General features: G+C 50.1%; 7 protein-coding genes across 10 annotated transcripts in view; 5 read left to right on the top strand and 2 right to left on the bottom strand.

The window, feature by feature from the left end:
- Rab5c (RAB5C, member RAS oncogene family) overlaps nt 1–7809 on the top strand; it is a 22293-nt gene extending 14484 nt beyond the window's left edge. The window contains exons 2-6 of the mRNA XM_051158623.1: nt 3505–3760; nt 4968–5119; nt 5381–5503; nt 6849–6942; nt 7386–7809. Of these exons, the coding sequence (XP_051014580.1) occupies nt 3595–3760; nt 4968–5119; nt 5381–5503; nt 6849–6942; nt 7386–7501 (651 nt within the window). The 5' untranslated portion in view covers nt 3505–3594 and the 3' untranslated portion in view covers nt 7502–7809. The remainder of the gene's footprint in view (nt 1–3504; nt 3761–4967; nt 5120–5380; nt 5504–6848; nt 6943–7385) is intronic.
- A 1131-nt stretch (nt 7810–8940) lies between these two features.
- Hspb9 (heat shock protein family B (small) member 9) lies at nt 8941–9500 on the bottom strand. The gene is given in 4 exon segments (XM_051158992.1): nt 8941–9104; nt 9107–9207; nt 9209–9343; nt 9345–9500. Coding segments are annotated over 4 exon segments (444 nt in total). The 5' UTR covers nt 9389–9500.
- A 1598-nt stretch (nt 9501–11098) lies between these two features.
- Nucleotides 11099–18770, top strand: Kat2a (lysine acetyltransferase 2A). 2 transcript variants are annotated; one of them, XM_051158626.1, is made up of 18 exons: nt 11099–11495; nt 11638–11761; nt 12096–12241; nt 12371–12460; nt 12742–12923; nt 13017–13208; nt 14018–14124; nt 14319–14429; nt 14522–14658; nt 14745–14953; nt 15158–15284; nt 16774–16884; nt 17223–17366; nt 17591–17705; nt 17794–17830; nt 17928–17991; nt 18095–18179; nt 18321–18770. In XM_051158626.1, the coding sequence occupies exons 1-18, from the start codon at nt 11157–11159 to the stop codon at nt 18512–18514; spliced, it is 2514 nt and encodes an 837-aa protein (XP_051014583.1). In that variant the 5' UTR covers nt 11099–11156; the 3' UTR covers nt 18515–18770. The 2 variants fall into 2 exon arrangements, with proteins under 2 accessions (XP_051014583.1, XP_051014582.1); XM_051158625.1 differs by having other exon boundaries at nt 14519–14658.
- Nucleotides 18771–19538: 768 nt separating this feature from the next.
- Nucleotides 19539–29148, top strand: Dhx58 (DExH-box helicase 58). The gene is made up of 13 exons (XM_051158628.1): nt 19539–19613; nt 19755–19923; nt 20149–20350; nt 20701–20891; nt 21472–21588; nt 22287–22413; nt 22596–22787; nt 24619–24872; nt 25236–25385; nt 25480–25641; nt 26772–26962; nt 28599–28695; nt 28948–29148. Exons 2-13 carry the CDS (start codon nt 19756–19758, stop codon nt 29131–29133), a joined length of 2037 nt encoding a protein of 678 aa, XP_051014585.1. The 5' UTR covers nt 19539–19613; nt 19755; the 3' UTR covers nt 29134–29148.
- Nucleotides 29149–61626: 32478 nt separating this feature from the next.
- Znf385c (zinc finger protein 385C) lies at nt 61627–93198 on the top strand. Of its 3 annotated transcripts, none has more exons than XM_051158622.1 (8): nt 61627–61876; nt 82009–82160; nt 85493–85603; nt 88245–88410; nt 90431–90727; nt 91290–91486; nt 91826–91921; nt 92454–93198. In XM_051158622.1, exons 1-8 carry the CDS (start codon nt 61627–61629, stop codon nt 92688–92690), a joined length of 1506 nt encoding a protein of 501 aa, XP_051014579.1. In that variant the 3' UTR covers nt 92691–93198. The 3 variants fall into 3 exon arrangements, with proteins under 3 accessions (XP_051014579.1, XP_051014578.1, XP_051014577.1); XM_051158621.1 differs by having other exon boundaries at nt 91826–91936; XM_051158620.1 differs by lacking the exon at nt 90431–90727 and having other exon boundaries at nt 91826–91936.
- Nucleotides 93199–95096: 1898 nt separating this feature from the next.
- Nucleotides 95097–97613, bottom strand: Nkiras2 (NFKB inhibitor interacting Ras like 2). Its single transcript, XM_051158624.1, is given in 4 exon segments — nt 95097–95551; nt 96402–96455; nt 96458–96645; nt 97466–97613. Coding segments are annotated over 4 exon segments (576 nt in total). The 5' UTR covers nt 97560–97613; the 3' UTR covers nt 95097–95311.
- A 4835-nt stretch (nt 97614–102448) lies between these two features.
- Nucleotides 102449–138493, top strand: Dnajc7 (DnaJ heat shock protein family (Hsp40) member C7). The gene is made up of 14 exons (XM_051158629.1): nt 102449–102722; nt 115968–116056; nt 119707–119831; nt 120175–120288; nt 123251–123325; nt 127015–127133; nt 128126–128279; nt 128800–128964; nt 130565–130656; nt 136248–136321; nt 136672–136818; nt 136995–137147; nt 137723–137785; nt 138228–138493. Exons 1-14 carry the CDS (start codon nt 102646–102648, stop codon nt 138263–138265), a joined length of 1485 nt encoding a protein of 494 aa, XP_051014586.1. The 5' UTR covers nt 102449–102645; the 3' UTR covers nt 138266–138493.
- The last annotated feature ends 314 nt before the right edge of the window (nt 138494–138807 follow it).

The following is a 138807-nucleotide window of genomic DNA, read 5'->3' as shown; positions in this document are numbered from 1 at the left end:
CACACACACACATGCACCACATACACATATACCACACATACATACACATACAGATACCACACACACACCACACACCACAGACACACACACCAGGAGGCAGCACAGCTCTGTACATGAATTCATTCGCTTTTTTCTTTTTTTTTTTTTTTTTTTTTTTTTGGTTTTTTGAGACAAGGTTTCTCTGTGTAGCCTTGGCCATCCTGGACTCACTTTGTAGACTAGGCTGGCCTCGAACTCACAGCGATCCGCCTGCCTCTGCCTCCCGAGTGCTGGGATTAAAGGCATGCATCTTTTTTGGTTTTTCAAGACGGGGGTTTCTTTGTGTAATAACCCTGGCTGTCCTGGAACTCTTTGTAGACCAGAGATCTGCCTACCATTGCTAGGAGTAAAGGCATCCTCTACCACACCCGGAGAATTCATTCACTTTTACCACTTTCTAGGGGTATAACTTTTAGCTTTCTAGTCTTGGGAGAAGGTGTAAGCCTTCCTGGGAACCTGGGTGTGGCCTTCACCTGTTTCAGACATGGTCTTATCTCTGCATTACTTCATGACAAAAATTGTCTTGCTTAGTGCTTTATTGGCTAAAAAGTTCAGACACTTCTGCTCATGTGATCTTTCTTGGGGCCAGGAAAACCACGAGGCAGCAGACCATAAAAAGTGCTGTGAGCACCTGCTCAGGTGTTTCTGGAGGCAGGACCCAGGGATCAGGAAGGACATGTCAGCAGCCAGTTTAGGCCAGCTGAGTAGAACTTGTCTCTGTGTACTAGGGAAGCCAAGGACTGTTTACCTGTCTCTGTGGAGAAGGTGTTGCACTCTGGGTGCACCCCATCACTTATAGCCCTGGTGTGACTTAGCTCAGGTGGCTTGTGTGAGGTGGTCCAGAAGTGGGAGGAGACATTCACACCCTGGACCCAATCTGTGCTCTTTTGCTTTGTGCTAGCTTCTCTGTCCTGCATAACTGGCTCGTTCTGTTCAGAGCCACGTGCTCCAGGCCAGCCACACAACACAGATGGCTTCCACATACAAACAAAGTTGAGGATTACTAGGTAAGAATTCATTTTCTCCCTTTATGGCTTTAAAAAAAGTGTCATATTCTGTCTGGACAGGTTTGCGAAGCTGTGGGTTTGGTAGGGATGAGACTTGGCTACCTCTTAGCCAAGTGTTTCTTAGCTTGTAGGTGAGGGTTGCTGCCCACAGCAGTAGTTGTCCCTCCTCCACAGCTGCTTTGTTTTCTTGCAGCCAGAGTCTCACTTGTCTCTTCCCTTGCCCCACTCCTTCATTCTTCTCTCCTGCTCTGGTCGAATTCTTCGCCCTGTGTCATGTGCTCTGAGGGTAATTACCAACTTGTAATTCCATTGTGTGTCAGGGTCCTTTTGCCAGAATCAGACCTTGCTGAGCCTGCAGAACTGCTTGCAGCCACCCCAAACCAAACACTAATGGTGCGCGTGGCCTTCATCCCCCCCCCCTCCCCCAGTCAAGGGAGTAGCATGATGACAGATGAGCTTGTGTGAAGGAACCCAGGTTGTGTCCTGGCTCTGTCACTTGTATACGGGGTGGCCTTGAGCCAGGGCACTTAATGCTATCAAGTTATGTCAGTAGCCTGGGGTGCTGGCTCATGCCTGTAATCCTAGCACAGTCAGAGGCAGGCGGATCGCCTGTTTGAGTTCGAGGCCAGCCTGGTCTACAAAATGAGTCCACGTCAGTCAAGGCTACACAGAGAAACCCTGTCTCAAAAAAAAAAATTATGTCTGTAAAAATGGAAGGTTATGTTAAAGTTCAAAAGGGATAGTAATGCAATCTCCTCTGCATGAGAGCTAGTGCATTTCAGAATGATTTCCTAGAACACACATGGGCATTGAGAGAAAGCCCTCCTGATGAAACTGCACAGGCCTGTCTTCCGGTTCTAGGGTAAATGAGAAAGCATCTTACCTATCACATCTCTAAATGACATTTCTGGTTAGTAATCAAATTGAAGACTGCTCTCCCCCCCCCCCCCCCCCCCGCCCATACACACTTCCTTCCTTGTACTTTTGGGGAAGAGGTGGCCCTCATCTCAAAGCTTTTTTCCTTTGGTGCTGCCCAGAAAGGAAGCCGTTGTTCCCGGTTAGTGAATGATTCTTCCTGAAGCTCACTTGTTAAATGAGTTGCTGGGAGAGCCTGGATGTGAAAAAGGATTTGAGGCTGAACAAAGCAGGCCCTTTGCTGTCAGCTTCTTGCAGGGGCACAGAGCACTGGCTTCCCACAGGGGCTCTGTTCATCACAGTCCTGTCCCTTGACTGCAGGAGACACACTCCTGTTCTGGGCCAGGTCAGCTCTCTCCCTATGGGTGTGCGACGCTGCCTTTTGTTATTCCTCATCTACAGGCTTCTCATCCTTTATGCAGCTCAGAAGCTTCCAGAAAGTGTGAGCCTCTAAAGCTCAGTGGTAAACTCAGGGCTGAGTACCAGCTGCTAGGGGTGTAGGTCTCAGTGTCTCATGTCTGCCTCCACCCCTGCCCTCCCCCTTAAGCTTTCTTTGTGTCACCCACTGCCTCTGCCAGGAGAGAATGGAAGTGAGGTCTCTATTTAAAAAGGAGAGTTGGCAGCAGAGATTGGGAGCACAGCTCCGGCTTCAGAGCATGTTTGTTTTTCTGTGTGGTTTGTTTTTTAATGTGTGTGAGACTTCTGGCCCATCCAAAATAAGAAGACTGAGGGAAGAGGCCGAGGATGAGCGAGGGACGTTGTTTTCACTCTGGTACACACAGTCCAGCCTCAGAAAGCCAAGAAAGTCAGTCATTCTTCTAGTGGCACAAGCCTGGTCATCCTGATAACAACTCGTACTGGCCAGGCCTTGGGCTCTGAGTGCCCATAAACACCTTATCTGAGGAGCTAGCAACCAGGACTTGCTGTGCCTTCACCCATCTCCCCACACATTCTGCTCCTGCGCAGAGCAGGCTGTAGTCCCAGCACAAGACTACAAGCTCATTGTTTGTTGACCTAAATCTTAGTGTCTTCCTTGTCCCCCGTTTTGTGGGGGGGTGGAGCCCAAAGAGCTGCCTGTTGATTCATGCTGGCATCCATCCAGCATTTTTCTCCTGGATTTCATAAGTGAATGTATGTTTTTGGTTTTTTAGGTTTTTTTGTTTTGTTTTTGAGACAGGGTTTCTCTGTTTAGCCTTGGCTGTCCTGGACTCACTCAGTAGACCAGGTTGGCCTCAAACTCAGATATCTGCCTGCCTCTGCCTCCCATGTGCTGTGATCAAAGGTGTGCGCCACCACATCCAGTGTGTGTATTTGAGAGAGGGAAGTCTGACTGTTTGCTCAGGACCCACAAGGAGCCTAAAGTTGAGAAGCCACTTTGCTTTTAACTGCTCTGCGAGTTGTAGATCCGGGAGATGAGTAGTTGAGCCTAGTGAAAACTTCCAAGGGTTGAGAGTTCAGAGGCAAGAGCAGTCACCCAGGTGATCGGGGAGGGCACCTCTGAAAGTCTTATTCTAACCCCCTACTTCTGATTTCTCCCCTGCAGTTGGAGGCCTCCCTCCCCATTAAGTGCCTCTTGCATAGCACCAGCCCCACCCCCACGCTCACTGGTACTACTACAGAGCATCCTCGTGCCATGGCGGGTCGGGGAGGTGCGGCAAGACCCAATGGACCAGCTGCTGGCAACAAGATCTGTCAGTTTAAGCTGGTCCTCTTGGGGGAGTCTGCAGTGGGCAAATCTAGCCTCGTCCTCCGCTTTGTCAAGGGACAATTCCACGAGTACCAGGAGAGCACAATTGGAGGTGAGTGAGCAGAGGGCGTTGGGAAAGCTAAAGGTGCCTTGAGGAGAGGGAAAGCTATCCTTCAGAGGCTAAGGCTGCGTGGCCCGGGAACGCCTTTTCTCATCATCGGTCAGTCCTCATGCTTCATTGCAAGCAAGAGTGCTAGGATCACGGAGGGACTGAAACCTGGCTTCCTGCTCCGGCCAGCCTCTGACCTGGCCGGCATCAGGGAGAGCTAGCTTTAGTTCTCAGAGGGTCCTTTTTTCTCCTGCAGGGCAGTGTCCTATCCTCTCCTGCTGACCTTTACCCTTTCTAGAGCTCAGAAGGTGTCACTGATTTCCCATCGGTCAGCATTTAGGATGTGAATAAGAGTCTGGACTCAGCCTGGCACATCCATAGTCAGTGTAACCCTCGAGAGGCCAGGGCCACCCTTAGACTTGAGTCATCCTTCTCTGCTCTCTTGGTTGGTAGGAGGTTTCCAGGCAGCTGGAGACAGAATGGGCCCTGTCAGCAGTCTTCTCTCTGCCTCCTCAGCACTGTCAGGAGCTATAGAGGGGGAAGTGAGGTAGTGCCCCAGGCTCCTCAGTGGGTTGGGGTTGGGGGCTTGAGATGACAAGGAAAACAGCTTCCCACAGAGCTGTCACAATCGTCTGCCATGTCCAGTGTGTCAGAATCCTGCCTGTCCTCCCCAGCTCCAGGGTTCTCCTTCAAAGCGTATTTGCTTCTGTGCCCCGTGCTCCTGCCTCAGGTAGCGTCTGTGTTCAAACCACAGGCTGCCACACAGGAACGATTCTGGGTCACAGTGGGGATGGTGGCTAGCTGCAGTGCCTGGAGGTGGCAGGGGTGGCTGGGAAGTCAACCACCTGCCTGCAGCCTGGCAGTGTGACAGTGTATATTTCCCAGTGAGAACGCCTTCCTGAAACTGAAGGTCACAGTCACCCCTGAGCTGAAGTGGATTGGTGAAGGGCAGCAAAAGGAAGGTTAGGGGGAATTTCCTTTCAGGCTTGGCGTCAGGGTTCCCCCAGGCTCCCGTATCTGGCCCTTGCTGTGCTTTGCCAGGTGGCTCTGAAATGGCTCAAGTGTAGGCACTTCCCAGACAACACGTAAGAGCACAGGCCCCACCTGCGCTGTGTGGACAGGCTTCTACATGCCAGAGCCAACAGCAGAAAGTAAATCAGGATGGTTTCTAGTTCTTGCTTGCCTAATGACACCATCTTTTCTCTTACAGCGGCTTTCCTCACACAGACTGTCTGCTTAGACGATACAACGGTCAAGTTTGAGATCTGGGACACAGCTGGACAGGAGCGATATCACAGCCTGGCCCCTATGTACTATCGGGGCGCTCAAGCAGCTATTGTGGTCTATGACATCACCAACACGGTAAAGAGTTTCCTTCTTTTCTCCTTGCCCTTCATTTCTGTAAATCCCGCAGAACTGGGTTATAAAACCCTCATTTTGATGCCTGAGCCTTCTGTTCCTGAGTGGGATACGGACAGATTTTCCATTGATCAGGGCTCTCACATGAGCACCTTGAGGGATGATGCCTCAGATGCCTTTGGCTGTGTTAGTTTGCGCTGCTAGTGAGGGGCCTCCAAGTACAATGTCTGGTCTTCCTTTGACATTCTGGTCTTGTCTCCTCAGGATACGTTTGCACGGGCTAAGAACTGGGTAAAGGAGTTACAGAGGCAGGCCAGCCCCAGCATCGTCATTGCACTCGCAGGTAACAAGGCAGACCTGGCCAGCAAGAGAGCCGTGGAGTTTCAGGTGAGATGACAGAAGTTGGGGAAGGGTGACCCGGCCCAGACTGCTTGGGCCATGTGTAGTGGTAGAAGACAGCAGCTTTCATCTGCCGCCCTCTGTGACTCAAGCACAGGCCACAGAGGACCTGTCTTTGTGGTGCTCTTTGTGGTGAGGGTAGGGGGTGGATAGGTGACGCTTCTACGCGTTTGCCCTGTAAGCCAGGTAGACTGAAACAGTACTTTTCTTGGCAATGCCTACATGTAGTAACACTTTAAAAGGCCAAGAAGGTGTAGAGAATGAGTTTAGCCTTTTTAATCCTGCAAACTCAGCCTCCTAGCCAGAGTACCCAGGGTGTTCTTCTTTCCAAGAATGTACGTTTGCTGGGCACGGTGGGTGGTATCCCAGCACTCTAGGAGGCAGAGGCAGGTGGATCTCTGTGAGTTCCAGGACAGGCAGGGCTACACTGAGAAGCCCTGACTCAAAAAACAAAACCAAAAAAAAAGAAGAAGAAGAAGAAAGAAAGAATTAAAAGTACACATTTATGGATCCTTTCTTTACATAGTGGGTGGGTATATGCTCTGTATTGTATGTAACAGTGTCGTGTGTGTGTCGGGGGGGGGGGGGGGTATCTCAGCATGTAGCCCAGGGTGCTGGCTTGAACTTCCAAACCTCGTGCTTCTACTTCACAAGTTCTGGGATCACAGTTGTGAGCGCCTCATCTGCCCTACAGTTCATCTTCCACCAGTTCCTAACTGATGGCCTCCTATGTCATTTGTAACAGCTGAGGACTGGAAACAGCACAGTAGGCAGCACCCACTCGCTCTTACACTTTTGTCCAGATGTGCAAGTGTAAATGCAGGATATCTTTCTAGAAGGATCCCTTGCCTAGTGATTCTGAAGAGGAATGGGCAGAAAGGACCTAGGGAAGCCATTAAATAAGAATCTGCCAGTGTTTGTGAACTGAGAGGTGTAGTGTGTGAGTGGGGGCCAGGTGATGCTGGTGTTTTGGGGAACCCAGAACAGGGGAGCCCCATTTGCCCAGTCAGTCTCTGTTTTTTATTTTTTGGGTTTTTTGTTGTTGTTGGGTTGTTTGTTTGTTTGTTTTCTCTTTTTTTTTTTCAAGACAGGGTCTCTCTGTGCATGTAGCCTTGACTGTCCTGGACTCACTTTGTAGACCAGGCTGGGCTCAAAGTCACAGTAATCCGCCTGCCTCTGCCTCCCAGGTGCTGGGATTAAAGGCATGTGCCACCATGCCCAGTCAGTCTCTGTTTTATAAGAACAGAGTCCAGGGAAGATTTTATCCTGGGCCCTAGCCCCTGCCAGCTACCAATATCCCCCTTCCGCTCTCTTCCTCACGTGCCTGAATCAGGAAGCACAAGCCTACGCAGATGACAACAGTTTGCTGTTCATGGAGACATCCGCGAAGACTGCAATGAACGTGAATGAAATTTTCATGGCAATAGGTAAATCGCCTCTCCCCTGCCTTTCCCTTGAGCAGGGCAGACCCGTGTGTGCAGGTCTTTAGCAGGTCTGTGGGGTGCCTCTCCGAACAGAATCTTTACCATTTTAACTGATAAAATTGTTGTCTAGCCAACTCCCAGGTGTAAAACTTTATACCACCTGGGCCAGAGTCCCAGTGTTAACTCCTTGCGCCTCAGAGCCTTCCATGGCCATCCCCTGCCCTCTAGGACTAGCTCGTTTGCCTCAGGAGGCCTTCTGCCTGGGTCCAAATCCTGGCAATGCTGGTTGTCACTCCGGTGTGAGACAAGGTCTTAACCTCTCAGCTTCAGTTTCCAGAGACACAAGGGGCACACAAGCCCTCCAGCTCCAGCACTCGGGTTGTCACTGATGAGGGGACAGTATAAGGGTGGCCCCACAAGTGCCTTTCTCCTTCTCTCCCAAACAGCTAAGAAGCTTCCCAAGAATGAGCCCCAGAATGCAGCTGGTGCTCCAGGGCGGAACAGAGGTGTGGATCTGCAGGAGAGCAACCCAGCCAGCCGGAGCCAGTGCTGCAGCAACTGAGCCCCCCTTACCTGCCACTGCCCCCACTCCTCCACCAGAGCGACCCGACCGGAATCCACTCTAACCAATCGCACTTAACGACTCGGGCCACCGCTGGGGGCAGGGGAAGGGTCCATCATGAATTCTCTGCATAACTTTGTTCCTAGGCCGGGAGGGAGTTATTCCACCTGCACCTTTCTGTACAAATACTAATTCAATTTTAAGTCTTAAGTCACTTTTTTAATATATATGATCTTCTGCTCTTCCCAGTTTCCTTTCTACTGCTCTCCCACTTGCCCTTTGCTCCTGTGCCCTCGTCTGTGGGGACCGGGGTTGGAGCAGTTGCCCTTTCTTTCCTTCTTGCTGGAGAGCAGACTTGGCACCGTGTTGGGAGCAGTCTTGGTCCCGGGGCAGTGGGCAGGCCCTGGGCTGGGGAAGAGACAGGTAGCTCTTCCCTCCGCTGGCCGTCATCAGGCTGCAGCCCATCCCCATCTTGACTCCCAGCGGGGAGAGAAACAGCAGCATTACGTGAGCACCATTTGTGACAGCCACACCCCCCCATGGCCCAGGACCCCTCCACCCTCGGTCACCCTGACCTCTGGCTCTGAGCCCTGTTCTGACCAAATCACGATGAGTATTTGGGGGGTGGGTGGGTAAGGGGGGAGTGGGAGGGGGTGGAACCAACTTTTTCTGTATTTTGTATTGTATGTTTTCTTCAACATGTAACCAATCAGTATCTTGTCAATATAGTCAGCCGATCGATCGACCTCACACTTGTCTTCCTCGTCTTTCTCTGACAGTCTATCAGACCAAAGATATTCTCTCTATTTCTCCTGAAGTTAATCTAAAATGAATCATCCAATCTGATTAAACAATTCTGTCCCCTGTGTGTGAGAAGATGCTGGTGATCATGGTAACCAAAAGAAAGAAGCTCTGCTGTTGGCATCTCTAGTGTAGGAGGATAGGACTCACCTGGAGCCGACACCTGGCTCCCCTCAGCTTACATTAAAGGCTCTGCAATGTGTATTTGAAGACTGTTGGTATCTGAAGTGACCTCTGAGACCCCTCGTTTTGCTTCTCCTTAACAAGGAACACTGGAGATTGGTCTCAAGGCCAGTCCTGCAGTCCACCACTACCTCTGTCCTTCACAGCACCCCCATGCCAGATTCAACACTGTCCATCCCGGTTCAAGACTGGACATTGATTGTAAACACTGGCAGCACCTAGGTTATCCCAGCCCTCTGCTGCTCCCTGCTGGAGCTGTTGCTATTGGCTAAGTCCACAGTTTCCTCCAGTTTATCTCATAGCCTGGTTATTTATTACTACCACCTTGAGGTGCCTCCCCAGCCACTCCCTTCCCTGCAGCTCCAACCCTCCATCCCTAGGAAAAAAACGCCAAAAGGACACTTATGGCTGCTGCACACCTCAGTGGTTTAGTAAGTCAGGGTAGGTTGGTTTCCTTAGAGCCCCCGGCTCCTGAGTGCAGGGGCATGGCCTGTTTGTGCTCCAGAGGGAGGCAGCGGCTTGTTTTGTCCATGGAAGCACAGATGGCCAGAGGGTGTCAAGCCGCAGGTCAAGGCTGCAGGGTCTAAATTGGATGGGATTTGCATTTGCTGGTGCATTGCTGCTCTATGCAGTAACCACCCCTAACTGGGTCATTGGACTCCTGGGGCCGCTGGCGGGTCATAATCAGGTTCTGGCCGTCTACCCGCACCACCAACTCCTCGAGCAAAACCATGGGCGTCGATCTTCATCTGGAAACTTGCTTCCGCGCAGCCAGATCATCCCTTGAGCAGCCGCACGGGTAGTGTGGCCACTTGATTTTGTTCAGCAAGGGTCACGCTGGGACATGGGGATGCCATGCGGTTCTTGCTGCCAGGTGGAGAAACTGCTCTCTACCCACTGCATCTGAGAGAGCAACTGCTGCCAGAGGGCATGAGGGCTTCCAGAATCCTCCAGGAGGGTGCCTGGAGGGAGGGGCTGTCCGCTTTTCCCACCCAGAGGGGCAAAAGAGCACGTCAGCGAGGTCCATCTTCTGCAAGCGGCAAGTTGTTAGTGACCTAGTCTCCCACTACTACTTTTGTTGGGGCCTGCTCCTCCCTGGGACGTTCTCTTACCTACATCAGAGGGTAGAAGGCTGTAAAGGAACCAATCGCCCAAATATGCAGAGGGATTGAACAACAGGGTGAAAGAGCTCTGCCCTGCCCTGCACTGCACTCTTAAGAATCTGGCCTGGGGCAAGGAAGATTGTTCCTTAGACTTCGCCAGAAGAGAGGGCGGGGCCTTCCTAGTCACCCAGAAGTCTCTCCCTGACCTTTCACTTTCCAGAACTAACACCTGGGGAAGAAATTGGGTATTTCTCTGGCTCCCTACCCCCAAGGGTAGGCAAGGAAAAGGCTGGGATAGGGAAGGAAGTGAGAGACCTTTGCTCTAGCTTTAAGGCTGGGCAAGCCCTTTTTGCCTATACGTGGAACAAAGCCCTCTGGGCTAGTACTGCCTGGTTGGTTCTTCTTCTCCTTCTTTTTTTAGACAGGGTTTCTCTGTGTAGCCTTGGCTGTCCTGGCCTCAAACTCACAGCAATCCGCCTGCCTCTGCCTCCCGAGCGCCACCATACCCGGCTGTCTCTCCGGTTCTTTAATTCGTTCATTTACACACAATCTCAGCTTCTAGCTCCTCTGCCAGCCCCCCTCTCCTACGCCTGACTCTCTGTGGCCCCCGTACCCACTCCATGCCATAAGGTTAGAGTTGAGCCACAGCGACATGGCCCACAAATATATCTCTGTTCTTTTGAAAATAAATTGTTGTAGTGGGGCGTGGTGGGGCACGCCTTTAATCCCAGCACTCTGGGAGGCAGGCAGATCTCTGAGTTCGAGGCCAGCCTAGTCTACAAAGTGAGTCCAGGACAGCCAGAGCTATTAAACACAAAAAACCTTGTCTCAAAAAAACAAAACAAAACTAAAAACTAAAAAGTCAATGTTTAAGCTGGGCATGGTGGTGTATGCCTTTAATCCCAGCACTCGGGAGGCAGAAGCAGGTGGATCTCTGTGGGTTCGAGGCAAGCCTGGTTTACAAAGTGAGTCCAGACAGCCAAGGTTACACAATAAAACCTTTTCTTGAAAAACCAAAAAAAGAAAGAAAGAAAAAAGACATTTTCTGCTTGATAGCAATGAAATTACAGAAAAAGCTGAATGCCAAAGTTAATCCATCTGTATCAACACCACACAGTACAAAATGTAGACTTAATGTTACATTTCATTTCTATTGTAGGTGCAATTCTGTCACATAGGGCAGGCTTCTGCTGTGTGGGAGCCAAGCCCAGGTCCAGGCCTGTTGTTCCACCTATGAACTTTAAAAGGGCAGAGCCCACAAGTCTTCCAGACTGTCAGTGTTCTGGTGCTTCATGTCCACAAGAAGACAGTAACTGTCACTATCCAGGATGGCTTACAAAGATTAGAACGAAGTAACGGTCAACCTAGGATGCTCAATTGAGCGACATTTGGTTGTCTGGAACCAAGAAACAGGACAGAAAAGTCTGGAAGGCCAAGACATGGAAAGCAGCAAGGGAAGACTACGACTCCCATAATGCGCCGGGGTAGCGACGCCTGCGTACTGTGCGCCGGTTGCCCATGCGGCCCTAGGGCTGGGAGCGCGGCGCCGCTCCGCTGCGGGGGAGGCCATGGCGGAACCTTCCCAGGCCCCAAATCCGGCCCCGGCCTCGCAGCCCCGGCCCCTTCAGTCCCCGGCCCCTGCCCCAACTCCGACTCCTGCGCCCAGTCCGGCTTCAGCCCCCACTCCGACTCCTACCCCGGCCCCAGCTCCTGTCCCAGCTGCAGCCCCAGCCGGGAGCACAGGGACTGGGGGGGCCGGAGTAGGAAGTGGGGGGCCAGGGAGTGGGGGGGATCCGGCTCGACCTGGCCTGAGCCAGCAGCAGCGCGCTAGCCAGAGGAAGGCGCAAGTCCGGGCGCTGCCGCGCGCCAAGAAGCTTGAGAAACTAGGGGTCTTCTCAGCTTGCAAGGTGGGGGCGGGGCCTAGGGTGAAAGGGGGCGGGGCTTGGGGGCATCCAAGGCCTCCGGGTGGGAATGGGGGCGAAGTTCTAGCTCCAGAGCCTCTCTTGCGCTTGGGGTACAGCATCAGGTGCCTGCTCCTTCCGCCTCTAGGCCAATGAAACCTGCAAGTGTAATGGCTGGAAAAATCCCAAGCCCCCCACTGCACCCCGCATGGACCTTCAGCAGCCAGCTGCCAACCTGAGCGAGCTGTGCCGTAGCTGTGAGCACCCCTTGGGTAAGGCAGGCAGTGTCTTTGGAGCTGGGGCGGAGGGCAGGTCCAGGTCCCGTTTGGACATGGTGACTTAAGTACCATAAAGCCTCCTAAAGAAAGACTGGGTTGGGACTGTATATGTATGTCCCAAGGAAAGAAAAAGGAAGTCTCCCTTCCCAGAAGAAGCAGGGAGCTACCAAGGGCTTTATGGGAGAACTGAGATCATTGGGTCTCCCTGTTCAGCAGGGATTGCAGGATGATCAAAGGTGGATGTCGGCTAGTCAGAAGGAGGTGCAGGAGTCAAGCCCTGTGGATCCCTCCTACCTATTTTTCCCAACCTAACATAAACATCTTGTAGCGGACCACGTGTCCCACTTGGAGAACGTGTCAGAGGATGAGATCAACCGGCTCTTGGGAATGGTGGTAGATGTAGAAAATCTGTTCATGTCTGTTCACAAGGAAGAGGACACGGACACCAAACAGGTCTATTTCTACCTCTTCAAGGTGAGCAATCATGGAGTAAAAGAGTAAAGGTGGGGTGAGGTATTTGTGTGTGTGTGTGTATGTTGGGGATCTGGTTCTCGTAAGTTCTGCCACACCTATTCCTCCCCATCCCTCTTCCTGGCATCGCAGCTCCTGCGGAAATGCATCCTGCAGATGACTCGGCCGGTGGTGGAGGGATCGCTAGGCAGCCCTCCATTTGAGAAGCCTAACATTGAGCAGGTAGGACAGGCATGGAGAAAGAGCCGGAAGGGCAGCTTACAGGGTGGAGAACCTGTTTTTCCCTCAAGCTGAGAACAGGCGAGAGATTCAAAGGAGGGACACAGCGTGTGCTGACCTCCCGGTGGCCGTGGAAGTTAGAAGGGGTTTCTCTTCACAGAGTCCCACGGTGGGGGGGGGTCCCCCCACAGTGGGGGCCGGGGAGAGGTAACCTTGGCTCCTATTGGAGACGCCTCTGCTGCCTGCTCGCGCCTCCTGATTTTGTCCCCTCCCTGATTTCTCAGGGTGTACTGAACTTCGTGCAGTACAAATTTAGCCACCTGGCCCCCCGAGAGCGGCAGACAATGTTTGAGCTCTCAAAGATGTTCCTGCTCTGCCTTAACTACTGGAAGCTGGAGACGCCCGCGCAGTTCCGGCAGCGGTCCCAGTCTGAGGATGTCGCTACCTACAAGGTCAATTACACCAGGTAAATCCTGGCAGAGAGCCTCACAGGGGAGGCTTGGGCAGTCCAGTCTGCTGGTCTCCACCCTCGCCTACCGCTCACTCCACCTCCCCCCAGATGGCTGTGTTACTGCCACGTGCCCCAGAGCTGCGATAGCCTTCCCCGGTACGAGACCACCCACGTCTTCGGACGAAGCCTTCTGCGGTCCATTTTCACTGTCACCCGCCGGCAGCTGCTGGAAAAATTTCGGGTGGAGAAGGACAAACTGGTGCCTGAGAAGAGGACCCTGATCCTCACACACTTCCCCAAGTAAGGCTCGGTCTGGCCTGTGGGGATCTTGCCCCAAATTCATGTCCTCGCTCTTGTCCCCTTTTTTCCAGGAAGGCTTCCTGGATTGGTCCCTCCTCTCCCTCCATGGGCCTTCTGGGATCTGGGTGTCTACCTGGCAGATTTGCCCATGGCCCAGAAGCTACTTGCTAGTATGTGCTAGTCTGGGGATGGCAGGTACATGGCCCAAGCTAACGCTACCCCTTCCAACCCCCCTGGTAGATTGTTACTAATAGTTTCCTTATGGGCACCTGGATGCAGCCTCAGAACCCCTCCTACCGCAGTGCTCCAAGCCGTCAGAGTTTGCATTTGAGGTGAAGCCATTACCCATCTCTGTTCTAGTCCATTCTTTATACGTTTGCCTATATTGTGCCACACCTTCCTCTCATTTGAATCTGGGTCATGGCTCCCTATTCAAAAAAAAAAAAAAAAAAAACAACCTTTGCTAGGAACGAGAATGTGGGAACAAGAGGTGGCCAGATTTCAGGGGACTGGGTGTCCTGCCTGGCCACACAGCATAAGATGGCATCAGCTCAGACCCATTCTCCTGTACCATACATCATGACAAAATTGGGTCTCTAATCTCTATCCTGGTTGTGCCCTGTCCTCAGCAGGTGGAGAGCTGAGCGCCCCTCTACATAATAGGCCTTCTCGGATAGCAGAAGCTGCTGTCTCCTCCTACCCACTGAGAACAGGGTCTGTGTGTCTGGCCTCTCGTCCCTCTGGGGTCTGGCCCAGGCTACTCCTAGTTGAAGGCTGGAGTCGTGGGACAGTTGTACCCTCCCCCACAGGTTCCTGTCCATGCTTGAGGAAGAGATCTACGGGGCAAATTCTCCCATCTGGGAGTCTGGCTTCACCATGCCACCCTCAGAGGGGACACAGCTTGTGCCCCGGCCAGGTTGGTGGCACAATAGCTCTGCAGGGTCTGCTTGGCCACCGTGGCTGGCCTACTGCCTCTGGGGTGAGAGGATTGGGGTGTGGCAGCAGTGGGGAGATACCTTTGGGGCTCAGGTAGGGCTGAGAGAGCCTGGATCCTTCTAAAGACTCCGCCATGCCCTCCACTCCCCATCCTCAGTTTCTTTTCTCTTGCAGCGACAGTCAGTGCAGCGGCTGTTCCCAGCACGCCCATCTTCAGTCCCAGCATGGGTGGAGGCAGCAACAACTCCTTGAGCCTAGATTCCACGGGGGCTGAGCCCATGCCAGGTAGGAACTTGACCTCTGACCTCTGACCCCCACTCACCCTTCCCTCCACTTTTCCTGCTATCCCTGGGTGACCTTGTCACCCTCCCCAGCAGGAGAGAAGAGGAAGCTTCCTGAGAACCTGACCTTGGAGGATGCTAAGCGGCTCCGTGTGATGGGTGATATCCCCATGGAGCTGGTCAACGAGGTCATGCTGACCATCACTGACCCCGCTGCCATGCTGGGGCCTGAGGTAGGCAGCCTGCACCTGCTGACCTACAGGGGAAGGGAGCCTCACCCACCTGATGCCCTTGTTTACCCCACCCCCCTTCTGCCTAGACAAGCCTGCTCTCAGCCAATGCAGCCCGAGACGAAACAGCCCGCCTGGAGGAGCGGCGAGGCATCATTGAATTCCACGTCATTGGCAACTCTCTGACGCCCAAGGCCAACCGGCGAGTGCTGCTCTGGCTCGTGGGGTTGCAGAATGTCTTCTCCCACCAGCTGCCACGAATGCCCAAGGAATATATTGCCCGCCTTGTCTTTGACCCGTGAGTCCCTGGGGACCCGCAGCCCCAGAGCACCTTGGCTTCCCCATCCCTCTACACTGGACACTCCCAATTCCGAGGTTTAACCTTTCAGGATTTCCTTTCCTCTGTTCTTATCCCTCGTGATACTTCACTCTCTGAGGGCAGAGGGACCTGGGGAGCAAGGACAAGACAGGTAAGTTCCGTGACATGTCCCCTCTCTCTTAGGAAACATAAGACTTTGGCCTTGATCAAGGATGGGCGGGTCATCGGTGGGATTTGCTTCCGCATGTTTCCCACTCAGGGCTTCACGGAAATCGTCTTCTGTGCTGTCACCTCAAACGAGCAGGTCAAGGTGAGCACAATGCCCCGACCATGACCCCATCCAACCACCTGCTTTTGAGTCTGGACCACATGATCCATCCCACCACTAGCTTCTGAATTTAGACTAAGCCAGCCAGAATGGCAGGATATCTGTGCCTCAGCCCTTCTTGTAGCAACCAGGCATTTCCACATGCTCCCACAGGGTGGCAGCTCTGCCTTCATAACACCATTTTTAAAAAGTACTGGCCAGGCAAAGTAGCGCATACCTTTAATCCCAGCACTCAGGAGGCAGAGGCAGGTGGATCACTGTGTTAGAGGCCAGCCTGGTCCACAGAGTGAATTCCAAACAGCTAGGGCTAAATAGAGAAACCCTGTCTCAAAAAAAAATACAAACAAAAAGTACCCGAATCAGCAATAATTTTTTTTTTTTTTTTTTTTTAATTTCTTTTCTGGTGTTGGGATGGAACACAGGCCCTTGTAGGCAAATTCTCTACCACTGAGTTCTGCCCCCATCAAGCAATATTTTGTTTTGGTTTTTGTTTGTTTTGTTTTTGTTTTTTGAGACAGGGTTTCTTTGTGTATCCATGGCTTGGCTATCCTGGACTCGCTTTGTAGACCAGTCTGGCCTCAAACTCACAGCGGTCCACCTGCCTCTGCCTCCCAAGTGCTGGGATTAAAGGCGTGTGCCACTATGCCCAGCGCAAGCTATGTTTTTAAGCAAACCTTTGGGACTTTATGTTTTGGAGAGGGTCTGTGTAGCTAAGGGTAAAAACACTGTAATCCAGATGGACGGACCTTAAACTTCTGATGTTCTTCCTGCCTCCAGAAGGCAGAGTTATAGGTGTGCACCACCACACCAGGTTTTATCCATTGCTGAGGATTAAACCCAGGTCTTCGTGCATGCTGAAGAAACGGTCTACTGAGCTACACCCCAGGCAGCAACACTTAAAGTGAACTGTGGTTTCTTCAGAAAGGCTTACATACCTTGGGGAGTTGATAGTCCCAGCTTCGTTCGTATATATATATATATATATATATATATATATATTTTTTTTTTTTTTTTTTTTTAACTAGTAACTACTTTTTGGCTTCTCATTATCCTGTTTTATATACATATCTGTGTGGTCCTGACATGAGGGAATTCAGGGTTCAGAAGACATCATGAACAGGCCTCTATGACCCCTTTGTTCTAAAAACCCAAGGTGTGGGGCCAACAGGCTCTGTTGGGTTGGAACCCAGCACTGCTGTCTCTGGTCAACTGACCTCAGACTGTTCCTTGTGTAACTAACTGGGTTTCAGGTTTTGTTATTGTTGTTTTTCCTATGAAATGGGGCTTTTAATACCTATTTGTGGGCTAACTGGCAAATGGGTCTTTGAGGAATCAAATGCTGAATCTGGCCCTAAGCAAGCACCTAGAAATTTTTCACTTTCTCTCCATAAGTGCTGGTCCTCTCCTGGCCACCTGCCCTCCCTGAGTTGTCTTCCCCATCTCTTCCCCGACCTGCCCATCTTCCCTGCAGGGCTATGGCACCCATCTGATGAACCACCTAAAGGAGTACCACATCAAGCACGGCATCCTGTACTTCCTCACCTATGCTGATGAATACGCCATTGGCTACTTCAAGAAGCAGGTAAGCCTTGGTCACATCATACCTGCTCCCAGTTTGTGTGCACAGCTTCCAGTGCTCAAGTCCCTTCTTGTCCCCTGGTGCACCCGGCACCAGTGAGGATGGACCTCCCTTTCTGTGTGCCCCCTACCTGACGCCATCCAGTAAAGAGCAGGGCCAGGGATTGGAAGGTCCTTTTGGCCACTGGAGGAGATTAGGGGTGGCCAGGGGGAGGTGGGGTTATCGCCCTGCCACCAGGATGTTTAGAGGTGCAAGAGGAGCCATGCACGCACTCCTGAAGGGGCTGTGAAAGTTGGAGAGTCCTTGCTGATTGATTGAGTCTTAACTCTCCGCTCACCTAGGGCTTCTCCAAGGACATCAAAGTGCCCAAGAGCCGCTATCTGGGCTACATCAAGGACTATGAAGGAGCGACGCTGATGGAGTGCGAGCTGAATCCCCGGATCCCCTACACAGAGCTGTCCCACATCATCAAGAAGCAAAAAGAGGTGCGCACACGTATCCATGGGGATCTCGTGAGTGTGTACTGGGGAGTAAATGTGCAAAGGCATGTATTATGTGTGGTGGAGACAGGCCAGGTCTTGGTTCTTGCCTGCCCTACCTCTTAGGAACAGTCACAAGTAAATGTTAGCACTGACGGACCATGGCCTTGGGGGGTGACTGGACCTGAGCCGCCCCACCGCCACCCCACCCCCGACCCTTACCTCCTCAGATCATCAAGAAGCTGATTGAACGCAAACAAGCACAGATCCGCAAGGTCTACCCTGGACTCAGCTGTTTCAAGGAGGGTGTGAGGCAGATCCCTGTGGAGAGCGTCCCCGGCATCCGTGAGCAGGGGCCCTGGCTGAAGGGCAGGAGGGTGTTCTTGGGGCACAGGCAGCCATTCTTAGGGATGTTCTCTTCCCCCCTTTGCAGGAGAGACAGGCTGGAAGCCATTGGGAAAGGAGAAGGGGTGAGTGTTTAGTCGAGGGGATTGAGCGTGGGAATGGGGGGCTGGAGGGTGGGGGAGAGGGGCCCAGACCTCTCAGACTTGGCATCTCTCATTCCAGCAAGGAGCTGAAGGACCCTGACCAGCTGTATACCACCCTCAAAAACCTGCTGGCTCAGATCAAAGTGAGAGGCCCAGGTTTTCCTCTAGGGGTAGCTGAGGCGGGTGGCCATCTTGGGTTGGCTGTGGGCACTGTGGGCCCGTCCCCAGCTCAGATCTTCTCCCTAGTCACACCCCAGCGCCTGGCCCTTCATGGAACCTGTGAAGAAGTCAGAGGCCCCTGACTACTACGAAGTTATCCGCTTCCCCATTGGTGAGGACCCTTCTGCCCTCACTTCCCTGGCATGTTCCCCCACATCTGCTCCTGCCTGTGCTGAGTCAGGTACCTGCCACAGTGGGCAGCCCCCCACTTCTTCACCTCTTAAAGGCATTTCCCTTCTCCCCTTTGACCCAGACCTGAAGACCATGACCGAAAGGTTGCGCAGCCGCTACTATGTGACCCGGAAGCTCTTTGTAGCTGACCTGCAGCGGGTCATCGCCAACTGCCGGGAGTACAACCCCCCAGACAGCGAGTACTGTCGCTGTGCCAGTGCCCTGGAGAAGTTCTTCTATTTCAAGCTGAAGGAGGGGGGGCTCATTGACAAGTAGTCCCCAGCTGGGGGCTGCAGTTCCCACCTCCACCTCATCAGGTCCATTTGGGTGTTCCCAGGCCCCCCTCTCCCTGACTCATCAGGAGACACTCCAGCCAGGGACCCCAGATCTTGCAGACTCTTCGGCCAGCAGGCACTCCCAAGCCTGCAGCTCTGTTCCTGCCTTCATTGCATCCGACCTTGGGTAGATGTCTGGTCTGGAGCCAGCCCCGTGTAGAATGTCTGGTGGCCAGGACATGAACTACTCAGCCTTGGCCCTTACAGAGCTCCGCAGACTGGGCATCCTGAGCCTCGGCCAGGTACCCATTTCCCAGGGCCAGGGCTGTTCCCTGAGTAGCTGTGGCATGGAAACAGCCCAGACTGGAGGAACCATGAGAGGCTGTGGCTCGGCCTACACTGTTTTGTCCATTTGTCCCCCAGAGCTGGGGGCAGGAGGACCATTCATTCCTTGGCATTAATCCCTTGGAGGGAACAATAAAGTTTTTTTTTAACCCCTGTGTGATTGTTTTGGGGTGGGTGTACAGCTTCAGACTTAGCAGACTTTACTTTTCCAGTCCTTCCCCTTGCAACCTGGAAGCCTAACTTCAGGCTACACTGGTGCCGCTGTCCCCTGCAATGTATAGTGGGGTGATGGACCTACCTGACTGCTATCCCTATGGCTTCTAGCCTGACTCACCTACAAAGGAAGAACAAGAGCTTGTCCCTAAAGCCCGCCCATTCCCTGACTCCAGGCTGGTCCTGGTCAGGCACCAGGCAGCCAAGGTCAGAACCTCCAGGCCATAAACTTAACCGGGGTGGGCAGGGTTACTGCAGGTTGTGAAAAAAGAAAAAATGAGGAAGTAGAGGACCCAGGAGCAACAGGAGCCCTTTCCTTTCAGTAACAGTGTCTCCCGCCCCAATCTTCTATTTTTATGTAGCCACAATGGGCCAGGCACAGCTCATCTGGCTCCTCCCCTTGTTTTAGTTTCATTTCTAATGACTGAGCTGCCGACCCAGGCTTTCCCAGAGTTTCCGAAGCCTCAGCCGGGACCAGGCTAGTCCACTGCTCGCTAATTGCCCCCAACACGGACCTCAGTCCTGGCCAGAGCAGAGTCCAGGTGGGTGTCTAGGTGCTCTGCCCCACCTCTCCTAGGAGGCTTTGAGTTCTTGGCAAAGGAAAGCCTCTTCAGCTGATTGGGCTGGCCGGGAGTTGGGGGAGGGGTTAGAGGACAGGGGTTCTGATCCCTCTGTTATTCCAGAATGGAGCTGCGGCCCTACCAGTGGGAAGTGATCCTACCGGCTCTGGAGGGCAAGAATATCATTATATGGCTGCCCACGGGTGCTGGGAAGACCCGGGCAGCTGCCTTTGTGGCCAAGAGGCACCTAGAGACAGTAGACCGGGGCAAGGTGGTTGTACTGGTCAACAGGGTGAGTGGTCTGCCCTTCCCAAAGTGGGGTCTCGGCTCTCTGTGACACTTCTTGGGTCTCTTCTAAGCTACAGTCTCCTCCGGGTCTTCTCACCTTGGTTCAGGACACAGCTATGTCCTGAAGTGTCACCCCACTCCTCCCAGCTTCCCTGACCCCCAACTCCAGTAACTGCCATTTCCCACCTCACCCCAACCTAGGTTCTCTCCCTCGTTTGTTCACTTCCAGGTACACCTGGTGAGCCAGCATGCTGAGGAATTTAGGCGCGTGTTGGATAAACATTGGACCATCTCAACCCTGAGTGGGGACATGGGGTCACGAGCTGGCTTTGGCCTAATAGCCCGGAGCCATGACCTGCTCATCTGCACAGCAGAGCTGTTGCAGCTGGCACTGATCAGCTCCGAGGCAGATGAGCACGTGGAGCTCACAGGTGAGGGTAGGTGGTGGTCATGAACAGTTGAAGCCTCCAGTCAGTGTGGGAGTTCTCATGGGAGTGAGCGGGAAAGGGGGGGGGGGTGCGGGGGGCGAGGCGGGGAGCATCGCCAAAGCCATAACCTGGTTAACAGGATGTGCTCCTGGGCCAATGAGCCCCATCCCCTCGGCTGAACCTCAAGTTCCTAGTCTGTAAACTGAGAAATAGATCGTTGCTGCCTGCTCCTGGTCGGGGACCCAGCCGGAAGTTGGGAAGGGAAGAGGGGGTCTTCAGACAAGAGCGGGGACTTCGCAAAGCTGGGAGGAGGAAGAGGTGCCAGGTGCAGCTCACAACTCATGTGCCCCCAGAGTTCTCGTTGATTGTGGTGGATGAGTGTCACCACACCCACAAGGACACCGTCTACAACGTCATCTTGAGCCGCTACCTAGAGCATAAGCTGCAGAAGACAAAACCTCTTCCCCAGGTTCTGGGTCTCACAGCCTCCCCAGGCACTGGAGGGGCCACCAAGCTTCAAGGGGCCATTGACCACATCCTACAGGTCAGCTCAACCCCTGAACCCACCCCTCTCACCATAGCTCCGTTAGGGACCTCCTTGCTTGCCCTGCCTCTCCTAGCCCTACCAACCCCACTGTTCATACTGTGGCTACACTGGTCTCCTCCAGTGTCTTGAACATATTGGGGCTCGTAGGAACCTTTAAGCTCCTTATTCCTTTCGCTGGGAACGCCCTTGCTTTTGAACCCTCATCTGATTCCCTCCTACCACTTAAGAAACAGCTCTGACACCAGCACAGTCTCCCTTGGCTGTCCCCACTGCGCTGTCATAGCACCAGGTTTAGTGTTTTCAGGGGTCATTCATACTACCTGATGTGTTCCCGTTTTGTAGCCTTTGCTGTTTGTCAGTGGTTTCTTCATGTTCATTTGCATCTCAGTCCCCGCCTCCCCCCATCAGTACTGGAATATTAGTAATTCAGAGGGCACATGTTCAGACTTACTGAAGAAATGAATCCCAACTCCCAGTGGGCCCCACCCCAGGCTCTCCTGTCCTTAGCCAGGAACCCCACCTCCCTCAAAATTCTGCCTAACTCCTTTTTCTGGTGACACCTCTCTGTTGCCTCCAGCTCTGTGCTAACTTGGATACGTGGCGCATCATGTCACCAGAGAATTGCCACTCCCAGCTGCTGGAACACAACCCAAAGCCCTGCAAGCAGTATGACCTCTGCCAAAGGCGCAAACAGGTGTGTGAGGAGCCGCCGGGCAGGCTTGGGGTCTGGTGTAGAGTTAAGGGAACCTAGGGTGTGGGTCCTGGCTCTGCTTTCCCCAGCTCTCGTCGCTTCAGGCCTCTTGCCTGTACCTGTTACTCCAACTGCCATTTCTGTGCTTTGAGACACATGCAGCCTAAGTCCATAGCCTACTGTTCAGAATGGCTCATTGGTACTGTCACGCCATGATGCTGGGGTACTTGGTGTTAATGTTGGACCAATTCTTTTCTTTCTTTTTTTTTTTTTCTTAAGATTTTTACTTGTTATATATACAGTGCTCTGCCTGCATGCCAGGATCTCATTATAGATGGTTGTAAGCAACCATGTGGTTGCTGGGAATTGAACTCAGGACCTCTGGAAGAACAGTCAGTGCTCTTAACCTCTGAGCCATCTCTCCAGCCCCCACTGGACCAATTCTTTTCTTTAGTGACACTTGCTGATGTCTGTGAGGACAGGGCTGATCCGGGGCTCTCTACATCGTTGTGCCCAGGCCACAGGGCAAATGTATAAAGTGAGTGAGACAGTAGAAGCTGCCTACAGGAATCTAGTTGGTCCCTCTCTCCAGCCAGGATGCTTCACATCAGAACCTTGAAGTTCTCACTCTCAGGGGAAGTGTGCTCACCCCCTCCCATGTGTATGGAAATCCCCTCATCCTTTCGCTCCTTCTTGCTCAGGATCCTTTTGGAGACTTGCTAAAAAAGCTTATGAACCAAATCCACCAGCAACTAAATATGCCCTATCTGAGCCAGCAATTTGGAACCCAAATGTATGAGCAGCAAGTGGTGCAGTTGAGAAAAGATGGTGAGAGGCAGGCTTGGGAGGGCCTTTATGGGCGGAGCCTTTATGGGCGGAGCCTTTATGGGCGGAGCCTTTATGGGCGGAGCTTCTACACTAGAGGCGTGGCCTGTCGGGATGGAAGCTCCGGGGAGGTTGGAAGGGGGGGGGGCTTCCAACCCTTGACCCTGTAACCCCCTTTCCTGCAGCGGCTGAGGCTGGCCTTCAGCAACAGCGGGTGTATGCGCTGCATTTGTGGCGCTACAATGATGCGCTGTTCATCCATGATACTGTCCGCGCACGGGACGCTCTGGACATGTTGCAAGATTTCTACAACAGAGAACGTGCCACAAAAACACAGTTGCTGCATGCAGAGCGCTGGCTGCTGGAACTGTTTGACAGTGAGGCACAATGGGTTTAGTACTGCTTGGGAGCTCAAGGCTATTTGTGGCTGGGCAGCTACCAGGACCCAGGGAGGGTCCTGGGTCTCTATTTTCCTAACCAAAGCCCGAGGCTACTAGTAAGGAAAACTTGTTTCCTCAAGTGTGACAGTTTGCAACGGTAAAACTAATTCAGGTTATTAACAAAGATATCTTAATTTCTTATTACATTTGTTTATTTAGTGGAGAGAGGAAAGGGGACGGGATTTGGTACAAGTACCACAGCAGCACATGTGGAGGTCAGAAGGCAACTTGCAGAGAAGTTTGTTCTCTTCTTCTAAGGAAGAGGCCAGAAAAATGAGCTCAGATTGTCAGACTTAGTAGCAAATGCTTTTTCTTTCTGAGCCATCTTGCCAGCCCCCAGCAAAGATATTTTTAAAACGACATAGGATGGCTCCATGTCATATGAATTCAAATCCCAGAGCCCACTTAAAAATCAGGTGCAGAGAGCCGGGCGTGGTGGCGCAGGCCTTTAATCCCAGCGGGAGGCAGAGGCAGGCGGATCGCTGTGAGTTCGAGGCCAGCCTGGTCTACAAAGTGAATCCAGGATGGTCAAGGCTACACAGAGAAACCTTGTCTCGAAAAACCAAAAAAAAAAAAAAAAAAATCAGGTGCAGCCGACTTGTCATCTCAGCACCTGGGTGCTGGGGACACCAGGATCCCCAGGGCTTGCTGGGAAGTTCATCTTGCCAAATAGTGAACTCTGTTTTCAGTGAGAGACCCTGTCTTAAAAAAAAATAAGATAGGGGAAAAAAAATAAAAAGATCGATGGCTAGTGGATAAATGTCCTTGCTGTACAAACCTTTTTTTTTTTTTTTTTTTTTAAGATTTATTCATTTTATGTATGAGTGCTCCATCCGCATGTACACCTGCATGCCAGAAGAGGGCATCAGATCTCATTATAGATGGTAGTGAGCCACCATGTGGTTGCTGGGAATTGAACTCAAGACCTCTGGAAGAGCAGGCAGTGCTCTTAACCATTGAGCCATCTCTCCAGCCCCTCTGTACAAACTTTTGATTTCTCAGACCTGGGGGGGGGTGGTATGGGGAGGAGAACAATGGAATCCACACCCTCTACACACATGCCATGGTACACACACACACACACACACACACACACACACACACACACACACACACCAAATAAGGTGGTCCAGGAAAATCTGGCTATCCTGATGATATTCCAGCACTCAGGAGGCAGAGGCAGGCAGATCTCTGAGTTCGAGGTGAACCTGGTCTAGAGTAAGTTCCAGGGCAACCAGGGCTACACAGAGAAAGCCTGTCTTGGACAAAAAAAAAAAAAAAAAGGAAGGAAGGAAGGAGGGAAAAAGCCCATGGGTCCATGGGTGGGGCTGGGATACTAGCGTTCACTTACCTACCTTGCAGCAAGGTTTAGTTTGGCTCCTCAGCATACAGTGTAGTGACCCATGACTGTCACCCCAGGATTTAGGAAGTGAGTGCAGGAAGCAGTGAGTTTATGGCCAGCCTGGGCTACATGAAAACCTGTCTTTAAAAAAAAAAAAAATGGAAACAACAGATGCAAAGGTCCTAGTGGTGGGATTGAGAAGGGGTGCTGGTCTGGGGTACATGAGGGATGGCTTCTGTACTGAATGTCTCGCGTAAAGCTGGCCGTGAGAGTAAGTAGCAAATGTGTCCTTACGTGTACTCTTAGAACAGCTCAGGGAATGAACAGGAGTGAGTGTCCCCTCCTCATACCACCCGGTCCCTGTGAGCACCCTGTCTACACCCAGGCCTGAGCCCTGCGCCCCTGCCTCTGTTTTGGTGTTCTTAGGCCATAAAAATACGCTGGCCAACCTAGCGGCCCATGGGCCTGAGAACCCAAAGTTGGAGAGGCTGGAAGAGATCCTGCTGAGTCAGTTTGGGGGTCCCAACAACCCTCGGGGCATCATCTTCACCAAAACCCGCCAGAGTGCCTACTCCCTCCTGCTCTGGCTTCAGCAGCAGCCTGGCCTACAAACTGTGGACGTCAAGCCTCAGATGCTGATTGGAGCTGGGAATACCAGTCAGAGCACACACATGACCCAGGTGTTTGCTTTTGGCTGGAGGCATTCCATAGGGGAGAAAGGGGAACAAGGTCCCCAGCACAGAGTGATAGCAGGAAGGCTGTGGGAAACATGGGGCTTGAATCTTCCTAGGCAAGAGGTCGCTGGTAGGATTGCTTGCCTAACAAACACAAAGCCACAAGCCAAGTGTGGTGGTACATTGTAATCTGTCTTGTAAAGGAAGAAAGGAAAGAAGGGAGGGAGAGAGGGAGGGAAAGAGGGAAGGAGGAAGGGGTGTAGGGAAGGGGTCATTAGGGAAGATGGGCATGATCTTGGGGATACCTGGGGATAGAGTGGGACTCTGTGTTCCCATAACCTTTTCCCTCCTCCCTGAATCCTCCAACAGAAAGACCAGCAAGAAGTGATCCAGGAATTCAGGGATGGTACCCTGAACCTTCTAGTGGCCACAAGTGTGGCAGAGGAAGGGCTGGATATATCCAAGTGCAATGTGGTGGTACGCTATGGGCTCCTGACCAACGAGATCTCCATGGTCCAGGTACTCTCAGGCCCTCCTCCCCACGCCAATGCCCTAGAAGAATCCTGTATGGACCCCCAGCCCACAGCTGCCTCACCTTTGTCATTCTTCCCAGGCCCGGGGCCGAGCTCGAGCTGATCAGAGTGTGTACTCCTTTGTGGCGACAGAGGGCAGTCGGGAGCTGCGGCGGGAGCTGACCAATGAGGCTCTGGAGGTGCTGATGGAGCAGGCAGTGACTGCAGTACAGAAGATGGACCCCAAAGAGTTTAAGGCCAAGGTCAGCAGGCATCCTGCTGCAGACTTGAGAGCCCGAGGCGCTGACTGCACCCACACCCTCCAGGCTCACCTAGGGAACTTTTATACAAACCCAGGGTAATGTTGACAGAGAGGGCAGTGCCTGTACCCTGCATGACCTTAGACATAGGCCTTGTCCTAGGTGTGAGCTTATGCTTGGTTACAACAGCAAGCTCTAGGCCAGCCTGAGATACATGGGGGGGGGGGGGGGGTGGGGGAGTAGGAGGAGAAGGCAGGGGCTGCAGGGGAGGAAGGACAGATACTTTATATATTTGTGAGAGCTTTCTAGAAATAGAAGGAAAACAAAGATGGGCAGAAGGTAAAATTGGAACAATGTTCTAATCTCAGAAGCAATGTCCAAGATACTCTCTTCACACCCCACCACCACCCCAGACAGGGTCTCTCTACATAGCCTTGGCCTCCGGCTGCCTCTGCCTCCCGAGTGCTAGGATTAAAGGTGTGTGCCACCACACCCGGCCTTGATACTCTTTATTCTTGTTATCCCAGTATAATAGTGCTTCTCTGATAGATTTTTTTTTTTTTTTTAAAAAGCTTTACATGGAATTTTTCAAAGGGAAAACAGATTCGGCACAAAGGCTGTCACCTATCTCCTGTATTTTTTTGTTTGTTTGCTTTTGAGACAGAGTTTCTCTGTGTAACCCTAAATGCCCTGGAACTCACTGGGGAGATCAAGCTGTCCTCAAACCCTGCCTGCCTCTGCCTCCCGAGTGAGTGGGTGCACCACCACCCATATTTTTGTTCACAAGGCTTCAATTCAAGAGAGTGGAGAGACGGGCTCAGCCAGTAAAGGGCCACACAAGCACAGGACCTTAATTCAGATTCCCAGTCCAGTGAAAAGCTGGACACAACAATGCCTTCCTGTGGTCTCAGCTCTGGGAAGACTGAGACAGGAGGATTTCTGGGCTTGCTGAGTCAGCTTCAGGTTCAGTGACAGACTCTGTCTCAAAAAAAAAACAAAAAACAAAAACAAAAAACAAGCCCCTCCTGGGTCTGGGTACAAATGCCCCAGGGTCTTTTGGGACCCCCTGGGAGCTTTCCTGAGGGTGGGTCTCTTAGTGTCACATCTCCTCCCCTATCGCCACCCTCCCCCAGATCCAGGAGCTGCAGCTGGCAGCGCTAGCTAAGCGAGCGGCTCGCGCGGCTCACCGAGAGAGTCGGCAGCGGCAGTTCCCACCCGAGGACGTGCAGCTCCTCTGCATCAACTGCATGATAGCCGTGGGCTACGGGAGTGACATACGGAAGGTGGAGGGGACCCACCACGTCAATGTGAACCCCAACTTCTCGTGAGAGCCACGGGAGGGCTGGCCAGATGAGGAAGGGCTTGTGAAGGGTGTGGGAGGCAAAAAGAACATTTTATCAAGGGGGGGGGCGATTATCCCCAGCCCCATCCCAGAAGTGAAGAAGCAGAGGTGCAGGTGTCTTGCTAAAGCTCCCACAGCCATTATGTGATGGAAAGAGAACTGAAATTTAGGATACAAAGAATTCAGCCGTGAACCAACACCCTGGTCCTACCTACTCTTAGGACATCAGAGCAGGTCCAACTGTCTGGTGAGGTGGCCATCTCCACTACTCAGGCTGCTGAGGCAGGAGAGAGTTACTTGTGCCTAGGAGGTCAGAGTCAGCCAGGGCAGCAGAAGGCCGCCACCTCAAAAGAAAAACCACAAGAATCGGCAGCGGTCCCTGGGAGTGGTGGGTGGTGGTATGCTTGCTTGTAGTTCCAGTGCCTGGGAGATAGGGGTACAAGGTGTCGTCCTTGCCTACACAGAGTTCCGGGCCAGGCTGGACTTAGAAAGAGAAGGGTCCTGGTCTTCACTGTGAGCCAGGGCCACAGAGAGTGAGAGAAGGGGAAAAAAAGAGGGGGAGAGGAGTGGAGAGGGCTGGGGATGTGTAGCTCAGTTGGTAGACAGGATGCATACCTTAGACAGCACAAAGTGCTAGGTTCGATCCCAAGCGACTGGGTGTGGTAGTGCACACCTGTATGTAATCCAGCACTTAGGTGATAGAGGTCGTAAGATGAGCAAGCAGGTCAAGGTTATCCTCAGCTACAACACTGAACTTGAGGTCATCCTGGGCTACATGGGACCCTGTGTCAAAATCCACATAGCCTGAGCTTAATTCCCACATCCTAAAACTTACCTTCTTTATGTGCGCGCACGCGCGCCCCCCCCACATACGCCTCTTTGACCCTTCCCACACATACACACACTAAATTAAACAACTCTAGCCCTCCCTCTGAGCCACCCACTTCCTGCTTCCTAAAGGGTCACCTTACTTCTAGTTATAACATTCATTACATAACTATCTCTTAGACACCTCTTGTGTGGCAGGCCACGGTGGGTGCTAAGGTTCCATCAGAGAGAGCGTTTCAACTAGGTAGGAGAAGGAGGGTGGGTGGGTTTTGAACATGAGAAGATGCATCCAGGCAGGGGTGAGGAAGCTCAGTTACTGTGAGAGGAATGCCCGGGAGTGATTGGATTCAGGATGAAGGCAGGCCAGGCCATGGAGCATCTTGAAGGCTGGGCCTGAAAGTTAAACCTTTTTAATCCAGGAGGCAATGAGCAGCCTTGGATACATTCTGAGCCAGGGAATGGCAGGCAGGCAGGCAGGTAAGATGGCTGCCTCTAGGCCACCCTACCAGGTGTTGGGAGGCAGCATGAGGTTGGAAAGAAGGATGAAAGAGAAGGATCCATGAGGAAACTTGAAATCACTCATGTGGGAGACAGAAGTTCCCAAGCTTGGGTGCAGGAACAGGGTGCAGACAGGGCAGGCAGACCCTCCTGCAGGCTAGGCTTCCTGGTTCTTGGAAATTCTGTATCTTGACAGGCAGAAAGACCTGATACCCTGCCCGGGACTCAGCCAGCTACAGGGCATGAAGTCTGGGGTGCAGGGGCCCCAGAAGGACTCTGTTATCTCTTCTAGGGCCTACTATAACATCTCCCAGAAGCCTGTGGTCATAAACAAGGTCTTCAAGGACTGGAGGCCTGGAGGAACCATTAGCTGCAGTAACTGTGGTGAGGTAAGTGAGGGACCAGGCCCCAAAGCCCTCAGCTGCAGATCACAAAGGCCTTTGGTCTGGGAAAGGATTTCCAGCTGTGCCTTCATGCCCTTACCCAGAATGGAGCCAGCCCGGCAGAGGGAGACCCCCAGTCTGTACTGTAGTCCTGTCTTAGGGAGCCCACTGCGTGATGGCCTCTGGTGGTAGATAAAGTCCCGGTCACCGCAGAAATCCAGCTTGAGGACCCACGTGTTTCCATCTGCTCCACCACAGGTCTGGGGCTTCCAGATGATCTACAAATCAGTGACCTTGCCGGTGCTGAAAATCCAAAGCATACTACTGGAGACCCCTCATGGGAGGATCCAGCCCAAAAAGTGGTCTCGGGTACCCTTCACAGTATGTAACTTCGACATACTGCAGGACTGTGCCCAGGGCCTGTCTTATCTCTCCCTGGACTGACCCCTTGTACCTGCAGTACCGAGCTCAGGCTGCAGGGGGCAGGAGAGTCCAGCAAGCCATCCTCTTTCCCGTGGGTAGCACTGTGGTCATGGGGTGATGGGGTAGCCTTTATTCTGCCCCAGATATTCTTATGTACATTGAATGGAGTTGGGAAACTGATGCAGGAGAATGGACATGCTGTGTTGCACCAGGGATTGCGACAGCCTCCCCATTGCCCAGGAAACCTTTGGGTTTTTGTTACATTTTTCTTTCTGAGGTTCTTCATAAAGATAAATGATAACATGAGGTATAAAATGTGTAATTTTATTTTGTAGTGCAATTGATGGGAAACAAACCTCATTGATAATGTGTATTTTAATACTTTTTGCCACGTATGCCTTCTTCTATTCAAGATATAAACACACCCCTGCAGGTGTCTTTGTTCCTGTTATAACCCTATCTTCTACCCCTCCCCACACACTTATCTGCTTGGCAGTATTTTCTTTTCTTTCTTTCTTTTTCTTTTCTTTTCTTTTTGGTTTTTCAACACAGTGTTTGTCTTGTCGTCCTGGCTGTCCTGGACTTGCTTTATAGACCAAGCTGGCCTCAAACTCACAGAGATCTACCCTCCTCTGCCTCTGCCTCCAGAGTGCTGGGATTAAAGGCGTGCATCACCACACCTGGATTAGCAGTACTTTTTAATGTTAAAATAGTCCCCCTGGGACTGAAGACGTAGTTCAGTTGTTTGAGTGCTTGCCTGCCGTGTACAAAGCCCAGGGTCTGATCTGCAGAACTGCACAGGCCAGCATGGGTAGTGCCTACCTGGAATCTGACCACTGGAGACTACAGGCAGGAAGGAGGGTGCTCTGGGGAGATGGCTCCTTGGGTAAATTATTGCCTCCAAGCCTGAGTGAGTTCAATCCCCAGGGCTACTAGGTAGAAGGAGAGGACTGCCAAGTTGGTCTCTGACCTCCTCACAGGTACCCTGGAGCACTCATGCACACCAAATGGAAAATGGTTAAGGGAAGTCCAAGGTCATCCTTGGCTACATAGTGAGTTTGAGGTCAATCTGGCCTACAAGGGATCATCTACAGAGAGAGAGAGAGAGAGAGAGAGAGAGAGAGAGAGAGAGAGAGAGAGAGAGAAGGAGAAAAACCTCTTCAGTGTCTGTCCAACCCACATGTAGATCGTCAGCAGGATAAACCTGAGGTGCCCAAGGCTTGGGGTTCCGAGGCTAGCCTGGTCTACAAAGCGAGTCTAGGACAGCCAAGGCTACATAGAAAAACCCTGTCTCAGAAAAACAAAAGCAAACAAACAGAATATAAGGTCATCATGTCCCCTCCATCCTGTGACAGGTTCTAACCCTCTTCCTCCCTCTCTCATCTCCCATCCTCCCCCACCCCTCACCCCGTTCCCCCCCATCCCCCCTCACCTGGGGTGAGAGGACCTGACAAGTAGCATTTGAAGGCTGGGATGAGGTAGGCATGGAATAAGGAGAATCACAAAGGCCTAATTTTTTTTTTTTTTTTTTTTGTTCTCATTTTAATAGAGACAAGATCTAGGTTGATTCTTCGGGGAAAGGGCTATTTCTGTAGTGAGAGACCCAGCAGGCACAAGTCACCTTCAAGGAGGCAGGGAGAGAAGGGATAGGGCAGAGATTTGGCAGTTCTTCCTGCTATCCAACCTTGGTCTCTTCTGCTTCATCCTCGCCCTGCCCTCGGAGTGCATGGAAAATACGTCATCCTCCTCACAGTCTTTTCTGGCTGAGGGTGACAATTTCACTTCCATTTTGGGGGGAGGGGGAGGCCATCCATCTTAGCTCAGAGTCCCTCTCCGGCTGTCCTTGGCCCCTTCAGGAGTCCTTCTGCTTCCTCGTGGGTGCTTTCTGCTTCTTCACTCCCCACTGTGTCCTGAGTTAAGCCCCCCCAACACACACACCCTCAGCCAGGAACGTGCCTCTTACAGGTCAATAAAATTAGCGACTGATGGCGGGTGGGGCGGACAAAGAGTGCTAAGCTCAATGGCCTTGAATGTGGCTGGACTCACGGAGTTTGGACGCCTGTCATTCCAGCACTAAACAGTGACAGCTGAGGGACCTGCCAGGGTGACCCAGGAGAGTGGGGGGGGACCTGTGTTGCAAGGAGACAGGAAAAAGATGGGCACCTAACATCCTTCCAGGCGCTGCATCTCTAGTGGCTGACTCTCAGACTGGGAGCTGACCTTTGGGGGGAGGGGCTGTATCCCCACCCATCTTCAATTTTGTGAGATTCTCATATTGAGGGAGGGCAGCTAGGGCAAATCTGTTCTTGACGCTGCTTTGGGCTGAGGTCTTGCGATGGAGCCAGGCTTGTGGGCATCTGGACCAGGCTGTCTGAAGGAGGAATTTTAATAAGGTCAGGAGGACCCCGGTGTCCTAACTCTCAGGAGGTCAAGCGTGGTGGTTCATTGCCTTGTAGTCCCTGCACTTGGGTGGCTGAGGAAGGACTGTTGTGAGTCGGCTAGTTCAAGGCCATCCTGGCCTGAGTGCAACCTTCCTAACCTTAAACATGAGGAGAAGGAGGAGGGGGAGAAGGAGAAAAGAAGGAAGGAAGGAGAGGTGAGAGGGAGGAAAGAGAGAGACCTCACTAGCGTGAGCAAGTATGACTGATGGCACATGTATGTAAAAATGTGGAGGGTAGAGGGCGGAGGACCAAGAGTTCAAGGTAAGCCTGGTCTACATAAGACCCTGTTTTCAAAAGAGACGGGGAGGGAAGGGAAAGGAAGAGAAAGAAGGAAAGAAACTGGAACTCCCAGTGGCTCTGTTTGTAGGCCCTACTAGCCACCTCGAAGTGCGTGTGGACTGTTCTCCGCCAGGACTGGGGTGGGACTGGAGACCCCGCCCCTCCCGGCTCGGTCCCGCCCCCCGGCCCGCCAGAGCGGGCCTGTGAGCCCTGAGCATCTGCGCTGCCAACCAGGCGAGAGCAGGTGGCCAACGCGGCTCCGTCTCTTCCCTGCAGGTAAGAGCAGCAACGCGGGCCGGTCCACACTGAGGACCTCGAGGGCAGCTCGAGAGGACAAGGCAGAGCTTTCTCCTGTCCTCTGCCCGTACCTCAAACCTAGGGGATTCCCCCCTCCCTCCCCGAGAGACATCTCCGTCTGGGTTCAGTGGGAGGGTGCGGCAAAACTCTGAGGAAGTCGGAGGAACCCGCTGGCTTTGCATGATGCTGCGAGTCCGAGGGTGGGGGAAAGCAGTGTTCCGAAGGGCAAGAGGGTGAGGGGGGTGGTCTTTGTCACCCCAGTGCCCTGTGTGGGTCTCAGGGCAGTATCTTTCAGTTTGGAGTGATGAGGTGAACCGAAAGGTTTCTATTCTGGACAAGTGAGATCACAGCTGCTGCCTATCTGAGTGGGACCTGGGTTTTCTGGTGACCCTGTATCAGCTACATCATTTACACCTGGGTACAGATGAAGAGAGGTAGTGAGGAGTGAGAAAATGCCGAAAACAGAGGCCAGGATTCCCCAGGGCGCGGCATAGGGTTACCATACCCCCTCATGTGGGCTTTGGGCTGGGACTCTCTCCCAGGACTCCAGGGAAGGTTGTCGGGGAAAGGCCACCTGAGATAACTCAGCTGTGATACTACTGGGCTCCCTGAGCCACAAAGGAGAGGCAACTTGGGACTTTGTGATCCATTTAAGTAAAGCCCAGACCCCTGGGGTGTGGAGCAGTGGGAGGTAAGGAACCTTCTGGAGACCCTCACAAGTCTTTGGACAGACTGAAGAGACGATTAGGGGAGAGGATTTTTTTCATGACTACCTAAATCCTCATTCCATCATCATCTCCCACACACACCATCATTGGTGTGTGTGTGTGTGTGTGTGTGTGTGTGTGTGTGTGTGTGTGTGTTGGCATGTGTGTGGAGGTTAGAGGACAGCTTGATAGATGTTAGCACTCAGTTTCCACTGTGTATTTGGGTGCTGGGGAATTAAACACAAATCATCAGGGTTAGCAGCAAGTGCTTTTACAGCTAAGCCATCCCATTGGCCTTTCTGCTCATTTCTGGTCATCCTTTCTGCTTCTGGGATAGCTTCTTGTTTACAGGAGGCTGTGAGCTACAGGAAAGGCGAAACTTCAGTCAGCGTTAGCATTGAGTCCTGTCCGCTCTACCTCTGCACTTGCTTCCTTACTTGAACATGGCAACAAGCATAGAACCCAGGGATAGATCCCAGCTTTGGGGATTTAAGGGGAGTACACACGAAGAGCGCTTAGCACAGTGCCTGGCTCCTGGTGATGGCTCAACAGGTCTAAGTGTCCCCTCCTGGGTAGGACAGCAAAGCCGATCTGCAGGGGGTGGAGGTGGGGTAGACATTTTTAAAGCTTGTCCAGAAAGAGAGATGCCCCTTCACTCCTCCTCTACAGCCCCGGCCTCCTGCTGGTTCCCATCGCTGTGCTGCCCAGAACTTCTTACCTCCTCCTGGCTCTGTCACCTTATTTGTGTCGTCTTTCATCATCTGCAGGGTGAGGCAGGATCCAGGGAGCTGCTGTGGGGTAGGAGGGGTGGGGGGAGGAGGACTTGGGGCTATACCTAGATGGAACAAGCTCTGGTTTGGATACCCAACTTGACAAGGATGGCCCTGTGGGCGTCACCTCCCTGCCCTCCCCACCTCCAGAAATCCACACGTTGGGATCAAACTGAGCTGGCTTTTCCCAGAAAGATAAATAATCCTACCTGGGGGGTTATCTGAGCTGCCCTCCAGTGGCCCTCCACTGGAGGGGGAGCCTCAAGCCCTGGCTCTACTTCTGGTGACCACCAAAGAGGGCCAATCTGTGAGCACCCTTAAAATCTAGGCAGGGGTGGCGGTGTGCCTGCCCTTGGCTGGGTGCTTTCAAGTGTTCCATTCTGGATGCTTTCTGTCAAATGTAGAGTCAGCGGGGCTGAGCGTCAGGACCACATTCTCGGGGTTGGGGATACAGCTCAGTTGGTAGAATGCTTGCCTAGGATGCTGTTACACAGGTCCTGTGGCCAAAAGTAGGCTGAGGGCAGCCCTTATGATCAGACCTGGCAGTGAGAATGTAGCAAAGGCAGAGACGGCTGGAGCCAGGGTGAGAATGGAGCCATCTCTCTACACTGATATCATTCTGGTGTGAAACTTGCCTCATGGGAAGCAGAGAAACTTGAATGTGAGCTTGGTCTCCCAGGTTGCCCTAAATGTACATCTGTCACGGTAGGGGACCAGAAAATAATTTATTGAACGAAGGCTGAGGGTGTAGCTCGGTTGGTAGAGTGTTTGCCAAGCATGCACAAGACCTCCAGCATCCCATGAAACCCATGTGTGGCCAGGCATGGTGGCACACGCCTTTAATCCCAGCACTTGGGAGGCAGAGGCAGGCAGATCGCTGTGAGTTTGAGGCCAGCCTGGTCTACAAAGGGAGTCCAGGACAGCCAAGGCTACACAGAGAAACCCTGTCTCAGAAAAAAATAAATAAAACAAAAACATGTATGGTGGAACATGTGTGTAAATCCTAGGAATTTGAGAGGTAGAGTCAGGGGGACCAGAAGTTTATCCTGTGTTACAAAGAGTTTGAAGCTAGCCTGGGATACATGCAATCTAATATAGATATGATTGAACATTTCATTAATAAGATATAACATATGTGTGTGTTGTGTTGTTGTTATTTTGCAGTCCTGGGGATCAAACTCATGGGCTTTGTGTGTGCTAGGCAAGCGCTGTACCACTGAGTCATATCCCAGTCTGTATTGTTTTGCTTTGTGGACAGGGTCTGACAATGTTATTCAGGCTGGCTTTAAACTTGAAGCAATCCTCCTGCCTCAGCTTCTCAGGCCACCATACTATCAGAACTTTAAGCTGTTTAGACTTGTGCTCTCTGAACCCAGTGGTTCTCTTGTTTCATACCCTACTAAGGTGACAAGGGACCTGAAAGAGTCTGTGACCACAGGTGCCATTTGGCTAACTCCCTCCCTGTACTCCTCTCCCCAGTTACCGTAAGCCATAAAACTGGGCTTGGGCCACACGAGCCTAGACAAGGAGGAAGTTTCAAGGTAAAATGAAAATTGTCAGTTGTCACCAATAAGCAGTCCCCCCTTGGGCTTCCTGACCTCATTCTCTAACTCAAAATTGGGACATTTTTTTTTTTTTTTTTAATGTCCTGTGATGCTTGAGTGGGGAAAGGATGTGGAGGAGAGCTTGCTTTTCTTCCCAGCGCTGCAAGAATGTAGCACTTAATGCTCCCAAGGAGCAAAGACGAAACAAGCTTGCAAGCAGCAACAAGAGAGATGGAATCTAGATCCGAGGAAAGCCAGGCTGGAGAGCCAACACTTCTCCTGTCCCCCACCCCATACCGCCATGCCGTCTTACACCCACAGCCAGGGGAGGGTTGGTTGGTGCTTCATGAGTTTGGGGGCCAGCTAGCTGGTGGCTGGGATCATCCCTGGTGGGAGTAAATTGCGTGCTGTTCTGGGCTGCAGTGGAGTGTCCTGGGGCACCTGGCCATGCCGTCTGTTCAGAGAACAAAGGCTTGCCACCTCTTTTGTGACTAGTTCTGCATACTTGTGATTCTTACTGGGCTGTTTGGGGACCAACCAACCTGCCACTTTGGCCTTCTGAAGGTGTTTCTTGTTGTTGCTTGTTTTATTTTGTTCTGTCATGGAAATAGATATACCCACCCATATGTATGTACTCACATTCACCCAGCACGCTACTTGGCTCACAAATCATCCCTGGGCACCAAGTCTCATGGGGGAGACCCTTGCACACCCACCCTGATGTCCTGCAGAGTGCACCCTATACCCCTCCCACACACTCACAGCCTCCATGCTCTCTTCAGGGCCTTTTCATTCATTCACCTTGGGTGACCTACCAGCTCCGGTTGCCAGTGACTTATCTATTTGGTGGTGTTGGAGACAGGAGGCAGTGGTGCTGCCTTCCTGGGACTCCCCCAAGCCCAGAGAGACTTGATGTGTGCAGCACCTCATCCCCAGGGTTTCTCAGGAGTGTCCAGGCCTGAATCTCTAGATCTGCCTGTCTCTGTGGCTCTTGGGACCTCCTTCTGCCTTAGTCTATATATGTTTGTCCTCTCTCTGCTGTGTGCTCCATCCCTGCCTCCCTGTCTCTTTCTATCACTGTCTTCCTCTCCTTCCCCCCCCCCCCCACTTTTCTCTCTGCCTAGGATGGCTCCATAGTTCTGTCTTTCTGTGTCTGCTTTGTTTTATTTTGAAGACAGGCTCTTACTCTACAGTTTGAGCTGGCCTAGAACTCCCAGTGTAGCCCAGGCTGGCCTCGAACTCACTTCAATCCTCTTGCTTTCGCCTCCTAAGTGCTGGCATTGCAGTTCCCCAGCTCCGTGTCTCTCTACCTATCAGCCCAGGTGTGTTGGTCTGTGTCTTTGGTCTTTGGGACTCATTCTCTTGTGGAAGCTCCGGGGGGGGGGGGGGGACAGTGTGGACGAGCATCTCTCAGTGACAGAAAGCATCCTGGGACACTACTGTGACTTCTGGGCCCCTCCTCCTCCTCCAAGCAAATGAGGAGTATCAGGACCTGCAGACAAAAGGTCAGTGTTGGTGTCTCTGTCCTGGCCCCTCTGTTGAGAACCCTGGCTTTGGAGATAGATTATTCTTCAATGACAAAGCCAAGAGTCAGAGGGCCTGGAAGCAGAACTAGGGGTTCAGTGTGATGGAGGGGCAGCCCCTAGTCTGTCTTGTTGACCAGTTTGACCTAAATGGAAGGCAAAGACACGGAACCCTCTTCAGAAGGAGCATGGGGAAGAACAGCCAAGTTCAACCTATCCACCCCAAGCCCAGCTTCCTGCTCCAAACCACCACTGTGCCCCCACCCTGCTCCAGCCTTTCCGCCACTGTGGCCGCGGGGCCTCTTAAAACAGTCCCCCTAGCCTCTCTGCTCCCTGCTGCTGGCCACACCATGGCATGGCAGCTCCTGCACAGGCCTTGCTGTGTTTGGCTGCTTGTTTATTTGCCTAAGGTTTCCCTGGGTGTGGTGACATCCAGATCCACAGACCCTCCCCGAACTCCAGATGCCCATGGAGAGGCCTGGCCGCATCCCAGCTGCCCTACCTCCCTCACTGCCCTCCTGGGGCCCAGCACCTCTCTCCTCCCCACCTTCGGCTGATCCCTACATGATGCCAGCCCCAGGCTGCTTTGAGAGTCATAGAGGCGGGAGGGGTACCAGGAGAAGGTGGGAGAAGTCAGAACCTTTGCGTTTTCTAGGTGAGGTTGTCCCTAAGGGTTTGTTTTAGCTCACAGTCGGAAGGTACAGCCCCTCAGGCCAAATGAGGCAGGAATTAGAGGCAGCTGAACACACTGCTTCGGAAGTCAGGGAGCAAAGAGATGAAGTCTGGTGCTCGGTTCCTTTTTATGTTGTTGGGGACCCTAGCCCTTGGAATAGTGCTGCCCACATTAGGGTGGCCCTTCCTACCCTAAACTGGATAAGCCCTCATGAGCAGGACTAGAAAATTGTTTCCATGGTAATTTCCAAATCCAGGATGAACCATCTCATGGTCCCTTCTAAGACTGTCACAGGAAAATATCCCTGGGACCCCAGGGTCTTCCAAGCACTTAGTTTACATAGAACTTGACTCACCTCAGAGCTACCTGGTTCTGCCCTGTGAGCACCACAGAAGTAAAAGTCCTTTGTACAGGTGACAGGCAAGTGCAGAGATCAAAGCTGCTGCTTCTGCTTCTGCTTCTGCTTCTTCTTCTTCCTCCTCCTCCTCCTCCTCCTCCTCCTCCTCTTCTTCTTCTTCTTCTTCTTCTTCTTCTTCTTCTTCTTCTTTGTTTGTTTTTTGTTTTTTGAGACACGGTTTCTCTGTGTAGCCCTGGCTGTTCTGGAACTCACTCTGTAGACTAGGCTGACCTCAAACTGAGAGATTCAGCTGCCTCTGCCTCCCAAATGCTGGGCTTAAAGGCGTGCGCCACCATCGCCTAGTTGGGATCAAAAGGCTTCTTGCCCAAGGCCAATATTCCATCCAAGTGCAGCCTTGAACCCAGGTCTCTTTGGACAAAAAGATCCACAGGCTTCAGTGGCCTCTGGCTTTCTTTTATTATTATTGTTTTGTTTTGGTTGGTTGGTTCTTTTTGGTTTTTCGAGACAAGTTTTTTCTTTGTGTATTCTTGGCTGCTTTGGAACTGCTAGCTCTGTAGACCAGGCTGGCCTCGAACTCACAGCCATCTGCCTGCCTCTGCCTCCCAAATGCTGGGATTAAAGGCATGCACCACCACGCCCTGCTTTCTACTCTTATCTTTGACCCACTTCCTGGAGAAGCTTCCACCCAGGACTTCTCATCCTGGACCTGGGTTTCCAGCCGGAAAGGGAGAGTAGGGACAGGTAGCATTCCTGTGACCTGATTCTGAGACGTGATGCCCTAGTTAGCAGCTTCCTGTGGGGAAAGGGACTCAAAGCTTTTAGAAAAGCCTTTAACCAGCCATGCTAACTGGGAATTTGATTAGCCTTTGCTTAAGGTTAAGGGCAGCTACCCAGGATCTTCAGGTTGGGGTGTGTGTTAGGGTTGGTGGAGAAGCCAGAGTTGAGATCATAAGGTTTTCCTGGACAGCCTTGCCAGCAGCCAAATGTAGGAGCCAGGAATAAAGGGGGCAGTCCAGATTGGGGCAGCTGTTGGCATGTGTGGGCGATCCTTGGGAAGAGTGGACATGTCTGGGGGTGGAGGGATAACTCCACCTTCGTGTGTCTCTTTTCTCTCCTGCTGACATGGACTTTTCTGGAACTTGCTGTAAAGCGTGTGCAGGGGATGTCATTACTGCCTGTCCTTCTTTTCTCCCAGAGCCCTGGAAGTCTCATTCCACTTCCCCATCCCTTGTGCCATGGACACTGATTCACTCAACAAGCACGGATTAAATACCTATCCTGGCCTCTGCCAGGAAAGAACAGAAGAGTGTAAAGAGAAGGGAGTTAGAGGAGGCAGAAAAAGGCAGCGAGAGATATAGCTAGGTTGGCCTGAGTTCAAGCCCCAGCACCCCACAAACCAGGCGTGGTTGCATACACACCTGTAATCCTAGCCCTGAGGAGGTGGAGGCAGAAGGATTGGAAGTTCAAGTCCACCTTCTGCTACTTGTCTATTAAAAAAAAAAAAAAAAAAAAAAAAAGCAGAAAATGTCAGAGAGATGGCTCAGCAGGGGAAAGCACTTTCCACTAAGCCCCGCAGCCTAAGATCTGCTTCTAGGCGCCGGTGCTAGAGGGAGAGAACAGAACCCTGTTAGTTGTCTTTGACCTTCACAGGGATGAACACACACAGGACAGACATGCACATGTGTGTGTGTGCACATACACTATCTATCTACACTATTGATTTTTTAAAAGGAGACAAGACAGAAAACCCATTTTAGAGGGGGTTATGAAGAAGTTTCTCATGGAGGAGCTGGCCAGAGTAGGAGGAGGGAGGTGCCCAGAGCTAAAGAACGCTCAAAACAGAAAGCCCAGGTTTGGGGGAGGAATGGTTTGGGGGGTTTTTTTTGTTTTGTTTTGTTTTGGGGTTTTTGTTTGTTTGTTGTTATTTTTAAAAGATTTGTTTGTTTATTATATATACAGGGCTCTGCCTGCATGTACACCTGCAGGCCAGAAGAGGGCATCAGATCACATTCTAAATGGTTGTGAGCCATCATGTAGTTGCTGGAAATTGAACTCAGGATCTCTAGAGGAGCTCTTAACCTCTTAGCCATCTCTCCAGCCCTGGTTTTTGTTTTTTTTTTTTTTAGGGGGGGGGCGGGCGGAACAGAGTTTTTCTGTGTAGCCCTGGCTGTCCTGGGCTCACTTTGTAGACCAGGCTGGCCTTGAACTCACAGCGATCCACCTCCCTCTGCCTCTGGAGTGCTGGGGTTACAGGTGTGCGCCACCACACCCAGCTTGGGGAGGGAATGCCTGACGGGCTCCAGAAGCAGAAAGACCTTGGTGTGGTTAGAGTGCCTGTCATAGTCTAACCATGGAGAGCTGCACGGAAAGAGATGGGCTGAGCACTGACTTTTTGACCTGGATATTTTAGCCCCAAGGACGTTTTAGATGCAAACATTTTAAATCAAAACATGCCAACACTGGGCATTTTCAGGGAGGCGTCTTCCACTTTGATTCTATTCACCCAACTTAATTCCCTTGATGACTTTTGTTTTTTTCAATTTTTCTCCCTATGATGCAGTAGGACCAATGTCCATACTTTTCATTCCATTTTAATTTCAACTAAAACTCTGTTTATCAGCACCAATTCTTCGTGCATGCTGGGATTTGACCCATCCATTGGTCTGGGAGCTACAGGCTCCCGGCACCAGGCTCTGCCGCAGTGAGTGCAGTGAGTGCAACTAGGTAACTACACCCGGTTTGGGAAGGTTGGAAAGTGAAAGAGACCTGTGATTAAGATTTCATTGTTTTGCTGGGTACAGTCAAGAATGAGTTCTCTCCTTGCCAGGTCCTGGGAATCACACTGTCACTCCTACCAGGAATATTTTTAGTAGGCAAGTAGTATTTATATCTCAGTTAATCTAGAGTGGGAGGGGCAGGGTGGGAGAGGTGCAGGATGGGAGGGGCAGGGTGGGAGAGGTGCAGGGTAGGAGGGGCAGGGTGGGAGAGGTGCAGGGTGGGAGGGGCAGGGTGGGAGAGGTGCAGGGTGGGAGGGGCAGGGTAGGAGGGGTGCAGGGAGAAAGAAGAAAGATTTGAAAGAGGCCAAGAAGGACCCAGCCAGCCAACCCAGGGCTTGCAGGTCACATGAGGCTATGGACAGCTCTGAGTGTGGCTCAGAACAAAACGGTAAACTTACTTTAAATTGTTATGAGATTAGGAAAAAAACAAAACAGATTTTTTTGGGGGGGAAGGTTTTTGTTTCTGTTTCTGAGACAGGGTTTCTGTTTGTAGCCCTGGCTGTCCTGGAACTCACAGAGATCCTCCTGCCTCTACTTCCATAGTTCTGGGATTAAAGGTGTGTCCCTCACCATTGCCTGGCTTGAAGGTTTGTGTGTGTGTGTGTGTGTGTGTCTGTCTGTGTCTCTGTGTGTGATGCATCTCTGTGGATTTCTGCCATGTGTGTGCAGGTGCCTGGAGAGGCCAGAAGAGGACATTGGCTCCACTGGAGCTGGAGTTACAGGTGGCTGTGAGCCACTCACTTGATGTAAATGCTACAAACCACACAATGTTTAGTCTTAACTGATGAGCCACCTAGCCAGCTCCAGCTTTTTTGTTTGTTTTGTTTTGCTTTTGTTTTTTGTTTGTTTGTTTGTTTTTCAAGACAGGGCTTCTCTGTGTAACCTTAGCTGTCCAGGACTTGCTTTGTAGACCAGGCTGGCCTCGAACTCACAGAGCTCTACCTGCCTCTGTTCTCCCTGAGTTCTGGGATTACAGGCATGTGCCACCATGCCTGGCTCAGCTCTTTTTCTTTCTTCCTTCTCCTTTTTTTGTAATTCATTTACAAGGTTCTTCAGTGTGAACTTTGTAGATGACAATGGTGGTGTTGCAGTCTTTAAAAGCTGTGTAAAATGCCTGGTACCATTATACACCTTCCAGGTGAGGTGAGGATTTTCCCCAAAAGGAAGGGAACTTTTGGAGCTTTTGTTTGTTTGTTTGTTTGTTTGTAGCAGGGTCCCACTTTATATCTTAGGTTAACTTGGTAACACTGAGTAGCCCAGCAGGTCTTAAACTTACAGCAACCCAACCACCTTGTCCTCCTGGGGGCTTTTAAACAGACAGATGACATGCTCAGAACTTGCTTGCTTATCTGTCTGTCTATCTGTCTGTCTCTGTATTTATTTATTTTACAGTGCTGAGGATGGAACTCAGGGCCTTACCCATGCTAGGAGGGTGATCTACCTTTTTACTCTCCCCGCTCCCCCCCCCCCCCCCGCAGCCTTCCCTCTCCCCCCATGTGTACAGACTATTTTGGAGGAGGAAGTGATGAGAGACAGAGACTAAGCAACCAGGTGAGGTAGCCGCCATTCCCAATTCAGGCAGGAGGAGTAACAGGATTGGAGTCTAGCAAGACAGAAAAGATGGAACCCATGCCACCCCCCTGGCCCCTAGGATCCTATCCTGGCCTCCCATACCTCCCTTCATCCTGATATTAAAAACAACTCAGAAGCTACAGTCTGGCTCTAGGGTTTGTACAGGGTTAGAAGCAATGCCTGGAGTGTCTGCCCTTGAATGCCAGCTGGGGAGGGGGTGCATGGCCCCACCCATCCAGATCACGTGGCTGGAGCTACTGCTAGCCACAGAGCTGGCCCTGAAACAGACCCAGACACAGGGCGCTTGTCCTGCTGTGGCTCGCAGCTCAGGGTGTGACCCTGGGCAAGGGTACAAAAGGGCCTCTGTCGTGCGGGGCACGGTGCCCACCTGGACCAGGCCAGGCGCCTGAGGAGCAAGGAAATGGCCTGAGAATACTGAAAGGGAGAAACCTTGAGGTGACACACACCTGAGGTTTGGATATCATATGGGTTAGGTCACTTCCTCACCTGTAAAGTGGGGCTCCAGACCCCAGCTTCCCAGAGCTGGCCAGAGGTCAGCACTTTTGCTGACTGAGTGAGTGTTAAGCATTGTTTAACACAGACACATAACGTCACCACGTGTGCATGTTTGCTGAGCACTTTACAGCTCTTGACTCATTTGAGCCCTATTAGATCTCTGTGAATTTGAGGCCAGTCTGGTCTACAAAGTGTGTCCAGTACAGTTAAGGCTACACAGGAAACCCTGTCTCAAAAAGGAAAAAAAAAAGCCCACTAAGTACTATTAGTATTTGTCCTTATATTACACATGGGGAAACTGAGGCTTAGCAGCAAGATCTAACTCAGGTCCTATAACTATATGCCCTTGCTTCTGGAAAGCAAGGTGGGCATTCCTTCGGCCAGGTGCCTCAATAGGCATGTGCATCCTCCAGAGGGAGGGTGCTTCCCTGACCATGTCTACTTGGGGAATATAACTACCCATTGTCCTCATGCCAAGGGACAGTAAGAGGATGGAATTCACACTTCTTAGGAGCAGTGGAGATCCAGGATAGGACAGAGCAGGAATCAGGAAGAATCCTGTCACAGCCCTGCTGCCCAGGCCCAGCTGTGGAAGCTGATGTCCCAGGCAGAGGCAGATCTGGAGCCACAGTCCTTCAGCAAGGTTGAGCTGTACCCTGAGGGGTGACCTGCTAGGGCCACAGGTTAGGGATAAGCTCACCTCATTCCCTAGAGGCTAATGTCTATTGAAACACTAAGCATGATATGGGGGGGCCACAGGAGGCCTGAAGATGGAGGACAGCCTAGCCAGACGTGGTGACGCACGCCTATAATCCCAGCACTCGGGAGGCAGAGGCAAGCGGGTCGCTGTGAGTTCGAGGCCAGCCTGGTCTACAAAGCAAGTCCAGAACAGCCAAGGCTACACAGAGAGACCCTGTCTTGAAAAACAAAACAAACCAAAACAAACAAACAAACATGCAGGACAGCCTAGGAGTGTGGGAAGTAGGTCTCCCTAGGCTGAGACAGCAGCCAGGCAGGAGTGGGGGGAGATTGGGCCGTGGGTTGCATGGGATGCAACAAGCAGTGTCACTGGGGCAGGTGGATGAGGAGCCTGGGGGCTCAGACAGCTTTTTCTACTAGCATCTCTGTGTTCAGTTTCTCCTCAAAACCACCTGTGTACGGTTTAAAAAGCAGCCACAAGATGGGCATGGTGGCACAGGACTGTAATCCTAGGATGTGAGAGGCTGAGACAGGAGAGTCTTGAGTTTATGACCCTGAGGTACACGTTCAGACCCTACCTCAAACCAAAACAAAGCAAACAAAATAGAGCATCTGGGTATGTACTTCTGAGGTGGGTCAGAAACTCACAGTCATCCTTGGTTATATAATGAGCTCAAAGTCAACATGTCCATGTGATACACTGTCTCAAAAAGGAGGGAGAGGGCTAGAGAGATGGCTGAGCAGTTAAGAGTACTGGCTGCTCTTCCAGAGGACCGAGGTTCAGTTCCCAGCACCCACATCAGGTGGCTCACAACTGCCTCTCACTCCAGTTCTAGGGGAATCCAACACCCTCTGGCCTCCTCCGTGGTGCACATAAACTCACACAGGCACATACACATACTCATAAATAAAAATCAAAGTGTCTTAGTCCTTGTCCTGTTGTTGTGAAGAGACGCCATGACCGTGACACCTCGTGTCAAGGAGAACATCTAATTGGGGGGGGGGGGGAGGCGCTGGCTTATAGTTTCAGGAGCTTAGTCTATTACCTTCCTGGCAGGGAGCATGAGGGCGGACATGTCAGTTCTAGTGCTGGAGAAGTAGCTGATAGCTACATCCTGATCCATCGGCAGAGAGACAGACAGATAGACACAGAGACACAGACACCCATATACACTGAGAGAGAGAGACAGACAGACACAGAGACACAGACACACACACCCATATACACAGAGAGAGACAGACAGACAGACAGACCGACACAGAGACATAGACACACATACCCATATATACACACATACAGAGAGAGACAGACAGACAGACAGACAGACAGACCTGACATGGGCTTTTGAAACCTCAGTGACACACAACCTCAGTCACCACCCCCAGGGACACACTTCCTTCAATAAGGCCACACCCCCTAATCCTTCTAATCCTATCAAAGAGTCCCACTTCCCTGGTGACTAAGCATCAAATGTATGAGCCTATGCGAGCCACTCTTATTCAGGGGCCCACAAGGGGCCTGTGCGTTAGAAGCGTTCAGAGCTGCCGGTGGTTCCAGTTTAGGTTTACGTTCAGGTCAGTAAACAGAGTCAGGGACCTCTCCAGTGAGCCTGTCCCACTTTGTCAGACAGATCCGGGCTGGGAGGCACTGTCCTTTTATGTTTTACTTTTCAATTGTCTCAGGGATCCCATGAGGTATGTTGGGCCAAGCATAGAGGTGAGGCATTGCTCCAGAGCCAGGCTGGGTCCTGAGCACTCATGGTTGAGTCCTTTGGGTAGCTCAGTTAGGGGAAGCCTCTGGGGACTGAACAGAGGGGACAGATGCCCAGGACATATTGACATATTATATATCAGCAGGGTGTTTCTCAGAACTGGGATGGTGTATATTTTCAATCCTAGGCAGAGGTAGTTCAAAGCCAGGCTGTTCTACATAGCTAGTTCTAGGCCAGCCAGAGCTACATAATGTGACTGTTTCAAAAGAAAAAGAAAAAAGAAAGGACTCTTAGTGGTTTATGTTTCAAGTCACCAGAGGTGGGTGCCTGGATGTGGTCAGCTGCTCCCTAGTTGACTAGATGGAGGCTCTGGCCACTCCATACCACTGGCTCCTTTGGCCAATGGCCTTGGAGAGCCAGCCTTCCTCCAATCCTCAGGGTCACCCTCAGCTCCCCTTCTTCCATTCTGAGTCTGGACAGGGGTTAGGCTGTGCCTCACACCAAGGACCAACTGTAGGATCCTGGGGTGGCTCGGGTGGGAGGATCCTGCTGGGCTAAGTCATTAAATAAAAGGTTCAGGAAATGAAGGATGAGGTCAGGAGCCGCAAGATCTTAATTTCCGTAGAGTTGGCCCTGGCTTGTAGTCAGGGCCCCTGTGGCCATCTTCTGAATGCCTCTCTTGAAGCAAGAAGGAAGGGAGCCAAGGTTGTCCCGGGGGGACCCCCAACTCTTGGTCTTTATGTTCCCTCCCAGGCACTAATTCCCGTGAGCTAACTATGTTCTAGACTGCTGTCAGTGCCATTCATATTGGGGAGGGAGCTGCCCCTGCTGTCGGTTACCCAAACCCTCCAGCCTCTTCCTCTCTAGCTTTGCCCTCCTTGCACACCCCAGGCAGCTCTGCAAAGCTGGGTGAGCAGGTCGAAATAATTTCCATTGCTATGATATTAACTACAGGTAGGAATCAGCTGTGGTCTGGGGAAGGTTAGGGTTAGGCTGGCAGCTTTGGGGTGATGGACGGGTGGGGGGCGGGGCTCAGCTTAGATATGAGGAAAGGCACCCATAGCTTGGGAGCAGTACCCTGAGGTCTTTTGGCATTCTGCCTAAGCCTGTTGTTCTTCATGCTACTTTTGAACCGTTGGGTTTTTTTGGTTGTTGGTTGGTTGGTTGGTTGATTATTTTTCAAAACAGGGTTTCTCTGTGTAGCCTTGGCTGTCCTGGACTCACTTTGTAGACCAGGCTGGCCTCGAACTCACAGAGACCCATGCCTGCTTCTGCCTCCCTAGTGCTGGGATTAAGGTCCTGCTTGACTGAGCCCTTGGTTTCTTTTCTTTTCTTTTAAGATTTATTTATTTACTATTATGTACACAGGGCTCTGCCTGCACATACACCTGTAGGCCTAAAGAGGGCATCAGATCACATTACAGATGGTTGTGAGCCACCATGTGATTTCTGGGAAATGAACTCAGGACCTCTGGAAGAGCAGTCAGTGCCCTTAACCTCTGAGCCATCTCTCCAGCCCGAGCCCTTGGTTTCCAAAGCACAGCTGTGAGGAAGTTCTTTCTGAGGTCTAATCCTGGTCCCTTCGGCTGTAACTAATGGTTTCATCCTTCCTGTGGATGGTACTTTACAGTTTGCAGGGTGCTTGGTGGTGTTATTCCCTTTGCAGAAAGGGAGATGTTCCTAGCCTCATGGCTGACAAGTGACCAGTTGTAACACAATGTGCCTGATTCATTCACATCTGTCCTCACGTGAATCCCTCACATCACACCTAGAGACACACCCCTCTCCACAAGTACCTCCCCTCATCTCATCAATTCCAAAGCGCTTCATCCGAGAGAGATCATCCTGTCCATCCCCCTGCCTCTGCCCCTACTCTGCAAAGTGTACATGTGGTTTCTGTGGCCAAGGCCCAGGAGAAGGGGGTAGTGGAGTTGGGGAGTCAGGGTGTTAGCTGCTGTGCTCCTTCGTGGGCAAAGCCTTTGAACATATAATGTGATAATCTCTGCCCGATTGCTGCACACCAAGGGCAACCCTGGGTTCATCCAAGAATCCATTAGGGACCTCACAGGAGGAGTGAGCTCAGCTCAGTGCCTGCACTGGGCTCTCTGCCTCCTTGCCCCACTGCATGCTGGGAAGGATTTGCTTGTTCTTTAGCTGTAAGACACGATTACCAGACGCTGTTAGAAATGAATCAGGCTTCCTGCTTTGAGACCTGGATGGGGTGGGGCCGGGGCCAGGTTTCTCTTCTATACTGAACTATAGAATATTCCAGATAGCAGAGGGGTCTCACCTGGTCAGGAGGCTGATGGGAGAGGCTAGAAACAACCCCCACTAGGGGTTCAGAGGCCATTCTGCTACCTCATCCCAATGTCCTGGCTGGGAAACTGAGGCCAGCTGTTGTCCCCCCACAGCATCCCTACTCAGAAGCCACCCAATTAGCACCCTGTCTGACTCTGTGTTCCCAGCGCCTGTCTCATTATTTAGGGATTTATGGTTGTCCCGGTCATCGTGAAGGACAACTGTCCCGGGTATTCATGGGGGGGAACCCAGCCAGCACTGAGCCCAGTGGTGGCAGGAGGTGGTGGCATTCTGCTTCAAACAGGATGGGGATTTGATTTCAGGGGGATTTGCGGCTGGTGGGGAGCCGCCCTGGCCACATGGTGGCTCAGAGCTATTTTCGGAGAGGGGGAGGGGAGGTGATTCTGTCCCTCCAGTAGGAGTCCAGGACGGATAGGGTGGGATGCAGACCCAAGATTGGGGGTTCCCTCTCGGCCTCCTAGATCCCATGGACCCAGAACTGAGGCAGAAGTGAGGCCCCTATGTGGACAATGGACAAGATGGAAGAGCAACTGTGGAGGGACGAGGCGCCTGGCCTGATCCTGTTGGGGGGAGGTCACCCCCATCATAGCTCTTACTGCTATTATTTTAACAATTGCATAGATTTGTAACCAAAATTACATTACTTGAGGTGCTAGAGATGTAGTTGGGTCGGTAGAGTGCCTGCCAAGCACACACACAAAGCCCTTGGTTCAATCCCCAACAGGAATAAAACTGGCCGTGGTAGCACATGCCTGTAATCCCAGCACTAGGGAAGTAGAGGCAGGTGAATGAGAGAGTCAAGACCAGCTTCTGCTATAAAGTGAGTTTAAGGGCCAGGCTGGGCTGCCCAAAACCGTGACACAAAAGAAAAGAAGACAAGGGATTACCTTTCCTGAGCTCTCAGGGAAGGTCCCTGGTGAAGGGGGTGGGGTCAGTCTTAAAGCTAGACTCTCAGCCGGAGTGTGGTGGTGCACACCTTTAATCCCAGCACTTGGGAGGCAGAGGCAGGTGGATCACTGCGAGTTTGAGGCCAGCCTGGTCTACAAAGGGAGTCTAGGACAGCCAAGGCTAACACAGAGACTCTGTCTCGAAAACAAACAAACAAACAAACAAAAAGCTAGACTCTCCAGCTTGATCCCCAAGTTGGATAATGGCTAGAAGCCCCTCCAGCCTCAGCATCCCCACCTTCAGGGCAGGCACCAGGCACGCCTAGTCAATCAATGGTGCCCGTGCTGTGAACAGAGCACCTGTTTTGTCAGCAAAGATGGTCTCCCAACACCTAACACTGATGTCTGTCCCCTGACTTGTTTTACAACCTCCAAGAGGGGAAGTGACTTGCCCAAGCTCCCACAGCCAGAGCAAGGTGTCTGGTCCGTTTGTGCTTTCTGCAAACCTAGCAATGTGTGGGGACCAGCACCTGGGGGTGCATGCATAGAGAGGAAGAGGAGATAATGGGGTGAAGCTGGCAGCAGTGAGTTCCAGGATGGCTAAGCTGGAGACTTGGTGCCTTTATTTAGACCATGGGTCATTTCTCCTGGCTGGAGGAGAGCAAGAGCTAGAAGGACTGGCTCCCTTGCGGGCAAGTGGAAGATGGGCAGGGGAGGGCCAGCATCAGCTGGTACCACAGTCACACAGAGGGCTTCTCCTTACTCTTTTTGTTTGGTTTTGTTTTTAACTGCTTAAGAGAGGGTGTCACAATGTAGTCCAGACTAGACTAAACCTAGCTATGTAGCCCAGGCTGGCCTCAGACTCATGATCCTCCTCCCTCAGCCTCCTCAGTGCAGAGCTTGCTTTCAGACACGTCACCATCATGCCTAGCCCCATCCCATCTTTATAGGGCAAAAGTCACCCAGAACCTTGGAATAGCCTCTTAGAAGTCCTTTGGTTTTTGTTTTTATTTTTGCTTTTGTTTTGTTTTGTTTGAGACAGGGTCTCTCTGTGTAGCCTTGGCTGTCCTGGACTCACTTTGTAGACTAGGCTGGCCTTGAACTTACGGTGATCTGCCTGCCTCTGCCTCCCAAGTGCTGGGATTAAAGGCGTGTGCCACCATGCCCAGCTCAGAAGTCCTTTGGTATAGAAAAGGAAATAGCCTAGACTCTGAAGCTAGCCAGATGGGTTCAGACCCCAATTCCACTTCTCTTTTGCTGTGTGACCTGGGTGGGGCAGGTAAGTGAACCTCTCAGAGCCCTTCCATCCATATCTACAAAATGAGAGTCTCGCTGATCTTTTGGAAATCATCACAGTCAGAGGGTTGCTAAAGCTGTGGGTAAGGCTCTGGAAGACAGGGCCAGCCAGAGAGGGCGATGTTTTGTCAATGTACAGGGTTGCTCTTAGGGGTGTGTTTTACTACTGAGTATCTACGTGAAGCCACGTCTTTGTGATGGCCCTGAGCCCACACCTGTGGCCCTGCTGAGTGATGCTGCGTGCAAGCCCAGCAGAGGGGCGGGCCAACAGCATAAACATCCAGTCTGCTGTTCATCTACGCCGAAAGTGCTTGTGGACTGTGCCATGGCTCGGCAGTAGCGTGCTTGCCAGGCATGCGCAAGGCTGTGGGTTTGATTCCAGGCATCTCAAAAATAAAAAAGAGGGAGTCATGCACTGGTGCGTGAGACTTGGAGACTGAACTAGCCCACAGCTATAGCCCACTCCCACGGAAACAGGTCTGGGGATTCCACAGGTCCTCATCTCTTCCTAGATGGCAGAAGAGTGTTTGTTTGTTTGTTTGTTTGTGTGGTGGTGGTGGTGGTGGGTTCTTGAGATAGTGTTTCTCTGTATACCCTTATTTGTAGATCAGGCTGGCCTCGAACTCACAGCGATCCGCCTGCCTCTGCCTCCCCGAGTGCTGGGATTAAACACACGTGCGCCGCCACGCCTGGCTAATGGCAGAAGAATTAAAGGGTGGTATCATTAATAGAGTTGAGGCAGGAAAATGTTCCTCATTTTCTCTTCTAAAGGGGAAAAGCCCACGTCAGCTGGCGGGAGATGGAACTCGGATAGTGAGTCAGATACTAGGCAGGGCATAAACTCTCAGATATACCTTGGCTGCAGGAAGAGGTTCAGGGCAGTGTGGAGACAGCGTGGGGTTTCAGAAGCCAACAATACAGTAAGATAGGTTCAGGGTGCTCTGGGAGTCACATTTTGGAGGGCTTCCTGGAGGAGGAGAACCACATCAAGAGCCCCATATGGAGGAATATGTTTTCAAGCCGGGGAGAAAAGATCTCTTTGGAAGAGGCTGTAGCTGGGTCTCTACGTAAAGCAGAGTGGCTTGTTCCTTGTCATACAGAACAGATGGAGGACCAGTAAGTATGTAGGTATCACAGGAAAAAGACTGTCTCCCTCAGAGATGGGCTAGCCAGCAATGGGATGGGAGCATTCTGTAGGGTCCTGGGGGGGGGGTCTCTGCCATGGGCATGTTAAAGCTTAGGATGGAGGGTAACTGGTCAGGGATAGTGTAAAAGGGACAGGGTGACCTCTAAGGTCCCTTCCAAGTCTGAGCAACTGCATTCACCACTGACAGACGCGGGGTGTGGACTGCTGGAAGGCAGTGCAACTGGGTCTGGAGGGAGTATGAGTGTCCTGTGGGGTGTAAACTGGATGGGCTGTGCCTGGCATCCCTCACCTGGATTTACGTTCCAAAAGACCGGCAAGTGTCTTGTCAAGATGTAACCCACGTACCATACTGTCTGCCTGTCTAAACTGTCTGGACTCCAAAGCGGACATGAATGTGTCCTTTCGCAACTCTTTGTGAAGGATCTCCTCAGCATTCATCAAGATCTGCCTCTGTAGGGGGGGAGACAGGTACGTGCTCAACTAGAACAGTCACCTGGGAGGTGGAGGAGATGGCTGAGACCAAGCAGAAAGGAACTGGGGAAAGGGACGTGGGGAGGTGACATCAGAGCTGAGGAGGCCACTGTCAAGTAGATAGTTACATGAAGGTCAAAAGGCCCTGGGGGCAGGAGTCAGTTGTTAGTTTGGAAGGTGGAGACTAACTGGGAGCCCTGTCTGGTGGGGCTAGGAGTCCGCACACTTCTTTAGTACTTTCTCTTTAAGTAGGCCTGTTCACTTAAGGCTCATCTCAGGTCAAGAAGGAATAGACAGCATGCAAAACCACCAGACAGCCTTTTCTATGGCTTTTGTTTTCTTACCTGGTGGTGCCTCCCCAGTGCATAGTGACAAGGCTACTAAGCAGGTCATGACAACAGCCCCCCCCCCCACCTCTGCAGATCCCCCTCTGCCTGTCGCCTCCCCAGCACTCTCCCCTCCTTCCTCTCACCTCTGGACAGTCCTAAGCCAGTCTGAAGTTTGGGGCTCACTTCCTGAGTGACTTTGGACCAGGATCTTTTCTGCTCTGTGAAGCGGGAACTCAGCCAGTCTGGGCAGAGTGGATGTCTCTTGGCTTCTAGGAGTGTGTCTTGAAAGGCACTGGGTGCCATCTCCCAAAACAAAAAGGCCCAGGAGGCGGGGGTGGGGGGGCTGTTGCAATGGCCTAGCTCTTCAGCTGGGGAAAGGAGCCCCTCTCTGCCTGGTTCTTTAGAGTGGGGTTGAGGAGGCTCCTGGCAGCTGCTCCGCACAGGCCCACAGGCCGAGCCGGGCCGTGCAGGGGCGGGCTCCAAGGAGGAGGAGGAGGAGGAGGAGGCCGGCTGGACAGGGACTGGCCAGCTGCAACTGTAATTGCAATCGCCCAGTGCCGCTCAGCGGGTGCGTCCCTGGCCTTGTTCAGGTAGGCGGAGGCGCCAGCCACCTGGGATCCTGATCCCGGCAGAGCAGACTGACTGACTTGGGGCTCTGGGAAGGGAGGAACAAGTTCAGCAGGGTGGCTCAGATGCGATGGGTTGGGGGCAGCAGTGAGGTCCCTGCCTGCCCTGCTTTATGACCTAGGGGTATCCACCTTAACCTGAAGCTGAGGCTGGGAAGGAGACCACCTGGGTGATGATGTGGACGACCTGGGGGCGATCTGTGAGGAGAATCTATAGCTCCCTGATGGCCAGGGAGCCTGGGGTCCCTTAGCAACTAGGGATTTGTTTTTGGGGAAAAAGGACTCCACAAAAAGGCCCATTTCTTTTCCTCAGGAGTTAGTTTAAAAGATCCCAAAGTCCAGCTAAGCCCACCAGCCCCCAGGTGGGATCTAAAATGGGGTGGGGAGAGGGGAAGTCCTGGGTCTTTTTGAGAGTACAACGGGGCATTCCGGCCACTTGCCCCCACCTTCGACCTCTCAGGCATCAAAGACCTTCTTGTCCTATCCCCTCTATCAATGCCAGGGCCTCATCTTCGGCAAAGAGGGTGTCCTCCTAGCCTGGTCCACCCCTGGATCCCCTAGGCCCTCCTCCCCAGACTCCTAGGACCCTCTTACTTTGGGAGTGCTGGTTGGCGAGGCTGTGGACAGAATGTGGGGGCTTCGGCTCTTCTTGGCACTTTAAGGAGTGAGGCTAGAAGAGGTGAGGATCAAGCTAGCTCTGCCAGGATGCAGCCCAGGGATGCCTGGGAGAGGGCACAGGGCACAGAGCACCTACTCCCACAGGTTTGGTTTCTTAGGCTTTTCCAGGCGGCAGAGGGAAGAGAAGGGGTACTGAGGCTAGCACTCCTTTCCCTTGCATTAGAGGTACTTAGTTACTCTGGATTGCTATTGAGGACCATGCAAGGAGAGATGCAGGTTAGATACTAAGAAGGACTTCCTTACTTCCTAAGAGTGAATTGTGGACCTTTTTCAAGGAGTCTTAAGGTTCAGGAGAGAAAACCTCTTTCTTTCGGGCTTTCAGAAAGGATCGAAGTCCCCTGGAGCAACCAGACAACAAGTGAGGACAGGGCAGGGCATGGGGCATGGAGAGAGAGAGAGAGAGAGAGAGAGAGAGAGAGAGAGAGGAGAGAGGCTGTGGTCTTTACTCCCTCACCTCCTCTGCCCTCTCACCCTTCCTTGGAGCTGGATGGAATTTTGACTTTCCAAAGCTCTTGGCCAGCTCATTCCCAATCCTAAGTACCCAGAAGTCCCCAGGGAGGAAACAGGTTTCTGTTGTCACTGCTTGAGATATGAGACAGACATGGCTGTCTGGCATATGTCCCGTGGAACCTCAGGCCTGGCCTCTGCTTCCTGGGTCCAGCCACAAGCATGCTGTTGTATGTATGGGAATATGGGAGGAACCAACAGGCCACCCACCTCAGTCCTCTAGGTGGGGGCCTCTGGCTCCTGTGCGGTCTGAGTCATGAGACAACCCTCTACCTTGCATGCTACAGCCTTCGGTCCTTTTCCATCCCAGCCTCTTCTTTCCTCATGGGGGAACAGTAGCTGAGAACTGCACTAAAACCCTGGATTCTGAATTGCATTTATCACCTGTGCAGAGCTGTGGAGAGGGGGAGCCTGGGGGTGGTGCTGGAGTGCTCCCCCCACCCAATCCTGAATGCTCCCTCCACCCCACTCCCTCAGCTCCATGTAAACAGATGGAGGCTAGATAGAGGCTTCCATAGGCTCCCTGGGTCCCAGCTGGCTTGGCTGGGTACCATTGATTGGGTGTACTACAGACTGTTTCCTTTGCTCACCCTGGGAGATGGCAGTAGGGAGGTGGCTGAGATGGCAGAGAGGCCACAAGGCTTGGTGGCAGTTCCTCCAGCTCACTGATGGGGATTTGGCTCCACCAGGACAGGACTGTGATAAGGCTTTTCCTCTTCCAGAAACTTCCTTATGAAACTGGGTCCCTGGTGGGGTGGCCTCCTCCCACTTTGCTCATGGCCAGTTGAGTGACTGACATGGGCTGCCTGGGTTGTCATCCTTACTCTGTGTGACAGTTCTGAATGTGTGAGGTTGGGGGGGGGACAGAACCTAGGCCAACTCACTGGCCTCTTCCACTCTGAGCCTGTAAAACCTCCTGCGCATCCTGAGGAGTGGCGGGTTGGTGGTACGTGGTTTTTCTACTGTGCCTTGAGGTGGGAGACACTCACCCACCCAGTAGCTCCTTTTCTGCAGCCAAGGCCGGGTCACACAGCCTGGCCTGGCCTCCTGCTGCATGTTCCATGCAGCTCCCCCTGCTGATTTACCACCGTAGCTCTGCCTATAAAGGTCTCAAGAGATCATGTTCAACCTAGTTCTTTCTCCTTAAAGACCAGGAAACTAAAGCCCAGATAGGCAGGGACCAGCTGAGGTTAGCCCGCTAGCCAGGCCCCCTTCTCAGGGCCAGGGCCGGGGACCTGGCTGGGAGAGGTGCTACGTGGCTGTTGGCAGCCGCGGAGGAAAATGCCAGAGTGTAATTGGGCTCATTAAGTGTTTGCTGAGGGAGTCTCCTATGCCTGGCTAAAGTTGGGAACAGGCCTAGAAACTTCTCCTCCAGTTACTCCTTTGGAAGAGGACATCTTCCCTGGTCCTGCTGCGAGACAAGTCTTTATCTACTCTGCAGGCTATGGCCTTTGGATAGACGGGCGGAGGACCTCACTAGATAGCAGTAGCTGAGGTGACCACTAAAATCCAGGGTTCTGAAGCCGGGTGATACTGGTGCACACCTTTAATCCCAGCACTTGGGAGGCAGAGGCAGGCAGATCACCGTGAATTCGAGGCCAGCCTGGTCTACAAAGCGAGTCCAGCTTTGCCAAGGCTACACAGAGAAATCCTGTCTCGAAAAACCAAAAAACAAACCAACCAACCAAACAAACAAAAAAACCCAGGGTTTTGAAGTAGTGGAGAGGGCACCCTGGGAGCTGTGCTGGAGTGCTCCCTCCACCCAATCCTGAGTGCTCCCTCCACCCCACCCTACCCGTCAGCTCTCTCATGTTCCTATCCTGCTTGCGTCCTTTCTATCTGCTTCAGTCTTTGGCTCTTACTCAGGGAAGGTGGGAAGCAGGCAGATGAACTCTCTTCCTGGGTAAACTTGACCGAGAGGCACGAAACCCCCCTGCCCCTCCACTACCCCCCACCCCACCCCCACAAAACTCTCTCTCTCTCTCTCTCTTTCATCTTGTCTTTCCAGTGGCTTTCTTGGCTCTGGCCCTGTATCTTCTTACCTAGGGTCTGATGCCTCCCTGCCTGCCACTGGACCCTAAAAGGGGCTGCACAGCTGGTGTTCTCCCACCATTCCTTTTGAGCCTGTGAGCCGTCCCCACCAGGCCCCAAGGCAGTTCAGTCAAGATAGGTGAGACAAGGCAGGGGTTACGGGCTCTGAGTCAGACCCGGGTAATTCATTCAGGTCTAGCTGGGGAGCCTGGAAGTTCTCTAACCTGCGGGGTGTGGAGCAGGTTAATAACAGGGTCCACCTCGTGATGTCAGTGTGGAGTTTAAAAATGCTCTTATGTTGCCGGGCGTGGTGGCGCACACCTGCAATCCCAGCGCTCGGGAGGCAGAGGCAGGTGGATCTCTGTGAGTTTGAGGCCAGCCTGGTCTACAAAGTGAGCCCAGCATAGCCAAGGCTACACAGAGAGAGACCCTGTCTCAAAAAAACCAAAGAAAGAAAGAAAAAAACTCTTATGTGCAAGATGTCTGGTACACAGTGAGCCCTTACTAAATGGACTTTGGCACTAAAAAGGCAGGACCTGGGGCTGGAGAGATGGCTCAGCAGTTAGGAGCACTTGCTGTGCTTCCAGAGGACCCAGGTTCAGTTCTTAGAACCCACATAGCAACTCATTCCAGTTCTAAAGGATCTGATGCCCTCTTCTGGCCTCTATGGGCCACACATGTGGCATATACTTACACACACACACACACACACACACACACACACACACAAACACATAAATTAAAAAAATAATACCCCCAAAATAATAATACTTAAAAACAAGAAAACAGCTGGGCGGTGGTAGCACACACCTTTAATTCCAGCACTAGGGAGGCAGAGGCAGGTGGACCGCTGTGAGTTTGAGGCCAGCCTGGTCTACAAAGTGAGTCCAGGACAGCCAAAGCTACACAGAGAAACCCTGTCTTAAACACATACACACACACACACATACCAAGAAAACAGAGCCAGGAGGTGGTGGTGCACACCTTTTGTCTCGGCACACAGGAGACAGAGGTGGATGAGTCTCTGTGATGTTTGAGGCCAGCATGGTCTATGTAGTGAGTCCTAGGACAGCCAGAGCTACATAGAGAAACCTTGCCCCACAAACAAACAAAATATGAAGGGGGAGGGGGAGGAGGATCTCATGTAGCCTGGGCTGGGCTTCAACTCTCTCTGCATCCAAAACTGACTTTGAACTTCTGATTCTTCTGGGGTCCCAAATCCTGGGACTATAGGCATGTGGGACTATAGACATTGGGTTTTATATGCTGCAAGGGAGCAAATCTAGAAGCTCATGTATTCTGGGCAAGCAGAGAAGCTTTTATGAATTTCCCCCCATTTTTACCATGGCTTTCCATGGTTTTTGAGGCAAGCCCACTGCCTGGCTCTTGGTCTCAGTTTTCTCCTCTCGGCAATGTCACTAAGACTCAAGTGGAGGTTTTGGGAGGGTGAGTCATGGTAGTGTTGAGTATGACAGGCGTGTGTGTGTGTGTGTGTGTGTGTGTGTGTGTGTGTGTGTGTGTGTGTGTTGCTGTGCACACTAGTCTGTGATGTTCACAGTTTGAGTTAGATAAGCCATGTGCAACCCTATACTTGCCCATGCCTCCATATGACTGAGAGTCCTGGCTTAGCTGGAACACTGTAGCTCAGCAGGGGACAGCTGGGAAGACTGAGTCGAGCAGGACAGGCTACAGCACGCCCCGCATCCTGGCTGGGGCACACACATTAGCCCGGAATCCCAGCAGCAGCCTGGGAGCCCAGAGGCTGTATATCATGGAGGTTTAGCCGGCAGTGTGGCACATACTTGTGTGCCCTTTTGAGCCATGTCCCTGTCTGGTCTGTCATAAATTGCACTGAGGTTTCAAAATACCCCTGTCCCCTTGAGCTCTTCCTTTGACAGCTAAGAAAGTGTCATTCCTTTGAGGTCTCCACCTGGTCCCTGACACCTGGGCGGCCTCCTCTAACTCTGGCATCTGTCACCGCCTTCCTGTCTCCTACTAGAGAGTGGAGAAGGAGTTGGAGAAGACAGAAGAGCTATAGGGCCTGCCATCTAGGGGCGAAAGAGGGATAAATATGGCTGGAGGACTCCATGCAGCACTGGGAACCTTCTATAGAGCGGTGGGAGTGACCTCCAGTGTGTCTTCTGTGGGGAGGGCGGTGTTCTGCGCAACAAGATGCCTCCTGTGTTTAAAAGAGTGGTGTAGCCCAGTTTAGAGTAGCTGCCTTTTACCTTCCAGAAAGATGCATAGCATGCCACTCGGAAGCTGCGATCGCTGTACTGCAGAATGGGAGCTTCACAGTCTCAGGCGCCCGTGGCTATACAAAGGTCAAACCCACAGTGTATTCGCGTAATAGGATAGGGATAAGAGAATAACCCAAGGGGCTGGAGAGATGGCTCAGTGGTTAAGAGCACCGACTGCTCTTCCAGAGGTCCTGAGTTCAATTCCCAGCAACCACATGGTGGCTCACAACCATCTGTAATATGATCTGATGTGTACTGTATATATAATAAAAAAAAAAGATTAAAAAATAAAAATAAATTTAAAAAACCAAGTGTATGTTTAAAAAGAGAGAGAAGAGAGAGAGAGAGAGAGAGAGAGAGAGAGAGAGAGAGAGAGAGAGAGAGAGAGAGAGAGAATATAACCCAAAATGTACAACAGAAACTGATTTTCTCACAGATCTGGGTTCTCAAGGCTGGTTCCTTCAAGGACTGTAAAAGGGAAATCGGTCCCACGTCGATTCCCTAAGTTGCCTGGTATTCTTTGGGATCCCTCAGCTTGTATATGCTTTGTCTGATCTCCGTGTCCACCCTCATATAAACCTGTGTGCACATCTGTGATGCGACACCCTTCATAAACTGGCCTCATCCATTGAGGGACCATTCCTAGGGAGACATAAATGTCTATTCACTTTAGACAGACAGGGCACTGGTCAAAGACAGACGAAAAACATTATTATTCTCCCCAAGGATAGCTGAGTGAATCAGTGAGGTTACTATAGTTACTTATGAAGCTATGCGCAGCTGGCAACCCTGTGAGAGAGGCCATTCCCAGCGTGGATGATGGCTCAGGAAAACCGCACCCCTGCAGCCAGCCTGGCTGAGGGGAGACCCTCCTCTCCCAGAACTGTCACTGCCTCTACAACTTTGGGGGAGAAGCTTGGTGAACCTTGGGATTTTTAGAACTTTTCTGAGCCTTGTAATTTTTGCCAGCTTTCTAAGTCCCATGAGCCAGCCTTTTTCCTCCCTCCAGAGGAATGTTTCAATTTGGAGAAAATAAACTATATCCCACCACGCTACACTGGTAGTCTCACCCAGTAACCTCGGCTCTAAGTGTGATTGCTTCCTAATGCATCGTATCTGGGGACAGGGGCACAATGTAACACAAAGCAAGTCTCAGACATTCAACAATAATCCGTGATAAGAGCACAACCGGAGCCCACGCTGTGATGGAGCTCTGCTGTGACACGGCACGCACGGTGAATGAGGCAGACTCACATTAGCCAGCCATAGTGAAAGAGACATGTGCAGTGACCTAATATATCATGGCTGACGTGCAGGCCGGAGATGAGACTAAGTAAGAAGCGTCAGAGGACACCTGCTGTAAGCTAGGGCCCCCTTCCACCCTCCCACACTCCCCACAGGAGTAATGACAGGCACATGTCACATGGACCACTGTCTAGAAAAAAAAAAAACAACAACACACAGTTCACGAAGAACATTCAGAGGACACGTGCAGGCTCACGGCCATGGACTTGGGTCATAAATGTCCTCTTTAGATGGACCCCACCACCAAGATGTGCACTCCTGTGAGAACCTTGTTGTATTGCTTGACTGAGCTGATGCTCAGAGCGAGCTTGAGACTAAGGACACAGGAAATGACCTTGAGGGAGAAGTATTAGCTTTCTCCAGCTGCCATCCTAAAACCCTGCGAGATGGGGGCTTTAACAACGGAAATGTATTATAGTTCTGGAGCTAACGGCCTGAGCGATCACAGTGTCACAGGATGGGCAGTGGCAATGGGTGGCTTCTCTTACTTATTTTCTTTAGTAAATTAATTAATTGTGCCCTACATTTGTCCTCAAACTCTCTCTGTAGCTAAGAATATCCTTGACCTTTTCACCCTTCCGAATGTTGGGGGTGGCTCATGCCTTTAATTCCAGCACGAGGGAGGCAGAAGCAGGTGGATTGCTGTGAGTTCAAGGCCAGCCTGGTCTACAAAGCGAGTCCAGGACAGCCAGGGCTACAGAGAGAAACCCTGTCTCAATTTTTTTTTTTCTGAAGCCCAAACTGGCTTCCAACTCCTGATCCTCCTGCCTAAGCCTCCACTAAAGCTGGGATAACAGGCTCAGGATTGACTTCTTCTGAAATAGCCTTGTTCAAATGTCTTTGTCTTATAAAGAAAGACAGCATTTGGGTTTACAGCTGGCTGATACGATGTCATTTTAACTTAGTTGACTCTTTTTTGTTTTGTTTTGTTTTGTTTTGAGACAGGGTTTCTCTGTGTAGCCTTGGCTGTCCTAGACTCACTTTGTAGACCAAGCTGGCCTGTAACTCACAGTGATCCACCTGCCTCTGCTTCCCGAGTGCTGGGATTAAAGGTGTGCACCACCACACCCAGCTCTTAGTTGCCTCTTTAAAGAGCTTTTATCCAAATACAGTCACATTCTGGTATATTTAAGGATTAGGGCTTTAGCCTGAATGGAACAGAGTCACACAGTTCATCTGTGATTAGAGAGATGGCCTCAGGCACGTTTCCATCACACCTTGGGGTTGCTAAATTCCGAGAGGAACAGGCCCTGCCCTCAGGAAGTCTCCCAGTGAACCTGAGGCAGGAAACACACACATATGCACACATGTGTGTGAATGCACACACATGAACACACAGGCACACATATATTTGCACACAGAGACAAATACATATAGTGTACACATACATACACACACACACACACACACACACACACACACACACCAGGAAGAAAGTGAATACTACACATTCTGTCTGAGAAAGAGATTTGGCAGCCAGCTCCAGAGGAGAAGCAGAAGCAGAAAAGTGAGAGAAAGTACCAGAGAAATGAGTTAAGATGGAAACGTTGGGGCTGGAGAGACGGCTCAGAGGTTAAGAGCGCTGGCTGCTCTTCCAAAGGTCCTGAGTTCAATTCCCAATAGCCACATGCCTCATAACCATCTATAATGAGATCTGGTGCCCTCTTCTGGCATGCAGGCACACATGAGGGCAGAACACTATACATAATAAATAAATAAATACATTTTTTAAATTTTTTAAAAGAATTATTTCTTATGATGTATAGTGTTCTGCCTGCATGTACACCTGCAGGCCAGAAGAGGGCACCAGATCTCACTATAGATGGTTGTGAGCCACCATGTGGTTGCTGGGAATTGAACTCAGGACCTCTTAAAGAGCAGTCAGCGCTCTTAACTGCTGAGCCATCTCTCCAGCCCATTAAAAAAATTTTTTTAAGGTGGAAAGGCTATCTGAAAAGGGCAACAATTGCCTGAGAGTAGGATATGAGAATCCAGGTTGGGGTGCTGTGTCAATGCTGTGCTCAGCAGACCCAGGTCCCAACCAAACTGCCAGCTGTGGCCTCGGCTCAGGTGACCAAGACACTAAGAAGCATCTCAAGCCGTGTGGGATGGGGTTGGGGTGGCTTTATCAGCTCTCCCTCTGGTGAATGTCACCTTGCTGGGTATAAGTAAGGCACAGGATGGTTGGGTTTATGGCCAGAGGGCTGTTGTGTCTCCAGTAAGTGCCACCTGTCTGTCTGACACAAGACTGTCAGCTCCCACCTGGAGGCTGGGAACAGGACTATGGCTTTCCAAAATATGACGCCACTTGCTTGCGGCTGTGTTTCCCCAGTGCCACCTTGTCTCCAATACCCCATCTTCCTCTCTGAGATTTACTCTCACGTGCTGAGACTCTGGACACCACTGGCCTCCCAGTGTGCAGCCGTTTCTGACAGTCTTCCCAGTGGTCCTGTACTTTTTTTTTTTTTAAGATTTATTTATTATGTATACAGTGCTCTGCCTACATGTACACCTACAGGCCAGAAGAGGACATAAGATCACATTAGAGATGGTTGTGAGCCACCATGTGGTTGCTGGGAATTGAACTTAGAACCGTTGAAAAAGCAGTCAGAGCTCTTAACCTCTGAGCCATCTCTCCAGCCCAGTGGTCTTGTATTTTAATGCTTCTCCATCATGTTTTCTCAACATTTTGGCTGAAGGGTGTCTCTGGAAGTCAGGTGGGGCTACCTGCCATACCCACCATCTCCATATTTCAAACCTCTCCTCTCTCTGGGTGTTCATATGTATCTGTCTCCTCTATCTGCTCAGGTATGAAGCGGCCTCTGAGCCCATCCCCCTCAAGTGAGAAGGAGCCCCCCACGACTGCAGCATCTGAGTGCCCCCCTCATTCTCCAGAATCCTCAAAGCCTAAGCGGGAAAGAAAACGACCTTCCTTCACTCTCTGCGATGTCTGCAACATCCAGCTGAACTCGGCTGCCCAGGCCCAGGTGCATTGTGGGGGACGCGCCCACCAGCGGAGGCTTCGGCAGCTCAGCCTGGGCAAGACCTCCACGGGGCCAGGTCAGTGTGGAGTGGCCGTAAGCTTAGTGGATCTGTGGGTCTGTGTCTTCCCTCTGTGATACTGTCAGGCTTCATTGTACAGAGCTGGGGATGTAGCTCGGTGGCATGGCGCCTGCCTGACCTGTGCACTGGGTTCACCTCTGCAAAACCAAAGAAAATTTTGTTTTGCCTCTGGACAGTTTTCTATGGGATTTCTTGGGTTGTGAAAGTCTTGAGGTGTCCTCTTGAGGTCTCTTCAGTTCTAGGAGCTCTCCCTCTGGTGGTGTTTGTAATTAGGACATTCATAACATTTCTCCAGCCTGGAGCATTCTGGAGGGGACAGTCTTCCGGACAGTGGCCTCACTTGCAGGGCGTTCCAAGCTCCTGCTTTTCCAGCTGGTGCATAGCACCCCAACAGGAGGCGTTCTCTCTTCCTATGGCAGCTGGACTCTCAGCCGGGATTTCTGCCTCTCCGTGGCTGGAGTGACTTTGCAAAGGGAGTGGGGGAGTGGGGGGGGGCTGCTGGTGCTGTAGGGCAGCTGGCTGCAGTGCAGTTTTCTAGGGGGAAAACGGGTGAATGCTCTTGTGAGGGAGATGCCTCTTGACAGGCCCATGGGGGTCACAGGCTGCAGGCTGTCAAAGAAGGCAGATCCACATGCAGGCCTAGGAAGGAGAGGCAGGAGGTGTTTGTACCCCATATCCTGGGAGTGGCTGGGGGGGAGGGTTGCCAGAGGCTACCCTGAACCTTGAGCGCGCCTAATCTTGGGGTGACATTTATACAGTGTCCCCTTAGCATGATGGGAATTGAGACACACCCCCAGGGGCAGGAAGTTCCTGGAGGGACAGTGGTGAGCATGACAGGTGAGGATCATTTTAAGCAGAGGTCATGTCCATAGGGAGTGAAGGAAAGACTCGGGCAGAGGGGAATTAACTCGTCTACGAGGCTCTTAGCATTGGACTCTCAGGTTGTGACTGAGCAGATCTGATGGGTCTGGAGTATGTAGAATAGTGGTGAGAGGGAGGCCGAAAGTCTTTCATTGGGAGGCTGAGGCAGGGTGGCTGTAATTTCAAGGCCAGCCTGGGTTCTGTAGCAAGACTGCCTTTTAAAAAGTCTCAAGCTTATTCATCAAATATTTATTCATCAGATATATTTATTTATCCATGAAGTTCAAGCTGCTGTTCATTTTTAAAAGATTTATTTATTTATTATGTATACAGGGTTCTGCCTGCATGTATACTTACAGACCAGAAGAGGGCATCCGATCTCTTTATAGACAGTTGTGAGCCACCATGTGGTTGCTGGGAATTGAATTCAGGACCTTTGGAAGAGCAGCCAGTGTTGTTAACCACTGAGCTATCTCTCCAGCCCCGGGTGCTCACATTTTTAAGGCTTTCAAATCTGTAAAGAGTGTCAAGAACCTAGAAGAAAGCTGAACCTGTTGGCACGGGCCAATAATCCCAGTTATTCGGAATGTGGAAGCAAGAGCATCTCAAGTTCAAGGCCAGCCTGGTCTAGACACTGAGTTCCAAGACAACCTGAGCAACTGAGTGAGACCTATCTCCATATTAAAAGTGACAAAGGTGGTCGGGCATGGTGGGGCACGCCTGTAATCCCAGCACTCGGGAGGCAGAGGCAAGGCGGATCACTGTGAGTTTCAGGCCAGCCTGGTCTACAAAGTGAGTCCAGGATAACTAAGGCTACACAGAGAAATCCTATCTCAACAAAACAAAACAAACAAACAAAAAAGGAACAAAGGTTAGGGACATGGTTCAGAGGGAAAGCACTTGCCTCGCATACATGAGATTCTGAGTTCAATCCCTAGTACCAGAGGGAAAAGTATGGGATGGGATGGGGGGGGCGGATATCAGAAGAGGGAATAGAGTGGGCTGATGAGAGAGGTCAGGGATGCTGAAGAGCCATGACAGTGACGTTGGATCCTGGAGGAGCAAGGGTCTCTCGGGCAGAGCCACAGCTAGAGCTAGGACAGGGACTAAAAGCTCGTGGCTCCTGGGCAAGTGGCCAGTGAAGCCTTATGTAGGATATCAGCTTGGTTGAGGTGAGCTGGTATCCCCTAGAAGGCAGGGGCCTCCCCGCTAGGTTAGCTCTTGACCCTTGTTCCAGAGGTGATGGGCCTCACACCAGGTGGAGTATTTGCTGTTTCAGATATCCCTAGGAAAGGACAAGAGTGAAACTTAGGGACACATGGTCCCTAAAGAGACAGGGTAGGGAAACAGGAGGCTTCCATGTAGCAGAACCATCAAGGCTTGATGACCGGACAGGCTTTAGGGACCAAGGGAGAGGGAGGAGGCATGGATGACTTTAGCTAGGTAGGCTCTTGGAGGGATGCGGGGTAGGGTGTTTCTTAGAAAGAGGTACTCAGCAAAAAGGGAAGAGGGCACTTACACAGTTGGCCAGGGGAGGCAGATTTGGAACCAGACCTTCCCACTGGCTATGTTAAGAGGTATGAGCAGCATCTCACCATCCCATTTTTGGAGGGAGAGAGTCACAGCTGTGCTTAGGGCCAGGACACAAGACCTCGGATTTCTAGCAACCCTGTCATTCAGAAGTGCCAGTGGGAGAAGCTGCCATCTCCATTGCCCTGGTTAATTCTGGGCCTTCAGTGGGCCGCAGCCCCCGAGGTACAACCCTCCTGGATACAGAGATGCTAGCTAGCAGCTCTGCCCAAGGTAGAGATCAGTTGGGAGACAGAAAACCCATAGGTGTGGGGTTGGTCTGGTGCTGTGCATTCAAATGCTTAATTACTATCCCTCCCTCAAGCCTAGAAAAACATATTCTCACACACACACCAAGTGATGTTGTGTAAATTTTGTTCTTCCTAATTTAAAGTTAATTGGTTAATAAAGATGCTGAAGCCTGGGCTGAAGAGATGGCTCAGAGGTTAAGAGCACTGGCTGCTCTTCCAGAGGTCCTGAGTTCAATTCCCAGCAACCACATGGTGGCTCACAACCATCTGTAATGTGATCTGATGCCCTCTTCTGGCCTGCAGGTGTACATGCAGATTGCATATTCATACATTTTAAAAAAAAATTAAAAAATAAAAAATAAAATAAAAAAAGATGCTGAAGCCTGTAGCTTGGCAGAAGAGAGGTAAGTGGAGCTTCAGTTCCCAGGCTCGGGGGTCCTCAGAGGGACCATAGGGACAGGAGGAGGGAGAGATGTAGGAGAGGAAGCTGGGAGAAGGAAGTCGCTATGTGGCGGTGACTATGGGCCATGAGCACGTGGCCATGAGGGCTGGCCTGATGGAATAGAAGCAGGATGGGACAGTTATGGCAAGCAACTTGGGGTATGTTATCTGGGAAATAGCAAAATAGCTTAGAGGGTTGATATCTGCCCTGTTATGGGGCCCTAAAGCTTTTTATTATTAATCTAAAAGTTCTCTGTCTCGATTCTTTGGGAACAAGCTGGAGTAGAGAGGCCTTCGAGAGTCCAATGTGCGGCCGGATGGTGGCAGCGCACGCCTTTAATCCCAGCACTCGGGAGGCAGAGGCAGGCGGATCGCTGTGAGTTCGAGGCCAGCCTGGTCTACAAAGTGAGTCCAGGACAGTCAAAGATACACTGAGAGACCTTGCCTCAAAAAACCAAAAAAAGTTTGTTTTTTTTTTTTTCCCGAGACAGGGTTTCTCTGTGTAGCCTTGGCCATCCTGGACTCACTTTGTAGACCAGGCTGGCTTCGAACTCACAGCGGTCCGCCTGCCTCTGCATCCTGAGTGCTGGGATTAAAGGTGTGTGCCACCACGCCCGGCTCAAAAAAAAATTTAATATCCATTCCACAACACACAGGGCTTTGAGTCCTGCTGGAAATTGGTTCCATCCTGGTGTGGGACTGGGCTGGGGCCACTGGAGCTCCCTAGGGAAAAAGAGAGATGCCCACCTAGTTCCTGGAAGCATTGGGGGTGGGGTATGTGGTGGGTCGGGGTGTGTGCAAGGAGCCCTTAACAAGCCACTTAATTCCTAGGCACTCACTGTCTGAGGTTCCACACATGGAGGCCTGAGGTCCTTGTCTCTAGTAGCCAGGAGCTTGTTCCTGGGAGCTGTCACTTTGATTAGGGTCCTATGGGGCCAGAGACTTCCATAGTGACAGGCAGTCGTAGGCAGTGAAGCCAGGACTCTCTCTGGCCCTCCTCCCTGAGGTGGTATTTAGGAGGAGCTACAGAGGCAGGGGTGGTCCTTCTGTCCTTGCTGTCCTCTCTAGCCGCACCCAGCTGCAGGAGTTCGCAGAGCCAAACCTCGTGATACTTCCCCAAGTCCTCAAATCTGCCACCCAGGGGCCCCTTTAAATCTGTAGGAATGTGTCTTGGGCTATCCTTTACTCCCCTTACCCTGCTCTTGGGAGCGTGTGTGTGTGTGTGTGTGTGTGTGTGTGTGTGTGTGTGTGTGTGTGTGTGTGAGACACTAGGACCCCCCAGCAGTGAGGCAGGCACAAAGGTGTAGTAGGCACAGCTTTCTGGCTCCAACCCAGATGTTGGGGCAGCACAGTGAGTTGGGACACCCGCACGTGGAGCTGAGGCCTTCTGCTGCCCTATACTGAGCATTTCTATAGAGCCAAACTGCTCACAAAGCTCTTAGACACCCAGCGGGAAGCCCCACCCCAACCCCCAGCCAATCCCAGCCCCGCCCCTCGCAGATGATGCTGTGCAGCCTTTACTCTAACACACTGGATTATGGGGCCTCAGAGAGGCCAGATAGCTGAGTTCCCATCCCAGGTGGCTGCCTCTCCATCCTATCTCGCACCCCTCCCCTGCTTGAAGAGAGCTGCCCAGTCTATAAAGCGAGACCAGCTGGTCATGGTGGCAGATGCTTGTTATCCCAACCCTTGGAAAGCAAGAGCAAGAGGTTTACTAAGAGTTTAAGGCCTGGTATTTGTAGAAAGTTTCAGGGTAGCCAGGTCTATATAGCAAAACCATGGAGAGAGAGCGAGAGAGAGAGAGAGAGAGAGAGAGAGAGAGAGAGAGAGAGAGAGAGAGAGAGAGAGAGAGAGAGAGTTTGAGAAAGTAGACCCAGCAAAATGATTTACACAGGTATACAGGTGCTCCTGACCTCTGGCCACATCTCTGTTCTGTGTTGTCTCAACTTAAAGTTAAGGAGAACCAGGTCCAGAATCATGGTGGTCATGCACACTTTTATGAGACCAGCGTGCTGCCTACTGCACTAAGGAGGCAAGTGGTCAAGCACACTTTTTTTTTAACATTTAATTTAATTTTAATTAATACCCGTTCGTGTGGGAGTGTCAGATCTTGGAGTTACAGACAGTTGTGAGCTGCCATGTGGTTGCTGGGAATTGAACCCGGGTCCTTTTGGAAGAGCAGGCAGTGCTCTTAACCACTGAGCCATCTCTTCGGGCCCCATCAAGGACACTTTTAATCCCAGCACTCAGGAGGCAGAGGCAGGTTGATCTCTGTGAGTATGAGGCCAACCTGGTCTACAGGGTCTACAGAGTAAGTTCTAAGACAGCCAGAGCTAGCCGCCAGGCGTGGTGGCACACACTTTTAATCCCAGCACCCGGGAAGGAGAGGCAGGCGGATCTCTGTAAATTCGAGGGCAGCCTGGTCTACAAAGCGAGTCCAGGACAGCCAAGGCTAACACAGAGACCCTGTCTCGAAAAACAAAAAAACAAAAAATAAAAAGACATCCAGAACTACATAATGAAACCTGTCAAAATAAATAATAGAAAGATAATATAAAAACAAAAAAAAAAACAAAAAAAACCCTAAAATCTTTTAAAAAGGGAGAGAGGGAGGGAGGAAGGAGGGGCCCACCAGCCATCTCCTGCTTCCTGGCTGAGGAAGGGGAGCTTCCTAAAGCCAGCCACTTCCTTTCTAACTCTGGGTAGTTAATGGCACTAATTTAGAATGAGCTAAGGCCTTTCCAGCATCATTCTAGCTGACACCTGGAAGGGCAGGATCCCAGCTGTGGCCTGGCTGTTTCCCCTTTCCCAACTAACCCCCCCTAGTGCAGCCATCAGGTGCCCAAGTGAGCGGAGAGCTTCAGAAATGATGTAAGCTCTGACTTTCTGAAATCACTGAAGGAACCCTGCTGTAAAGAATGTAAGGTAGACACTGGGAGGGACAGGCAAACGGAGAAGGATCAGGTTATTAAGGAGATGGCTGCAGTGATAGGAGTCAGAGCGGAGTCTTCCTCACTCCCCCTAACACCCCAGGACTCCTCCAGCCCTCCATCTCCCCTCCAAACTTTGAAGCCTCCAGGCTGTACCCTGGGCCTGGAAAATCAAAGGTGTGGGTCACGCCTGAGTCTCTGACTTGATGAGTGACTCAGGCGTGACCCGCACCTGAGTCACCCACTGCTCCCCACAGATGGATTAATTTCAGTCCCTATAGGAGGCTCTGGAAGCCCTCCCCTTGTCCCTCCCAAATTAGCTGCTGATTCCTCCTCACAGAGCACCTCCCTCCCCCCCCCATTTTTCACCCCACCACCCTGAACCATTTGGGTGCAGCTTTAAAGAAGTAGGATTTCCCTGTAGACCACTCGGAGCCCACCCAGTGCCTCCTACTGTGTCCTTCTTCGGTGACAGGTGACAGAAGTGTCCTACATCCTCCCAAGACAGCCAAAACATCCTCATCTCCCCCACCACCACCAGGTGAGAGCTGCCCACCCCACCCCCCATCCCGGACCACCCAGAGAGGCTGTCTGGGCAGAGAATTAGGAGGCTTAGTTTAGCTGTCTGCTTGGAAGAAGGCAGAGCTTCCGGGTCTCTGGGTGGGTTCATTAACTCTGGATTTGAGTTTCTTTACTTTCCCCACACAAACAGCTCCTTCCCCTCAGAACCCCTTCCTAACAAAAAGCCTTTCTAGACCTGCTTTCTGGCGCAGGTATTGGTTGTCCTGAGATTTCTGGTTATTATCTGGTGGAGACAGGGTGCTGACAGGGTAGGGGCCCCACGCTGGGCACAGACAGGGTTTGGAATTCCAGACCGATCCCAGCTGTAGCCTGCCTGTCTCCCTTTTCCCAACCAACCCCCAACGCGGCCACCAGGTGCTCAGGTGAGCCCAGAGCTAGCTTTCAGCACCTGGAGAGGGAGGAAGGTGCAACAGCCCAGAGAAGGGCTGAGGACCCAGGACAGGTGTAAGAAGTTCTAGCTGACCTGGCAGATGCCTCCCCACTTCCTTCCTGGCGCTGGGAGCTGACAGGTCAGAGGGGCTAACCTGGGCTCCCTCCCTACCTCAGTGGCAACCCTCTATAATATTTCTCTGAGCCTATTTCCCCTTCAGGAAAAGCAGGTAAATATAAGGTGATGTCCAGCCGAGGAAGAAGACTTGTGATTTCAGCCAAGTCCAGAAGCAGGGAGGCATTCCAGCATGCGGTGCAGGGGTTGAGGTGGGGTGGTGGGGTGGGTTGTGCCCTGGTCCCTGGAGGTCTTTGTGGACAAAGTCAGCCTTTTGTATCTGCAGAAGAGGCATGAGGCAGGGACCCTGGGGCACAGGAAGGGGGTGACCAGGACACACTCCACTCTCTCCTCTCTCCCTGCTTTCCAGCACTCTGGCAGCCTGGCAAAGATCCCTAAGGTTGGGACTCAGATATCAGGGAGCCGGCACCCCCTTTTCCTGGCAAAGGGAACAGGGCTTTCCAGCCTAACTGAGAGTCCCTCCCTCAAGCCCTCCCCTCCTGTCCTTCTCATCCTCCCCCCCCCCTTCCCTCTGTCACTCTGGCTGGTTTTCATTTGCTCCCTGCTCTGTCTGCGCTCTCCTCTGTGGTGTCGCCAAAGGCTGAGGATGCTCTTGGGTGAGTGCTGAGGTGGCCTGAGCCGGGGAGTGGGGGGTCAGGCTCAGAGGCTTCCTGGAAAGAGTGGTCGGTTGTCTCCCCTGCCCTCCCCTCCCCTTTCTCTCTTATTATTGACCCCCAGAGGTTGTCTGCTGGGGACCCAAAGTCAATGATTCCTCTATGTAACCAAAGTCGTCAATAGATTCCCCTAGCTAACCCCAGTCCTATCTAGCCTGGACCGGCAGCTAAGAACAAAGGATAAGGAAGAGGAGGGACAGCCGGGGAGCGTGCCCTGAGGACTCAGGGTGTCTGAGTAAGTGTGTGCTGGGACCCTGTGCCAAGGACTCCCGAGAGCAGCTCTTACCTTTACCCCTTCTAAGGGCCAAGGGAGGGGATGCGTTAGACAGGGGCTGAAGAACTGTTACCTCCTTGGTGGAGAGAAGACGGGATGGAGCCAGAAGGCTCCTAGGTGAGAGGCAGCCTGGATACTGGGATCACATCTGGACCCTGACACCCTGCTTTACTGTGTCCCTACATCCCATCCCCACCCCACCCCCCGCCTTGCCTCCCCACATAGGGTCTTGCCAGGCCTTTTGTTTTTGCCCGCTCCCCACCTCAAAGCCTTGCTGTAACCCAGGCTGGCTTTGAACTTACTCAGAAGCCTAGGTTGGCCTCAAACTCAGCAATCCTGCCTGAGCCTTGAAAGTCCTAGGATTATAGGCTTGCACCACTACACCTGTCTGGCCTGGCCTTTTTTGTTTTCTTTTTCCTTTCTTTTCTTTCTTTCTTTCTTTTTTTAAAATTTTATTTGTTTTGGTTTTTGTTGTTGTTGTTTGTTTGTTTTTCATAACAGAGTTTCTCTGTGTAGCCCTAGCTATCCTGGACTTACTTTGTAGACCAGGCTGGCCTCAAACTCACAGAGATCCACCTGACTCTGCCTCTCAGAGTGTTGGGATTACAGGTGTGGACTACTGCACCAGCTGCCTGGTCCTTTCTGAGGGAGGCAGCTTTCAAAGGTTTCTGGAAACCTCTTCCAGGGACAAGGGTCAGAGGCAGAGGGTACAGGCTTTGGGGTTTTGCTAGCTTGGACAGGATCTGAAGTATCAGTATATCTCCAGACATCCTAGAAGTGAGGGAGAGGCTTTGTGAATGGGAGAGGAAACCCAGGCCATCCTTAGAATCCTCCTAGAGAGTGGGCAAGCCTTGAGTCTCAGTTTAATCTCCCTTCTCCTGCTGCCACTCTGCATGCCCACCACCTTTGACCCTCCCTCTGGATTTCCATATTTTCTTTGCAGGTTAAAAAAAATATTGGCATATATCAATTATGCTCTTAGTAATGGGTTTCATTGTGGCATTCTCTCTCTCTCTCTGTTGTTTTTTTGTTTGGTTAGGATTTTTTTCTTTCTTTCTTTCTTTCTTTTTTTTTCTGAGACAGGGTTTCTCTGTGTAGCCTTCGCTGTCCTGGACTTGCCTTGTAGACCAGACTGGCCTTGAACTCACATCGCTCTGCCTGCCCCTGCCTCCTGAGTGCTGGGATTAAAGGCATGTGCCACTGCACCTGGCTTTCATCATGATATTTTCATATTTGCATATAATGTATGTTGATGATAGTTTCCCTCATCATCCCCCCCTCTTCCCTCCTGCTGACCCCCCTCCCTCTTCCCAAATAACCCCATCTCTACTTCCACGTTCTGTTGTTTTCTTTTTTGGTGAGTCGATGAATTTCACATTAAGGTTGCTTGCAGGAGCATGCTTACAGGAGAGATTATTTATGGGGCTGTGGGCACCTTACCCATGGCTACACCACTAAGAAAAATGCCTCCCTCTCCCCTAAAAAGCACTAACTGCTTATAGACCATCAGGGCCTCATGAACCCCTTCCTCTGAGTTTGTTTGTTTGTTTGTTTGTTTTAATCTATGATTAAAAATGGCATTGTTGTTCTGATATGTGCACGGCATGTATGTGTGCCTCTAGGAGGTCTCTACCCTCCGACCTAGGACTGTGTTTGGTCATATGATCTCAGGAGTCAGATGCATCTGGTTTTGTGAGGAAGTGTGCGAGTGCCCTTGCCCTGGGTGGCAGCCTTAGTGTGTCAGCGTCTTTCTTCATCAAGGTGTGTGCCCTTCAGCTCATGCTTTTGGTTTCTTGGGTTTTAGAGGCATCTGTGAGGCTGTGTGCCCACTGGTCTGCTGATCGTGCCCATCTGTGTGTACGTGCAGGCTCACACTGGGCCCCTGAGGGGATGTGTGTCACTGCACGGGTATCACATACTGCACATGAGACTGGGCTTCACGGTGGGGAGACGTATGTGCACACGTGCCTCGGCATCTATGTCTAGCGCCATCGGTGTGTGTGGGAAAGATTAAGCTTTGTCACAGGTGGAAGCAGTCTTGGCGGGCTTTACCCTTGGGGTACCCCATGAATACCTTGTGACAGACTGAGTGGAGCTAGTTGGGTTGTATAATAAAGTTTAATTGTTAAAAAACAGAGCCAACAGGTGTGGGTACCTGTGGACCTCTGGGTGGGCATCAATCTTTTCCAATTATGGCACAACTACAAAATGCGGTTTCCTTGGACCCTCTCTGTCCCGTGGCAGCCAGGATGATGTTATTTCCTAAGACGCCCGTTCTGCACTCCTGCCCCAGCCTGAACTGGAGCCCTAGGCTTAGCTGCCTCTTCATGCAGTCAGTCTGGCTTACTCTCTGTGTGCCCAGCGTCAACAACTCGTCTTTTCTTGAGACAACCATGCAGTGATTTGGATCAGGCTCGGACTTTGGCCAGGGCTGGGACTTCTCCCAGACACTTGGAGAAGAAGCGGGGGAGGGGGTTGGGGGGCTTGGGGGGAGGCACGTTACTTCAAAATCCTATCAACGAAGGTACCCACCCATCTACCCTACACATTTGAGAGGAGAGAACCTAGACCCATGTACTATCCTGGGACAGTAGGGGCTGCTGCTTGATTTGAGCATAGGCAGACGGGCCTGTACACATGCGCCGAGGCTCACGCTCCATTCCAGAGCATGAATGTCAGAGGCCGACGGTGAGTCACCTGGAGGCTTGGCATCAGAAACCACCACATTCCCTACCTAGCCCTTATGTGGAGAACGGTGCTCCTAATTGTGAGGGGTCTGGAAGGCATGTCCAGGTGACTGTGTGTTGACAGGAGAGACAAGGGCCACCAATACCTTGGTGTTCTCTGAATCTGCGGAAGCAAGCCAATCCCTTCTTCAGTACCTTCTCTGGTCCTCACTGCCATTTCTATACTACCCTTCCTCCCGTAACTACAAACCCATTTCTCAGATAAAGAGATAGATCCCTGAGCCAGGTGGTGGTGGCGCACACCTTTAATCCTAGCACTTGGGAGGCAGAGGCAGGTGGATTGCTGTGAGTTCGAGGCCAGCCTGGTCTACAAAGCGAGTCCAGGACAGTCAAGGCTACACAGAGAAACCCTGTCTCGAAAAACCAAAAAGAGAGGGGGGGAGAGAGAGAGAGAGACAGATAGATCCCCAAGAGGAGAGAGAGAGAGAGAGAGAGGGAGAGAGGGAGAGAGAGAGACAGATAGATCCCCAAGAGTCTCCAGGAGAAGAATTAAATCTAGCTAGACCTTCATTTCTCCCAGGAAGGCAGGGGTATACTTCACGATGTGGAAATTCACTACAACCTCTAGTGTCCTTCCCACTGCTGTCACTCGGCTTCCCACCTGCTCCCCCGACCCCAGAGTGCTGCTGAGTCCATGACTTTCAGAACTCCGGGCAACCTGCAGCCTTCAGCGATCTAGTTGTCTGTCTCATTCCTGTGAGCTCTCCTAGGAACCCGCCCATAGATGCAGTAACCAAATGGACTCCTGTTCCCTTAGCTCTCTGTGGCCTGACCACAGTGACTCCCACTGCAACGGAATAAGGCCAGGCCAGTGCAGAGGGCATTGACTGGAGTCCCAGGAGGTGGTTTTGCCAGGTGAGACCCTGGGGCACTGTGGCTCGGCCGAAGACCCTCAACCGCCGCCACTGCTGGTGCCTCTTTGCCCATTACTGCTAGTGTCTGCCATGGGTCAGTGGAGCCCAAGGAGGCCGTGGCCAGAGTACCCACCACCCAAAATGATGTCTTCAGTGTCTTCGGTGGGAATGTGTGGAAGTGGCATGGGGACACGAGAGTTGGCGTCAAACCCAGAGTGTCCCAGCCTGGGTGGGACACTAAAGTTCTAGGAATATGGGAAAGATCTGACAAACTTTCAGGATGGCATCTATCACCCCAATCTTATACTTGCACGTGTCCCATATTCTCACATCCTTTGGGTGGTGAGCAGGAAAAAGTGTTAGAATCACAGGCTGTTGGAAGAAAAGATGAGGGAGGAAATGATTTTTTGTTTTGTTTTGTTTTTTGGTTTTTCCAGACAGGGTTTCTCTGTGTAACCTTGGCTTTCCTGGACTCACTTTGTAGACCAGGCTGGCCTCGAACTCACAACGACCCGCCTGCCTCTGCTGCTTGAATGCTGGCATTAAAGGCATGTGCCACCACGCCTGGCGCAGAGAGGAATTGATTTTTAACCTCTGGCAAGTGCCCAAGGTTGATTCTCACAGGTGGTGTGTGCGTACACACACACACATGCGCGCGCGGCTTGCTTTTTTTTTTTTAATTCTCAAAACTATTGCTATTCCGATCAATAAGACAATAACGTGTCTCATTGCCTTATCTGGGGTTCACACATGAAGAAGTTATTAGCCTGCGGACACGTGTCCTCAGCTAGTAGAATGCTCCCCTGCCATGCCGGAAGCCCAGGGTTTCTGCTCCAGCATGCATAGAGCTAGATAGGTTGATTACAGGCACACACCTACAGCCAGGAGCTAGAAGTTCAAGGGCATTCTCTTTCTAGCACATTTGAGGCCAGCCTGGTCTACACGTAAGACCCTGTCCCTCCCGCGCATAGGGAATTGCCTCAGACTGGAGGCCAGGTACCAGGCCAGCTGTGGGGATTAGGGTAGCAGAGGGGACTTCTGAGATGTTCAGCGAGGCAGAGCTGATCTAGGAGCGAGGAAGGATGGGGATTCTAGGCTCAGGAGAAAGTGACAGGGGACGAGAGTATAAAGAGATCTGAGTTCAGTTTCCAGACAGACAGACAGACCACAGTAACAACTTCAGCAGCTTTATGAAATAGCCTTTTGGGGGTGGTTAGGCAGGTAAACAGGAGGCACTAAGAATGCAGAGATTTAGGGCTGGGGAGATGGCTCAGTGGTTAAGAGCACTGGCTGCTCTTCTAGAGGTCCTGAGTTCAATTCCCAGCAACCACATGGTGGCTCATGTGTAATATGGTTTGGTGCCCTCTTCTGGCCTGCAGGTGTAAGTACAAGCAGAGCACTGTATACTTAATAACAATTTTTTTTTTTTTTTTTTTTTTTTTTTTTAAGACTACAGCAATGTTTGGAGGCTGGGAAAGTCTTGGCTCTTGGCAAGGTGCCTGATTTAAAAAGTAAGGTCCCACTGAAGAGGCAAAAGCAAAGCAGCCCCATGGCTGAATCAGCTGAATGTGCTGGCCTGTAGGGGAACAATGCAGAGGCAGAGGCAAGAGGGTGAGATCCCCGCCTGGGCCTGGCCAGTTTGAGTCGAGAGGTGTTCTGATTCTACATCAGCTGCTTGCAGCTTGAGAAATCTTAGGCAAATGACAAGCCAGTGCCTCAGTTTCCTCACCGATAGACAGTAATAATCTTGGGGAATCATGTACAGTTTTTTGTTGTTGGGTTTTTTTGTTTTGTTTGTTTGTTTGTTTTTGCGGGAGTTGGGAACATTTTTTGTTTGGTTTTGGTTTTGTTTTTTGTTTTTTGTTTTTGTTTTTGAGGCAGGGTTTCTCTGTGTATGCCTTGGCTGTGCTGGAACTCACTTTGTAGACCAGGCTGGTCTCAAACTCACAAAAGATCCACTTGCCTCTGCCTCCCGAGTGTTGCGATTAAAGGAATGCACCGCCGCAGCCGCCACTGCCACCACCTAGTTCCTGTACACTCTTAACCCAGGGCCTGACTCGGTTTCTGCTGACTGGATAAACTGTAGTTGCTGCTGGTTGGGCTGCTGTTGGGCCCAAGAAGAGAGGACAAACTCCATATCACTAGGAGGTACAGTTGGCAGGCCTGACCCAACTGGACATGACCTTCAGATCTCAGAGACTCATCCTGGCATCGTGTCTATGCGGACGTAGAGGCAACCAGCTAGCTGTACTCGGCCGGCAGCCTAGCCTGCAGCCTGTCCTCACCCTGTAGCCTATTCCTGGGTTGCCTGCCCCAGGGCCACATGAATATGAGCCAGCATGCGCGCGCGCGCACACACACACACACACACACACACACACACACACACACACACACACACACGCAGGGACAGATGTGCCAGGGGAAAGCAGATGACCTTGGGATGCTCAGTTCTGTGTTGAAGTCCTTCAGATGCTACGAGTGTCTGTGGGCTTTGAGGACAGCATTCTGTGAGTGAGGAATCAGGAGGTCTGTGCTGTAGCCTAGCCCAGCTACAGAACACTCAGGAGCCCTTGAGAATCACATCTGTCTCCAGGACTCAATTTGGGCTAAAAATCACTGCTGTGTTCTCAGATACTCCAGCAGACATTGCTAATGAGTACCTTCCTCCTGCTGGAAGGAGGGAGACCCTTGGAAGGGGCTAGGGAACCCCCTTACCTCCTCCCAGTGTCACTCCAGCTCATCCCTGTGGACAGCTTAAGCCCCACCCCCCACCCCAACACCCCTTCTCCCTTGTCTCTTTCATCTCCAGTCTTCTATAGCAGAGCTGGGATAAACTTTCCAGGCTAAGTTATATGGATGGCTTTCCCCCTTAGCTTAGTGGGCTGTCGCTCTCTAGGGAGTTGCCCTGTGGCTGAGGGAAGCCGGCGGGGCATAAGCGTTTGGAGGGGGTCTTGAGTCCTCTGCGAGCAAGCACAGTGCCCTTTGGGAAGAAGCCCACTGGAGAGGCTTCCAACTCCAACAAGAAGTGTAAGCGCTGCTGGGCGGTGGTGGCGCACGCCTTTAATCCCAGCACTCGGGAAGCAAAGGCAAGTGGATCGCTGTGAGTTCGAGGCCAGCCCGGTCTACAAAGTGAGTCTAGGACAGAGAAACCCTGTCTCAAAAAACCAAAAAAAAAAAGTGTAAGCGGTACTCCAGTAAGCAGTGGAAAGGAGGGCTTCCTTGGCAGGACGTGGATTATAAGCGGAAGCTGATGTTCGGTCTAGAGTGTCACCAGGCTTAAGCATACAAAGGCGAGAATACCCTCTATTCTACCAACTTCCAGGCTCTGGCAGTCAACCAGGGCCAGCCTGCCCACTCTGGAAGCCCCTCCTGAGGGTGGAGGGACCTACCCTCACCTGGGAACTACTCCCACACCTCCAGGGCCTTCAAGGTGGAGACAGACCTGGCCCAAGTGCCTAGGCTGCCCCTGTGTACCACATGGCTAAAGAGGATGCGTCTGATAACCGCTGTTCGGCCCTGCTTGAGCAGCAGAGGTTCAGCATGTGTCAGACACAGCTGGGGACAGATAGCGTAGTGAATAGTACAGTCCCAGGAGGGTGAGGCACATGCAGGTGGGTAGCAGCCAGAGGTAAGGGGAGGACAGAGGGAGGGAGGCACTGAGCCACCTGGGAAAAGCTCCAGTATGCTAGGCCTCTGGGTAGGAACCAGCACACTTCATTCATACCTCCACTATGCCAAACCTTCACCAAGGCCTGTCTCCATGCCTGGCACTATGCAGGCACATTGAGGACAACAGTGAACAAGCCAGACCCGACTCCTCTCATTTGGTGAGCACAGGCACACTTCTCACTCCCCGGGCCAGAGGTTGCAAACTGGTGATCTGGAGCCCTGACTGACTTATCACTGGGTTTGACGAGTTTTCACTGCACTTTTGAAAAACTCAAATTAGTTTCAATTAAAAACAATTTTTTTTTCTCAGGCCAGGCATGGTGGTACACACCTGTAATCCTGTAATCCCAGCACTCAGGAGGCAGAGGCAGGTGGATTGCTGTGAGTTCGAGGCCAGCCTGGTCTACAAAGTGAGTCCAGGACAGCCAAGGCTACACAGAGAAACCTTGTCTTGAAAAACAAAACAAAAAAACCAAAAGAAATTCATCCTGTTGTGGTGGTACATGCTTTTAATGCCAGTACTCAGAAGGTAGAGGAAGGAAAGATTTCCAGGACTTTGAAGCCAGTTTGGTCTACATAGTGTGTTCCAAGACAGCCAGGGCCACATAGTGAGACCCTGTCTCAAAACAAAGCCGAACACACATAAGCAAACAAAAATTCAGAATTAAGCTGGGTGACAGTGCCACACGCCTTTAGTCCTAATACTTGGGAGGCAGACACAGGCAAATCTCTGAGTTTGAGGCCAGCCTGGTCTACAAAGTGAGTTCCAGGAAACCTTGTCTCCAAAACAAAACACAAAATTCAGAGACAGATGCAAGTGGTACACACCTGTAATCCCAGCACTTGGGAGAGTAAAGGCAGGAGGTTCAGAGGTTCAAGACTATCTAGTTACATAGTGAACTTGCAGCCCTGGGATACAGTAAAAAAAAAAAAAAAAAAAAAAAATCAGGTAAAGGTCGGTCTTTGTGACATCTGCTTTCCGGGCAGGGCACTGTATATAGTCCTGAGCCTGGGCTTTCTATAAATTTCCCATTTTTACCCTGATCCCCTTTAAGCTCTAAGTTACCCAAGTGGGCCCTAGAGTTGTGCAAGCTACAGCTCTGCCTAGGTTCAATTGGGTTAGTCCTGGGGGGCAGGGGCAGGGACGGGGTAGAGATAAAGGACACATAACTGGAACCCTTGTTTGGTCAGGAATTGATAGTGAATATTGTCTATTGGTGAGTGTCTGAGCTATCAAATAGGAGGAGAGCCCAGCCAGTCCCAGCAGGAGCAAAGCAGATTGGGGCAAGGCTGCAAAGAACACCAGGATGAGACAGCAACAGCAATCCACCTTTCTTAGCATTTTGTTTTGTTTTGTTTTTCGAGACAGGGTCTCTCTGTGTAGCCCTGTCTGTCCTGAACTACCTTTGTAGACCAGGCTGGCTTCCAACTCACAGCGATCTGCCTGCCTCTGCCTCCCAAGTGCTAGGATTAAAGGCGTGCGCCACCAGGCTCGGCCTTCTTAGCCTTTTTTTTTAATGTTTGTAGATCACTTGACACTCATAAATTCAATAACAGGTTTACACTTTATAACTCATAGTATAGCCTTTTGAGAGATGAGGGCAGGCAGGTATTAGAGCTGAGAAAAAGCCTGAAGCTTGGACAGGTCAAGTGACTTCCCTAGGGTAGCACAGCCAACAAGTGGCAGAGTCTGTCTGGCCCCAAGGTTGTACTCTTCTGATAGCCCCCCCACTCCCCCCCACTCCCCATACTGCCTGCCTCTCCCAGCCTGGAGGACAAGCCGAACCGCTGTCTTTCCTTTCATCTTCCTGGTTGTCCCAGGTGGCCACTGCCACTGTCTTGCACACAGAGGACTGCCGGAGGCTGAAGGCATCCCCCAGATGTGGGGCTGCTGCTAGGTGAGACCAGGGGGTGGGCGGAGTCCCGTAGTCTGGCTCTGTTTGCCACTTTGGGGTTCCCATGTGATGGCCAGCCTGCTACCACTTTTGCATTGCTCGCCAACTCCTGGACATCCTGCAGGTCTTTGGCACATCTGTACCCAAACTGGCCTGGCTCAGTTCTAGTCTTCCCAGTGACCTCCCAGGCATGTCAGCCTGAAGCTCAGGGCCACTCGCCTCACTGTTTATGGATCTGCACTGGCCATCTTGCTGGACAGACCCCGAGCCCCATGCCTGTCTGGGTGAATGCAAGAGCAGATCGGATGTCTTGTTTGTCTGCATGGTAGCTCTAGTTCCCCCATGGTTCCTGAGCTCCGTTGCAGCCTCGGACTTCACAGCTATTAACTTGGCAGGTCCCCAGCCAATACCTAGAGTGCCTTCTTGTTGCCTGTTGTGGAAGCAGTGGCCGAGACCTGCCTTTGTTTGGTGCGCACCTTGGGAGCCACAGCCCCGCCCCCACCCCCCACCCCCGGCTGCTTGGCCACGAGCCAGTTCACTTGCGTAGCCATTACTCACCTGCTGCTAGACGTTCCGCCTTCAGCACAGAAGGTCATCCTTGTCCTGCAGCATGAAGAGCCAGACCTGGCCTTGCTGTAGCCAGTGTTGATGACAGTCGTAGCTTTGCTGTGTGAGCTCAGCGTAGCTCCACGGTTTCCTGAAGGAACTGAGGGTCTCTGAGTCTGACCCCAACAGCTGCATTGAACGTTCCATCTACTGCAGTGTGGGTTACTCCAAGGCTGTACTGCAAAGCTTTCCTGGACTCCATGTGGAGGGGACTGCGAGACTCCTTCCCCAGACCCTCATGAGGTGGCCTACTTGTCCCCACTGCTACTTGGAGGTGCCGGAGGAACTGGGCCCGCATGACAAGGGGACACTGGGTGCTGCTGGGAAGTTTCATGGCCAAGGTGATGGGCACCAGCACACTGGGCGACTTCGTGCTCTTCAAGCGCTTAGTGGCTACCCTCAGGTGTCTGCCACTAAGCCTTGTGCTCCAAACTGGCCTGTACATATTCTGAGCTGCATGAGCTCTTTTCTTGACTTTGCCAACCCAGTCTTGGTGTTGCCTGTGAGCATGGGGTTGCTGGACAAGGTGGGCCAGAGCCGCAAGCTGCGGTGGTGGTGGGGGACAGAGAGAGGTCATGGTGCCAGCCAGGTGGTGAAGATCAAGGTGGTTGAGCCGCTACTGCCTGAGTGTGATTTTTACATTGGCTATGGAGTTCTTAGAGAGTAGGTATGGGAGGGACTCCTGGGGTGGGACTTCACCCGAGAGTGGCCTCCTCTCGTCTTTTTGGGGGCTGTGGATATTGAAAGAGACACACACACACACACACACACACACACACACACACACACACACACACACACACACACACACACACACACACACACACACACACACACCCTTACCCCATACTATACCCAAGCTGACGTACTAACTGTGCTGTCCTGTTGTCCCCTGCTTGGCACCAAATCTCACCCTGGCCGTGAGGAAAGAAGAGCCTGGGCAAGTGGGCAAGTTCCTTTTTGGCCTTTCAGAATTTGCCTTTCCCCTGTGACACTCTTTCTTTGGGGTCTCCTTTTTGTTTGAAGGAAGGAAGGTTGGGTCTTAGGAATGGAAGAAACAGCGTTGAAGGTCCCTGAGAATTTCCTCGCCCCATGCTTGCTGTGCAGTGTTTCTTTTCCTAAGAGGTGTTAAACTAGACAACAGTGCTTGCATCTGGTGCACAGCACAACACTGTGCACAAACCGACACGTCAAGCACACAATGATTCCAGTGGAGGTAGAGGTGTCCTCCATCCCACGCGCCACCTCCCATCCGCTGCCTGCGGGCTTTTCTGTATACAGCTGTGTTGATAGGCCATACATCTATAGATGCTAAGTAAACCTAACTGATATTTCAGAGGGTTAACACTCATGAGCTGAAAAGGGCTTCTTTTGGTTTGGCAATTACAGGACCCAAGACTGGATCTAATGGCCTGGTTTACTTTCTGCTTTTATTTTTCCCTTCCCTTCCTTGGCTTTACACTGTTAAGACTGAAGACTACAGAACCACAGTGCTGTTCCTGTGGGTCCTGAGGACTGGCTTGGGCTCTCACCCTGGGTGCTAGGGAAGCAGCAGGGTGCCTCAGCAGAACTGGAGACCCAGACCTTCAGAATGCTGTGGGCTTCTTTCTTTCTATGTTTGTGGGAGTTTTTTTTTTTTTTTTTTTTTTTCTTAAAGATTTATTTTACATGTATGAGTGGTTTGCCTGCATATATGTATGGGCACCATGCGCGTGCCTGATGCCTGCAGAAGTCAGAGGCAGGCATTGGGTTCCCTGGAACTGGAGTTAGGGTTGTGAGCTGCCATGTGGGTGCTGGGAATCCAGCCGGGGTCCTGTAGAAGAATGACCAGTGCTTCTAACCACTGTGCCATCTCTCCAGTCCCATCCTCTGGCTTTCTTTTCATCCCTTCTGTGAGTGGCATGGAACCTGAAGTGACAGAGGGACAATTGGTGAGAGGGAAGGGAACGGGCCTTTTCCTACGCTCCCTGAGTTTGGAGCTTTTGGGTAAAGAGGAGACACAGCACATAGTGCTGTCACCATGCTTGTGTGTATATCAACTTTGAGTTCTCTGACCACTCTCTTGGCTGGACTTCCTTTGGTGTCTATTTGGGCCACTGTGCTGACCCTGTCAGTGAGAGAGTGTCACTCTTCTGCCTAGGTGACTTGGGCTGTTGACTCCCTGACTCTGTTTCCCCAACTGGGTTGGGCTGGTGCAGTTGTAAAGAGGGAGTCGGGAGTCTGGCAGCAGAGGGTGGCAGAGAGCCCCGTGGCTCCTCATTTCAGACCCTGCCCTTCTTCCTCCTGCAGCAGGCCCGGCCTCCAGCAGCAGCCCCAGCCCCCTGCTGGCCTCCCTGACCCTGCCCACCCGGCCTCTGCAACCCCCGCTGGACTTGAAGCACTTGCTTGCCTTCCACTTCAATGGCACCACCCCGCTCAGTCTCTTCCCCAACTTCAGCACGGTATGGGGCTGGGCAGGAGGGTGGAGGCATATGCAAGTGGGGGGGGGGGGGGTGGGCAAGGATGGTGACTCGAATGGGGCCCCAGATCCCAGCTATCTCCTAGCTAGAGATGATGTCATCCCCACCTCCCCATCACAACTGATGACCCACGTCTGTCTGTGTACACTTGGATTGTGTCTTTGATTTATTTTTATCATTTCTGTATTTGTTTCATTATGTATTTGAGTCAGTGTATGTTCACACGCGTGGGTGCATATGCCTGTGCGTGTGTAGCAGCCAAAGGAGGTCACTGGATGTCCACTATGATCTCTCCCCGAACCTGGGGCTCCTGTTTTCTCAGCAAGGCTGGAGACCAGCAAGACCCAGCAATCCTCCTACCTCCATCCCCACTAGGGCTGAGATTACAGACTTGCATAAGGACACCTGGTTTGTGATGTGGGTGCTGGGATCCAAAGTCTTCATGATTGGATAGCAAGTGTTCTTAACTGCTGAGCCATCGCTCCAGACCTTGAGCTTTGTCTTTGTGTTGGAGCTTGTGTATTTAGAGGTCTGTGTATTATGTGTGGGTGTGACTTTGTATATTATTTGTGAAGATTTGTGTGTGTGTGTGTGTACGCATGTGTGCACATGCACATGCCTAGGGAATTGTATGTAATATGTGTGCATGTGAATATGAGGGGTTTGGGTGTCTTTGTACCTTCTTTTATGTGCTAGGTATGTATGTGTTTTAGATAAGAGTCCATCTGTGTGGCCAGGTGTGGTGGCACACGCCTTTGATCCCAGCACTGCAGAGGCAGCCAGATTGCTGTGAGTTCAAGGACAGCCTGGTCTACAAAGTGAGTCCAAGACAGTCAAGGATACACAGAGAAACTCTGTCTCAAAAAACAAAAAACAAACAAACAAACAAACAAACAAAAAAACCAAAGAGTCCATCTGTGGTTGCATAGTATCTATATGTCTGGGAGTGTCTCTCTCCTTGTCAGTGAGTCTACGACTGCCTCTAAGCATATGTGCTTGGTGACTGTACATCTCTCTCGTGTGCATGTACTCATCTGTGGGGGTGTGTTAGGGGGAAACAAATGTTAGGAGTACCCCACGAGGTGTGAAAAACAACACTCCTTTTGATTCTGAAAATCAAATGAGATCATAGACGAACTCCACTCCATCCTTAGCAGACTATGTCACATGCCCTCCCAGTAATGTCTCTTTTGTCACCTCCAGGGATGCACAGAGGTCCTGAGGAGTATGAGACATCTGGGCATGGGCCTCTAGGCTTCAGCCCCTACTCTCATTTACAGATGTGTTCATTGCCCAAAGATGGCTCCTCAAAGGCAGGTGACACTGCTGTTAGCCCAGGGCCAAGGCCTCCCTCTGAGATCCTGATGCTGGATCTGCTGTCCCTTGGGCACTGTCCAGGTTGGAACTCCTGTCCTCAGAGCAGTCTGTACACCTTACCGTCCTCTCTGCCTTAGGCTTCTTCCTTCAGGAAGCTTTGGAAAGCTCTTTTTGACTAAACCATACAACGTATGGTTTAAGTCCAACAACCCAGGCCCCTAAACGCACAGCACGGTGGCCCTGCCCATAAAGCCAACATTCTGGAGACTAAGGATTGTGTGACAATGACAACCTGGGCTGCACAGTGAGCTAGAGGCCAGCTTGAGCTATAATAGTGAGACTCTGACCTCCACGCACCCACCCACACACCTCAGACAAAACAAACCCCTAAAACTTTGGCCCCTGAAGAAAGACAACAGAAAACATCTGCTGTAGTGGCTTAGTCAGTAGAGAGTTTACCTAGCACACCCAAAGCCCTCAGTTGATCCCTTGCACTGTAGGAATCAGATATGAGGGCACTTGGGAGGTTGAGGCAGGAGGAATAGTTTAAGGTCATCTTCAGCCACACAGTGAGGTTGAGACCAGGCTGCATACTTGAGAGACAGTCTCAAAAGAAAAAAAGGAAAGAAAAACGCACGGTGTTACATCCCTATAATCCCAAGACTTGGAAGATGGGGCAGGAAGACAGGGTGTCTGAGGCTAGCCTGAGCTAGGGGAGACCTTGCTTATAAATAATAAACAAACAAAAAAAGAAGTAATAAATGGACAAAACTTATTAATTGGGAAGAAAAAGAAAACACTTGGAGGGGCTTGAGAGATGGCTCAGAAGTTAAGAGCACTGACTGCTCTTCCAGAGGCTCTGAGTTCAACTCCCAGCAACCACATGGTGGCTCACAACCATCTATAATGTGATTTGATGCCTCTTCTGGTACATGCAGGCAGAGCCTGTATACATAATAAATAAATAATAATAATAAATAAATAAACCTTTACAAGAAAGAAAGAAAGAAAGAAAGAAAGAAAGAAAGAAAGAAAGAGAGAGAAAAAACACTCGGAGGCTAGAAAGACGGCTCAGTGGTTAAGACTGCTGCCTGCTCTTCCAGAGGTCCTGAATTCAATCCCCAGCAACCACATGGTGGCCCACAATCATCTATAATGTAATCTGATGTCCTCTTCTGGCCTGCAGGTGTAAATACAGGCAGAGCACCATATACATAATAAATAAATCTTTAAAGAAAAAAAGAACACTCAAGTTCATATTGCAAAGAGAAAATCCTGCCACTTGGGAGGGGTCTCAGACCTTTCTGTGCTGTCGGCCTTGGCCACCCATCCCCCTGGCTATGGCTGTCACTCTGCTTAGACATCAGACTCTGGGAAGAAGGCAGCACTGATGAAGTAGGGCTTCCCCCCCTCACTCCCACCCCCAACACAGGTCCAGGCACAAGAGCTGGGAGAAAGGAGACCCCGCCAAAAGCATCTCTGTCCCTTCCCTGCTGTGGTCTGTGCTCAGCCCTTCATCCCAACACTGTGCTCCTTGGAAAAGAGAAAACAAAATCTCAAACCTAAAAGCAGAAGGGCAGCAAGAAAACTCCAAGGTGATCCTGGGAGCGTCAGACCTTGGCCCTAAGCACACAGGTCACCCTGGCCATCCCCTTGGCACCTCACAGTTCAGATCTGCCAGAAAGAGGCCATATGCTTGTCTGGGTTACAGCACTGGATAGGGGATTTCTGGGAAGCTGACAACTTTTTTTTTTTTCCTGAGACAAAGTTTCTCTGTGTAGTCTTGGCTGTCCTGGACTTGCTTTGTAGACCAAGCTGGCCTTAAAAGTCAGAGATCTGCCTGCCTCTGCCTGTGCCTCTGCCTCTGCCTCTGCCTCTGCCTCCTCAAGTGCTGGGATTACAGGCCTGTGCCACCGTGCCCAGCGGCTGACCATGTTTTGAACTGTACCTTTCCCTGAGCATGTGGGAGGAACTAAGCCTATCACTCCCCTTCACAGATGGACCCAGTCCAGAAAGCTGTCATCAGCCACACATTTGGGGTCCCCTCCCCTCTGAAGAAGAAGCTGTTTATCTCCTGTAACATCTGTCACCTGAGGTTCAACTCAGCGGTGAGAGGGAGTCATGGAATTGGGGCTGGGAGGGAGCAGGGCCTCCTTTGGGCTGTTGTGAGAGGAACTGGCATCAAAGGGACTGTGCTCTGACCGCCACCCTCTCCTCCTCCTGCCCCTTTCTCATCCCTCTTCCTGCCTACCCGAAGCCCACTGGGATTCCATTCCCCTCCCCTCTGCTTCACACCCATCATCTGGATGTCCCAAGGCCATGGTATGAGCTCCTGGTCTGGACTTCAGATGTTTACAGCATGTATTCACCTCAGCATCTTTTTGGGGGTGGGGTGGGGGGAGGAGGAAGCTGGAACTTGCTATAGAGACCACACTGTCCTCAAACTCCCAGAGATCCACCTGCCTCTGTCTCTCAAGTGCTGGGACTAAAGGCATGCCCCACCACACGTCATCATCTTAATGGACTCATGATGCATGTGTGAGAGGTACAGAGACACAATTAGCATCTCCATTTTTCTGAGTAGGATATAGTCTCAGAGTGGATTTAAAAAAAAAAAAAAACTCGCCTGGGGACACAGCTGGTCCATAGCATTGCTAGGATTTGAACCCAGTCCTGGCTGACCCTGAGGTCTGCATCCTACTGCAGCCTGTCCTAGGAGAGAGGCGGAGCCTTCTGTGGGGGTTGGTGAGATGTCAAAACCACTGTGGATTGTAGCTAGAGTTCAAGGAAGGGCTGTGGAGGCTTGTCTTTCCCACCTGTAGGAAATAGGAGTTGAGAGAGACAAGAGAGACTCCGCTGAAGCAGAAAGGATGCTGACACTCCAGCTGTGGTGGTCTCTCCAGATGTTTAGGCCACACCTCCCACAAGAAGTTGCCAAAGGGAATTGCTGAAAGGAGCATATCTTTATAAGTAGATCCTGGCAGAATGGCCAAGCCAACAGCAAATGCTCAAAAATTATTATTATTATTATTATTATTATTATTATTATTATTATTATTATTATTATTGTTATTATTATTATAAGATTTATTTATTTATTATATATACAGTGTTCTGCCTGCATGTATACCTGCAGGCCAGAAGAGGGCATCAGATCACATTACAGATGGTTGTGAGCCACCATGTGGTTGCTGGGAATTGAACTCAGGACCTTTGGAAGAGCAGGCAGCACTCTTAACCACTGAGCCATCTCTCCAGCCCCCTCAGAAATTATTTTTCAAAGATGAACAAGGGGCGGGGGAGGGTGTTGGGGATTTAGCTAAATGGTAGAGTGCTTGCCCAGTAAGCATAAGGCCCTGGGTTTGGTCCTCAGCTCTGAAAGAAAAAAAAAAAAGGAAAAAACAACAAAATGAACAATGGAATGAATTTTTTGGAGTATATAAACCCAAAATATAAGAACTGCTGTGAGCCAGGTGTGGTGTCACATGCTTGTAACACCAGCAGAGAGAGGTGGATCGCTGTGAGTTCGAGGCCAGCCTGGTCTACAAAGTGAGTCCAGGTCAGCCAGGACTACACAGAGAAACCCTGTCTCAAAAATAAAACAAACAAAAAAAAACCCAAAAAACAAAACACCAACACCCCCCCCCCCAAATAAAAACAAAAATCAAAGGCAGGTCCGGTGTGATGGCCCACACCTTTAATCCCAGCACTTGGGAGGCAGAGGCAGGCGGATCACTGTTAGTTTGAGGCCAGTCTGGTCTACAAAGTGAGTGTAGGACAGCCAGGGCTACATAGAGAAACCCTGTCTCGAAAAAAGCAAAACAAAAAAACCCAAAGGGGGGACGAACTGCTGTGCTTTTCATATGTGTACCCTTTAACATTCTACTATATAAACTAGACCCTTACAATTTGTGTCCCATTTAACATGGATAGTCACAAAGCTGGGCACAGTGGTGCACATTTTTGATCCCAGTACTCAGGAGGCTGAGGCAGGAGGATCATGAGTTTGAAGCCAGCCTGGACCACACAGTAAGTAGTGCATTTCCAGAATATTCTGTGCATACAGGCAGAGACTCAGTGGTATCACCTGGTGAATGTCCCTGGGCTCAACCCATCTGGATCTGGGAAGACATAATAGAAGCAAACAGGGCTGGCAATGTAGCTTTGCGGAGAGCATTTGTCTGGCACTCACAAGACTCTGTGTCCAATTTCCAGTTCAACACACACACACACACACACACACACACACCCTTTATGAGTGAGGAAATTCAGTGAGGTGTTGACTTGCCTAAAGATGCATAGCTTAGCTGGGCGGTGGTGGCACACGCCTTTAATCCCAGCACTCTGGAAGCAGAGGCAGGCGGATCGATGTGAGTTTGAGGCCAGCCTGGTCTACAAAGCAAGTCCAGGACAGTCAAGGCTACACAGAGAAACCCTGTCTCAAAAAACAGAAAGAAAGAAAGAAAGAAAGAAAGAAAGAAAGAAAGAAAGAAAGAAAGAAAAAGAAAAGATATATAGCTTATATATGGCTGTTTGATTTTGATGGCACAGCTGCCTGTATCAGAGTGCCTGTGTGAGAACACATTCTATAAACTTCAGGACAATGATGGTGACACTGATCTCACTCCTTTGTGGCCAAGCCCTGTGTCCCTTTGACCCAATATCCCTCTGGCCAGTCCCTTTGCTCAACTTCCTTCCTGGATGAGACACATGACCCAAGGGAGCTGACCTATCCCCTCCTTTTTCCAGAACCAGGCTGAAGCTCATTACAAGGGCCACAGACACGCCCGAAAACTTAAGGCTGTCGAAGCTGCCAAGAGCAAGCAAAGGCCTCGGAATTTGACCCCAAATGGGATAGTGGTGTCTTCAGCCTCACCTCCAGCCAGTGGAAGCCCCAGAAACTCAGAGAGCAAAGGTAAGCCTTGAGTTCAGGTCTGCACAATGAGGCAGGCTGCTTCTGACAGTGGCTTAAGTGACTTTGGCTCTTCACCATCCATCTTCTTTCTTTCTTAAAGATTTACGTATTTATTTTATGTATGCAATGCTCTAGCTGCATGTACACCTGCAGGCCTGAAGGGGGCATCAGATCACATTATAGCTTATTTATTTATTTATTTATTTATTTGTAGTTTTTCTTTTCTTTTTTTTTTTTTTTTTTTTTTTTTTTTTCCTTTTTTGGTTTTTTTGAGACAGGGTTTCTCTGTGTAGCCTTGGCCATCCTGGACTCGCTTTGTAGACCAGGCTGGCCTCGAACTCACAGCGATCCGCCTGCCTCTGCCTCCTGAGTGCTGGGATTAAAGGCGTGTGCCACCACGCCCGGCTCTTATTTGTAGTTTTTCAAGACAGAGTTTCTCTGTGTAGCCTTGGCTGTCCTGGACTCACTTTGTAGACCAGGCTGGCCTTGAGCTCACATCTATCCGTCTGCCTCTGCCTCCCGCATGCTGGGACTAAAGGCGTGTGCCACCATGCCTGGCTTCAGATCACATTATAGATGGTTGTGAGCCAACCTGTGGTTTCTGGGAATTGAACTCAGGACTTCTAGAAAAGCAGCCAGTGGAGCGATGTCTTCAGTCCCAATTCTTTTTTTTTTTTTTAACTTGGATTTTTGTTTGGTTTTGTTTGTGTGCCTGTATGTGTGGGGAGTCCGTGAAACATAGAGGTCAGAAGAGGGCATAGCTCCCCTGGGGCTGGAGTACAAGGGCTGTGAGCCGCCTGGTGTGGGTGTTGGGGATTGCATTCCATCTGCTGCAAGAGCAGTGAATGCTCTTAGCTCTGAGCCATCTCTCTGGCCCTTCACCATCTTTCTTGCTGGGAAATTATTCTGTATATACAAGCACAGGCAGACACCTACGGTTCCTCCCTCGGGCCAACTCTGGCCAGGGGAACATGCCACCGGTACTAGCCTGAGCTAGGATTCTTTCCAACTACTACCTGCGTTAGTCCCCTGAGCCTGGCAGAACAAATGGCTTCAAAGTAGGGGGCTGACACAACAGAAATGTATTTTCTCCACAATCTGGAGGTCACCAGTCTGCGTCCAGATGTGGGTAGGTTTGTTTGTTTGTTTGTTTGTTTCCTGGGGGCCAGAGGGAGAAGCCCCTGTTTCTCAGCTAGTGGATACACTCCTTATAGACTGAGGAAGGAGACTTCCAGGTTAGCCTGGGCTACGCATCAAGTTTCAGCAAACAAAGGACACGGGGCAGGGAGTATTGCTCAGTGGGTAGAGTACTTGCATACCAGCCAGGGAAGCCTGGGTTTGACTCCAAATATCGTCACAAAACTGGGCCTAGAGGCACAAACCCATGACCACAACACTAGGGAGGTGGAGGCAGGGAGATCAGAAGTTCAAGGCATCCTCAGCTACATAGTGAGTTCATGGCCAGCCTGAGATACATGCGATTCTGACAAAAAAGAAAAAGGAAAAAATTTCCTCCCCACAAACCACACCCACATTCATTGTGTCTTTGAGTTTACATGTAGTAGTTAGCCTTCTCCGGCTTGATGGGTCTCTCCAATTTCCAGTTTTGTGCTATTATGAATAATATTCTACAAAGATTCTAGCACCTAGGAGCTAGAACATCAAGCTGAGAGGGCTTCCTGCTGTCTAATTTTATAACTTTTATATAAGAAGCCGGGCGTGGTGGCGCACGCCTTTAATCCCAGCACTCGGGAGGCAGAGGCGGGTGGATCGCTGTGAGTTCGAGGCCAGCTTGGTCTACAAAGTGAGTCCAGGACAGCCAAGGCTACACAGAGAAACCCTGTCTCGAAAAACAAAAACAAAAACAAAACAAGAAAACTGAGGCACAAGTTTGCCTAGTGAGCTGGTGGCAGGGTGAGCGCAGAACGTAGTGCTAGCTGTCCCTTTACCAGGAAGCCTTCTGCCCTCCCGTTCTATCTCTGGGTCAGTGCTGAGCCTCACATGCTTCATCTCCTCGCAGATCCTGCATCCCCTCCTCTCGACCCTTCACTTCAGCTACCAACGACCCCAGACCCAAGAGTCAGAGAGCCAGCCCACTCAGACCTCTCGGATGCTGCTGCTTCCTCTTCCTCATCTTCCTCTTCCTGCCCACCCTGCTCCCCGGATCCTGGCAGGGAAGCACCAGGGCCTGAGCCAGCAGAAGTGGCTGTGGGAAGTGGAGTGAATGGGGAAGGCAGGGGCGAGAAGGGGCGCCTCTACTGCCCTACGTGTAAAGTGACAGTGAACTCTGCCTCTCAGCTTCAGGCTCACAACACAGGTCAGCGCTCCCCAGGGGCCATGCTACTCATGGCTGGGTGACAGAGGAACCCTAGTCATTGTAACGATGCAAGCATCTTTTTTTTTTTTTTTTTTGGCTTTTCGAGACAGGGTCTCTCTGTGTAGCCTTGGCTGTCCTGGACTCCCTTTGTAGACCAGGCTGGCCTCGAACTCACAGTGATCCGCCTGCCTCTGCCTCCCGAGTGCTGGGATTAAAGGCGTGTGCCACCATGTCCAGCTGCAAGCATCTTCTTGATCCCAGGAGAGGAACATTGGGAAGAGAAACCTGCAGCAACCAGAACTAAAGGTCACTAAGGACCGGAGTACCCTCCTCCATTCTCCTTGGATCAAAACAAAAGGAAGGGACTTTTCCCCGGCTGACTATAAAAGGCCTTCTTCCTTCATGGATGTCCACAGGAAGCCATAGACAAACCAAACTGCTGGGAAGAGAGAAGCCCGTGTGGCTGGAGGGCCATGTGTGTGCAGAGAGGGGCAGCCAAGCTAACTTTGTTTGGTGCTGCAGCTTCTCTTCGGTTCTGACAGACTGTGTTCTTTCCTTCAAGGAGCGAAGCACCGATGGATGGTAGAGGGTCATCAAGGGGCTCCCCGGAGAGGGCGGGGCCGTCCTGTGTCCCGGGGAGGGGCTGGACACAAGACAAAGAAAGTGACCGGAAATCATGGAGGCCGGCAGGGACCAAGCCCTTCTTTCCACTGTGCCCTCTGTCAGCTCCAGGTCAATTCAGAGACCCAGCTCAAGCAGGTAGAAGGGAGGCCAGGATAGGGTGGGCATCACAGCAAGGGAGGAAGGGTTGATGGCCACTGATGGCTGGATGGATGTGGCAGGGCTGCCCCACCATCAGAGCCCATCGTGTGTGTGTGTCTGTGTGTGTGTTAATGTGAGATCTGTGTGTGTCTGTGTTGAACGTGAGATCTCTGTATGTGTTGAATGTGAGATGTGTATGTGTGTGTGTATGTGTGTGTGTGTGTGTGTGTTGAATGTGAGATCTGTGGGTAGAGAAGTCTAAAAGAGTCTGGGTAACAGAATAGTTTTGGGTTGGTTCTGTGGTCTTCGTCATCTCATTTTCAATCTGTCTGTTAGCATATGAGCAGCCGGAGGCACAAAGACCGTCTGGCTGGGAAGCCCCCCAAGTCCTCCAGCCAGCACAGCAAACTGCAGAAGCACACAGCGCTGGCTGTGAGTGTCCTCAAGGTACTTGTCTCTAGGCAACAGGGTGGGGGGGGGGGGACCAGGGTCTACAAGGGAGAGAGTAGGAGGAAGGGCCAGCTGAAAGACTTGGAATATGGCAGGAAGGAGGCTGCTGGCCCTGCAGGTCCCTGGACAGGGACAGAGTTAGGGGTGGGGTTGGGCTACACCCAGAGGAATTTCCGGGAGCATGAGAGGGTGGGCTAAGGTCATAATATGAGGGGCAAAAGCCAGGGGTGGGTGTGCTTATCCTAGAGACCATCTCTTCTTCCTACCCCTAACAGAGCTGCCTGTCCTGAGGTTGTCCATCTGTTGGGCAGGAAGACAGGTGGCCCAGCAAGCCCCCTGGAATGGCTGTTTGGGGGTGGGAAGGAGGGGGTTCGACTTGGAACTCTAAAAGGCACGTCCCTGAGGCAAAAAAGCTCTTGGATGTAGCCCAGGGAGGGGGTGGGCGTCTCTGGTATCAAAGACCCTGTCCATTTCTCTGTTTTTTGTTTTGTTTTGTTTTGTTTTGTTTTTGTAGTCTAAATTGGCCTTGCAGAAGCAACTCACCAAGACACTGGCAGCCCGCTTCCTGCCCAGTCCGCTGCCCACTGCGGCTGCTGCTATCTGTGCCCTGCCAGGACCCCTGGCCCTCCGGCCTGCTGCCACTGCAGCTGCTGCCCTCTTTCCAGCTCCTGTCCTGGGCCCAGCTCTGTTTCGCACTCCAGCAGGAACGGTCCGCCCTGCTGCAAGCCCCATCCTTTTTGCTCCCTATTAGGAGTCCCAAACACACCCTAGCTCTTCCTTCCAGACACTTGTCTCCACATCCCACAGACACTGCCTTTTGCAGTTTCTGGGTTCCCACCTAACCTGGGGTAGCTGCTCTTCACTCAGACTGGGGTTTTTCCAGTCCCCCGGGTCTGAGGACCACCGTTGCCCTCCTTTCCTGGGCCAGTCCTGGGCTGCCCTGCATCCATGGCTCGACAAATCCCAAAGATCTATGCAAAATCACAGTCCTAGCCTCATGGTGCTCTCATACCCCCACCCCAACCGGACACTTAACACAGAGCTGACTCTACATTTTAGCTCCCACAAGTCAGCCTCTCCTGCCATGGTCTAGGGCCGCATGGACAATCACTAGAGCTAGGGATCTCAAGCGGAAGTGGGTTGGAATCTATCAGGCATGTTTACCATGGGGTAGCCAGGTGTGGTGGTGCATGCCTGTGGTCCTAGCACCTGGATCATGAGTTCAAAGTCAGACTGGGACATATAGTTAGACACTGTCTTGAAAAAAAGGAAGCGCCAGGTGTGGTGGCGCACACCTTTAATCCCAGCACTCGGGAGGCAGAGGTAGGTGGGTCACTGTGAGTTCAAGGCCAACCTGGTCTACAAAGCGAGTCCAGGACAGCCAAGGCTACACAGAAAAACCCTGTCTTGAAAAAAACAAAAACAAAAACAAAAAAAGGATAAAAAAGATGTTGACCACGGAGAATGGCAAAGGACCATAGAGATAAGAGGCCCCTAGAGTTCTTCAAAAAGGTACTGTGAAAGTGAGGCCGAGCTTCATCTACTCTGTGAGGATGAGGCTAGAAAGTGAGTGGTGTTCAGGCTGGGCCTGATTGTACAGCCCTGGTCGGTCAGGAACTATGTACACAAGACTGGCAAAGCCGACACATCCACCTGCACCTGCATCTTGGGACTAAAAGCTTGCACCACCCTGCCTGGCCCTGGCTGTCACAGAAGTGACCAGTCTTGCCATATCTATTCTTCTTAGCCTTTCAGTGGTTTCTCTTGAACCCCAACTCTAAGGGGGAGGGCCCTCTGGGTTTCCCTCAGCCTAGGAATTCTATGCTGAGGTCCAACCACCCCACGTATGGAGCTTAGGGCCGGGACACAGTCCAAAATGCCCTCAAGATCCACTTCATGTTGCCAAAGCCAGTGGCACTCCCCCACTCAATATGGGACTTTGCTAGTATCTACCTGTATCTTTTTTGTTTTTAAAAGGTATTTCCAATGGGATGAGAAAAGGGGGAGGGGGAGGGAAACTTTTTTATAACAGCAGTTGTGGTTTATTGTGTCCAACACATCAATAAAAGGATTCAAGCCCGAGCCTGTAGATGCCTCGACTCCCCTTGCTCAGCCCTGGGCACCGGCCCCCTCTCGCCGGTCCCAGGGAGGAGTGGGTATCGGAGGCAGTTGGGCTGCAGTGTCTAACTCACAGGAGGTGTGCACATCAAAGCACAAAGTGGGCACCAGAAAAGATGTGGATTTTGAGCTCACTTGACAGCACAAGCCCCTGACACCTGTCAGTTCCTAGGAAGCTACTGCTGGTTTGCCTGGTTCTGTTCAGGCCCCTGAGGTAAGAAGGGAGGCTTAGAGGACTGGCTTATCCCACCTTCACCAGGGCAGCAGGCATATAAACACAGAGAATATAAATATAAGTCTAGCTACTAGGCAAAAACAACCAGGAGGGATGGACACTAGCCCTATCGGCAAGTCCACAGGCTGTGCCTCTTGGGCCAATGAGCACAAAGTGCGCTTCTGCCCCCTGGTGGTAAGGAGAGGCGTGTCCAGCCTCCAGGGCTGGTGGGTGTAGCACCTTGAAGAGGATAGAGCAGGGGCAGAGACACAGGAGGCCTGAGGCACAGCTTTAGAAAAAAAAAATCACAGAGCTGCCATGGCTCTAAGTGGTCACCCAGGCTCCTGTCGACTCGCAGATGAGAAAACTGGTGCCCAAGAATGACCTTGCTAAGTCATAGGCCGACTGACTGCCTGGTCATCATTCCTACCTCAACCAATGAGACCTCGGCTCCTAAAACAGGAACAGGAAGTGAAACCTCTGGAGCCAGGCGGAGGACAAACAGAAAATGCCACTCCCTGGAGCCTGGCTTTCCCCAACCTTGGATAGGCCCCTAGGGAAAGATCAGGGTGAAGGACAAGGAACCAACCCAAAGCCAGCACGTAAAACTGTGTGCTCACAACACCTGGTAACTCTTGCCCAGGCCCAGGCTGGTGCTGAGTGTATATTACTGGCAGGAAATTCAGAGAGTTGGGATCCCTGATAAGAGCCAGACCCTGGATGGGGCACTCTGGCGTGACAGCCCTGCTTCCCGCACCAGACAGATGGAAGGGACACTAACCCATAAGTGTCCGGGTGACAGTGGAGAAAATGCGATGTGAGCTGGGGGTGGGGGCAAATGTGGAAGGGTCAAGGGGAGGGCCAGCAATCAAGTTCACTTGCACTTCTTGGAGTTAAGAGGGGACAAAAGTGGCGTTGGCCTGGGCCAGCCCGGCTTCCTGGTCTGGAGGGCAGTTCACCTGCCCTCTAGAATGGCTTGCTTATGCATCGCTGTGCCCTCAACCCATCCTGGGATGGGTTGGAGGAAGAAGGGCAGCTTTTCAGCCATCCAAGGAGCCACTGCCCTTGTTCTTGCGGCTGAGGGGGAAGGCAGACTTGCTCTGAGGCTGGGTCATCTTGCTGGCCAGGTAGATGAAAGGCTCCAGGAGGGAGCGGCGGTCAGCCACCGACACCTCCCACAGCTTCACCTTCTCTGACTTGGCCCAATGCTGGGCCACGTCAGGGTCGACACGGCGCTGCTCCTGCAGGTCACACTTGTTGCCAAGGACCACGATGGTGACCTGGAGGAGAGAGACAAGAGTAGAAGCCACAGGAATGCAGTGGCTTGGGGTCAAGAGTAGCTGCCAGCTGTTTCTGGCCAACAGCTGGGAGGATGCAGTTCCCAAGGGTTAGCAGCTTACGGAATTCTGGAACGGCTGGGCAAGAGCATGTAGCCACAGGGAAGAAAGCTTGGTGTGTAAAAAAGGACCCTGTTAAACCAGAGAGAAGCTGGCCACCATGGGGCAAGCTTTTAGTCCTAGGCAGACGGAGGAGGATCTCTGTGAGTTCAAGGCCAGTCTGGTCTACAAAGAGAGACCCAGTCAGCCAAGGCTCCACAGAGAAACCATGTCTCGAAAAAACTAAAATAAATAAATAAATAAATAGAAAGAAAGAAAAGGGCTGGAGTTAAGGGTACTGACTGCTCCTCCAGAGGTCCTGAGTTCAATTCCCCGCAACCACATGGTGGCTCACAACCATCTATAATGTAATCTGATGCCCTTTTCTGGTCTGCAGGTGTATATGCAGGCAGAGCACTGTATACATAATAAATAAACAAATCTTAAAAAGAAAGAAAGAAAGAAAGAAAGAAAGAAGAAAGAAAAGAAAAAGAAAGAAGAAAAAGAAAGAAAGAAAGAAAGAAAGAAAGAAAAAAACAAAAACAAAGAGAAATCTCTTTGGTCAGACTGCCCTATCATACGGCCACCTCTTGTGTGGGTTGAGGACCCTCTCTAATGACCTTCGTGGCCTTTTAGCTCCTAAACCACCTCTTGGCAAATGAGCACGATTGAAAACCACGCCAGCGTCTCGAAGCCTGCCGCGGACCCACTCCACCCCGCCGCTGGGCTCTCAGCAGAAGCCCAGGACACGTACCTCCTTCTTGTCCTTGGACTTGTCGATTTCTTTCTTGAGCAGCTCGACACGCTGTGAAATGACTCTCGGCTGTCCGTGCTGTAGACCAGGACGTAGCCATCTGTGCAGGAGAAGCAGTGCTTGGGCAGCTCGGCCCCATCCCGGAGGCCCCGCGTGTCATAGAACCGTACCTGCTCCCGCACCCCTCGGTCTGTCTCAATGGAGCCCACGTAGATGTCTTCCTGGGTCTCGATCATCTCAGAACCTGGGTTCGAATGAGACTTGAATATAAGTCAGGACAGTCGGGACATGTGGAGGGAGGTGGGGGCTCAGGACACACCAGACTCAGGGTTAGACAGGAATGACTTGGGGAAATGAACGTCCTGCCATTACCACCCGAAGCAAAGGGGCCTCACTAAACTGCGTGTGGTGACACACACCTTGAATCAAAGCTCTTGGGGGATGGGGGTTGGGGCAGAGGCAGGTTGATCTCAGTGAGTTCCAGGCCAGCCTGGTCTGTATAGTGAGGCCATCTCAAAGACGATAATAATAATAATAATAATAATAATAATAATAATAATAATAATAATAATAATAATAATAACAACAACAACAACAACAGCAATAATGACTATTATCATTATAACAACAATAACAACATGCAGAGTGGTAGAAGCAGACACCACACCCACCTCTGGCCTATGCACAGTATTCACACACAGGGGCATGCAGGCACAGGAATGGACACTCAAACAGAAGTGCTGTGTTGCGGGCGGGGGTCCTATGTTGGCTTTGGGTTTCTGCCCTTCCTGGTTTGTCCAATGTCATACAACTGGAGAGTACATTGTTTTATATTTTTTTGCTCCACTGCTGGAGTTCAAACCTACGGCCTAGTACAAGGATCAGTGCTCTAACAGTCAGCCATTGCCCCCTCCCCACCCCCACCTCCCCACCCCCCACCGGCCCTAATTTTGAGGGTGTAAAGGCAACTGGTGTCCTTTTTAGCCTTTGTGTTCGGGATGTGACCAAATCCTACTGCTTTCTTCAACATCTTCCACCTGTCTGCAAGTCCCAGCAACACTCACCCACAACATGGTTCCCGTACAGGAGCTGCTCCAGAATGGAGGTTTTGCCCACAGATGCCTGGCCACACACGACCACCTTGCAGCTCTTCCCCATGCTTTGCTTTCAACCTTAAAGGACAGAGAAGCAGCGTGGTAAGGGAAGCCGGAATCCAAACAGCCGACCGGGGAAGCATCAGAGACTTAGTAGCACCGCCCTGTGAAGTGTTGACAGAACTCCTGAGCTGCCAGCGGAAATTAACCTTCTTGTCCCTGGAGTTGCGCACAGCTGAAGTGGGATTAGTGGGAGAGAGGCCTTGGAGAGCGGTTTAAAACACAGCTGGCCTGCTGCTTTCTGGGGTACAAGATGTACATAGGGCAGCAATGACTGAGGAAGGTTCCCCAAGTACTCTTGCTCTATTCTGTTTGATTTGGGGAGTGTTTTGTTTCGTTTTGAGACAGGGTCTTGTGTAGCCCAAGCTGGCTTCCAGCTGATGAAATAGTTAAGCCTTGATTTTAAGCTGAGTCTCTTGCCTCCCACTAGCAAGTGCTGGAACTTTAGGTATATGCTAGGTCTCTCTTTAACCATGACTCCCGTGAAGAAAGAAGCAGGAAATATTCGTCTTGTCATCTTCTCGTTAGGGAAGAATACGCAAATAGAAAATAACTTGCTTTCTTGAATGACTAATTTGGGTGACAATAAATTCTAGTGGAGTCCATAGATAAAATAAGGAACATCAGACAAGAAATGAGAGACGGAATCAAAGGAATGGTGCTTCTGAAAGATGGATTTTACTGCCATGGGGCTGACAGGCACAGAGAGAAAGCTCAAACTCATAAACTCTCTGGACAGACTCCAGAGAGTGGTCTTCCTAAAGGGAAACGTCAAAGCACAGGTTCCTGGGGAGCTCCAGAGATCTCCCCTCCCTCCTCCTCGCAGAAAGCAGAGACCCCGGGCCCGTCTCGAAGGGGTCCCATGCAGAAACTCTCCAGGAGAATCTCCTGACACCCGATCACCACCCCAGGATCTTAGCATTTTAGTAAGCGATAGTCGAGGAGCTACCAGAGGCCGCCGCCACAGACTTCCCGGGAAGGGCACCCCTCAGAAACTATCACAGACAGACACAGGACAACCAAAGTGAGCCCCAGGGACAGAGGCCGATCTGAGCCCCGCCTCCCAGCTCCGTACCTCCGGGGTTCCCGCAGCACTCCCGCTGAGGCGCCCCCCGGAGTGGGCCGGACCATGGGAGGGGCAGTTCCACTGTAAGTACGCCCCTCTTTCTCTGGGTGGAAGTATTTGTCCTGGAGACCCGCCCCTCAAGGTTCGGCCTTCAAGACAACTTCCGGCGGCACAAAGCGAGCGCTGGTCGAAACAGCGCCCCCAGAGGCCGTCAGGGGAACGGCTACCAGAATTTCTTGTATCTGGTATAGAAGTGTCTCTAAAGGACAGTAGTAACGCTTCGTTAATTACACCATCTATTCGCAAGTTTTCTTTTTCTTTTCTTGGCAGTGCTATGTTATAAATGGAACCAGGGGTCTTGCACATTCTAGGCAAGCGCTCTTTGAACCTGGTTTTTTTCTGATTCGAGACAGGATTTCTCTGTGTAGCCTTGGCTGTTCTCCAACTCACTCTGTAGACCAGGCTGGCCTTGAACTCACAGAGATTCACCTGCCTCTGTCTACTGAGTGCTGGGATTAAAGGCGTGTGACACCACACTCGCTAGATCTGGAATTTTTGGAAGCTAGAATAGAGGCTCACATTTGCACCCCAGCACTTGAAGACTGAAGTGGGGTGATTTTGCGTTTGAAGACAACATACTCTACACAGACAGGAAAAAAAAAAAAGCCTCAAGACAGGATGATTGCACCTAAGTTCACTACCTAGGATAATTAGACATCTAAACCAACAATTACAACAAACCCTGATGAATGCTGTTGCTGAGGTGGGGTGCTATGGGCACAGCCAACGGGCATTTAATTTAGGGGCAACAGATACCAAAGAGAAAGGAGGAGATGGGCATGTCTGTGTTCCAGTTTGAAGGACTAAGGAGGACGGAGATTTCTAAAGTAGAGGAAATATGGCAAGAACCATGACTTGTCTGGCGCTACAAACGCCTGGGGCTTCAATATTGACAACAGAGAGTAGCCAGATGACAAAGCTGTGTGGCAGGCCAGAGACCAAACTCACAGTGACAGAAAGCCATTGGTAGGACAGAAAGAATCCATCCACTTTTGCAAGGAAAGTCATTCTGTCAGAAGAGCCGAGGCATGACAGGGATGAGGCTGAGGACCAGTTAAGATACTATTGTAAAGCCGGGCAGAAGTGGCGCACGCCTTTAATCCCAGCACTCGGGAGGCAGAGGTAGGCAGATCTCTATGAGTTCGAGGCCAGCCTGGTCTACAAAGCAAGTCCAGACCGCCAAGGTTACACACAGAAACCCTGTCTCAAGAAACAAACAAACAACAACAGCAACAACAACAACAAAAAATGACACTACTGTAGTCTCTGAGTTTATTTACTGGCTTATATGGGATGAAAAGGAGATTTGGGGATGTGTAGCAGGAGAATCAAGAACCGTTGATGACAGACTGCAAGGCAAGAGCAATGCTGAGGATTGCCTGATTCACCCCACGTTTCATGTGGTGACCAAGTGAACAGATGATGTCCAACATAAGGGATTCACGAAGGAATAAAAGTTTTTTTTTGTTGTTAAGAAATGGGTGAAGGACAGTCAAAGCTACACACAGAAACCCTGTCTCGGAAAACAAAAAACAAAACACACACACACACACACACAAAGAAAAAAAAAAAAAAAAAGAAGAAATAAAGAAAAAAAAAGAAATGGGTGACAGTAGGTTCAATAAATGAGTTAAAGCAGTGGTTTTTAACATGTGGGCCATGACCTTTGTAGCAAACCTCTTCCTCCAAAAGCATTCACATTACAATTCATAACAATAGCAAAACTACTGTTATGAAGTAGCTACGAAATAATTTTATGGTGGGGGCAGGGGTCACCACAACATGAGGAGCTCTAATAAAAGGCCACAGCATTTCAATCCACTGAGCTCCAACTATCCTTCTCTATCCTGTGGCCTCTATGTTTTCAGGTCCCTCAGTAATGATAAGGATCTTCAAAACAGGTTAGGGACCTTCACACAGTTTCCTTTAAGAGAAGGAGCCTGAGCCGGGCGTGGTGGCACACGCCTTTAATCCCAGCACTCCGGAGGCAGAGGTGGGTGGATCACTGTGAGTTCTAGGCCAGCCTGGTCTACAGAGTGAGTCTGGGACAGCCAAGGCTACACAGAGAGACCCTGTCTCTTTCTTGTTTGTTTGTTTGTTTGTTTTTTGAAACAGGGTTTCTCTGTGTAGCCCTGGCTGTCCTGGACTAGCTTTGTGGACCAGGTTGGCCTCAAACTCAGAGCAGTAGGCCTGCCAAGTGCTGAGATTAAAGGCATATGCTACCATGCCTGGCTGAGAGACCATGTCTCTAACCACACCCCTCCCCCCCCAAAAAAAACAAACTAAATTAACAAATAGGTTAAGCTTTGGGGATTTTTGAAACACATGAGATACTAGGTAATTGGTTATAGAAGTGTAGAACTCTGAAAAACGTCTAGGAGGGCGCTGGAGAGATGGCTCTGTTGCTGAGAGAGCACTGGCTGCTCTTTAGGGAACCCAGTTCCCAGTAGTACTCCTGTTGGGCTGCTCACAAGTACCTGTTAACTCCAGACCCAGGGAATCTGAAACCCTCATCTTGCCTCTGCGGGCGCCCGCACACACGTGGTATGCACTCACACAGACACATGCACATACACGTAATTTAAAAAAAAAAAATGTCTAGGCGACAGGAAGCACTGACCGTTGGGACAAAGTTAGCACTGTGAGAGTGGGATGTCTAGGTTCCGCTACATATGCCAGATGGCGGAAAGAACGTAAAACAAGTTGGTCTCTGAACTAGACTGTCTATACTGAGAAGAGTGGCGGGCAGGAGAGGTGGTGAGGGTTTTGCCACCCCACAGCCAACCAGTAGTTCAGGTCAGGGCTGAATGACCTTCTCAATCCTGTGAGCCCCAGGTACCATTTTCTACCCAGTTTCTATCATGTTCTATCTCAACTCCCTCAGCAATAATAACGATCTACAAAACACGTTAGGGACCCTTCCTTCTGAAACACAGTTTTCCGTAAGCACGGGTCCCGTGTAAGTTCCACCGTCGTCTTATTTTCGTTCCTTTTGCCTTTAAATGACAACCTCAAAGTCGCCTCCTCCGCCCATTGAACCTTAGAGGGCCCCAATTTAATTCAACTCCACAACACTGTTGGGTGCAGTAGGGTTACTACAAAGATGTTTACGCTATCTTCCCAGGGCATCCTGCATTTGGCCAGACAAGCGTGCTGGGTAGTTTATGAGAGGTAGGAGTGCAGGGGGACACTAAGGAAAAGGGACCTCACCCCATCTGAGCTGCCTTATAAACTCCGGGGCAGGGGCTGGGGCGCCATGTCATCCTCTCTAGGCTTAATGCTGAGATGGCACTCCCAAGCGGCTGACATGAAAGCGGCCTCATAAAAAGAGTCCGCGTCATTAGGGTGATGAACCAGTTGGTGCTTGGAGATCCGTGGAGGATGAAAGGCGCAGGGTGAAGACGCCCTGCGTTCCCCTCGCTTGGCTGGGCAGGGCTTCCAGGCACCGATGAAAGCTGGGGGACTGGGCTCAAAGTAGCTCTTCATGCCTTTCCGGGAAGGAAGCTGTGGACACACTCCAAGGTCGGGAAAGGTAGTCGTTGCGGGGGAGGGGAGGGTCTTTTTCCCCTCAAGAGTCTTTGGTGGCTCGGTCTCCACTCACCCGGGACTCCCAAGCCTCACAGGAGACGCTCTAGGATTGCAAGTTGTTATGGCAACCAGGCTGTCGGGATACTGAGGCAAGCCAAGGCCTAGAGAGGCAACATCCTTCGGTACCCTCCTCCAACCCACGAGTAAAGTGGCGCCCCCTACGCACAGGAACCGTCCCTGGGCCCCGGCCCCAGCGCGGAGACCACCGTGGACCTCCAGGGATGGGAGGCCACTCTGGCCCCAGGCGGAGCCTCTCGTTGGTAGACGGGCTCGAGGGAGTCCCTCTGGGCGCGGCGCTGCCGAGAGGCTTGATGCTCCAACCGGAAGTGCTCTTCACTGCCGGCCTCCCACCCGGCTCTCTGGTCCAGGCGGTAAGATGGCGGCTGCCGCGGAGTGCGATGTGGTAATGGCGGCGACCGAGCCCGAACTGGTGGAGGACGAAGACGCAAAGAGGTAATCAAGTGGTAGAATCATAGAGGGAGCGAGTTTGCAGCTCGTGGCTTGGGAAAGATCGGCTTGGCAGCCCCCAAATACAGAGGCGGTGCTCCTTCTGCAGACATCCCCCCCACCCCCACCCCCATGTGCCGTGGACTCAACATAGAACCCCTGACGGGGCACTCTTGGGGGATCGGTCTTCCCCTTCTTTCTCCTAGTGGGGAGCTGAGGCATGGACTAGTTCTGTCGGGGTGAGGATGATCGTCCTCATTTTAGGGGCTGGGTCTCTGAGGGGGGAATCTCAGAGGTCGGCTGCTGGGTGGGGGAGGCGTCGCGGCGTCGATGACGACTTCCTTAACACAGCCCCGACCTCCGCCAGCTCTGGTTAACGTGTGTGCATTGTTGTCTGTCCTCACCGAGCGTCACCAGAGCCCTCATTCTCCTCTTCGCTTCCTTTTCCGCAGTATTTACATTTAGTGGTCATTAACGTGGGTCTGAGGAGACTGTAAGCCTGCAGTATTGGCCTGGTCGCGCTCCCCCCTGCCGCCCCCTCACCCCGATAATGGTAGAAGTTAAAAACCGATAGACGGAAGGACGAATGAGGAGCTTGTCTCTTGCCGTATGGGTCAGACGCCCCTTCACCGTTCCTCCCAAGACCATTCTTAAGCCCAAGGAGGACAGCTGTTTAGATGCAGTTGGCACTGCTGGGCAGCTGCAGTACGCCAGCTTTGCCAGTCTGGACTAGCCTAGGGAGCTGCTGAGTGAGTGGTTTTCTAGAACACTCTGAATTCTGACACCGGCTAAGGACAGGCTTTTGAAGCGGGGTCGGGACACAGTTGTGAGAAGGCATAACTTGACAGAGGAGCGACTCCTGTATTAGTTGCAGATTAATTTGATCCTTTGTTCAGGATGGAACTGTAGTTGCCCTTAGTCTCCTTCCCGTGTGCTTCATATGTGCATACCAAGCCTGTAGGGTATGTCTTTGGTCTGAAGATTTTGAGATTTTCCGTTCGGGAGATCTAGAAATCCGGGATTCTGAGCGTTTTACTATATAAGAGGGTCCTCGGGGAGCTACAGGGTGTGTTGTAGTTCAGGTGTATGGGGCAGTACCAACTTGGAAGCTGAAAGGCTTGACAAGATGGAGTTGAGCCCTGGGACTTCAGTCCAGTCTAGTCTCCTTTGTTTTGAGCTTCCACATGATTACAGTGTTTTATAGAGTGTCTTCCTCCCGCCCCCACCCCCAGGGTCTCTCTGTGTAGCCTTGGCTGTCCTGGACTTACTTTGTAGACCAGGCTGGCCTTGAACTCACAAAGATCAACCTGCCTCTGCCTCCCCAGTGCTGAGATTAAAGGTGTGGGCCACCACACCCAGCCCCAAGAGTCTTAAGGAATTGCAAAATGAGAAGGGAAACCCCTTGGTAACACAGAGGTTAAATTTATTTATTTGGTCTTTTTGAGACAGGGTTTCTCTGTGGAGCCTTGGCTGTCCTGGATTCACTTTGTAGACCAGGCTGGCCTTGAACTCACAGAGATCCGCCTGCCTCTGTGCCTGGGATCAAAGGCATGTGCCACCGCCCAGTGAATTTAGTTCTTACAGCTATAAATAGGGACTCTGGCCATATGTCATTTAAGGACTCTAGCCTGCTCTGTAGTCTGCTGTAGAGTGTCCTTCATTTGGACTTTAGACAGGTCTCACTATGTAGACCCAGCATTGAACTCAAAGATCCATCCATCTGCTTCCGCCAACCAAGTGCTGTGATTGAAGGTGTGCACCATTGTGCTCGACTAGACTTCACTTTCGTGTCCCCTCTCTAAAGCAAATTCTTCTCCTTAAAACAAAATGAAATAGCTTTTGAGGGTGTTTTGTCATAAATGGTGGTAAGTGACTATGGAGAGATACACTAAGACTGAGTATGGTGCCACACATCTGTAATCTCTGCACTAGGGGACTGAGACAGAAAGAGCTACAGTTCACCAGTCTGGGTTTAATAGTGAGAGCCTGTCTCACAGCAAAGTCAAGCTAGACATGGGAGTGCTCATTGTAATTCAGCCCTGGGGAGGCAGAGACTAGCAGACTACTGTGGCTGCCTATTAGCTCCTTTTACTGTGTCTAGAAAGTGAAACCTAAACACTCTTTTCGTTTTTCTCAAGTCACGAATACACCGTACACACATACTGAAAGCCACCTGTTCTTCCTTCCTTCACAATTTGCTCCTCTTGCTTTGGTGTTGAATATGAAAGCCTTGTCTGCTTCATTCCAGGTACTCTAAGCTGGATGTTAGCACACTCCAAAGTAGTATTCTGTGTGTAAAAAGTGTGTCTGTGTGTGAGAGAGAGAGAGAGAGGGAGGGAGAGAATGAATGAATGAATGAGAATGAATGAATTTTAGAGGTCAGAAGACAACTTGTAGGAATCGATTCTCCACCCTGTGGGTTCCAGGGTTTGAACTCAGGTTGTCAGGTGAGCATCTTTACACCTGCTGAGCCATTTTACTGGTCCCAAAATTGTTTTTCTTTGTCCTTTTGTAGATAAGACATTTCAGCAGTTCGCCTAACTTAAGGCCTTTGATGTTCCTGGGAACACTGAACACTTTTCCTAATGTGGAATGCCTATCTTGAGTTAAAGTTCTCTAAAGATAGGTTCCCCACACCCAGACAGGGCTTCCCTGTGTAACCCTGGCTGTTCTGGACTCACTTTGTAGACCAGGCTGTCTTTGAACTCACAGAGATCCGCTTGCTTCTGCCTCCAGTGCTGGATTACAGATGTGTGCCACTGATTTCAAGCAGATCACTACAGAGGAAGCGTGTCTGTTTGCTTCAGTATCTGCTGTGATTTGGACATAGAGAATCAGGGAGCCACAGATTGGGAACTAGGACATTCTTGCTTATTTCCCTAAATGATCTATTTTTCTTTATCTCTCTTTCTTTCTTTGTTTTTTGAGACAGAGTTTCTCTATGTTGTCTTGGCTGTCCTGGACTCACTTTGTAGACCAGGCTGGCCTTGAACTCACAGTGATCTACCCGCCTCTGCCTCCTGAGTGCTGAGATTAAAGGCGTGTGCCACCACGCCCAGCCTAGGAGCCTCTTTTATTTCTCCGTCCACATTGCTGAATCCTAGGTTTTGTGGTAGTTATTATTGGTTACGCCAGCTTTTTAAGTCTTGTTTTTGTTTTTCGAGACAGTTTCTCTGCATAGCCTTGACTGTCTTGAACTCCCTTTGTAGACCAGGCTGACCTTGAACTCACAGAGATCCACCTGCCTCTACCTCTGCCTCCCTAAACACTGGGATTATGGGCATGCACCGCTATGCCTGGCAGGAATTGTTAAATAGTCTTTAATGGAACAGAAGTAGAAGATAGGAGAGCTCTTTTCCTTAAGGTAGTTCAGATTCATATATTGACTAATGTTGAGAGTACACTGAGCAATTTTAAGGAAATACTGGGCCAAGTGAATGGCAGTTGCTCTAGTGCCTACTCACTTGCCAACAACAGGAATTCTGATTGGTCTGAAGCCTAGCCTTATTGTACATTCCAGCCAATCAGGGGTTAGCTTAGTCAATGACGGTAGTTTTTTGTTTTTGTTTTTTTTTTTTTTAAGATTGAGTACTGGACGTCTGCCTTGACTTTCTTGCTCCAGGATTTTTAGAAGACTGGGGAACAATGACAGGCTGCTGCCTAGGTGCCTTGGCGCCTGGTACAAAATCCTGTTGAGAGTTCCTTTGTCCCTTTCGCTAATGTTTCCTCCTCGTTCTCCAGTGTTGAGTGACATGATGTGGACGTTACGTAGACGACGGTCAAGGTATCCTTCAAAGTCGAGTTTCATCAGCTGGGACAGGAGTCAGAGTGGATTTTCCAAGAGGCCATTCTTTTTTGTTGTTGTTGTTGTTTTTTGAGACAGTGTTTCTCTGTGTGGCCTTGGCTGTCCTGGACTCGCTCTGTAGACTAGGCTGGCCTCAAACTCACAAAAATCCACCTGCCGAGCCGGGCGTGGTGGCGCACGCCTTTAATCCCAGCACTCGGGAGGCAGAGGCAGGCGGATCGCTGTGAGTTTGAGGCCAGCCTGGTCTACAAAGTGAGTCCAGGGTGGCTAAGGCTACACAGAGAAGCCCTGTCTCGAAAAACCAAAAAAAAAAAAAAATCCACCTGCCTCTGCCTCCCTGAGTGCTGGAATTACAAGCATATACCACCATGCCTAGCCATTCTTTCTACTGGTGCAACAGTTGCTTTCTCTTCCCAGCCAGCCAGAAACCGTAGTTCTAATTTTTACACCATGATGGGCAAAAGTATGCATAGATGGGCACTTGAGAGTGATGGTGTGTGGTAGATATTTTAAGACCTGTTTGATTGTTGTGTGACGTGGGGAAGCTGAGTTGTCAATTAAGCAGTAATGACCTGAATCTCTGTTACTTTTGAGAACAGTATGAGGGACAAGCAGGACTCTGTTATATTTTCTTCCTGAAAGTTCCTGCTTGGGCCATTTACTCTGAGACAGTTAGCCACCTGTTGAATCGAGGACCCAAGAGACCTTAGTATGAGTGCCATTGAGAGTCCATACTGCCCCCTCTGGTTTCCGTATCTCCTATATCCTCCAAAACACCAGGAGGCAGCTTCACCCCCTCCCCCATGTGCACATGTGCAGGCACATGTATGGAGATTAAAACGGCAGTAGGTTCTGTCCTTTCACCTGTGAGTCTGGTCCTTGGGCTCTACAGCAAGTGTCTTAACCATTGAGCTATCTTGCCAGCCCTGGGAGCAACCTTTTCTTAATTGTAGTTTCTTAGTTCTAGGTTGTTGAGGGATGCCGCTGTCTCCATCAGGATGAGAGATGTTACCAGAGATGTTAGGGTCAAGCCTGGGCCCTGTCAGTGTACCAGCTGAATTCTGCCACCACCTTCATTCAGTTGGCCAACTAAAGAGACAGGTCACAGTAAAGAGCAGAGAAAGGTTTATTCGCTGTGGCCATATTGGGAAGAGGAGCAGATAAAGTTCAGTGGCACATCCCTACCCCCACCCCCAGTCTCTCAAGTTACGATCTGAGGCTTAGGTTTAAATGAGGGCAAGCGATCCATAACTAAGCAGTCCTGGTTACAGCATGGTCCTTCCCAAAGCTGACCCATCACTGTCTGGGCGCCAGGCTCTCCCACAGGGTAGTCTGACCTCTTGAGTTTCTCCTCTGCCTGGAGCTAGGCCTCAGCCTATTCCACTCCACAGCAGAGGATTCCCTGGGGGCTCTGATCCATGAGACCATGCTTCAGCAACTAGTCTGATGGCCAAAAGCTGGGGCACAGGTTTCTTTGTAGACTGTCTTCATTCCTGTAAAGGGGTCTGTGTTGTCATTGAGAGCAGAACCAAAAGCTGGAAGGTGGATTCAGGGATATTTGAACATCAGCCTCAGGCTAACACCCGGAAGTCAATGCCTTGTGCTCTCAGTGGCTCAGAAAGGCTCATTACTCTGACCGGCCCTACCGCCTGCTCTCCTTGTCCCAGGGGCATGTAAGGGGAAGCGCATGCCAGAGCTCTGTGCTGCCTGCTAGTTAAGGTACAGAACTCACAGCTGACTGACTGCTTCTGTGACCGTCCTTAGGCCTGCAGTGACGGGGTTTCTGTCAAGGTTTGGATTGGAGGGGTTGGTGCTTCACAGCCCTGTTTCCCTTAAGACCTAGCCAGCCCCGGCCAGCGCCTGCCTGGTGTCCTTCCTTCCTCCAGCAGAGGGTGCTGCTGACTTACTCGCATAGACCACATAGCTCCCCTTGGTGTACTTACTTGGCCCTCTGCTTCTGCCCCGTGGGGGAGTTTTTGTCTGTCTCTACTTTTTCTTCGGAAATAGGAGACTGGTTTTTTTTTTTTTTTTTGTTTTTTTGTTTTTTTTTTTTGAGTTTTTACTTTTTGAGACAGGTTTCACTCTGTAGCCCAGATTGGCCTAGAACTCACTATATGGTCCAGGCCGGCCTTGAACTCTGTAGCAAGTCTGTCTGCTTCAGCCCCCTAAGTGCTGGAATTCTTGGTGTAAGCCACCATGGCTAACTGAGAAGTTGTTTTAGTTGTGCTTTAAAGTGAAAATGGGCTTGCTGTTGCATCTCTGCCAGCTTCCCCACACGGCCAATTATCTGACACCTAAAATTCATCCCAGTACATCTCTACTGAAGCTGGGGGAAAAGACTTTGTTGGAGCTGCTCTGTTGCCGTGGCCAAGAAGACCATGATAGGAGGCTCCTAGGAAGGAGAAAGGGCTGTGTGGGCACAGGTGCCTTGCCCTCATGGCACACATGAAGAATTTTGGGGACTGGAGGAAAGTGTGGGCAGCAAAGATCCTGGTGTTTTATGGTTCTTCCCAGCTTGAGCCTGGGCGGGGCAGGGTCTGTTTACCAGCAGTGTGTGCATGGGGATCTGGATTTGATTGCAGTGTAACATAAAGAGCAATGATGAGTTTTTAAAAATCTTTATTATTTAAAACACAAGGATTTGATTCCCTGGAGTGAAAAGAGGCACAATTAAGAACGCTGGGAGAGCCGGGCGTGGTGGTGCATACCTTTAGTCCCAGAACTCAGGAGGCAGAGGCAGGCGGATCGCTGTGAGTTCGAGGCCAGCCTCGTCTATAGAGCGAGTCCAGGCCAGCCAAGGCTACACAGCAAAACTGTCTCGAAAAACCAAAAAACAAAAACAAAATAAAAAATCCTTGAAAGAACAGAAAGAAAGAAAAGGAAGGAAGGAAGAAAAGAAAGGCAGGCAGGCAGCTACTGGGTACAGGAAACTGGGGTACCAGGTAGCTGTGCAGTGGCTAGAGCTCACCCCAGTGCGCGCCCCCCCCCCCCCCGCTCTCTCCAGCTAGTTAGAAAACATCCAGCACACAGTACCTCGCAGGCACTCTAGTGTTTACAATGTTTTTCACAAGTCATATGGCTTTTGCTTAGATATATGAATGGTAAAGTGAAATTGTATTTGTAGGTTAAAATTTGTTTGATTTTTAAAAACATTTTAAAGAAAAAATAGTGACTTGCTTGTTGGCAGGCTGGGGTAGGCTTGAGGCTGTTGGGCTCCTTTAACTCTTCTCATGAAGGTCAGAGAGAGTACAACATGAAACAGGCCTTGTGACATGCCATTGGGGACAAGAGGTCTGGGGAAGGGGGAGGAGGAAAGAATTTCTACTCTGAAACTGGCCAAGATCCTGTAAATTCTGTAGGGTGGAGGCCATTGCTAGATCAACAAGCAGCTAGTAAATTTGACTGAATAGAAAAAAAAAGATTCCACAACCTAGAGCAAAGTAACGTTGTGGAGATAGTGATCATAAAAGAAACACACAGAGATTCTTGAATTCCAGGTATGTGGTATACATTGCAGTCCCAGCAGCCACCGGGAAAAGGGAAAGACGCCCCCCCCCCCCCCCCCCACAGAGATTTTCTCTAAAATCCAAGGCTTCTGAACACTTCTCTAAGAAAATTATAGCATTTTTGACCTCGGTTTTAATTTTACCAAAACTGGATTTTTTTCCCCCTCTGCTTAAGAATTTTACCTAAAGCCAGGTTGTGGTGGCGCACGCCTTTAGTCCCAGCACTCGGAGCAGAGGCAGGCGGATCTCTGTGAGTTCGAGGACAGCCAGGGCTACACAGGGAAACCCTGTCTCAAAAAACAAACAAACAAAAAGTACTGACTACTTTTCCAGAGGACACAGGTTCAATTCTCAGCACCCAAATGGCAGCTCACACCTGCCTGTAACTCCAGTTACAAAAGATCAGAACCTTCCTCTGACCTCTGAGGGCACCAAGTACATGAGTGGTGCACAGGCACACATGCAGACAGAAAACACCTTTACACATTAAAAAATTAATTTTCAAATGATCTTACTCCTGGAGTGTGTGTAAACATTTTTGTGTACATACACAGTTTGGCACATGTGGAAGTCAGAGGACAACTTTGGGGAGTCAGTTTTCTCTTTCCACCATGTGGGTCCCAGGAATCAAACTCAGGCTTTATGGCAAGTGTCTTGTCCCTGAGCCATCCTGCCAACGTAAGGAGTTTTTTGTTTTGGTTTGTGTTTTTAAGACAGGGTTTCACTGTGTAGTCTTGGCTGTCCTAGACTCCCTTTGTAGACCAGGCTGGCCTTGAACTCACAGCCATATACCTCTGTGAGCCCTGGAGTTACAGGTGTGTGCCACCACGCCTGGCTTTTGTTGTTGTTGTTTGTTTTTTAAGCCATCCAGTGAATCTGAAGGAGCCTGACTGAAGTTTTGTTGCTGTTTTTTAAAGGATTTATTTATTATTATGTATACAGTGCTCTGCCTGTACATATACCTGCAGGTCAGAAGAGGGCACCAGATCACATTATAGATGGCTGTGAGCCACCATGTGGCTGCTGGGAATTGAACTCAGGACCTCTGGAAGAGCAGCCAGTGCTCTTAACCTCTGGGCCATCTCTCCAGCCCCCCTGGCTGAAGCTTTTAAATGCCTCTATAATTGCTAAAAAGTTAACTAGTTGACCTAAGGCAGAATTTTTTTTTTTTTCAAGACAGGGTTTCTCTGTGTAGCCTTGGTTGCCCTAGACTCACTTTGTAGACCAGGCTGACCTCGAACTCAAAGAGATCCACCAAGGCAGAATTTCTTAAGTGTTTGTCTTGGAGGGATTTAGAGAGAAAATGGACTTTTTAAATAGGGCATTTAAGTTAGGATACGACACAGTGTCAACTATGATGTTTTAATATATTTTTAATTTAGTAAGTTGTAAACGCCCAAACTTGGCTGGGGATCATAAGCCCAGGTTGTCTGATTTGATCACATGATCCTGAAGACCTGTGTAATCCAAATGGTTCCTGGCAGTACTTGTGGGAGTCAATAGAAGCAGCAGTGAGTGAACAACAGATTCAGAGCATACCTTGCAAGCTCAGACACTGCTCTTAACAGATACATGATGTGGAGGAACAGGTTTTCATGGCTGCAGTTTTCTGGCTGGTGAGAAAAAAAGTCTTTTTAAATAGTAATGCAACTGGGCGTGGTGGTGCACGCCTTTAATCCCAGCACTTGGGAGGCAGAGGCAGGCAGATCGCTGTGAGTTTGAGGCCAGCCTGGTCTACAGAGTGAGTCCAGGATGGCCAAGGCTACACAGAGAAACCCTGTCTCGAAAAGATAGGGTTTCTCTGTGTAGCCCTGGCTATCCTGGAACTCTGTAGACCAGGCTGGCCTCGAACTCATAGAGATCAGTCTGCATCTACCTCTTGAGTGCTGGGATTAAAGACATGAGCTACCACCACCTAGCCTCTGTAGTGAACATGAGGTCAGCCTAGGGAAAAGCAGCAAAAGCAATGAAAAGTAGGAACCTACAAAGGCTTCTAGAAGTGATGAGACCTATGCAGTCAGTGAGTGCATCACTGCTGCTTCCTCTGTCGGCATCCACCTTCAGAAGGCCTGTGCATGCCTTGATAGGAACCATCTCAGAGTGTGAAGGCACAGGAGATGCGTTACAGTTATTAGCACCATCAAGCCAGTGCTGGGTATGGATCTTTTGCTTTAATATTTTAGGGTTTAGTCTGAACTTAATTTTGGGTTCTTGTTTTGTCTTTTTGAGCCAAGATCTCACTAGATAGCCCTGACTGTCCTGGGACTCCCTATTGTAGACCAGGCTAGCCTCAAACTCACAGAGATCTACCTACTTTTGCCTCTTGAGTGCTGCAAGTCTAATTTGTCCCCATAGAAAACAATCTCAGTTCTTGAGACCTCGTTTAGTTATCAAGTGAATTAAGAGTGCTGGCAGCAGTGACAGGTACCGCCCTCCGTTCAGTTGTAAGCAGCTCTTCTTCCTTCCCAGGCCCGCTTCTTTGCCTTCTCCTCCTTCAGTCACTTTGCTGTAAGGGCAACGTGAATAGCTTCAGCCTTTCTTAGACTCCTAGGACAGGACTGGAATTATTTAGCTCTGGAACTGTTCCTTGTGGCTTCCAAAGATCCACTTTTCCCTCTGTGGTCCCCAAGGGTCAGACCCATGGGTTATGGCTCGTGTATTTAGGATAGGCTCCACTTAGGACATGGGACCTGGGTACAAAAGTAAGCATTTGGCCTAAAGCAGCAAGGCCTAAGCCTATTGTCTAGGCAGCTGCTAACCAGCCACGTTTCTATGAAAATAAGTCCTTTTCATGAAACTGTGGGAATAGCTAATTCTGGCCTGATGTGCAATGTGAGGTTAAAAACATGGCAACGTGTCACAACACAATTCTTGTTCTTTTTGCTGTGGGCTGGCTCTACATTACTTGCTTTGTTTGCTCTAGAATGGAATCTACTCACCATTTATTAAATGAAATGCGTTTCTTGGGGGAGGCAAAGTCCAGCTCACTGGGTCTTGCATCTTAAAGAGACAGGAGCCCCGCTCGCTCTCTCTGACTGACTGACAAGCGTCCAGATTTCAGTCCTGGGACACATTTTTTCACAGCAAAGCTGCTCTGTGCCTTAGCTATCAGTGTCGGAGAAGTAAGCATTGGAAAGTTGAGACAGTAGACTTCGGATGCTGACAGCATGGTCGGAAGTCAGCAGTGCACTCAGGCTCCCTGAGAACAGTGTGGAAGGGAGCAGTAGCCCTAGGTCCTGTCACTTGTTACCAGTAAACCTTGTGCTGCTGGCGCAGCGGCTGGGGACCTTTGGTCCTCCTCAAAGAGCTGGCTGTTTATTCTTAGTCACTGCTGACAGAAAAAGAAGCTAGATTTTAGTTGCAGACCGGCCAGTATCTACTCCAGAGCTCACTACATTTTTTTTTTATTTTTTTATTTTCAGAATGGTTTTGCTCAGCTTCTGGAATCTAGTTTAGGGGAAGCCCTTGGACTCTCTTGTCATGTCTGCTCTTAAAACATAGGCTTTTCAGAGGCAGGCAGATTGATGTGAATTCGAGTCCAGCCTGGACTATAGAGTGAGTTTCAGGACAGCCAGAGCTGTTACACAGAGAAACCCTGTCTCAAACAAACAAACAAACAACTCCAAAAAAAGCTTTTCTCTGGGCATGGTGGCGCACACCTTTAATCCCAGCACTCGGGGAGGCAGAGGCAAGTGGATCAATGTGAGTTCGAGACCAGGCTGATCTACAAAGCAAGTCCAGGACAGCCAAGGCTAACACAGAGAGACCCTGTCTTGAAAAAACAAAAAAGAACAGCAACAACAAAAGCTTTTCATAGAGGCTATTTAGAATTTATTTTTATTTTAATGTGCATTGGTGTTTTTCCTGCCTATATGTCTGTGTAAGGGTGTCATACCCCTTGAATTTGAGTTACAGACAGTTGTGAGCCACCATGTGGTTGCTGGGAATTGAACCCAGGTCCTCTGGAAGAGCAGCCAGTGCTCTAAACCTTTGAGCCATCTCTCCAGCCCTTTTCCTAGAGTTTTTATAGCACTTTGCTTAATTTATGTTTAATGGAATTTTATATATTGCAGTGAAAGATTTCAGTTGATTCTCTTAAGTCCTGTAGGTGAGGGAGGCTATTCCTGGGTTCTTTTAATAGTAGGTGGCCTTTTTAGAGCATTGTCATTGTAACAGTTCGTATAATAAGATTTTCTAGGCAGATTTCCACCCAGCACAGTTTAAATCTGTCAACATTAGTAGGTCACCCCATTTTCTTCTTCTGGCAGTCTTTTCATGTCAGTGGGGCTTACACCACAGTTATGGAAAGGGAGAGTAGCTGGGCTAGTTTGTAGTCTAAAATTTGTAAGAAACGAACCACAAATCTCCCCTGTGTGTAGACTCAAGCTACACCCCCATATCATCCCCAGCGGTAACTGTTGCTGCTGGGGACGTGGCTCGGTGGCACAGTGCTCTCCTAGCTTGTACAGGGTTTGGTGCTCAGAACGAGGGCGGGAGGGAGATACAAAAAAAACTGTGACTTCTGTCTCTCCTCCAGGCAACTCTGAATTGATTTCCTTTTTGCATATATGGCATACAGAAAAGGAGACAAAGCCAGGCGTGGTGGCGCACGCCTTTAATCCCAGCACTCGGGAGGCAGAGGCAGGCGGATCGCTGTGAGTTCGAGGCCAGCCTGGTCTACAAAGTGAGTCCAGGATGGCCAAGGCTACACAGAGAAACCCTGTCTCGAAAAACCAAAAAAAAAAAAAAAAAAAAGAAAAGAAAAGAAAAGGCAAACTCAGGAGACAGAGGTAGGTGGATCTCTGTGAGTTCGAGGCCAGCCTGGTCTACAGAGAGTCTAGGACAATCAGGACTATTATACAGAAAAACCCTGTCTTGAAAAACAAACAAAAAGCAGTAGTTGTGACATACTAGAAAATTCAGTGTTGGCTTTCAGTGGCTCACTTACAAAGCATGTGTGCAATGCATAGCCCCAGGTTTGAGCTCTCAGCAGTGGAGAGGACAGGGCAACTCAGCTGTGTGAGGGATATCTAAGTGACTCCTGTGGGAGGGTGACTGGAGGCCAAAACAAGATGAAAGGTACAGCATGAAGTGGTTTGTTTAAGGTTTGTTTTATGTGTCTAAGTGTTTTGATGATGAGTATTGATGTGCATCGCTTGTGTTCCTAATGCCTTTAAAGTCAGAAGAGATGTGCGGTGGCGCACGACTTTAATCCCACTACAGGGGGATCTCTGTGAGTTCGCCAGCCTACTCTACAACTAGAGTCCTGGACTGTAAGAGAAACTCTCTCTCAAAAACCAAAACAAAGTCAGAAGAGGACAACAGGTCTCTGCAGCTGGAGTTACAGGTGGTTGTGAGCTACCATGTGGGTGCTGGGGACTGAACCCAGATCATTTAGGAGATAGGCCGCTGTGCCATCGCTCTAGCTCCTAGTTTGGTTTGTTGACAGTAGATCTCAGATAACGCAGACATCCTCAAACTTGATACGTGACCAGGATTGGCTTTGGAACCCTGATCTCCTGACTCTAATCCCAAGTGCTAGGGTTGCAGGCATTTGACAACGTGTCTGGCAGGTTTTGTTTTATTGTGTTATGTTGTGTTTTTGAGACAGTCTTGCTCTGTAACCCAGGCTGGCCTGGAACTTACTATGTAGCACAGGTTGGCCTCAGAATCGCAGTAATCCTTCTGTCTCAGCCTCTCCAAATTGTGGGTTTCAGATGTGAAGTACCATGCCAGGACTATTATACTGAAAGCAGTTTTCTTGATTTAGTTTGAATGTCTGCATACATTGGGTTATTTCAGTGGCCCTCCTTTGGGTCTGTCCGGCTGTTGGACAGAGCTATAAATGAATTAGAGCATCACACTAACTTGAAGCTTGGCTCCTCTGAGAGCATCCCTGAAGTGTAGTAATGTGATTCTCCTTTTCCTTTTCCTTTTCAGAGAAGCAGAATCCTTCAAGGAACAAGGGAACGCATACTATGCCAAGAAGGACTACAACGAGGCGTATAACTATTACACAAAAGCCATAGGTGAGAGGGGCCTGGTGATCAAAGTAGATGTCTTAGGAGCACCTCTTCAGCCAGGCATGGTGGTGCACGCCTCTGATCCCAGCACTCGGGAGGCAGAGGCAGGTGACCTGTGTGAGTTTTAGGACAGCCTGGGCCACCAACCTTCCTTCTCTATCTTAGGAATTGTCCTTTGGGGATAAAATTTAGTCTTATCTCTGTGCTCTTTTTTATCTTTTAATTAAGTATACAATACTCTGCCTGCATGTACACCTGCAGGCCAGAAGAGGGCATCATATCACATTACAGATGGTTGTGAGCCACCTTATGGTTGTTGGGAATTGAACTCAGGACCCCTGGAACAGCAGTTAGTGCTCTTAACCTCTGAGCCATCTCTCCAGCCCCATCTCTATGCTCTTAATATGCCAGCATACTTTATTTTTAAGACAGCGTCATGTAGACCAGCATTGAACTTGCTTATAGTTAAAGATGGCCTTGAACATACATAGTATTGAGCTCACATACAGCTCACAGTGACATAGTGCACTTAGCTCATTGGTCCTTCCTACCCCTAAAAGACAGTCAGCACACTTCAGAGCTGTAGCTAGTTGTTGTTGTTGTGGTGGTGGTGGTGATGGAGGAGGCGGGGAGGAGGTGGTGGTGGTGAAGGTGGTGGGAGAGGTGGTGGTGTGGTATTGCTGGGCATGAAATCAGACCTTTCTGAATGCCTGTGTAAAAAGGTTCTACTGTTGGGCTACAGGCCAGCCCCTAAAAAGCCATAACTTTTAAAATTGGATCCATCGTTGCTCTTCTCCATTTCCACGAATAGAAGTTTGCCTGTGTCCTTTAAAAAAAAGTGTGTCAGCATGGGAGGAGGCTGCATGGGGTTCAGGGCCTCTGCTTTCTCCTCCCCAATCACCCCTCAACTTACATTATTCTTATTAACGTGTGTGTGTGTGTGTGTGTGTGTGTGTGTGTGTGTGTGTGTGTGTGTGTGTACACACATACATGCTTGCCATTGCACACATGTGGAAGTCAGAGGATAACTTGTTGGAGTCGGCTGTTTCCTTCAGCCATGTGGACTCCAACTCAGGTCGTCAGGCTTGATGACTAGTGCCTTTACTTGGTGAGGCTGGCCCTATTTGTTTTTTAAGTTAACTTTATTGTAAAAACAAAACAAAAGACTTGGAAATAATAAACATAACACACTGCAATTAACCAGACCCTACAGTTAGGCATCCTGAAGCTGTGAGGCTTCACATTACAGTTTACACTTTTACTGTCAGATATATTTTTAATATACTTAACCACTATCAAAGCCAAAAAACTCCAGGACTAGAACTAGAAAAACAATTACACTAACCAAGGACAATACAAGTAGTAAACATTGAACCCCTACTCTGATCTAGCCAATGGATAGGACATTCTCCACAGTTATGTGGAGAGTGGGGACTGACTCTGACATGAACTCTGGTGCCCCATATTTAACCGCCTCCTCTTGGTGGGGAGGCCTGGTGGCACTCAAAGAAAGAATAAGCAGCCTACCAAGATGAGACTTGATAGCCTATGACCATATAGAGTGAGAGGAGGTGCCCCTTGGTCATAGCCCTAGGGGAGGGGAATAGAGTAAAAGCGGGAGGGAGGGAGGAATGGGAAGATACAAGTGATGGGATAACAATTGAGTTGTTTTTTGGTTTTTGGTTTTTCGAGACAGGGTCTCTCTGTGTTGCCTTGGCTATCCTGGACTCACTTTGTAGACCAGGCTGGCCTCGAACTCACATCGATTCACCAGCCTCTGCCTCCCAAGTGCTGGGATTAAAGGCGTGCGCCACCATGCCCGGCCCAACAATTGAGTTGTAATCTGAATAAATTGATTAAATTAAAAAAAAAAACCAACAACAACAAACCAACTTTATATCCTCTTTTACAACTCATGTCCATTACCTGCATTCAGTTCCTTATTCATGCCCGAATATTTACCCTTTCTTATTCTCTTTTTTGCATGTTACCCTATAGCTTCATGTACATTTGGTTACACGTATACATAAGTTATAGGCTAGGAGCTACAATACAAGGGAGACCATGTAGTTTGGTTTTTTTCTGAGATTATGTGATCTCAGTACTACATTTTAAGACCCTCTACTTTTCAGCATGTTTTGTGGTTGCATTTTCCTTAAGAGTTGAACAAGATCCCATTTTTTATATATATCAAATTTTCATTATCCATTCATCTGTTGATGGGCATCTAGGTTTATTCTAGTTCTTTGCTATGGTGAATAAAGCATCAACAAACATGAGGGTGCAGATACCTCTTTCTTAGAGTATAGAGCTCTCCAGGTATGTGTGTGTATATATATACTCATGCCCACGAGAGAAACAGCTGGGTCTTATGGTAGTTATATTTTTAAATTTTCCAGAAAACTTGATTTCCACAATGCCTATATTAGTTTGCACTCCTGTCAACAGTGAATAAGTTTTCTTCACATCTTCTCCAACATTTATTGTTAGATTTGTTGGCCACAGTCATTTTGACTGGGATGATGAGGTATCTTAAAATCATTTTGATGTTGGTTGTTTGTTGGTATTGCTTTTGATTTTTGAGATGGTTTATTCTCTGCACCATAGCCCTGCTGTCCTGGAACTCACAGCTATCTGCCTGCCTCCGTCTCTGAATGCTGGGATTAAATGTGCACCTGGCTCTAATGTTTTGTTTGAGGCAGGGTCTCATTATGTACCCCAGGCTGGCTCCGAACAGGCAGAAATCCTGCTTTAGCTTCCCATGTTTATATTTGATTTTCTTGATACCGGTCTCTCTCTCTCTCTCTCTCTCTCTCTCTCTCTCTCTCTCTCTCTCTCTCTCTCTCTCACCAATCTAATCTTTTCCCACATTTTTTGAGAGAGAGAGAGTGAGTGTGTGTGTGTGTGTGTGTGTGTGTGTGTGTGTGTGTGTGTGTGTGTGTTGACATGTACTTGAGCATGTGGAGGCCCAGGGTTGATGTTGGGATCATCCTCGATTGCTTTTCCACGTTATGCATGCAGGGAAAGTCTCTCAGTCACATCTGCAGCTGATTGAGGGGACTAGTCCCAATAGCTAGTTTGCTGATGGGGCTGTCACCTGTCTCCACCCCTGAGGTTGGAGTTCCAGGCAGGTCAGCATGCTTTCACAGCCTTTACTTGGGTTCTGGAGATCTTGATGCTGATCTTCACACTGCATGAGAAATGTAACTACTGGGACATCTCTCCATGCCTTCCTGGCCTGTGCTGAACCTAGTTTGTCAGGGTCTCAAGGCTGGCTTGGAGCTGGCTCCATAGACCAGGCTGGTCTTAATCTTCGAGAGATCTGCTGCTGCTATCTCTGGTGTGCTGGGATTAAAGGTGTGAATCCCCATACCCAGCTGAACTTTCTTTTTACATATATATCTACTTACTTATTTTTATATTTTCAAGTTTTATTTTATGTATATTGAGTGTTCTGCATGTATGTATGTACACCACATGCGTTCCTGGTACCAACAAAAATCAAAAGAGGGTATTAGATCTCCTAGAACTGGCATGTGCAGGTACTGAGAATTGAACCCAAGTCTTCTGTAAGAGCAACAAGTGCTTTTAACCATGGAGCAATGACACCAGCTCAGTGTGCTGAACTTTTTAATGTTCTGTTACTTTTCCTATAGATATGTGTCCTAAAAATGCTAGCTATTACGGTAATCGTGCGGCCACATTGATGATGCTTGGGCGGTTCCGGGAAGCTCTTGGCGATGCGCAGCAGTCAGTGAGACTGGATGACAGCTTTGTCCGGGTATGTGATGTGGCTCTTTGAAGGCTAAGTGTCCACAGCTGTGCTCCTCTAGCCCAGGGCTGCCCAGCCCTACAGCTCATTCTCTAGGGTGCTGCTCTGAGCAGTGTTCCACAGTATCTCTGCCCTGTAGCTACTAACCATTAGGAACACTTCCTCTTTTCAGTATGATGGCCACAACCATCTCCTGATTGTGACAAATGTTCTCTGACCAGCAAGTGCTCCTGTTGCGAACCACTGCCCTCACCTTTTCTCTTTGTTGGCTTTTGGGGTGTTTGCTGTTGGTGTTGGTCTTTCTACTTGTGCAGTCATGCCCCTTCCCTTCCCTCTGTGTTCTTTCTTCTAGGGACACCTCCGAGAAGGCAAGTGCCACCTGTCACTTGGGAATGCAATGGCAGCTTGCCGAAGTTTCCAAAGAGCCCTAGAACTGGATCATAAGAATGCCCAGGCACAGCAGGAGGTAGGCGTGGTCTGCTAGTGTGAGAGGTGGTGGTGTGGTGCATCTGGCGGGAAAAGTGACCCAACAGGCAGCCTGACAGTCCCACTTCACCAGCAGCCACATTTATAGGCAAATCTCAGTCTGTGAGACTCTGTTTCCTTAACTGTTGAATGGATTTTCAGTCTATAAAAAGTGGAAAGTTTCTGAGATGACAGGGTGAAAAGGCAGATGCTTCAAGGAACTGAGTTGATTAATGTTAAAGCATTTGTGTCGGGGCTGGAGAGATGGCGCAGAGGTTAAAAGCACTGTCTGCTCCTCCAGAGTTCCTGAGTTCAATTTCCAGCAACCACATTATGGCTTACAACCATCTATAATGAGATCTGGTGTCCTCTTCTGGTATACAGGTGTACATGCAGGCAGAACACTGTATACATGATAATTTTTTTTTTTTTTTTTTAAGTATTTGTATTTATTCAAGGCTGGCATGTGCTCAGTTATAGACCACTTGTCTAGCATGTTCTGAGTCTGGACTTCGGACCTCAGTGCTGTCAAAACAAACTGGTGTGTGTTTAAATCTGGCTTAATTTGGCAGCACACATATTTCAATTTCACCTTCAGTAATGAGTGCCTGGATGTATTTTAGAAAGCATTTCAAAACTGCCCAGCCCGGGCATACATTGTCTGTATTTTGTGTAACTCATTGTATGGCTCCTGTCTTCCTGACAAGAAGTTAAAATTAGATGTAAAATTTGGGTCTTACCCTTCCCTTTCCTATTTTCTTTTAAAAGATAGGGTCTTGCTCTTGTTCCTCTCTTCCTCTCTTGCTGTTTCTATCTCTCTCTTTTTCTCTGGGGTGCCCCTCCACCCCCACTCCACCCCCCACTTTCCCATGCATCTATGATAAACTTCTCCATCTCAAAAAAAAAAAAAAAAAAAAAAAAAAAGATAAGGCACGTGGTGGCGCACGCCTTTAATCCCAGCACTCGGGAGGCAGAGGCAGGAGGATCACTGTGAGTTCGAGGACAGTCTGATTTACAAAGCGAGTCCAGGACAGCCAAGGCTACACAGAGAAACCCTGTCTTGAAACACCCCCTCACCCCCAAAAAACAAAAGATAGGGTAGCAGAGCTGGAAGCGTAGCTCAGTGGGCAGAGTGCTTGCCTAGCATGGATGAGACCCTGGGTCTGAAATCCATTCTCAATAAAACCGTGCGTAGTGGTACACACTCTGGGATCCCACCACTTAGACAATGGAGTCTGAAGGACCAGTTCCAGACTATCTACAGCTACATAACAAGTTTAAGGCTAGCCCAGGCCACATGAGGCCTTGTTCTCAGAACAAAAAAATTGTGTCTCCATGTAGCTACCTGGCACCATCCTTCTCGGTACTGGGAAAGTCTTTATTGTCCCCAACTTTTTTAGGATATTTAATTCTAATCCCCCCAAGTCAAGGTTTCTCTTTGTAACACCCCTGTCCTGGAACTCACTCTGTAGACTATGCAGATAGGCCTACCTCTACCTGCCAAGTGCTGGGCGTGTATCACCACTCTCCAGTTCCTTCCTTCCTTCAGTTTTCTGGGAGGAGGGCGGGTTTCAAGACCGAGTTTGTCTGTGTAGCCTTGACTGTCCTAGACTCTGTAGACCAGGCTGGCCTCAAACACACAGCGATCCTCCTTCCTGTGCCTCCCAGGCGTTGGCATTAAAGGTGTACACGACCACCGCCCGGCCGCCTTTTCTCTTTTTTCATCTGTGTGTACTTGTTCTTGTTTGAATGAGGGTAAGCTTGCACTGGCTGTGACAATCATGTTGGAGTCAGGGTTGTTGCCTTAAAGGTCAGTTCTTTCCTTCCGCCTTGTTTAAAACAGTGCCTCTAGTTTTTGTCTTTGAGAGGAGTGTCTCACTGTGTATCCCTGACTGGCCTGCACCTCTGTATAAACCAGGCTACCCTTTGCCTCTCAAGGGTTGGGATTAAAATAGATGCTACCATGCTAGCAAGACCGGGTCTCCAGCTACTGGGGATTTTGCTGTTCCCACCCCATCTTGCCATAGCAGCACTGGGTTTATATATGCACATGGCCGTGTCTGGTTTAATGTGAGTTCTGGGATTTGATCTCAGGTCTTCACATTTGCATGGCAAATGTTAACACACTGAATCATCTCCCCAACCTTGTTTTTTTTTTTTTTTTTTTTTTTTTTTTTTTTTTTGTGTGTGTGTGTGTGTGTGTGTGTGTGTGTGTGTGTGTGTGTGTGTGTGTGTGTATCCTGTATACATATCCGGTACATATATCCTGTATACTTGTGCCTACAGAAGCCACAAGAGGGTGTCAAATCCCCTGGAGCTGGAGTTACAAGTTTAAGCTGTCCAATATGGGCTCTGGGACTGAACTGAGTACTGTGGAGGAATGGCAAGAACCCTTAACCACTGAGCCATCTCTCCTGTGTCCTGTCCTGCTCCATCATCATCCCCCTTTAATTAGATTTTGAGGCAGGGTCTCTCTATATCTCAAGCTGTCCACTTTACTGTGTAATCTAGGCTAACCTCAAGCTTGCTATTCTCCTGCCTCAGCCTCCTAAGTGCTGGTATTATAGTCATGCACCACCATGCCTAGCCCTCTGATGTGACCTTCTCACCACAAACTCCCCCCCCCCCCTTTCTATTTTGAGATACAGTTTCACTGTGTAGCTCTGGCTGGCCTCACACCTACAGAACTCTACCTGCCTCTTTCTTTCAAGTGCTGGGATTAAAGGTGGCTGTCACTGTGCCCAGCTTCAGTAACTTTAAACTTTGTGTTGTTGAGCCAATCTATGTAGCCCAGCTGTTCTGGAACTCACTCTGTAGGCCAGGCTAGTCTCAAACTCAAGAAATCTGCCTGCTTCTACCTCCTGAGTGTTGGCATTACAGGTGTGTACAGCACACCTGACCTTAGTGATACTCAACATTAGTGATTGTTCAACCTAAATTTCCTATTTCTTTTTCTGGTGTAGTTCAAGAATGCCAGTGCAGTCATGGAGTATGAGAAAATAGCAGAAGTGGATTTTGAAAAGCGAGACTTCCGGAAGGTAAGGTAGAAGTAGCTAGAGCCTACCCTCCACCTTGCTGTGCTACTACAGCAAGCATTGTCATTTGTCATTCAGATTTGGCCTTTGACTTTTTCTCTCCTAATAGTACTTTTTGCTAAGTTGTTTATTTTCTTAATTATATTTGGCTTTTCGGTAAAAAGCAAAAATCAGCTTGCTTTTTCCTATTGCTTATGTCAGGTAACATCTCAGAACTGTCTTAATTGATGAAGGAAAAACCAGTTAGAAATAAATACAGGGGTTGAATAATCCACTATTATCTGATTATGAGGTTAAACTTTTGCTTCTACTGCAGTGGGTGCTATAAATAAGAGTGGGGAAACCCCTTGTTTACACTCTTTGGAGAGTGTGTGTAGCCTGTTAGCACCACCTTCCTGCAGCTGTCTACCAGCCTTGGCCTCCAAAGTGTGAGGATTGCAGCAGGAGCCACCGCTACTTTTTTGATGTTCTTTTGGGTCTTGCTGTTTCACTCAGACTGGCCTGAAGCTTGCCCAGCCTCTTGTGGCCGCTATACCCAACTTGGTGTTAGACTTTAATAGACTTTACAGTGTGCAGTAGCTTTTGACAATCTACCTGTTGAAGGGATTGATGGATCTGAAATAGGGGACAATTATGAAAGTTCCAGGAACTTCTAGATCTTAGAGTTAAACCTTAAGTATAGATCCCTGTTTTCTTAGTGGTAACGAGAACTAGCTTTCACTAAGGAATCAAGCAGGAAGCGGAAGGCCAGCAGAGGTCAGAAGTCCTAATCAGGAGATTTTTTAGGTTTCCTTCGATGAAGTGATTTCAGTCTGAGGGAGGGGGCAGTTGTTGTATCATATGTAAGAATTGGCTCAGGGTTTTCAGTAGCAGGTGTTCAGCAAATGTTTTTGGGAACAAGTAAGCATCCTTGACTGTACTGTGGGGCCTTTATTTGGGAACAAGGATATCTGTATAGCTTATGCAGAATCCTAATATTAACTTACTGCCATCCTCCTCCTGCCCGTTGGTTTGGATAATCATAATGTCTTTGCGATGTGATTCGTGCTTTTGTTGTGTGTGTATGTGCGCATGTGTTGAGAGAGTAGCTCTGACTTACGTCACGTTTTTTCTGGGGCTCACATAGGCAAAAGCTTTGTCTTGAAAAGCAGTCTTTTGGGTTTCTTTTCTCTCTTGCCCACCCTGGAGCTAGAATCCTGAGTTTGTGACAGAATCCTCTGTTTCTGACATCCCAGCCCCCCCACTGTGGCTCATGGTGATGTCACAAATGAAGAATTATGATCCTGGCAGGGGAAACAGATGAACTTGGAAGAAACAAAGATCTTCTTTGCCTGCAGCTGTCCTACTGGGGACGTGGTGGGGGTGGGAAATGGAGCCCTGAGCCTCCAGCTGATGCTCCTCACAATGAGCAGAGCCAGCCCTGCATAGAACGCTGTCCTCGAGAAGCTGAAGGGTGTGGCTGCTCAAGTGTTGACTGGCTTTTGCCTCCCCTTCTCATTCTTTTTCCATTTGAAGAAATCAATACTACAGCTCCACTCACATGGTATCTCAGTGGTCATTGCTGTCCTTAAGGCCTCCAGGGACCCATGCCACCAGAGGAGTGCCACCTTGTCTCAGCTCTGCTGGTAGCAGACATTGTCAGTGAACAGCCCAGTGTTTACTTTCTTGTTTGTGCATTTTTCTTTTTCTTTTGTTTTTTTAAAGATTTATTTATTATTATGTATAGTGTTGTGCCTGTATATATTCCTGCACACTGGAAGAAGGCACCAGATCTCATTATAGATGGTTGTGAGCCACCATGTAGTCGCTGGGAATTGAACTCAGGACCTTTTAAAGAACAGCCAATACTCTTAACTTCTGAGCCATCTCTTTAGCCTGGGTTTTTCTTTTTTGAGACAGGGTTTCTCTGTGTAGCCCTGGCTATCCTGTAACTCACTATATATACCAGGATGACCTTAAACTCACAGAGATCTGCCTGCCACTGCACCCATCTTGCTTGTGTTCTTTATATCAGTTTTGGAGTAAGTCTTCGTGGTGCAAACACTAAAATGTATGAAAAAAAAGTTTAATGATGAGTGTCCCTTCAAAAAGACCCTCTGGTCTGCCTAGTTTTTGCTTTTCTCTCTCTGCTCTCTGTCCCTAGTACTGGGTAGAGCTCAGCGTCAGGCATGCTAGGCAAGAGCTCTCCCACTGAACCATATTTCCAGTTCCTATCCACTGTTTACACACCTTCCATCGTGTACCATGTTGTACATACGTCAAGTACAGATTGTTAGTTTTGTTTGCAGGAAAGCTAGTGTACTGTTGATCCTCTGTACCTTCCCCCTGCACCCAAGGTCTCAGAAGTCTTTCCACAGTGCTGCATGGAACATGTGCGCATTCTGCTTTATGTTGTGGACTATGCCGTCGTTATCAGTCTACATTGGTGAGAGTTGTCTTTCCTTGCTTTTAGAATGCATTTTCAGAGTTCTTAGAGATAATGGTGTCCCTTAACTCTAGATGTGCTTAGGAGGAATGTGATTTAGTGGGGGAATCCCAGAAATAGCAACTAAACGAGAAATGAAAGCTCAGAGAGAAAAGAAAGAAGAAAGGGGAGTGAACTCATGAAGACCTGTGTGGCTGAGAGAGTGAGCTCGTTGCGGCTTTGGTAGGTATGTGTGAGACCCTGTTGTGATTTACACGTAGCAGCCTGTTGGGAGTGGTAATGTGACAGCCATTAGAACCCTGTGAGAAGGGCTCTCTCACTGCAGAATTTCTGTACTGAAATGAGTGTAACAGGAGCCGACCCAATAGTGAGATGTGAAAGTTGATGGCTCTAGCAGCACACTGCTGAAATCCCAGCACTGAGGAGGTGGAAAGCACATACATACCCATGAGTTCAAGGCCATCCTGGACTACATGGTGAATTACAGGCCACCAGGACAGTAAAACTATCTTTTAAAATGTTTTCCAAAAATTTATTTATGTGTATGAATGTTTTGCCTCCATGTAAGTCTGTGCACTGTGTGCATACTTGCAACCCTTATAAGGTCAGAAGAGACTTTGGCTCCCCTGGGGCTGAGGTTATAGACAGTTGTGAGCCACCACCATGTGGGTTCTGGGAACTGAACCCAGGTCTCTGGAAGGACAAGGAGTTCTCCTAACCACTAAGCTAGCTCTCCAGGCTCATCTGTCTTCCCCCTGTGTTTTAAGTGTGTAAGTTGTTGTCACAGGAAAAGAAGAAGCACAGCAGCCCCTGTAGTGTGTGCAGCATTATGTTTGCCATTCTTGTCTCACAGGTTTAAGCTAACAAATAGTGAAGTAGTGACAGAGTGAGCTTTGTGAGAGTCACTGTGCGTTTAGGCGGAGGCAGCTTCCTTGCTTAGGGTTAGAGGCTCTGGAGTCCTGCCATATTTAAGCTGTAACCCAAGTGACCTAGAACCATGCTTGCTCTCCATTCCATAGTCTTCTCATCACTGAGATGAAAGCAACGCGATCACTAATTCCTTGGGCTAGTTATTTCGTATTCGCTGTCCTCACGGGATTCTGCTGTTCTCAGTTCAGGGTTTTTGTTGAATGGATCTGTATAAACTTTAATATTACTTTACCAGTAACCAGTGTGCCCAGGCAATGTCTCTGAGCATTGAGTCAGTCTGTTGTGACCAAACTCAAGTGAAGACATTTCTGGCTTATTTGCTTTTCTCTTCCCTTAGGTTGTTTTCTGCATGGATCGTGCCCTAGAGTTTGCCCCTGCCTGCCATCGCTTCAAAATCCTCAAAGCAGAATGTTTAGCAATGCTGGGTCGATACCCAGAAGCACAGTTTGTGGCCAGGTATGCAGTCTGGCCAGTTCTTCACCGAGATGCAAAGTGCACTGCAGGATGCTGGCTGGCTGCTCTCTATCTGGGAGCTGTGAGTGTATCAGCTAGGGTTGCTCAGGCCTTCTTAAAGCCAAAGCTTAAACCACATTAGTTCCAAGACCCACGGGGTAGGATGTAGTGGTGCAGCGGATGCTGGAACAGTGTGTGAAAGAACTTAATGAGTATGTGAGTTTGTTTTAACCTTTATTTTCACACATACACATACCTAGACAGGACAGCTCTTTTTGAGTTGGGTTTTTCTTTCTTTCTTTCTTTCTTTTTTTTCTTGCACCCTGTGGCAGGAGAATTTAGGTGGTCAGGAGGCTTGGCAGCAAATGCTCTTAGCCAGTGAGCAGTGCCACTGGCCTGGGTTTGTTTGTTTGAATGTAGTCCTTTCTACTTTAGGAAACTCTTTATCCATCTAGTAATTATTTATTGTATACTTTGTAGGTCACAGGGCTCTATTGCAACTTCTTAGCGCTGCCCTCTGCCACAGATAATAGCTAAGTTGGTATAAATCACATTTCATTTACAGGATCCAGTGCAGGGTGAGGGATGTAGCTCAGTGGTAGAGTGCTGTGTAGGCTGCCTTTAATACTCAGTACCATTGAGTGACAGTGGCAGTTCTGGCATATTGTGTGGCTTATTGGTAGAAAAAGGAAGAAAGAAGAAAAAGATTATGAGACACAAAAAAATGTATTCAGTGGGGATGGTAGAGGAGAGAGGTTGGGCTCAGCAGCAGTAAAATGCTTATGTACTAGGCCCTGGATTTGATCCCCAGTACTGCTGGGGTGGGGAAAACGAATAAGGAAAGATTTTATTAAAGATAAATACGGGTTTATGTTAACACAGTTTGGGAGTAAATCTTTGGAGTCTGCTCACCTGACCGAGGAACAGTCTGCTGCAGGTGGCAGGAGTGGTGAGGACGTGCTGAACCACAGCTGAATGCATCCTTTTCGTTGTAGTGACATTTTACGGATGGATTCCACCAATGCTGACGCGCTCTATGTCCGGGGCCTTTGCCTTTACTATGAAGATTGTATTGAGAAGGCGGTTCAGTTTTTCGTGCAGGCTCTCAGGATGGCTCCTGACCACGAGAAGGCTTGCGTTGCTTGTAGAGTAAGTTCTAGGCATAGTGATCTGAAACTCTGAGTGTGGAAGTAAAACTTCCTTTCATGTCTTCAGTTACGAGCGAGGCTAGGACCATAGCTCAGTGGTAGGACAGCTATCATCTTAGGGCCCTGGGCTCTATCCCTAGCAACAGAGTGGGAGGAGAGAAGAGTAGAGGAGCTGGCTAGAGGGACAGCTTCACTGTCAGTTTGTTACAGCATCTCTGAGTATGGGGATGGAGAGGTGGCTCAGAGGTTCAGAGCACTGGCTGCTCTTGCAAAGGTCCTGAGTTCAATTCCCAACAACCACATGGTGGCTCACAGCCATCTATAGTGAGATGTGGTGGATGTGGTGTGCAGGTGCATTTGTAGGCAGAACACTGTCTACATAATAATGAAAGAAATCCTTTTAAAAACCATGAGTGGGGTGGTAGAGGTGGCTGTGTCATACCAGACTGCTGGGATTGAAGGAATTGAGCATGCTGTCCTCGCTGTCTGTGTAGAATTGATCATGCCTTGCTTTTCTCTAGAATGCCAAAGCCTTGAAAGCCAAGAAGGAAGATGGGAATAAAGCCTTTAAGGAAGGGAATTACAAACTAGCATATGAACTGTACACAGAAGCTTTGGGGATAGATCCCAACAACATAAAAACAAATGCTAAACTCTACTGTAATCGGGGTACGGTTAATTCCAAGGTAAGTGCTTGATCTGGGTCTCAGAGGTCTTCAGAGATCTGCTCAGCAAGATAAGCCAGATAAAGGGGAAAGTTGACCCTCCTCCTGTAAGGAGCTGCTTCTGAGAAGCGAACTTACCTTTCTTGTAGTGTTGAGACCTTGCACGGCAGCTTGAAGGCTAGTCCCTCCTGTTCTTCCCCAATTCTCTCTTTCCTGTATGACAAAGAGCAGCTAGTGGATCTGTGCCATTTTCATCCTAGCAAGAGTTTGTTTATTCTTCCTGAGTGAGATAGAGGAAATCGACAGTATTAAGAATAACCAGCCGGGTGTGGTGGCGCACGCCTTTAATCCCAGCACTCGGGAGGCAGAGGTAGGCGGATCGCTGTGAGTTTGGGGCTAGCCTGGTCTACAAAGTGAGTCCACGATGGCCAAGGCTACACAGAGAAGCCCTGTCTTGAAAAACAAAAAACAAAAAACAAAAACAAGCAAACAAACAAACAAAAAAAAGAATAACCATAGTTGGGTCTAGAGAGATGGCTCAGTGGTTAAGAGCACTGACTGCTCTTCCAGAGGACCCAGGTTCAATTCCCAGCACCCACATGGCAGCTCACAACTGTCAATAACTCCAAGATCTGACACCCTCACATAAATGCAGGCAAAACACCAAAGCACATAAAATAAAAGTATATAGATTATTTAAAAGAAAAAAAAAAAAAAAAAGGAAGAACCATGGTCAGCTGGACGTGGTGGCACACACCTTTAATTCTAGTACTTGGTAGGCAGAGACAGGTGGATCGCTGTGAGTTCGAGGCCAGCCTGGTCTACAGAGCGAGTCCAGGACAGCCAAGGCTACACAGAGAAACCCTGTCTTGAAAAAAAAAGGAAAGAAATATCATAGTCTCTAGGTGTTGGTGTCTCATGCCTGGTGATCCCAGCATTTAGGAGGCAGAAGCAGGCAGGCGGATCTCTGTGACAGTTTGAGGCCAGCCTAGTCTACAGAGTAAATTCCAGGACAGGCAGGGCTCCACAGAGATACCCTGTCTCAAGAAAGAAAAGGAAAAAAAAAAAGTGGCCATAGTTGACCTGTGGTCCTATGCACCATAAAAAGGATTAGGCTTCTGCTCTGAGAGAATTCTATAAGAATTGTGGGGGGCTGGAGAGGTGGCTCAGAGGTTAAGACCACTGCCTGCTCTTCCAAAGGTCCTGAGTTCAATTTCTAACAACCACATGGTGGCTCATAACCATCTATAGTGAGATCTTGTGCCCTCTTCTGGCCTGTAGGCACACATGGAGGTGAAACACTGTATACTTAAATAAATAATCTTTAATTTAAAAAAAAAAAAAAAAAAAAGAATTGTGGTCTTTCTAGTCCCTGAAGTTGGCCCATGGCAGAGCAGAGGGTGGGAACCACCTGTGTTTTGGTTTAGGCACTAATAGGGCACAATAGAGGTGCTTTGTCAGTCAGTGTGTGGCCTTTATCACACAGGAAAGAAACCAGTCCTTAACCCTCTGGCTTTCCCTGTGACCAAGAACAAGAACAAGAACGTAGTAGGACAGGGATCTAGCCGTAGTGACGGTGTCTGTGGCAGTGCGAGGTGTGATTGCGCGCTCTCTCCTGAAGCTTAGGAAACTAGAAGACGCCATAGACGACTGTACAAACGCGGTGAGGCTCGACGAAACGTACATCAAAGCCTACCTGAGAAGAGCTCAGTGGTGAGTGCCCTGGGCGGGGGCGAGGCGGGCTGCCGCTGGTTGACTAGGGGAACTGCCTTGTGCTTGATGAAACAGACCCAGGGATGTTGTGAGGTCATTTGGTCCTTCCCCCTGCCTCTAGGTGGGATTGTTCCAGCCCTAGACTATCTTTATAGACCTCCAGCGGAGGAGATTGCACACGCTCCCTCAGTCTCCCATGCCTGTGTCTAACGCCCCTCACGGTCAGTAAGTTTTCTCTGATGCCTGACCCAAATTCCTTTTGTTAACATGTAAATCCATTTCTTTTGGAGATTTTATTTGTGTTGGTTCACTTCCACGCTAACTTAGCACAGTGCTTGGCACGTCAGTATACACCCAATAAGTGTTTTGTTGAATGGATGTGTGTTGCTTGGAAGAGGAAAGACGGAAGGGTTTTTAGGGACAGTTAAGGTTGTATCTGCCCTGTTTGCCATGGTAGGGAAAGTACACTTGAAAGCAATTCCACGTGGCTCAGTGGTACAGCGATACAAAGAAAACTCTGATAGACCCAGGTAAATAGTCGGTGCTGAGTGTTGGAGCACGGAGGGCTCTGCTGGGAGGACTGTGGCTGCCTGTATTTGCCCAGATGCCGGGTGTCCCTCAACTTTTTTGCTCATTGTGCTCTTGAATCCATCCCCCAGAGAATTTTGTTCAAATGAAACAATGCCAAGGGCTAGGCTGAACCTCTCAAAACTGTTTCTTCTAAACTTGGTGTGGGGCATATGCCTTTAAATCTAGCACTTGAGAGGTCATGGCAGAAGAGTTTCCATTAGTATAAGGCCAGTTTGGGGCTACACAGTGAATTCCAAACCAGCCTGGGCTACAGAGTAAGACTTTATCAAAAAACAAAAACAAAGCAGAACAGGGGTGGGGAAATGCCAGTCCAGTGGGGACCTGAAATCAGATCTCCAGAACCCACATAAATTCAGGCGTCTGGGCCAGGCATGGTGGCGCACGCCTTTAATCCCAGCACTCCAGAGGCAGAGGCAGGTGGATTGCTGTGAATTTGAGGCCAGCCTGGTCTACAAAGTGAATCTAGGATAGCAAAGGCTACACAGAGAAACCCTGTCTCAAAAAACCAAAACAAACCAAAAAATAAAATGTCTGTGATTCCAGCACTCCTGCAGTGAGGTGGAGGGGACACAGGAGAATCCCCAGCAGCTCACAGACCAGCTGGCCTGGCGTATTATATAGTGGTTAGAAAAAGAGACACAATATCAAAGTGGAAAGTGAGGACCAACATTCGAGGTTGTCTCCTTGCTTCCGTAAGCGTCCTGCTCACTGGTGAGTGTGACCCTACATTCCCACAGAAGTGTGCGCACGCCTCAGTTTAGGGTTTAAGACCTGGCATAGTGGACAAAAAAAGTCGTTTCATTTCCTCCTACTCTCTAAGCAGAGAACTTCCTGTTCTTGGTTGTTTTGTTTTGTTTTAAGATTTGATGAGCTGGCCTCCAACTTACTATTGATTGAATTTTTAGTCCTCCTATCCCAAGTACTAAGGTTGTAGGCCAGCATCAAAACATCTTTTAAGTGTTTTTTTGTTTTTTGTTTTTTGTTTTTTTCTTATTTATTTATTTAAGTATTTCAATGCTTTTATCTGTATGTACATCTGCATGCCAGAAGAGGGCATCAGATCATGTTATAGATGGTTGTGAGCTACCATGTGTTGCTGGGAATTGAACTCAGGGCCTCTGCAGGAGCAGCCAGTGCTTTAACCACTGAGCCATCATCTCTCCAGCCCCTTTTTGTATGTTTTCATACGTGCTAGAAAAGCACTTAAACAAGCTGAGCTATATCCCTAGCCCTCTTTTCCCCCATCTCAGCCTGGGGCAAAGATCTAAAGTTCTTGACTGTCATTCTTCCAGTGCCCATTTTATTCCTAATTATAAACTATAAAATCCAAAGGACAAGCACTACTACTGTTTGAGCCGGAAACCCCTCAGATTCTCACCATTAAGATATAGAAACCAGGGGCTGGAGAGATGGCTCAGCGGTTAAGAGCACTGACTGCTCTTCCAGAGGTCATGAGTTCAATTCCCAGCAACCACATGGTGGCTCACAACCATCTATAATGTGATCTGATACCCTCCTCTGGCCTGCAGGTGTACATGTAGGCAAAGCTCTATATACATAAAAATAAACAAAAAAATCTTAAAAAAAAAAAAAAAAAAAAGATATAGAAACCAGCTGGGCATGGTGGTCCAGGCCTGTAAGGCAAAGGCTGGCGGATCTCTGTGACTTTGAGGACAGCCAAGGATACACAGAGAAACCCTGTCTCAAAAAGCCAAAAAACAAAAAAAAAACAAAAAAACAAAACCACACACACACACACACACACCCCCGCCTGGCTAGTAAGTGTATTTTTAAAATTTGTTTATTTGTATTTTATGTGCATTGGCATTTTGCCTGCATATATGTCTGTGCAAAAGTGTCAGATCCTCTGGACCTGGAGTTACAGACAGGTATCGACTACAGTGTGGGTGCTAGGAATTGAACCCGGGTCCTCTTAACCACTGAGCTATCTCTCCAGCACCAGTAGATGTATTTTTAAAACAACTTAAAAATTCACAAGTTCAGGCCGGGTGGCGGTGGTGGCAGCACACAGCTTTAATCCCAGCCCTCGGGAGGCAGAGGCAGGCAGATCACTGTGAGCTTGAGACCCCCTGGTCTACAAAGTGAGTCCAGGACAGCCAAATACACAGAAAAACCCTGTCTCAAAAAAAAAAAATTCACAAGCTCGCTGGGTGGTGGCAGCACAGACATTCAAGCCCAGCACTCCAGAGGCAGAGGCAGCAGATCTCTGTGAGTTCTAGGACAGCCAGAGCTACACAGAGAAACCCTATCTCAAAAAACCATAATTATTTAATTAATTCACAAGTTCACCAAGCGGTGGTGGTGCATGCCTTTAATTCCAGTACTTGGGAGGCAGAGGCAGGTGCATCTCTTGAGTTTGAGGCTAGCCTGGTTCACTAAGGGAGTTCCAGGACAGCCAGAGCTGCATAAGGAAACCCCATGTCAAAAAACCAAAACGGAAGCTGAGCATGGTGGCGCACACCTTTAATCCCAGCACTCTGGAGGCAGAGGCAGGCAGATCGCTGTGAGTTCGAGGCCAACCTGGTCTAAGAGAGCCAAGGCTACCCAGAGAAACCCTGTCTCGGGGGAAAAAACAACAATAACAACAACAAAATCACAAGTTCAAGACCAGCCTGACTACATGAAGACTGTATAGGTAATGTTCCTTGAGATTTTCTCTAAGAGCAAAATAGAATCCTACAGTCTTGACTACCCTGATGCTCTGCACCATGGGAACAGATACAGGAAGAATAGTGCATTCTTAACTTGCTAGGGGACAGTGGAGCAGAAGGTGTGTGTGTGTGTGTGTGTGTGTGTGTGTGTGTGTGTGTGTGTGTGTGTGTGTGTGTGTGTGTGTGTGTTTACAGTCAACAAAAATCAGAAATTGCTCTATCTGGCAATCTCTCATTTTGTGTTATGGATAGAACTGCCTGAGACTCTGCCCCAGTAGGGAACAGTAAACACTTTGGCACAGTTGGCTGAGAGTGTAGTAACAGTCTCCTGATGGAGGTGCACTGCCAAAACACCCCAGCAGTCAGCTTCAGCCTTCCCAGAAGCCTGACCACTGTACAGTGGCGCACAACTCAGCCTTAAAGTTGGGCAGATGACGTGTTTGCCATCTTTCTTGCCACAAGTTAGAGCTCTTCCTCTCTCCCTAAAGCCTTATTTTTATACCTTTTCTTCAACATCTCAGAGGGAAGGTTATTTTTGAGCTTTAAAAAGTATGAAATTAAAAAAAAAAGTATGAAATAACATGGATCCTGCTGGGCAACTCATATCTGTACTCCTAGTACGTGGGGGGCTGCGGTAGAAGCATTGCCAGGTGAGGGCTGCCTTGGACTGCATAGTAAGTTGTCCAGCTTAGCTACAGAATAAGAAGGACTTTGTCTCAGAAAATGACAATAGAATGCAAGTCATAGTCAGGGTTCTTGTTTAATACATTATGCAAAGGCCTAGAGATCATGTCAGGGTTACTTATGTGGCAGATTTTTTGTTGTTTGCTTGCTTGCTTGTTTTTGTTTTCCAAGATAAGCTTTCTTTGTGTAGACTAGGCTGGCCTTGAACTCAAGAGATCCACCTGCCTCAGCCCCCTTAATGGTGAGATTAAAGGTGTGGGCCACATCTGCCTGCCAGTGTGTGTTAAACTGTTATACTTCAGATTATCTGACACTTGTCCCATGAGTTGGTTATCTGTGTTCCTAGCACCCTGTGTCTGTAAGGCATTGTGGATTTGGGTTTTGTTTTATTTGGTTTGGTTTTAATGAGACAGGGTCTCACCCATGTCAAACAGGCCAGCCTTGAACTCAAAGAGATCCTCCTGTCTCTGCCTCCTGAGTGTTAGTACTAACTGCATTGCACCATCACACCCAGGCTGGACATTGTGGGGTTTTCTGTTGTTGCTTTTTAAAATCATAGGGGCTGGAGAGATGGCTCAGTGGCTAAGAGCACTGCCTGCTCTTCCAAAGGACCCGAGTTCAATTCCCAGCACCCACATGGCAGCTCACTACTGTCTGTAACTCCAAGATCTGACACCTTCACACCAATGCACATAGATTAAACCTAAATAAAATATTTAAAAAAAAAAAATCATAGATGAATGTGTTTCCAGACATTCTGAGGTGCCTAAGGTAGCAGACGTCTCTTTGGCCAGCCACGTTGCCGTCAGCCTTCCTGCCCTGCCCTCCAAAGCTGATGTGTGTAAAGATGGGCTAGTGTGGCAGAGGTGTAGCTGCCACAGGTGTGCAGTAGCTAGCTGCCTGCTCTGTGTGCGCTCTTGCCATTCTCAGCAGGTGTTGAGTCTGTTAGATGGAGAGGACAGACTTGGTGCCATCAGGTCATGAGATTATCACTTAGTTCTGTGGGAAACAGCACTTGGGACATCCTGGTACTCCTCCTGTTCTGTTCAGTCCTCCATTTGGCCCAGGGGTTCCTCTTTGCTTTTGTGCTCCTGAACAGAAGCAAGACTGTATTGAGAGTCCCGTCTTCTGTCTCACCTCTACCTCTGAGCTTGACTGACATTAGCAGAAGCGTTTGCCAGCTGCTTCCACCTTGACCTTGATCCTTCTAGTAGCTCAACTAACCCCACTTGTAGCCTAGGTTGGAGCTGGCCCTGCATGTTGGTGGCACTGAAGACTTCAGAGCTCTTTCACAGCAGTTTGTCTCACGTGGTCATTTTCCTCTTGTGTTTCAGCCCAGGGCAGGCACCATCATGTTGCCTTTCCTGAGGCAGCCCAGCTGGTGGGCAGTACTGTGTCACCAAGAGCTTCTTCCTTAGCACTGCCGCGTAGAGCAGAGGATTGCTGGCCGGGGACAAGTGTCATGAGGCTTCTTTGCCTTGAAGGAACTAAGTTCATTCATTTTTTTAGATAAGGGGCTCTACTGTTTGATGAAACATCCTACTGAAGTGTGTGTCTCTTGCTTGAGCCATGCCTTCTCCCAAGGAGGTCCCATAGGCCATTGCTATCTGTGTCTGAGTGCTGTTACCCTGTATTCCTTCTCAGTTACATGGACACACAGCAGTATGAAGAAGCTGTGCGGGACTATGAAAAAGTGTATCAGACGGAGAAAACGAAAGGTAGGAGATAGCAAAAGGCCGTCAGACTCGCTTCTCAGGGTGCTGTGGTTTTCTTGGTCCTAAAATTAAACATGGGTTCCTTGAGGTAGCAGTTAGGAATATTCTAGAGCTTATTTGATCACTAGAGAGCAGCAACAGAGTTCCTGGTGGGGGCTCAGGCACCTGTGTTCTGGTTTTAGCTTCCCCCCTGTTATTTTCACTTCCTCTGTGTTCAGAACAAAGTCCCCCCAAAAAAACAAAAAAAGCCCCTGTGGTGGGTTACCAAGGTTTCTACCCTCTGGGCAGCTGGACTAGGACTCAGCCAGGGAAGCAGTCACATCTGTCTGTTGATGCCACCTGTCTCCCTCCAGAACACAAGCAGCTCCTTAAGAACGCACAGCTGGAGCTGAAGAAGAGCAAGAGGAAAGATTACTACAAGATCCTGGGAGTTGACAAGAATGCCTCTGAGGACGAGATCAAGAAAGCCTACCGGAAGCGGGCCTTGATGCACCATCCAGGTGAGCTTTGCAGCAGGGTGCAGCAGGAGCCCAGAGGGCACCTAGGAGGCTTGCTCTTCGGGGGTGGGGGTGCTTAGCTCCCTGTCCTACAAATTGTGGGAGGTGCCACACTCCAAGCATGGACATAAACAGACTTTGTTCTCCTGCGTCCCTGCTCTCACTGAACCCTCCTATAGATCGGCACAGTGGGGCCAGTGCTGAGGTTCAGAAGGAGGAGGAGAAGAAATTCAAGGAGGTGGGAGAGGCCTTTACCATCCTCTCTGATCCCAAGAAAAAGACTCGTTATGACAGTGGACAGGACCTGGATGAGGAGGGCATGAATATGGGCGGTGAGTTGGTTTGGGCACCTGGAGTGAAGTTGGCCGTTGTAAAATCTTTCTTTTAAGGCACCAGAAAAGCGCCTGTTGTGGTTACCCAGGCATCTGCCCTCTGGACAGCTGGGCAGAGGGGAGGTGTGTAAGTGCTCAGCAGTGACATAAGCCAGTTGACTATCAAGAGATGAGCTGGGGCAGGAGCCATGAGAACTGCTGTGGAGGAAAACAGTGCAGTGCTAGTTCAGGAGTCATGTCCGGGGCTGCTGCGTTGATTTTGGTAGCACTGAAGTGACAAAGTTGCGCCTTCTCAGTAGTAGCCCCATCGTTATAAGAACGGCCTAGGAGTGCAAATGACACTCCTAGGTAAGGAGACAGCAGGGTGAGGCCAAGGAGCCTTTCCTTCTGGACTGCACTTTGGAGGGGAGCTTATCCCAGGAGCAGACTCTGCTTGGGATGGCAGTGGGGAGAGGTTTGCTAACATCTAGGCTGAAGTGGTGTAAAAGGGAAGTGATACCCAGAATTCTTTGCGCCTGGTTCCTAAGACACTTCTGATTTCCCCCCATTTTTGTCCCTTCTATGCGTCTCACCAGATTTTGATGCAAACAACATCTTCAAGGCATTCTTCGGTGGTCCTGGGGGCTTCAGCTTTGAAGGTGGGTATGTCTGCTGCTATTGAGAGCTCCCAGGTGACAGCCAGCACTGACCCCTCACTGAAGGGAACTCCTGGGAAGTCTAAGTAGAGTCAGCAGGATGCTTATTCAACAGGACATGCATCCACTCCAGGTGGCTGAGGAGGCTCCTAGGCTCATTTTGCCTGGGACCATTCTCAGTGCACTTGGCAGGGTCAGAGCAGCAGCACCAAGCCCCTTAGTATCAAGCCTTGTCCACAAGAGCAAAGGTGCCCAGAAGTTACACATAGAATGTGCTCCCGCCTTGCACGCTGGCCCTCGGACTCAGGGCTCAGACTGTTTGATGCCCTTGGGAGTCTGTTTGGACTGAGCTGCCCTCGAAGATGTCTTTAACAACAACGGTTTTCCTAAAAAAAGAAAAAAAAATCCACAGAGCCAACTAACAAGCCTTTCTTTTCCCTTTCAGCATCTGGGCCAGGGAATTTCTTCTTTCAGTTTGGCTAATGAACAGCAACTACTCAAAACCCGGAAAATGCAGACTTGCTCAGTTTAACCATGAATGTGGACAGTTCACCTCCTCCATCGTGTCCCCGTGTACTTAGAGCAGTTTCGTTTTCTCAGTTGGGTGCCCTGTGTCTGTCTGAGGGGTGAAGGAAAGGGAGCCAGTACTGAGGACTGGGGCGGGAGGGAAGCTGGGGGTAGACAGGAAGGCGGCTTGTGAATTTTTGTTGTATTGTTTAACTTTATTAAAAAAGAAAAAATAAAATGTTTTGACCGGTTTTTTTTTTTTTTTTTTTTTTTGGTCCCTGGCTTTGGCAGCTGCTCTGTATCAGAAGTTCATCTAGGACCACAGGTGCCTGGTTGGGGGTGGGGCTGTATGTTGTTGTTTTAGATGACCTTACTGTATAAGCTCAAGCTGTGCTGGAGCTCAAGGCAGTCCTCCTGCCTCTGCCCTCTCCAGTGCTGGGATTACAGTATGAGCCACCACATTGTCCTGCTGCTGTAGTTTGCCACTGTAGGGACGTGAACATGAGAACAAAGCTCTG

This window comes from Acomys russatus, chromosome 16 (assembly GCF_903995435.1).
Source record: "Acomys russatus chromosome 16, mAcoRus1.1, whole genome shotgun sequence".
NCBI lineage: Eukaryota > Metazoa > Chordata > Mammalia > Rodentia > Muridae > Acomys > Acomys russatus.
The sequence above is the reverse complement of the archived record's forward strand: the minus strand, read 5'-3'. Positions and strand labels throughout refer to the sequence as shown.

Excerpts from the sequence above, each read along its gene's own strand:
- Dnajc7 (XM_051158629.1), top strand. The coding sequence starts at position 102,646 with ATGGCGGCTGCCGCGGAGTGCGATGTGGTAATGGCGGCGACCGAGCCC. Across the intron at positions 102,723-115,967 it reads GAGGACGAAGACGCAAAGAG|AGAAGCAGAATCCTTCAAGG; the intron begins GTAATCAAGTGG and ends TTTCCTTTTCAG. Across the intron at positions 128,965-130,564 it reads GGGGTACGGTTAATTCCAAG|CTTAGGAAACTAGAAGACGC; the intron begins GTAAGTGCTTGA and ends TCTCTCCTGAAG.
- Kat2a (XM_051158625.1), top strand. The coding sequence starts at position 11,157 with ATGGCGGAACCTTCCCAGGCCCCAAATCCGGCCCCGGCCTCGCAGCCC. Across the intron at positions 17,367-17,590 it reads TCATCAAGAAGCAAAAAGAG|ATCATCAAGAAGCTGATTGA; the intron begins GTGCGCACACGT and ends TTACCTCCTCAG. Across the intron at positions 18,180-18,320 it reads AGTTATCCGCTTCCCCATTG|ACCTGAAGACCATGACCGAA; the intron begins GTGAGGACCCTT and ends CCTTTGACCCAG.
- Dhx58 (XM_051158628.1), top strand. The coding sequence starts at position 19,756 with ATGGAGCTGCGGCCCTACCAGTGGGAAGTGATCCTACCGGCTCTGGAG. Across the intron at positions 24,873-25,235 it reads AGAGCACACACATGACCCAG|AAAGACCAGCAAGAAGTGAT; the intron begins GTGTTTGCTTTT and ends ATCCTCCAACAG. Across the intron at positions 28,696-28,947 it reads GCTGCAGTAACTGTGGTGAG|GTCTGGGGCTTCCAGATGAT; the intron begins GTAAGTGAGGGA and ends GCTCCACCACAG.
- Znf385c (XM_051158621.1), top strand. The coding sequence starts at position 61,627 with ATGAAGCGGCCTCTGAGCCCATCCCCCTCAAGTGAGAAGGAGCCCCCC. Across the intron at positions 82,161-85,492 it reads TCTTCCCCAACTTCAGCACG|ATGGACCCAGTCCAGAAAGC; the intron begins GTATGGGGCTGG and ends TCCCCTTCACAG. Across the intron at positions 85,604-88,244 it reads ACCTGAGGTTCAACTCAGCG|AACCAGGCTGAAGCTCATTA; the intron begins GTGAGAGGGAGT and ends TCCTTTTTCCAG.